Genomic DNA, 144,179 nt, shown 5'->3' with positions numbered 1-144,179 from the left:
GTTCATTTGCGTAATTTACACCACAAACACAAAAACAAAGCAAGCAGTCCTTTTGACAAACAAGTTCCTTAACTCTTCAAGTTAATCTTTGTCTCCTGCCGATACAAGAGAATTATGTATCCCTTCTGTCCAACAGAAGTACCTGGTCCAAATTACATGGCACCAAAATTTGCATCCTTTATCTAGAATAGGATCTTCCAATGCCTCTAGACGTTGGGCCCTCACGGCAATCTACAACTCCATTTTGGACTCGACAAGGGGTGTCCAGAGCTCCACTGATCCCAAGTGACATAGGAGTGAGACACACTTTCCGTGCTTGACCTTTTCACCACTCGACCATCGACTTGTGAATCGACCAGTGCCCTCTCGGGGTAATTCCGCGGTGCGATCTTAGAGATGATCCACGTGTGCAAAATATCCTTTCTTAATTAATCCAATTAAGAATCAAGCATAATCAAGGCAATCGGCCCTAATATCATCTTCTAGGAAAACATTCATTTATTCCCATGGCAACTTGTCATTACAAACCCCTTCCATGCATTTGCCATCAACACAAGCCTTGGAATATTTATCCAAATCACAATGCAACAATCAATTGATTGAAAGAAAAACATTTAGGGTTTTATTCAATCAACCGACAAAACTAATTGTATTTTTTCCAAACAATACAAGAATAGACACGATAACAATTTTATCGTATATTACCTCTCCTCCTTGGGACCAAAGAGCAAAATTTACCTAACATTCCCTCCTTTCGGCTAAGACATATGCTAAAGTTTCAGATACTATACACGACATAAGTCCTATCATTCCAATGCAAATTAATCAATCTAGCAAGAGCATTTATGCCTCTTCTCTAAGTGACATTTATCTTTTAGCCTTTCCCTACTATGTAGCATTTTATCTTAGCTTTATCTTCGTTTCTCCTAAGGCAAGGAGTCGCATGTCATTGATGTAAAGTTCACATAACCTCTCCCATGTATGTACCATCTATATGCATTTGCAAACCTTAAATAATATTATCCTCGGTAACAAAGATACATCGATGCTCAATACTTTAGAGTCCCATATGCTCCTTATGCTATGCATGGATTCATCACATAGTAACTAGGTGCAGTTTAACTCCCCTTGATACAAGCACTTCACAAACTTCATATTTGAATATTTGAGATGCGATTTATCCTTTTCAATGACCTATTCTAGCACAACAAAGTATTGAGCCTAACGTATCTCATGCAAGAATCAAAGCAAGCATCTATCAATTTAGAAATTCATTACTTACGACCAAAACCGCAGTTGGATTGATAGTGACACCTTTGCCCGAAGCTTCGTTGCTAGTTGTAGGATTGCCATCCATACGCGACATTCTTCGCTCGGAGGCCACCGCAAGTAGACTCAAGAGATTAAGAAGGCAGAATAGATTTGAGATGGGAGAGCGTAAGAGAAGATGGTTAAGTCAAGGATCGAGATAGAGGGAATTGTGCAGCCTCTTGGGGTAACTCTTCTCTCTCTCTCTCTCTCTCTCTCTCTCTCTCTCTCTCTCTCTCTCTCTCTCTCTCTCTCTCTCTCTCTCTCTCTCTCTCTCTCTCTCTCTCTCTCACACAATCTCTTGGAGGGGTATCCTTCTCTCTATCTCTCTCTCTCGCAGCCTCTCAAGGTCTCCTTATGCTCCCTTGTGCCTCCCCATGCCTCATATTTATAATGAATTAGAGAGGAGTGGATAAGGCTAAGAACAAGACTGGAGGGGCTCTTGGAAGACTCAGTAATCTGATGCTTAGATCATAAATGTGATGGTTGCATTGGCTCCAAAAGGGGGGTAAAACCCCAAGGCACTTGAGGGCAAGACACTTGGTTAGAAAGCTCTCAATTCACTCCTTCTTTTCTCTGTTTGAAGTGCAGTCTACTACCTATAGATTGCGATTACAATGCGCGCGATTTCGCCAGTCACTTTTCTTTTTTTTTTCTTTTTATAAAATCTCCAAATCTAACTAAAACATCACTTTTCTTTTCTTTTAAATGACTTTCAGTTTTATCTTTTTAGGATAATATCTAAAATATACTAGTTTTTCTTTTTTCCCAAAAATCTAATATTTTTGGACCATCCAAACTATACACATTAATACTAATGATTAATATGGGTCATAAGTCTCGTTCATGTTGTAATTTTCGTGAAGGGTGGCTATAGTCCTTGTCAATCCGAGAAAAAATGTCACATTAAGACTCTTGATTTATTTTAAAATATATTTTAATTAAATAAAATTTATTAGTTATTAATGTTAGTTAGCTTTTACCTTAGTTAGTCTTTAGTTAGTAATCTTACTAACTTACTAACTGACTAACTAACTTTCAAACTAGCCAACTAACTTTTATTGCGTATGGAAATATTACAGAAAATGGTCTATGTATTCATAGATGCCACATAGCCACACAACAGTGTAGACTTAACAAATAAAATTGCAAGGATGAGAAAGGTTGAAAGTCATACATGTGGAGTACTTCAAAATAAGAATTTGGTGGTCCTTTCCTTTGGAAAACTCTTTTTTTCGATTTTATTGTCTTCTTGGGCTTTCGTGAAGTGAACTTGGATTGAAATTCTGGCTCCTCCCTATGTTCCAGTGAATGAGTATTTGGTTGAACAAGGTCGATCGTGAACTACTACTTGTAGAGGAGCCTAAGGAGATTTTAATTACATTTAAAAAAAATTTATAATAAAACATCAGCAAATAATGACAACCAAATGCATTTTAGTGCTAAGAAGCACTCATTTAAAAGTTAAAACCACTTGAGATGATAAGCGTCCATCTTGGCAAGCTTAGTGATGCCCACCAAATGAAGAGTCACCATTGCAATGAAGACCACAAAATCATTAACTAAATTTGGAGGTAGTGACTCGGTGATTAAAATCATTGTTAATGATAGCAAAAGGTGAAGAAAGCAAGAAAGTCAAGCTTTCAAGCTTGTGGCTATGGCTATGACTGTGACCCATAGTTAGGGTTTTGTTTGCAGAGAAGGTAGTAGGAAGAGAGTTAAGAAAAACCCTTTTAGGGGGAGATGGCCGACTAGGGGGGCTAATAAAGCCCTATGGTTTCTCAAGGGATTGTGCCGTTTGTAGGTTGCACCATTGGGCTAAACTGGTCACTGTGAAATCTACATAGATTTGCAGAAACACACAATGTTGCCTTCCTAGTTGCTCAATCTCAAGATTTGATGTCTCATGATTTGATGAAGTGCCTTGAGATAGGGATGAAGTCTATAGAAGAAATCTAGAGCTAATATGGCCTTCTTTGCTCACATAAGCTCCTCTAAGGTTAGGAGGTCAAGTTGTGGCTATGGAGGTCAAGGGATAAGATGAAGAAGATGAAGGCTCATGTGCACTGATGGGGGCTAAAAGGATCAGAGGAGGCTCTAATACCATGTTGATAATAAGTGTGGAAGAAACATTGGGATCTGTGCACAAGAGAGAGAGGGGAGCTCAAATTACAAGAACTAATATTGCTTATTAAGTTGCTTATGAAAGTACAAACTTGGATCACTCTCACTCAATCGACTGATGTAGACCCATGGGCTATTTATATAGCCTCGGATGGCTAGGGTTAGGGTTTTCCCTTCCCCCCAGGACCATTCACACTCAACTACCCTTATCCTCTCTAGTATAAGGAGGATTCACATGCTTACATTTTCAATAATGGGCCAGTATCTTCACCCTTTTCAGCTCCTTGATGAACTCCTCTTTGAGGTTCTTTAGTTGTTAAAATTACTTTTCCATGTCCTTTTGCCCATGTATGAGGCATGAGAGGTCTATTTCTAGTTTCATTTCTCCCTCTACATTCTCTTTCATTTTCTTCCTTGCTTCTAGTTCCTTATTTAGATCATTCACATGCCTTTGATAGATGGTTATCTACTTCATTTTCTCTAGTTGGTAAGTAGCAAATGTATCCTTCTCAATCTCTAACTCTACCATAGCAACCTTTCTATCTTCCTTCATCTTTTTGAGTTGGGGCCTAGGAGCTCTTACACATATTTGTCATAATTTGTCGCTACTGGTATGGCTGATGGCATGGACGTTGTTGATGCTTTGACCTTGGACTTCTTTGGGTCTTTTCTAGGTTCTACATCCACATCTTAGGTCCCTATCACTAGAGCTCTGCCATTTGTTGGCACTAGGCTAATTTACTTCACCAATTTTAGCAAGTATTGCACCCACGCCACCATGTTGCTTTGGTCCACTCCCAGTTTTGAGGTCTCTTGGGTGGTGGCTAGCATGGCAATCAGGTCTAGTGGTGGTGGGTACATGGGGGCCTTTCCCTTGCTTGGTACAATGGGCCCTTGAGCACTTTCCCTTTGTTGTAGGGTTGGAGCCTGGTTCATCACACGGGCTTCTCCTTGTGAACTCTTTGCGGTAGGAGGCTTGCTCTACTAACAACTACAAGGCTAGGCCCATTTGCTTGTCATCTTCTCTTTTCAGTATTTCCTCATCCTCTATTTGCTTCCTGTTTTGTTCCTCTTCGACCCTTTTGGATTCCTCTTTCACCTTTCTAAGTCGCTCCTCTTCTTCTTTCCTAGGATGTTCAACTTGATTTTTCTTTTTTTGCCTTGGCTTGATGGGTTGACTGAGCCCTCCTTCCCTTCCTCACTAATAGTTCTCTTGTTTGAAGCCTCTTGTTGCTACTGGACTTGGAGTAGAGCTTCCTTCTTTTTTACGACTTACCCTGCTTCTTCCTTCTACACTCTTGTGGCCTTGTCATCCCCCCAAGTTTCTAGTGGTGAAGGAGACTGGGGTGTAAATATTTATGGGTGACTCCACAGGCAATTGTGGACCGATGAGTGCTCGGGGGTTTCTTTCACCATTTCTTGTCTTTCTAAGTCTAAACAACCTCTTGGATGATGGCGGTATTTAGCACGTGACTTGACACTAAGAGAATAGCATGTCTCATTTTTTGATTGCACTCTACGGAAAATTAAGTCATGGATTACATCTTCTTTTGCAAAGCATATAAAGGATGTCATTTTGGTTTTGTTAAATTTGACCTTTAAGAGAAGGCTAATTTTTATAAAATATTCAAAGTGATTTTTTAGATCGATGTCATGGAAAAGGAACTGTTTTCCTAGTTGATGATGATATGCTGATTTCTTGGTCATGTATTTATATAAAAGTTATTGTGCTCTCATTGGTAGATTTTTGGTTATATACTAAGCACACCTCCAAACCCAATGTTGGAGGCCTTCACTGTTGGCTTTTTCCTTACCAATGTCATGCCGGTACGTGCACATCGTGTAAAAAAATCTAGAGTGTGGCTTCCTTTTAGATTTAGAGAGCCAATGCCATTTTAGACATTAGTGTTAGTGTCCATGGTTCAAAAATATTAGATTTTAATTAATTTTTTATATTCTAGATATTATCTCTTGTAAAAATCCATAAAACTATAGACAACTTCTAGATTAGGATGACATGTAAAAGAAAGCATGTAGTTTTCAACTAACTTGAGAGGATTTTATGTAAAAAGAGAGATTAGTGAAATCACGCGACGCGCAATCGCTATTTTCAAGTAGTGAACAGCACTACGAAAGTGGGAGATGAAGAAGGAGTGATCTCACAGGATTTTGGCCAGGTCTCTTGGTATTTAACCCCCCTTTCGTAGCTATTGGAAGCATTAGATTGGCGATCTCAGCAACATAGGGAAATGTATTATTTTGTATACGTTTTTATCTATTAGAGTTATATTTTCTCATAATGCTGAAAGAAATTGACAGGCTTCATCTCTGTTAGTATTCTTCTCTATTTTCTAATTCTTTTTTTGGAAGTATTCTTCTACATCTTCAATCTCTTCGAACCCCTTATCTTCCATCTACTCCTCTCCTTGAATCTACCTTCACCCTACTGTCACTTATCTTCAAGAACTTGGCTTGAAACCTTCAACCCTTCTCTTATCTCTACCATCTCTGGAATCTAAGCTCTTGAACCCCCATACATTCTTCTCTTGCCAAACCCCTGTGGTGACCTTCAACCCTACGCGTTGCGACATTGGTGAGCCCGACGTGAAGGTCGGTGTAAGAGAACTCCAAGATGGGGGATTCTTTGGGAGATACTCTACAACAATTGGTGCACATACTACAGCAGACTCAACAACAACAAATCCAAATGTTATAACAACAACAACAAAGGCAAGAAGAAGAGAAGATTAATTCCACAGTTATCAAGGCCCTAGAGGAAGTTGCGCATGAATTAAAACAAATTAATGGTCAAAATGTCTCTGTTTTTATTCATTTCTATGTTGAGAAAATGCTCTTCTTTGGTGTACCGCAACATGCATGGAGCCGTTATTTTTCCAGACTAGCCAAGCATGGTCTTCAAGAAAGAATCCATGGTCTTTTTCAACAAGATGCGAATTGGGCTGTATTCAAAAAAGCCCTACACGAAGAATTCTTCTTAGAAGACTCTGGCCTAATGACGAAGAAAAGTTTCACTGAATGGGTTGAAAACCCCAACAAAGGCTTAGCTGCAACAACTCTATACCATGAATTTGAAAGTAAATTTGGACAACTTGATGCTGAAGACCAACAAAGTATGGAAGATCGGAAGATTGAATTATTTCTTAAGGCTGCAGATCCCATTCTGCAAGAAAAGCTTGCTGATTGCCTAGAAGATGCTACCTCTGAATCAGGAGTCAAGACTACATGGACAGATGTTACTGATGCAGTTATCATGATTGCTCGAAGAGAGCGGATGCGACTAAGATTGGGCTCTACTTCAACTTCAACAACTCCATTGATGGAGCTTGTTCCAGCTTCAAAATCCCCTATTCCTTTGACTAATCAACCAACTCTTTCTTCTTCTATTCCTTCTAAAAATGATGTAATGGATAAACTTATTAAAATCATGCGTGACCTTCATTTGAATCTTACATAAATTAGTTCCAAAGTAGAGAAGCTGGATGTCAAAGTTGAAGAACGAGGACGATCATCAACTCAAAGACCCATGAGAGAAGGCTTTAAGAGGTGCTGTATTTGGTACGACAGCCAACAACATGACAAGAGGGAGTGTTTTGCCTTCCGTGAGGCTAAAGCACAGAAGCTCGTCTTTTGGAAAGACGAAAAAATCCATGTAGTTGAAACTGGTCTTCCACTAGAGCCAAATTTTGGAAATGGTGGAATGAAGAAAAGATTAGAAGATTTAGCTGTAAAGAATGCCTATGCAACAATTGATGCAGCTATCTATGGGCTGCAAATTGAGCCAATTAAATGAAGTTTAAAAGCATGTAAAGCTAATGTGCAATCTAAAGTATGGATGCAGGCACTAGATCAAATGGAACGTGGTAAAGCAGCCAAAGAAGATTTGGCTAATGTCAATCAGTGCATTCGAGTAATAACTGGTTGGAAAGAACCGGTAGATCCTTTTTTCGCCTTTGCACATTTGGCTGACGTCAATCATAAAGAAGTCTTGATTGAAGAAAAGAGAAGAAGACAAGATGAACCAGGGCCTTCCTCTTCTAGCCCTCCAAAACGGGTAACTAGAAGAATACTTGAACAACCAAAGCTTGCTGAAAATATAAACCCAGATCAAGAAATGGAAGATGCGCCACAAACAAAGAAGACCGAAGGAGAGAAGAAAGGCAAGCAACCAAGCTACAAATTGCAGTCTAACATAGAATCTGCAACTGATCTCAAACGAGTCCTAGAAGAATGAATTCTAGGAAGTGAAATTGGATTCACCTTAGGAAAAATTCTTGGAATTGGCAAACGTTCCCATTATGTAATTATTAATGTAATCAAAAGGAAAAGACAATATATTGGTAATGAAGTTGAAGAAACAGTGCATGCTTTTTTGCAAGTTCTTCGAGTTTTTGTGCAGGATGAAGAGAAGCTAACTTCACAAGGAATTCATCTTGAAGCAGTTAAAGAATTAATTGCAGCAATTGAAGATGAAGATAAAGAAAACATGAATGCAAAAATTAAATAAGTGAAAGTTGAAAATGTAATGGTCGTCTGGTCCAAACCAGTTGGGCAGCCCACCTTTCAAAAAGAAGGTCATCTACAGCACATGCATGAGGAGGAAGCGGCTCGGTTCATTCCAAGCATTCATTACTCCCGTATGCATTGGGCAAGAGAAACAACAACAGAGACAGTCGTCAAAATTGGAGAAAAAGAAACACCATGTATTGCACTCTTAGACCATGGCTTGGAGATAAACGTCATGGCAAGCAGTCTCTATGAAAGTGGTGGATGGCCCATAGATGTTGATCCAGGATGACAAATGAGAGCTGCAAACAACTCTTCTGGAGAGTTATATGCTGCATGTCCTAATGTGCAGGTAACTATTGGAGACATAAAAGACAATTTTCACTTTTTTGTTCAAGACTCTTGTAGTTACCCTATCATTCTTGGGCAAACTTACATTTCTGAAGCCCGCTTGGAAATAAAAGCTCTTGATGATGGTTGTTCCTATGCTCGAATCCAAATCAAGGATAATGAACGAGCTGTCTGATTTCTTACTGTGTGTGTTAACCATCATCGAAACAGAGATCGACTGCGTGATTATCATGTGCCTCCTAATGTCCGAGAATTCAAAGGTTTTCGTGTTGCACTACTATAAAAGGAGGCTGTGGTAGTGTGTCATGTAAAAAGATTGAACCTCCTCATGCAACAGAAACTGTGTCTCTAGCAAATTTATATGTATGTACAACCGATAGTATGGGCTATTATAAGTCTCTTCCGGCCATGACTAAGGCTGAAAGAAAATATTTATGTCATGCAAAAAGGGATCTGAAAACTTATGACATGATGGCTGAAAATGAAGATGTTTTGGGCTTTTTTTTTTACTGATTACTACTGACACATTGGCTGAAATATATGCAGCTGCTCATGTAGAAAATCAGGTAGAAAATCAGTCCATAGAAGCATGTACATTGGATTTTTATCAAACAATTCAAGAATTTGTTGAGCAGGAAGACATTGGTTTACTCAACAAGGTTGAAGCGTAAGTGGAGATAAAATACAAGACGGTGGATAAGAAAGTCAAACCTATGGCAGTCCCACTGCCTCCTAGAAGTGAAGGGCTGGTTGATAGGGCAGCAAATCAGCCAAATCTTCATGATCCTTCCAACATTGGTCACAAGTTCACATATGAAAGTATAAAAGAGCTCAAAATAGGTGAAAATTCTTTCCTTTTGTCGCCTGAAAAACACTCTTTTATGCAAATGCTAATGAAACATTTGCATTTCAACCAAGTGAAATAAGCTGTGTGGATCCAAATATTGGGTGCCTATGGTCATTTTTACAGTCCCACATGTGCCTTGGAACCTCAAGGCTATTCCTGTTCCTAGGGTGCATTTGCCCAAATTACTGGAACTTCTAAATGAAAAGATCAGAATGAAGATTTTAGAACCTTCTTTAGCACCCTACTCAAATCGATGGTTTATCGTGCCCAAGAAAAATGGATCTTTACGATTCATTCAAGATCTACAACCTGTTAATCGTGTCACAATCCGAAATGTTGGTTCGGGTCCAATTGTTGATGAGTTTGCTGAAGCTTTTGCAAGTAGAGCAATTTATTCTATGGGTGACCTATATTCAGGATATGACCAATTTTAGCTTTCATTAGAAATATCTTACCCTTTCTGGAGCTAAGTCAATTTTTGGAGTAGAAGAAGTCCTAGTGGTCGGTCATCTATGTGGTCCCTATGGACGCAAACCTTCTCCAATCAAGATAGATGCCATCAGCAGAATGCAAGAAAAATGCACAAATGTTTCAGAGGTGAGAAGATTTCTTGGCGCATGTGTATTCTATCTCATATGGATACCACATTTTGCTCATATAGCCGAAAATCTTATCAATTATTAAGAAAAGGCCAAATATTCTCTTGGAATAAAGAGCATACTCTCACTATATGCAAATTAAAGAAGCTGTTAATTTCAGCCCCCACTCTCAAAATGGCTGACTATTCAAATGGTCAACCCATCATCCTTACTGTGGATACAAGTCCCATTGGGATAGGATGGGCTATTGACCAAGAGGATCTTGAAGGTAACAAGTATGCAATTCGTTTTGGAGCAAAATTTCTCAATGAACGTCAAAGAAGGTATGCACAAGTAAAAAGGGAATTGTGAGGAGTTGTAACAACATTAAAGTGTGATCATGAATACTTTATAGGTGCTTCCGTAGTGGTAGAAACTGATTATCTTCCACTCTTGGGTATGATTGCCAACTGATCTACACTCGACATTGCTATGCTAAGATGGATTGCATATATTAAGTCTCTCAATCCCGAATTAAAGCATATTGCAGGAAAGGAAAATCCAGTTTGCTGACATGCTATCACGTGCAAGATATGACAATGAAGAAGAGCTAATGGAAGAAGATGAAGCTGAAGAATCTATACTTGCTAAATTTCATTCCATGGTTGCTGAAAATACCTTTTTAATTACTGCATATACTAGCAGGATGATCAACTAGAAGCCAGCATGCTCATTGCATTGCTTAAGTTCTATTTCATTTCCTTGAAGATGATTATGAAGAAATTGGTTGAAGATCGGCCAATATTTAAGCACAATGAAGAAGAAGGAGACTTGGACTGATGAGGAGTTCAAGCATGTCAAGAGGAAATATTATGGCTTTTTTCTTAAAGAATGACATCTATGGAAGCACACAAAGAAGAAGAAAGGAGTGCATGTCCGAGTTTTAGGTAACAAAAGATTGCAACAATAGGTAATGAAGGAATTTCATGAAAGCCTGTGGGCTGGCCATAGAGGCATATGGGGAACCTTTAGTAAAGTCAAAGAAAAATATTGGTGGCAAAACATGTATCAAGACATAGCACATTTTGTTGAAACCTGTTATGTGTGTCAAATGTATTCTATGGTTAAGCATCAAGATGGGTTACAACTGACTTATCCCTTGTCTATACATTATAGATGGGTTATTGATCTTGTAACCATGCCTACAGGAATATGGAATATGCGGTATTTAGTGCTTGCAAGAGAGGATCTAACCAATCAAGTTGAAGGCAAAGCCTTAACAACCAAATCCACTCAAGCTATTTGTCATTTTTTGCTTGAAGAAGTGTTTTGTAGATATGGTTGTGTGGTAAAGTAACTGCAGATAGAGGAGAGTTGGATGTTGATGAGGCATGCAACTTTTTTGCTCAATTAGGTATTAAGTTGGCTTTAATATCAGCCTACAACCCTGAAGGCAATGGAAAGAGTGAGAGAGGTCATCAACCTATTCTCAAAGCTCTAGCAAAGTCTTGTAGAGGAAAGATAAAAGAATGGCCTAAAATGCTACCTTTTGCATTATGGGGGGCTGACCGGACTACTCACAATTCAGTGACTGGCTATATGCCAGCTGAACTTATGCATGGACAACAACCAATTATGCCAATTGAAAAATCTATTCTCACATGGAGTCTTCTATCTTGGGAGGAAGGCATTAGTAGAGAAGAGTTACTGACTTTGTGCACATGGTAGCTAGAAAGAAGGCTTGAAGATGTTTAAGCAACTACTGAGAAGCTAAAGATAGCAAGACTAAAGAACAAAAGAAGATTTGATAAGCAATATTGACTTCGGCCAAGAGCAATTCAAGAAAATGATTGGGTGCTTGTCTAGGACAGCAGCTTAGACAATCAATACAGTGCTTCTAGTAAGATGGTGAAGCGTTGGTTTGGTCCATATGTGGTAAAGGTCATTCATGACAATGCCACATATTCATTGGCTGAATTGGATGGAACAAGCATGAAGATACCCATAAAGAATCAAGCTCTTCAAACGAAGAGAAAGTTTAACATATGAGCTAAAAGACTTGAATATAATTCAAGAGCATGAAGACATAGAGGAAGAAGAAGAGGCAGAAGATGAAGACATTGACATGGCAGAAGATACTTCTTCTGACACTGCAAATCCATAAAACTTTGGCACATGCTAGAGGATGTGCAGGTTAGGAGGGGGTGTATGTTGTGCCGCTACGCACACACCGCGTAAAAAAATCTAGAGTGTGGCTTCCTTTTAGATTTAGAGAGCCAATGCCATTTTAGACATTTGTGTTAGTATCCATGGTTCAAAAATATTAGATTTTAGTCAATTTTTGATATTCTAGATATTATCTCTTGTAAAAATCCATAAAACTATAGACAACTTCTAGATTAGGATGACATATAAAAGAAAGCATGTAGCTTTCAACTAATTTGAGAGGATTTTATGTAAAAAGAGAGATTAGCGAAATCATGTGATGCGCGATCGCTGTTTTCAAGCAGTGAACAACACTCCGAAAGTGGGAGATGAAGAAGGAGTGATCTGGTAGGATTCTGGCCAGGTATCCTCATATTTAACCCCCCTTTTGGAGCCATTGGTAGCATCAGATTGGCGATCTGAGCAACATAGAGGAAGGTATTATTTTGTATACGTTTTTGTCTATCAGAGTTATATTTTCTCATAATGCTGAAAGAAATTGACAGGCTTCATCTCTATTAGTATTCTTCTCTATTTTCTAATTCTTTTTTTGGAAGTATTCTTTTACATCTTCAATCTCTTTGAACCCCTTCTCTTCCATCTACTCCTCTCCTTGAATCTACCTTCACCCTCCTGTCACTTATCTTCAAGAACTTGGCTTGAAACCTTCAACCCTTCTCTTATCTCTACCATCTCTGGAGTCTAAGCTCTTGAACCCCCATACATTCTTCTCTTGCCAAACCCCTGTGGTGACCTTCAACTCTATGCGCTGCGACACCGTATCCGTGTTGTGGAAGTTGAAGACTTTCAATAGTCTTATGCACATAGCCATTCCAATTGATTTCATCCAGAGACTTAGCCACAAGGGTCTAGAGTAGTGGCACTCCAATCTTTCTCATCAAGGAATTATACCTTTGATTGGAGAATAGAGTTGGCTCCATCATTTGTGTATACTTGGGCCTAATCTATCCCTAGTATACTATAAATATCCTTTTGGGCTACCTCCTTGGGCTTGTTGACCATTCCTAGAGCTCTTTCCACCATTTTTGGGCTCGACTCTACATCTACTCTTCGAGGCTCTCCTCCTTGCCTCATTGTCACGGTGCCATAGTTCCTATTAGTATTGAAAGTTTGCAAGAAATATGTACACTTCTTGTAGTCAATGGCTTGGCCGACCTTCTCCATATATTTATTACCAAGATTACATTGGTCAACAATCTGTTTTACCACTTTCTCTTTCATTGCCATGTTTTTTAAGGTCCGAATGCTTCTGAACTTAAGCTATTTAAAGGCCCTTGTTTTCATCATTAGGTTGTATTTGGCCTGCTCTTCTTTCGTGAATGAAAGCTTTTTGCCTTTGTCATGACCTGCCATCTTGGGTTCTTTTCATGATGCAATAGCTCACTATTAGTTCACTTGAAATAATTTTTGGCAAAAAGATAAGGGGATCATGAATATATGCTATGGAAAGATGAAGTGCTCAAGTATAGAATGAAAATTTTTGCTTCAAGTAGTCCACATAGTCCAACCAAGAATTTCATGAAATTTTTTCTTGAAGCACAAATTGACTTTTATATGTCCTTTTTGCTTTTTTTTAAAACATTTTGGTTTAAGGTTCAAGTCGTGTCTTCTTTTCCATCTTGCCTCCTCCCCCCTGAGAGTGATAAAAATGCTTCCTAGGATTGGAGGATGAAGGATTAAGGGCATTAAGCACATGCTTGCTGTGATTTACTTTGTCATGAGCTAATTGTAGAAGTTTGGGTTATACTCCAAGTGGGTGTGATGGTCCATGTCATGAGGTCTAATGCCTATGTGTGTAATGTAGATTAGTACATCATTTAGGAAGTCACCAGCATTTATCATACTAGTGATGTGCAGTTCTTTCTTGATCAGGATTTGATCAAAATAGGGGTGGGCCATAATGTGTTTCTCTAATGGTTGATTGAGACCAATGGCCAATACTCTGAACGAGATAGAAGCCACTTATATTGGATTATACTTGGAGGTTTTGATTGCCCATCTTTGCTCGACATCGGTCATAATTTGGTAGGCCTCATGTTCCCATTATAGACAAAGAACATACCATTTGCACAGAAAAGAAGAGTCAGAGTTGGCTAGCTTTTTCTGCTCTTCTAGTTCTTCTAGCTCCTGGCTTGTTGTAGAGACTTTGCTCTTGCTGTAGGACATGATTAGCTTGTTGTTTTTGCAAGCTTTCTCAAGATAGATGTCATTGGCGATCAATTCCTTAGCTACCAAGGAAATTTTGATAAACTGAATTTGGATTCTTCCCAAGTGCATGGCAAGTAGCGTGCATCTACTACTAACAACTTCTCTCTAGGAGGCCTAAGTCCCAGTCACTCATAGCTATTAGCTAGTGATGTAAAGTTGGCATCCAGCCATCTAATATGCAAGTGAGTAAGTCATCCCTCATATTCGTGGCTAGGTCCAAGGCCAAGGCAAGGATATATCTACACTCATAGGAGGGTCTAAGGCCTACGGCGGGGAGGTTGGGGTTTGGCTAGGTAGACTAGATAACTTAGGAGGTGATGCTTGCTTCACGGATTGGTTAGTAGGGTGTTTAGTGGCCACTTGTGCAATGGGTTGGTCTTGGGACTCATATTATGTATTGCTTTCTACTTGTGGAGTAGTTGGGACATTGGGAGTGTGAAGTTGAGTTGGTCTAGGGGCAGTTGGTTTTGGTTTTGGTCGATAGACTCATTGGGGTTTTATGGGTTTGGTGCTTTTTGGGTCAATCAGTATCTCATTCTTGGCTAGCTCCCCATTTTATGGAGGTGGGCTGGAGGGCCTAGATTAAGGGGCACATGTGCCACTTGTAGTCTTGGGCAACCAAATCCACTTGTTGCCTTCATAGTAGCCTTGAGCGCACAATAGGTCTTTCGGCACCCATCACGACTTGACCGTTTGTTTTCTTCTGTAACACTAGCTTTGTCTCCTAGACCTAGGGCCTAAGGTTCTATCGTTATGGGTTCACAAAGGTTGGTTTCTTGGTAGCTGCGATTGTTTGGGCACCCATTTGAGTTGCTGCTTAGTGGTCTTAGATGTGTCTCCTTTAGATTGCAACTGGTTTTCTTGGCAGGGTGGTGGGACAAGTCACAACCTCCCTCCTTAGACCTTGCACTAGGTTCCTCTACAGTGGCACTGCAAGCTTTGATGGAGCCATGCCACCCTTGCTAAAAGCCACACCATCCGAACATTGTGAATGGCAAGGTGAATGCACTACGAGTCATAGTTGATATTGTAGTGTGCTTATTTCTTGAATGTGCATCCTAGAAGTGATTCCTTACTAGTGGCCTTAATGTTAGGCAACACATATGAGATCATAGGTAGGCTTTCAGTCTCAATAGAGACCTCTATTTTGAACTTTCTTAGTAGTAAGTAGGACTATCCCCCAAACAGGTTGAGTTTAGCCTTAGCAGGTTGTAGTTGGGGCTAACCAATAGGGTCCAATGATCATGTCTAAGGATATTAAAGTCAACTCCCTTGTCAATATGTATATTAAAGGCATGTGTCTTCTAGGTAGTCACACTGATATACTTACGTAGGCATGTGCCACTACTTCTTCATCCTCATCCCCTCTACCTCAACGATGGTCGTTACTCTTACTTCACAGGGGGTTCTACCATTAGAGGCTCGTGTAGTGGATGCATTTAAGGGTAGTGCTTCTTGAGGTGACTGTCATTGAATAAGCCTGCACCCTCTCTCTCTAGGGTCTTGAGCTCTACGTTGCCAGTTTGACTAATGTTGCAAACTTTTTAAGGGCCCAATCCTCTAAACTTCATCTTCTTCTTATGGGCCTTTACAAAGTACAATAGTGCTAGGTTGCCTTTCTCAAAGTCACATTGTTTGACATGTTTGCAAACTAGCTCTTGCATCTTGCCTTTTCATTGATTAGTGTATGGGTAGCTAGGAGTCATGTCTCAGAAAGGCATTCTAGCTCTACCAGGCATTTTGTCCATGTCTCCTGTCCATCCCATTTCTCTAGCACTACCACCCTCAGCTTGAATGGTGTTTTCCCTACGACCATCTTGTAGGTTGTCTTGTAGGCCCATAGTGATGTCATGAGTTTATTGTCCCAGTCACTATGCAAGGTAGAGAGACTACCTTAGTCAGGATGTTCACTAGGATCTTATTCATGGATTCTACTTGACTATTAGCTTGAGGGTAGTATGGTGATGATTTTCTATCAAGAATGTGGATAATAAATGGGCAATCACTTCATTAATGAAGCGCGTACCTTGATCACTAACTAGCTTGATTGGGCAGCCAAGAATCACAAGATCACCTGTTCCCAAAGAAACTTAACCATGGTCCTAGCGACATTCTTCTTGATTGCCTGCCCATTTTGTGAGATAATCCATTGCTACAATTATATACTTTACATACGAGTACTGCACTGCACGACTGATTGGCCCAATAAAGTTGATCCCCACTTTTCAAAGGGTTGTCATGCTATTACCAAGGTCAACTCCATCTTGTCCTTACAAATGGGTACTTTGGTCCTTTGACATTCATCACAATGCTTCACGAACTTAGCATTATTGGGGAATAGGGTGGGCCACCACAGTTAAGATTGTAGCTCCTTGCATACTATAATGTCTCCAATGAAGTGTCCTCTAGCAATTCCACCATGTGCTTCAGCAAGTACATCATGCATTTTGTGCTCACACGTGCATATTTGCAAAAACCCATCATATCCTAGTCTATAGAGTTGGCCGAAAATTGGATGATATGGCTAAATCTTAAGGATAAGGCACTTTAGCCTAGCCTTCTCTATAATTCTCTTAGAAAATTCATGCTCTAGGACTTGGACTATGTCATCTATCCAGTATAATGTTGGATCCATCCTTAATAGGTCTCTCACACTAGACATGCTAAATAGGTATGCATCAAGAACGTCACCTACAATGCCCTATCTAGTAGCTTCTCTTGTGGGTATGTGAGACATATGATCTACCATGTAATGCTACTCACCCTTGTGTACAACCATAGAGAAGTAAAATTCTAGAAGTATAAGTAATCATCTAGCTATGTGTCATGCAGTGCAAGGTTTGTTTACTAGATAAACCAAAGATTGATGGTCAACGAAGAAGGTAAAGGGCATAGCCAAGAGATAATAGCGAAACTTCTTTACACCCGAATACCATGACTAGGCCTTTCCTCTCTGTTGTGGAGTAATTCATCTCTGTCTCTGTGAGTTGTCTGCTAGCAAAGCCCACAAGATAATTAATATTATGTTCACCAAGTTGGCACAAAACAACTCCCATGGTGAAATTCGAGGCATCCATGTGCACATGGAATAGTATTTTGAATCTAGAGCTCGTGGGATCGGTGCGATCGTGAGAGCCTTCTTTAGTTTCTCATAGGTGCATTCGCATTCCTCATTCCACTCAAATACGGTCAACAGTTTGTAAAGGGGTCTAGCAATCAATGAATAGTTCAAAACGAATTGTTGTGATAGTGCCCTATATGTCCCAAGAAGCATTGAACTCCCTTATAGTTCATGGGTGATGGTAAATTGACAATGATTCTAACTTTGGAGAAGTCAGTGGCAATGTCATTCTTAGTCACCATGTGCTCTAGGATACATTTGTGTTTTACCTAGAAACTGGCACTTGAAGGGGTTCAAGGAGAGATTATACATCCTACATTGCTCAAACACTACATGAAGTTCATGTACTTGTTCCCTCCAACTAGAATGAATGCATAGATCATCAACAAACACCTCCAATTCTCACCTAAGCATGCCTTTGAAGATGGCACACAGGAGGCATTGAAAGGTAATTGTGCATTTGTAAACCCAAATGGTACAACTGTGTAGGCAAACACGCCCCATTCCTTGCAAACATTGTCTTATGCCTATCGTCGAGGTGGTGTACCTACACTAGATTATAACCTAAGAAGCCATCCAAGAAATTGTATGCCTCTCTCCTTGCTAGTCTCTTGAGCATGTGCTCCATGTAGGGTAGTTGATAATTATCTCTCTTTGTCACATCATTAAATTTTTTATAGTTTATGTACACTCAAATTTTGTGTGCTTGCTTTCGTAGATGAATAAGGCATTCAACAACTCATTTATCCCCTCCTTGATGGTGTGTGCATGCTTTGGATTCATCATGTATGGCCATTGGTTAATTGATGTTGCATTAGGAGTCATCACGATGCTATGGGTCATGACTGTTAGATCAACTCCTTTGAGTTCATCTAAGAACCAAGCAAATACATCTATATACCCTCGCAGGAGAGCGATGAGATCAACCTCCTCTTGCTCAATCAGGTCATCAACTATGAGCACGGGTCGAGGCTTTTCCCCTCCCCCTTCCAAGTTGGTTTCCTTGATCTTAGCATGCCCTTCTATTAGTTCATTTTCTTGTCCTTGCCTCTTAGCTCCTAACAAGATCACTACCCTATTGCCCTTTTTAAACTTTGTAACCTCTTAGGTAGGTCTTGTGGCTTCCATTGTTCTTCGACTTTTGATCCTCTTGGCTACTTTCTCATTTCCTCTTTCAATCACCTGCACCTTAGGTAGATTGGCAGGTCCCCTTTGGTGCATTTGGTCTTAGGTGGTTGAGGTATTTTTGGGTTGCTCTCAAAGCTCACTTTAGACTCAGAGTTAATCTCACAACCTTTGCTAGATGGAGTTTCCCTTTGTGGTTGCAACTCTAAGGCTGATTTGTTCTAAGGAGTGGTGCAATACTTGGTTGAACTAATCCATATTGCTTATAGTTTATCACTCCTAGGTGTCACATTCCATTCTGAAGACTCCTCTTTTGATCCTAAAGACATTGTCTTTTTGTGGCTTGGAGTCTACTCATATCTTTTCAATCACTCAGCCATCCATGTCATACTCTATTACCTCAGCCTCTTCCTCACTTTCCTCATTTTGAGAGTAGCAATCTTTATACTCGTCATACAAATCGTTACCTTCCAATTTCTCATCATCTCCTAGGTTTCTATTCTTAGCTCTCTTCTCATTTGTGATCAATGCCCAATTGTACATTAGATTCAAGTCATGCACTTTGGTCCATCACCACTTCGGCTCATCCATGAGATCCTTGAGGGGTTTGAGATTGGCAGCTGGGTTACCTGCTAGCTCTCTTGTTAAGTATTCAAGGATCCCCTAGAACTCAAGTTTGTTAGACAAAATGTGGACATGGACATCTGTTGGTTGTCTACTAGAGCTCCTCGCCATCACGCAAAGTGGTACAGATGGCAGGCTCTTACCCTTTAGCACAAGAGAGCTAAGATATTGCAGATTTATGGTACTTGTTGGATGTCATTGCGGTCTACTTATAATCCTCATCATCATCTAAGAATGGAAAATCGATAGTAGCTAGCACATGCATCCGCAAGGGATATACTTCATTAGTGGTCCATAAGAATCCCTAACCTACGAGTCTCCTTTCAACATGGTGGAGATAACATCTAGGTCAATCAGTGTGATCTTTGAGGTATCCATCTTGACTCTTATAGCCTCCAATCTATTGCCTAAGAATATGATACCATTGTCCCAATCTTCTATCACTCATGCGTTTTGCATCCAAGGTACCCCTAGCAAGATATCATAGTCCACTCCCTTCATGACTATGAAGTTCACTAAGAACTCAACTCTTACTATCTTCAAGGGACAATCTTTCAGTACCCCAAATGGCCTAACTTTCATTATGTTTGCTAGCATGACATTAAACCTTACACAAGTGGGTTACCCCAAGCTTACACAACTGCATGGTTAAGTATACTGACTCTTGCTCCTGTGTCTACAATTCCCTTTCTTGTGGTGTCCTCTAATTCTATGATAGGTGCGACTGCTTGCATTTTTATGCCTTCCCACAAAGCATTCATGTGTAAGGACTCAGGTGATGAGTTTAGGGTCAAGCTAGGTATCTGTGTGGCTGCATCATGGTCAAGAAAGTTGGTCTCTCCAAGCTCATTTGGTCTTTCTATCCACTGCTTTAGCACTTGACATAAGGTTGGATTTTGCCTAAGCAATTCTCCCAACAATAGAGTCATAGGGGCTGATATCAACATCTAAGCAAGTTGCCAATTGCTTGCTTTTTGTTAGGCTCTACACTCTTTTGTCAAGGATCTTGGGAATTCTGCCTACCTATGTGGCATTTAGGCTCTATCCATGTGGTGTTACATGGGGTGTGGATGCATCTCTTGATCTTAAACGTATAGGCAAGACCGATGTGCTCATGCTAAAGAGCTCATTGATCTTGTCTTTGATAATGGGTTTCACATCCTTTAGATGTGCTTGGGCTTCTCTCACCCACTCCTTGACCTTATCAACTACTTCTAATTGGTGCCTCAGAGGATCGGGATATTCTCAAATCTTGGCACTTTCCTTTTCTATTGTCTTAGGAGTAGATGTCTCTGGTTCTGCATCCGTGACTTACTTCCCTTTGGTAACATGGTGACAATATCTGACTTAAGCGTAATCTTTGTCTCAACCCTCTTTTTTATTATTTTATGGCTTTTATTTCCTATTGAAGCTGCATCAAGGTTACTAGGTCTAGGTAATGAAATGCTGGCTTGCTTTGCCTGTGCTCAGGTCATGACATTGAGCAAAATTGGTGTGGCTTTGCCATCAAGTATCTCAACTCCCAATAGCCCCAATGATACGGATGGCACAATAGCCAAACTAGTGGAAAGTTTTTGCCTAGGGCACTCCGTGTACAAGTGTGTGATTCCACACTTAGGGCATCTTAGGTCGACCTTGTTTTGATTGGCTTGCTCCCTTGCGATAGGCATTAAGATGAGATATGCCTTGGGTCACGATGGGTTCTTGGTTCTATCCTACTAGAACTCTACCTATTCCTCTACCCGACGTCATCATTGGCACTAGTCTAAAATCCATCAAGAGGGGATTGTTCTCTTTGTTTTATGAGATGTCAGGGTTCATGTATGCTTCGTCTTTGTTTGGCTCCTCTACATAATGTATCAGAGCATCGCTTGGTGGATAGGTGAGGATGGGTCTAGGTGGTCTAGGTATCCCTATGGGGTTGATATCCATCCTAGGGACATCTAGCTTTGAATCATTGGGTACCAAGAGAGCTAGTGGAGCTCCCCTTTTGAAATGTGGCATTCTATTCCCTAGGTAATAAGGCTAATTGTATGATTGTGAGTATGGTAGTCATCTCAGTAATCAACAATGCATTGCATCATAGCCAAACTAACATCAATTGGCACAGGATTTGGATCTAGGATCCATGCACTTGACTGGAAGGTGGTTTCCTCCATAATGCACACATTGCACATGAGGTCATGCGAGCCTTGTTGTTATCTCTTGAAGCCTAGCCAACTCTAGCTTCACGTTCACCAATTCTTGACTCTGGTCGACACTCTTTCTCTTATCTTAGGAACTTTGGCTAGATCTTTCACTATTGGTCATAGCTCTTTTTGAGGTTCTACTAGGCAGTGTTGTCTCGATTTTTAGGTCTTGAGCTTCTCTCCTTGAGTAAGTCATCCACTCATATCGCTTCTTCAAAGACCCTAGCTAGCATGTCCCTTTGCAGGTTTGTGTTTCTCACCAAAGCCTTGTAAAGCTCCTTGCTTTGGATTCTACTTATTGAACATGGTGGAGACCACTCATTTACTAGGTCACTTTGCAGACTGGGATTTTCTTAAAGAGACTGGTGGGCACATAGGTGACGTAGTCTCAAATATCCTTCTTGTCCTTTTGACTGGCATCCATAGCCTAATGATGAGGTTGTTGGAGTACCCCACCTCAAAGAATCTGTTGATGAAGAGACTCTTGAGGGTATTGAAGTTATTGTGTTCGGCATTATCTAGACTAGTGTACCACGTCTACTCTTTGTCTCCTAGGCAAAGTTCAAAATCTTGTGCATGTTGAGCAAGGTTTGTAAGCCTATTTGCCATGCATACTTGCTCAAACTACTCCACAAATCTATATGAGTTATTGTTGAGCTGATACTTGTTGAGTTACCTAGCAACCATAGGTATCTTGGTCTCACTCTTAGAATTTAGGGTGATTCCTAGTCTTACTAGCAACAAAGTTGCCAGGGTTGCTCCGCTCTACTCTGCAGTCATGTTTTCTAAGAGTTTCTTTGTGAGTAGCTTGCTAATCAGCATAAGATCAACCTCTATTGCTCTCTCCCTCTCAGCATTTGGTCATGTCCTATTTTGGTTGGCGAGCACTAAGATGCATTGGACTTTGTGCATTCATATGTCTTGCCTTAGCCTTTGAGCTCATTGCTCTTGGTTGTAGGCAGCTATACCCTACATCGCTATCCTTGCAAACTTCCCCTCTTCCTCGATATTAGCTATGATATCCTCGATTGGTCTACGGTGATGCTACATTTTAGTTTACAGGTCATGTTGGGTTATCTCTTGCTAGATGTTGATGGGGAATTTTCCCAAGTCAAGCTCATCATTTTTGGGGTTGGTGTCAGTACCTAACATGTTGTCAATTTCTTGAGCAACTAGGCTGTTGATCAAATTGCTCAAGCCAGGTAGAGTTGCATCCCTAATCGTGTCTGTTATTGTTGCCCCCTAAGCGGCTTGATAATTCAAGTCTCTTAGTATTCTATGATTGGTATCCTTGGCTACTATTTGATGTTTGGGGGTCTCCTTTTACTAGTGGGTTCATTCAGCTTTTCTTATCTTGCATGAATTCCTTATTATTTAAAGGGAGAAGTCCAAGTGGAAAGCATGAGTAAGCATAAGCAAGAGAGATGTGAACTATGGTGAATGGAGCAAGAGAGCAAGAGAGAGAGACTCAAGATGTGGGAACTCCATCAATCACAATGTGTGATTGGCCTCTCCTTTATTCAAATATCACTGAAAGAATAAAGAATGAAGTGACATTGATGGGCACCTATCGCCCTGGCAGTGTGCAAGTGCAGTAGTACTATCAGCATAATAATACATGGGCAGCTAGGCACAAGTATCTTTACCCCCAACAACCTCCCACTTAAAGGAAAATGTGCCTCGAGTGAAGAGGAAATAAGAAAAAAAAGTGACAAAGTACAATGTGCACATACAATAAAACAGGGTGATAAATAGAGGTCGTCTCATCCAATGTCCATCAACTTCCTAAAGAAGGCAAAATGCTCTACTGAGAGACTTTTCATGAGTAGATTTGTAGGATTTTGGTTAGTTGAGATCTTAACAAGGTTAACAGACTTGTCCTCAATGATCTCTCTGATAAGTGGTATTGCACCTCAATATGCTTTGTCTTTGCATGGAAGACCGGATTCTTGGCTAATTGGATGGCTAATTGGATAGCACTCATAGAATCCAAATGCAATGTAGGAAGCATGTTAGTTATACCACCAGATGGCCTAACCAGAGAGCCTCCTTGCAAGCATCAGTGGGGTGGTTGTAATATACTCAATCTCTATAGCAGAGAGTATCGTGCATCTCCGCACCCTAGACATCCAAGAAACAACACCCCTAGCAAAGGTAAACACATAGCCAGAGGTGGATTTTCTATTGTTTGCATGTCTGACATAATCAGAGTTAGTGTATCCCATGACTCTTGTATCCTAGCCACCATAACATATGCACATATTTGCTATGCCCTTCAGGTACCTCATGATACCTGAGGACATCCCAATGCTGCCTACTAGGAGTAGCCATATAGTGTGTCACAACTCCCATTATAAAAGCTATGTCAGGAGAACGAGTGGCTATGATAGCATACATCAAATTGCCCACTTCAGATGCATAAGGAATCTTGGCCATCTTAGCCTTTTTCTCATCAGAATGTGGACATTAGACTTCAGAAAATTGGCTTGGCTCACCTTCACATAAGAAGCCAAAGGATAGCCAATAGGCTTAACATCTTACATATGAAACCACTCAAGGACCTAGAGAATATAATCCTTTTGTGATAAGTAAAGAAGCCCCTGAGAGTGGTCATGCATAATGCGCATCCCAAGAATATGTGAGGCATGTCTCGTGTCTTTAATCTCAAAGATCTTCTTGAGCTGACTTTTCAAAGCATCCAACTCATTAGGAGCTCTCCCAACAATCAACATGTCATGCTAGGACAAAACACGTTGAGGTACACTACCACTTCATCAGAGAGATGGTTCTTGCAAGGAGAGTTGATCTCATGCATGTGAAGAATGATGAACAAGTTGCGGATATCTTTACCAAGTCACTGGGTAAAGATAAGTTTAGTGTTTTCAAACAACTGCTTGGTGTACAGATGTTGTCTTGAGCTTGAGGGGGAGTGTTAGATTTCAAGATCTACCTAGTTGCCTTTGGTGTGAATGGTCCTTGTGTGACCTTAGGTTGTACTTTTTTGAGTGATGATTGAGAATAAAAAAGCTATGTTTGTGAGAGCTCTCTGCTTTACACTGTTAAAAGCTCCAACCCTTCTCTAACTTCAACATGATCCATCTACTAGCTATAAGTATGTTCAATATAGTCCCATCCAACTCAAAAAGAGAATATGTGCCATTATCCTAAGCATGCAACATAATATACAGACCAAACCATCTCTTAGAGACTTTCCTAATAGTACTATATTGAATGTCCAAGTTGCTATCATACACAACTACCTAGTCTTCATCCTCTATAGCTCTCAACATGTATTTGCTCCTCCACAATCAAGCTTCTTTCAAGCTCCTCACTACAAGCTCTATGTCTCTAATTATATTTCCAATGGATGGATCCTAAGAGCTAGCAATTCTTGCTTGGTCATCCCTTCTTCCCATTGCAAGACATTCCATGTGGTATCCATTTCTTTAGTTTTGGCATGATTAGTTTTTTCCCATATACTATCTCAGTTGGCATATACCTTATCACAGCATTAAGAGTAGTGCGATCAACCCATAATGCATATGGAAGAAATTGTGGGCCACTCTTGAATTTTTTCCATGTATGCCTTTGCTAAGGCATTGACAACTAGAGGAGGCCCTCTTTCACTTTTTTCAATTTTCATATAGATTATATACTTGTTTGGTCATGACCTTACCCACACATCCATAATTGAAAAATACATCTTTGAGAAGAAATTTGCATACAACACTTGTGTCTTTGGGTCACAAAGCTTGGAATTCAACCTAATTTGTAAGGTCTTTATGAGCAAGCATAATATATCATCTAGGAAAGTCTCATAAGCATGGTCACTAGATCAACAACCCATTTATAATGCATTGAAAGAGAACACATAGGATGCAAACCATGTTCGTGTCTCCTAGAAGAATACGTTTGACATGTGCTGCAAGTACCTACATATTGTGAAACATCCCTATATACGACTTTCCAAACACCCCTATGATTATCTATCTCTCTTTGATCTTCTCAAAAGCATCCCAAACACCCCTATAATGATCTCATAAGCTTTCATGAAAATCTCTTATTATCTGCATAGCTGAGTATCCCTATCACTCACCACTCACTTTTCTTTCCTTAGTAATCGATACAAAGCATTTGCAATATGTGCAAAATGAGGTATCCATATAAGATAAAATACACAAGCTCCCAAAAACATCCTCATCTTTGATACTAAAGAGAAAGTCTCATCCAACTTGTCAATTTCATCCACTTTTGCTCTATTACTGATGGCATTCTACCATATGGTCCACACATGTATCCAACAATTAGCACTTCATCCTCCAAAGATTAACTTTTAACCTAAAACATTAAGATTCACCTCTTTCATTCTTGCCAAAGTCTTCTTACAATTAGCAATATGATCAGCAATAAATCTTTTGCATCCCTATTCATTCAATCCTTCATCCTTGTCCTCTTCTACATACCCTTTTATCAACATGTCATCCAAAAAAGGCATACTCACATGAGGTATATAATCCCTTAATACCTTGTTCATAGCATTCGTTATGTATGAGGTAGAGTTTGTTTTGCCCCTTGTGCAGTTGAGTGCACATGCCCACTAATCCCAATGATGTCTTCATGGTGGCAAGATCCTTGCTTTCAATTGCTAATTGGAACTAATCATAGCGAGAGTATAAGTTTTCTAAAGAATATACTACTTTACTAGCAAGAGCCTCTATAAACTCATCAACAATAGGATATGCTCTTAGATTTCTAATTGTCACTTTATTGAGCGGATTCATATCTTGTATAGGCCTCAAACTCCCATTTTTCTTAGGCATTATGAACCTCCTATTCAAGTAAGGAGATAACGAAGGCTCTAGAATTCCCATATTTATCTTTTTATTCAAGGGATCAAGACTAGGAGAAATGTGGACTCTCTTTTTTGCATCTTAAGGGGTTTCTCTCACCTCTCTCTCTCTCTCTCAACAGAGATTCCAAATAGTATAATAAGAGATCTTCTACAATCAAGAAAATCTCGTGTTTGTATTTTTAATAGAGTTCACCTATTATTTTGACCCCAAACCATAGAATAAGGTCACTTTTTCTCAAAATCCTCACAACTAAAAAACACAATTCTATTTTCTCAAAAATGGAGCCAATCATTGGTATACGACTCTTCAATATCCTCATAACTTTTCAATATTCAAATATATTAGTATCATTCTCATTCTCGCTTCTTAAAAGGGTGGAAGTTAAAAAATAGTAAAGGTTGATGTATACATCATATTTTAAGATTATTTTAAACCCAAAGACACCTTTTTGACTCAAGGTTTTCCTTGTAAATTTTTATCTCTTTTGGACAAGTATATGTCCATTTTTTTGGCATTTTTCTGTAGTTTTATCCCAAATTTTGTGTACTCTTGTCTTTCCCTCCACAATATGGTTTCTTGCATAGAATTCTTTTGAAGTAGTATTGAGGAGGGTTTTGATGCCATTTGCTGAAACCAAATAATCTACATCTACAACACTTTCTATACTACTATAAGCAATCTTCCTCTTCAACACTATAGTACTATAAGCAATCTCCCTCTTCAATGGTCTATACTACAAGCAATAAAGTGATAATGGAGGTATCTTTATCTTTCAATCTCTATGATGTTATTATTCTTCACAATTGTTGTTTAATCCTTAATCAACAACTCATGTGGAGAGAGAGAGAGAGAGAGAGAGAGAGAGAGAGAGAGAGAGCCTATCTGTGTGAGATGAAATAATAAAATAAGTGATAAAGTGACAAATAGTAAATTTGAGGAGAAGGTAAGATGATGTTATTGTTCTTCACTATCTAAGCTTTTGTATACATGCGTTTAATCATATTTGACTAATTCTTGTTGAGAGAGAGAGAGAGTATATTTTGGATAGAATAGAAGATAAGATTAGAGACTAATTAGGAGTTGATTACAAGCTAAGATTAGAGGCTAATTAGTGGTTGATTAGGTTCTATCATGACTGAAATCAAGAGAAATAGTCAATATCCAATTGGGTAAAAATGAAAACATATATAGTGAATAAAAGGGGTATAATTATGTGATTTAAATATTAATCCAAGTTAAAATTGTCATACATTTTTCTTTGCAAAACTCAGGTGTAGGACATACTAAGAGAAAGAGAGATTAGCAGGGGTTAGCAAGGATTCATCAAGCCTTAACGAATATATATATAAGATTACAAGGGTATGTGCAGTCTTTGATGGAAAAAGATAGATTGTTGGCTAAGAAGCATAGGGAGAATTAGAGCCTACAACATCTATATAGGCACAGAATATGAAATTATAGTCTAAAATTACAAAGTATTGAATCTCACATCAATGAAAACCATCCTTTATATCTTAGTTTGCAATCAGAGAATGAAATATAGTGGCTTACAGCATTTGGAATACCAAAGGAGGACCATGATGTACTTAAAGTTTTTTAAACCTCACTAATATACCCAGTGTTATTTAACAACAAAATAATGGATCAACTTTACATGTTGAAGGATTTGGGGACTATCAAGTTAAACGATGTCTTGCATGAGGTGATTTAAAACCAATGAAGTGTATGTTTAACACCATATTGGGGAATATGGGAATTTCCCATAAGTTTGGGACACATGGTCAAATCTTTGGATTTCTCATAACTTGAACACTATAACTCCAAATCAAGCGATCTATAGCTCAATAGATTCTATTTTTCAAGCGCTTTCCAAGGATAGGTCACATCATATGGTTTTGAGAAACTTATGGGCATGTTATCCGGGTGCCACCTTTTTAGTATTCACAAAATGGGAATTGGGAGATTCCCAAACTTACTAATATTGTGTTGTTTGGTTTATTGAATGCAACAAATGCAAAATTTCCATACATATAATGCATGCAAACTAGAAAGAAAGAGAAAGATGGAAAGAAAGAATGGCTTGCCAAGATAAGATAACAAGGTGCTCCAACACATGATTAGAAAGACATGAGAAATAGAGTGCTATTCCCAATGGGTCCAAATAGGCACCCTATTTTGGAAATACTATTGCCAAGGATTTACTTTTGCACATTTTATTGTTTGGTTAGAGTGCTATTCCCAATGGGTCCAAATAGGCACCCTATTTTGGAAATACTATTGCCAAGGATTTACTTTTGCACATTTTATTGTTTGGTTAGAATAATTGAGAAGCTCGTATATGAATATGTATGATTTGCATACAAGATGCAGCATGTGTTAGAGGCTGATGCTACATGTAGGAAGGTAGAAAAAGTCCTCTCTAATTTTGGATTCACAAGGACTAAGTAGAAATAAAAAAGAACGAGAAAAAATTAGGCAAGAGTGGAAATATTCCCTTGCAAACCATGCTTTAGCAAACCCAAGGCTAGGAAGTTTGTATCTCCACCTCAAGATGAGAAAGGCAATATACTTGTGAAACAACCAAAGAAGTACAAAGCATAGAAAAAGTTACACCTTGCTATTCTAGATTGGAGCAATGGGGGATGAACAAGGATTGCAAAGGCAGAAGTGTGGATACACCTAGATAGATTAGCAGCTCTCTTACAAAAATTGAGGTTTCGAGATGGTGATGCCAATACATTTAAAGGGAAGGTTGCTAAATTTCACAACTCTATGGTAGAGGCATGGGCTTCAAACAACATAACACACTACATGGTCAGTATTGTCACCATTACAAATATATATCATCATTGCAAATTAGTTTGTGTTTCTAATCTCTCTTTCTTATATAGCATATACTTGAGACACATGGTCCATACTTTGCAAATCAAGGGAGTTAAGCAGTATGGACAACTCAAGGCATGGAATGATCTCACTACTAAGCTCCCTATGCTTTTAGAAAGGCAACTGAACATGGAGGTGGCATCAATGTTTCCAATTCTATGAGGTATTTAGTCCAACGGTGATATGGGAGATTAGAGATACGATAAGAGGGGGGAAAAAAGAAGTCAAAACCTCTCAAGTAGAATTTTTAAGTAGGGCAATATATGAAGTGAGGAAAGCAAGATATAATAACAACACAACTAGACAATGCCATGCAGAATGGTTGACAACCTAAGAGAGAGATGGCAAAAAATGGAGAGCTAGATAAAGAGTACAATTTTGATGCATTTAGATTCCAAGAGAGAGTACAAGTACTAAGGATATGACTCATCAATGCTCCTATCTTACACATGAGATATCTTAAACACTCGTATCTTAAGCTTTATATAGTTTGTTTATTTAAATTTGGCTAAAGGAGCATTTTGTAAATTTTGTTTAAACTATCAAAGGTTCAAACTATGTTTTTCAAAGTTTTGATATCGATTGCCCTATCGTTTGGGTCTATTAATCTTAAAACACACTTTTTGAGAGAAGGGACGATGTGGCAATGCCTATCTTATAAAGTGAAGTTTAAGGTTATCTCTACTTGAGTTCTTTATTTGACTTTAGATACAATATATTGTTGAAAAATTCAAAAAATTAAATTTAAATTATGAAAATTTGATTTCAAAATCCTAAGACGAAGATTTGAAATTTCTAAACCTTGGAACATTCACTAGCCTAGAGAGAGGGAGGGATGGGGAGGGATGGTTAAATATGAGGGGGGTGATAGGAGATAGAGAGAGGGAGGGGTGGGGTGGGATGGGGTGGGGTGGAGAGAGAGAGACATACTATAGTAAGTTTGAAGGTTAATTTATACTAAATTTATTTTAAAGTTTAGTTATACTATAGTAAGTTTAAAAGTTTTGTATTTAAGTCAAGTCTCTCCTTTCATTTTTTCACATTACTCTTCACTCTACCCTCCACTTTTCTATCCTACATCATTACAACCATGGCACATTTCAAGCTTCCTATCAATAAGGCACATGCAAGAGCAAGAGCTCAATACTCTTATGAATCTACTAAGCATACTATGAGTGACAGTGGCCCCTTAATGGTGGCTGACAATGGTGGATTTATTTATTAATGTTATCCTTACATGCATTTGGATATTAAATACTACGCATAAAATCAAACAATAATAAAGGACACATATCACAAACTACATTGCACATGAATCCAACAATATCGATTTTTATTAATATAAGAGAATATTACAACTGCATTACATTGCAAAAGAGACTCATTAGGTAATAGATACATCTAATCTGTCCTAGACTTCTTGGAGCTAGGCTCCCCATGGTCACAACTGCTCTTTATCATAGACAACAATGCATTTTACCCTGGAAGTTCATGCTTAATGATAGTGGGTTTTCAACTCTAGCAACCATACCACCATGGAGAAAAGTGGGCCAGACCTAGTACTTGTAAATAAATAGAGCAGCTTCGAATGTCAAAGCAACACTATTTCTCCAAGCAAGAGTTGATCGGGATGGTCTTGAAGGGGCCAGCCTTTGTTAGTTCCCTCAACTTCAAGAAGTTCTTAGCAAAAGCAGGAGAATATATCTCATAAAATACTACAATGTCTTTGACAAGCTAGAAAATGTACTCCTTATCTTTGATATGCAATGCATACATCTTAGCCTTCCCAATCATTATAGCTTTTAATATAGGAAACGTCAATTATCCTCAAGGAAAAAGTAAGCAAATTACATCAGGAGTATTCATAACCTCTAGAGAGGGAGTTAAAGAAGTGCTCAAAGAACTTCTTAAAACACAAAAGGCAAAGAAGAATGCCTTAAGCCAAATTCTTCCTCACAAAAAGTAGAGGAGCACTAAGTGAGTGCCTAAGTTCACCAAATATGAGATGAAAGCTCCCTTGGACTCTCAGAAAGAAGCAAAAAAATGGCCCCATGGAAGACATTGAGGCCAAAGTATTTTCTTTGTAGATATAAATAAAGGCTTAATGTCACACATAAATGTGATAGGACCTAATTAGATAACTAAATAATGCCTATTGAAGGGAAGTGGGTGGGAAGAATCCCCGATGGATCTGTCCTACGGCAGGGTGGTCCCAGAGAACTGGAAGGCTTCTCACAAGGTTTTTTCAATGTACCTTTAGGTATTGTTAAGTTAGAACGCGATTTATGCCATTTTAGGGGATCAAAATGGGACTATGCCCTACCGATAGAGAGGTTGAGTGGCAGATCCCTCTCATTTTCCATTCTCTTTGAACTAAGTGAAGTATGGGTCAGGTTTGGCTTGGGTATCTCTACGTAAAAGTAGGATGTCCATGACCTGACGCTAGAATGTTGCCAGGAGACCTTGACCACTAGGAACCCAGATTTCAGGTTGATCCTAGTGGGTTCGGCCACGAATGTCCTGTTGAGGGACTCGGGAAACCCTAGGCGACAGACCTCGGAACATTCCATGGGAGCGTCGGGTAGTGATGCTTAGATTCATTTCTCAATGGACCGCTAAAACATGCTTGGAAAGCCGGTTAATGTATGGTTCATAAACATATCCTAAACAGAATAACCAAAGTGGTATGGCTTGATTGCCAGGCACCTTCTGCACCCACAAATGCCAGAATGCAAGAGAAGAAATTCCTTCTCAAGTAAATTAAGGCACTCGAGTTTGATGGAGAAGGGATAGACGTCGCAGTAGAGGCAGAGTTATGGATTGAGTCGGTGGATGATTATTTCTCTGCTTCAGGAACCGCTTTCTCCAATCAAGTAATGATAGGCAAACTTAAGTTAGTTGGCCAGGCTTGGATATGATGGAAGCAATGGTGCAAAGATCGATGTATTTTTGGAGACGTTATCACATGGGCTTAGCTGAAAGATGATGTACATGGATGATACCTTTTGCCAACCTACCAAACTTTGAGGATGAATGAATTCTTCAAGCTCGAGCAACTGGAATTAACCTTGGAAGCCTACTACTCGAAGTTTTTAACCCTACTAAAATACGCACTGCCATGGATATTGCGCAGTGAGTATCCAAGTTTTGCCATGGTTTGAACACTCCTCTAAACCACTGTCTTGAAGCAATGCGTCCAATGGACTTGCAAGATGCATTACTTCGAGCAAAACCAATACTTGAAATGGAAAATCATGACAAAGATGATTCTCGATATTAGGGCAAGAGATGCCATACATGTGGAGAGATAGGGCACATTTGTAGGAGATGTCCCAACCGTCACTGCCTCCACTGCAATGAGCTAGGGCACATACAAGCAGAGTGCCCTGACTTTAGTCTAGAAGACATTGAGCTTCCATGAAAATGAAGCTACACAAGTGCAATCTTCAGATATATAGAGCAATCAGATGAAGACAAAGACCTAGAACCTACTACACCTCTTGAGGATGACTAGAAATCCTAGAAATTTTATCGACATGTAATACAACTTGTATTGGAATAAATCCTACTCTTGTACCTACAATTAATTGCAATAATATGAGTTGCACTACTTGAGTCATTACGAGTAGCGCAGCAGATGCATGGTGGTTCCTAACCCCCACAGGCCTTAAGCCCCATTAATGCTTATCTTTCCCAGCTCTTTTGAGATGTGGACATCTTGAGTTCTCTAAGGGGGAGAGGATGTAATATTCCTTGCCAGTGTAGAAATCCCCCCTTAGAAATAAAAGCAATTGATTTTTTTTTTAATTTTCTCCCCCCTATCGTCACCGATGACAGGTGGCAGGGGGGAGGGAAGGAATGAAGCAGATGACAACGGGGAGGGAGCCATCAATAACGGTAAGAAGATCACATGGGCAAGGAAGAAGAAGAAGATGCCAACAAAGGGAGAAAAAGAAGTGGCCGATGATGTTAGGGAGGAGGAAGACAATGACGTGAAGATGAAGGCAATGATGTCGAGGGGAGAGGCCACATGGCCTACCACTGCCCTAACCCTCGACCAGTTTGCCATGCATGTTGACAGGTGGTGAGTGGGGGAGAGATGCCACCACCACGACCACTTCACTTCACCCCCCCCCAAACAATACCACTCTCCCCCCTATAAAACACCCCCCATCAAAAAAGGAGACAAAGATACCATCTCTCCCCCCTTTGTTTCTGGCCTGTAAGAGAGAGAGAGAGGGAGGGAGAGAGAGAGAGAGAAAGAGAGAGAGAGAGAGAGAAGGTTTTGGGAGGTTTCTCCCTTCCTTTCCTTAGAGGGTGACCACATGCGAGTACCCTTCTTTTCCTTAGAGGGTGACCACATGCGAGTACCCTTATCCTTGTCCCGGCGAGCTTATTCTTCCTCCCCCCCATTGTAAGGAGAAAGGAAAATGCCTAAACAGCTTGGATGCTAAGAGAGAGGAGAAGGGATATTCCAAAGTCCTCCTTTTTCCCTCCTAAGAGGGTGACCGCATGCACCCGTCTTTTTCCCTTTTCCGCTAGACTATTCTCCGCCTGTAGCTTAACGATTGGCCCCGCTATTTGAGAAGGAGGTTGCTGAGAATTCCGTGAGAATTGCACCTAGAAGAAAGGGACGTTCGTAAATGGCCCCCAAGCAAAGAATGTCGAGTGCAGGTGGAAATTCCACAATCCGCAATGAAGCCTCGGGCAAGGACATCACTATCAATCCAATTGTGGTACTAGTTGTAAGTAATGCATTTCCAAGTTTACAGATGATTGCTTTGATTTCCACATGAGATGCATTAGACCCATACTATGCCACACGAGGATGGTTTAACTGAAAGGATAAAGTTCATCCCAAGTATTCGAAAGATAAAGTTACAAAGCATGGGTATTAAGAAAAAGTAAATTAGATGCTATGCGACAAATTCGTACATAGTATAATAGCATTCCAAGGTATTGTCGACTTTCCTTTCGTGAAAATAGTAGATATGTATTTCCCCACACTTAAAGTATATCATAGCTTGCATGCTTGATAGATGGCATGATAAGTGACCTAGACTGACCCTTCTGCGAGTCACGGCCACGGTTATTACCACGATCATTCCTGTCATTCCTGCCTCTAACTGTCAAAGCACCTTATTGCTCTAGCCATGGAAGACCTAAGGACCTCTAAAGCAATCCATGTGAATAAATTGAAGAATTGGATTGATATTTGGAACCATGAATCACATGCCTTCAATAGCATGGACTAGATTGAGCATCATTTCAACCTTAACAATAAGGAAACAAATTGGATTATTAGAGTCTTGTAGAGACTCGAAGAGGCTTGGCCCACCTCAACTAATGTAGGAGACTTACACCCTATAAACAAGGTTATAAGCCCTTATTGACAAGAGATTATGGAGTTGCAAGAAATGGAGGGATTTAACTAGCCACTTAGCTAGAGTCTTTGTCTAGGTTTGGTCTTCATGGAGGAAGCAGTTCCTAATGGCCAGGATTGGTTCATGGAAGAAGAGGATTAAAACAATGTGAAAATCCACCCTTCAAATGAACACATCACAAATACACACACACACACACAAAGCAACCCTCGCCAACTATGGCAACTTACTTGCACAAATGAAAGAAAGGCATGCATAGAGAGAGAGAGAGAGAGAGAGAGAGAGAGAGAGAGAGAGAGAGAGAGAGAGAGAGAGAGAGAGAGAGAGAGAGAGAGAGAGAGAGAGAGAGATTATTGAAGGCCTCACATATGAGAGAGAGGTGTTAACGATCTTGCTTGGATTTTTCTTTAAAGGTATGATTCCCATGGAAAATCATACATTCGCCATGTGAGTGGTGTCAAGTCCGATAATTACATCAAGAATGCAAAAATAAGAGAGTAGATATACATATACATTAATCTATTACATATATTAATCTCTCTCTCTAGCATGTATTCCACATGCTAGAGAGAGAGAAAATCAACTCAACTTGCCAATATGACAAAGTGAAATATAAGCCCTAAGTCGTGAAGAAACCGAAAAGACGATATAATCCTCTTTTGAGAGAATAGAAGCCAAAAGATTTTGGAGGAAATACTCATCTTATTGACTTACATAGATTCCAAAGTAAAAATTGAGATACCAAGGTTCCAACTTGGTTTTCACAAATTAATATAAATTTTAACTATTTTCCAACACATAAGAGTATACAAAATTGACAAGACTTTTAAAAGTTTAATCAACCAATCTTCAACAAAGATAGGTTGAGGAAGATTACGAGCAAAAACCAAAACAAGTTAGAAAAATTAATCCTAATCAAGGGAATATCCAACGAAAAAAGATTAATTAAAAGAGAGGTTAGAAGTTCCAAAGGGAGCTAAAAGAATCTAAGAAGGGGATTGAAAAGAATTGCCGCTAAGTTAGAAACCTTATTCCGATTGCCTTATTATTTTGTAGTATTGCTTGAAAAAAAGTGCTTGTGTTTACAAAAGGTACATACAAGTTTACTTAATACACTTAGGAAGTTTGATTGAATTGATCAAAACTCTAATGTACCAAATTTACAATAGGATAAAAGAAAAGTGTGCTAGATCTTTCCCAAGGCTATTTGCAAATCCCTTTACGAAGAGGGATCGGTTTTGTTGCCTCCTTAGGGAGTTCAAATCAACCCCAATGGCGAGACATCACTCGGTAAAGGGATCCGAATCCTTTGGCCAGACAAGTTGAGGGTGCTAGGGAAACTCTAGCCAGTAAACTCTTAGAATCCTAGCATTTATCCAAACCCTTGTGTGACTCAAGATGGACTTCTTGGGGGCCCGGGTACTAGTTAGCGATGAAAATATTGGTAAACCTTCGAGTCATTCTTTCGTATGAGCCAAAGATGAACACTTTATAAGATTCTCTATCAAATTAAAAAAAATTCAAATAGTTATTTTTTTTTTAAACATCGTGACTTAAGTTATGTTATTGAACATTGTGATTACAAATAACTAATTTAAAAAACTAATTTTATATTATAACATAAATGTATTAGATAAGTAGACAACTAAAACTACCCAACCAAGGGAAGTAAAGGGATGTGATTCATGACGAATCCACCCTAAGGTAGGGTGATTTCAATAAATTGAGAGCTTCTTATTACAATTCAACACTTTCTAGCATAGAAAACGTTGACCACATAGAATTAGTTAGAACCTTGACACCATATCATTTTAAGGGAAAGGAGTAACACTTTACGGTATGAGCAAAGGGATCGATGTACCTATACTCCCTCTCATTTCTCACTGTCCTTAAACCAAGTGCAATACGAGTCAGCTTCGATTCGGATAATCTAGTCAAGCAATTGCTTGAAGACCGACACCAATGAATCTAAATAGGTGGCCTTAGTTTACTGAGAACCTGAAATTCAAGTCGATTCTCGTGATAATGACCAAGACCTTCCAATACAAAGTAGACTCTGAGGATTCTAAACAACAAACCTCGTGTTATTCAAAAGAGTACCAAGTAACATCGCCTAGAAAATCATCTCGATGGACCACTAAATTGTGTCGCTAAAGATGTCTCAAGGGATACGTCACACACACACAAAGAGAGAGAGAGAGAGAGAGAGAGAGAGAGAGAGAGAGAGAGAGAGAGAGAGAGAGAGAGAGAGATGATTGAAGACCTCACATATGAGAGAGAGAAGTGTGAAGGATCTCGCTTGGATTTTTTTTAAATATATGATTTCCATGGAAAATCATACATTCGCCATGTCAACACTGCTAAGTCTGATACTTGCTTCAAGAAACATTAAAATAAGAGAGTATAGGTACATATACATTAATCTATTACATATATTAATCTCTCTAGCATGAATTCCTATTGCTAGAGAGAGAGAGAGAGAGAGAGAGAGAATCAACTCAATTTGTCAATATGACAAAGAGAAATACAAAACCCTAGGTTGTGAAGAAACCGAAAAGATGATATAATTCTCCTTCGAAAAAATAGAAGCCAAAATTTTCTAGAGAAAATACTTGCCGTATTGACTTACGTAGCTTCCAAAGTTAAAATCGAGATACCAAGGTTCCAACTTAGTTTCCACAAATTAAGATAAATTTAAATTATTTTCCAATACATAAGATTAATACTAACCATCAACTCTTAACAAGGTCAATCAACCAATTTCAACAAAGGTAAGTCGAGGAAGATTACAAGCAAAAATCAAAACAAGTTAGAAAAATTAATATTAACCAAGAAAATATCCAACAAAAAAATATTAATTAAAAGGAAGCTTAAATTTTCCAAAGGGATCTAGAAGAAATCCAAGGGGATAAAACCAACTTGGAAAGAATTTGTTGCTAAGTTAAAAACCTTACGTTGATTGCCTTCTTCTTATTTTGTATAGAATTATTGCCTGGAAGAAAGATACTTGTGTTTACGAAAGGTGCTTACAAGTTTACTTAATACACTTAGGAAGTTTAATTGAATTGATCAAAACTTTAATGTATCAAACTTACAATAGGATAAAAGAAAAGTATACTAGATCTTCTACAAGGCTAGTTGTTGCAGATCCGTTTACAAAGAGGCATTGGTTTGCTGCCTCAAGGATTTTAGATCGACCCCGATGGCAAGAGATCGCTTCATAAAAGAATCCTTGGATAGGAGTTGAGAATCCTAGGGGGACTCTAGTCAGTAAACTCTTAGAATCTTAAGATTCGTCTAAACCCCTGTGTAACTCAGGATGGACTTCTTGAGAGCCCCAGTACTAGTTAGGGATAAAAATCTTGATAAAACAAAGGCCTTTGGATCATTCTTTCATATGCACGGAAAGTGAACACTTGTATAAATTCTCTATTAAATTTGAAAAAACATTCAAGGAATTATTTTCATTATTTGTATGTTGTGACTTAAGTTATGTGAATGAACATTATGATTAAAAGGGACTAATTAAGAAAGTTGATTTTATATGTATAACATAAATGTATTAGATACATAGACAACTAAAACTTCCCAACCAAGGAAAGCAAGAGGACATGATTCATGACGATTCCACCCTAATATAGGGTGACCTCGATAAGTTGAGAGCTTCTTACAATTCAACACTTTATAGCATTAAAAACATTGACCACATAAAATTAGTTAGAACGTTGACTCCATATCGTTTCAAGGGAATGGAGTGAGACTCTGCTCTAAGAGTAGAGCGGTCGACGTACCCATACTCCCCCTCATTTCTCGCTCTCCTTGAACCAAGTGTGATACTAGTCATCTTCAATTTGGATAATCTAGCACAAGCAATTTCTTGAAAACCAATGTTAGTGAATCTAAACATGTGACCTTAGTTTTACTAAGAACCTGAATTTCAATCGATTCTCGTAGGAATGGCCAAGACTTTCCATTATGAAGTGGACTCAAGAGAGTCTAGACAATAAACCTAATGTTATTTAAAAGAGTACCGAGCAATGTCACCTAGAAAATCATCTCGATGGATAACTAAATTGTACTGCTACGGATGTCTCAAATGGAGAAGAGAGAGAGAGAGAGAGAGAGAGAGAGAGAGAGAGAGAGAGAGAGAGAGAGAGCAACCCTTGCCAACTATGGTAGCTTACCTGCATAAATGAAAGAAAGACCTGCACACACACACATATGATTGAAGGTCTCACATATATGAGAGAGAGAGAGAGAGAGAGAAGCAATTGACGATCTCGCTTGGATTTTTTTCAAAGGTATGATTCCCATTAAAAATCATACATTCACCATGTGAGCAGTGTCAAGTGCAATACTTACTTTTAAGAAATGCAAAAATCAAAGAGTATAAATACATATACATTAATCTATTACATATATTAATCTCTCTCTCTCTAACATGTGGAATACATGGCGAATAGTGGATGTGGAGTAGGGTGTCCAGCTCTACAAGGAGATCCTTGCATTTGATGGAGCTCTACAGTGGATGTGGAGTAGGATGTCGAGCTCTACATGCTCCCTTTTGCTTAATATTATAGATTATAGATTATTTTTACCTTACAAATTTGCTATTTCAAAATCATTTGCCAACAATAAAATAAAAATTGCATATCAAATCTCATAAGCCACATAGCCACCATTAGTGTGTAGGAGATTCTCTCTCTTCCCCCACACACATCAATATTATGTTTGAGGTTGCATCAACAAAGGTCACATAATTTGTGATAGAGAATGTCATCACCAAAGGTTGCACAATTTGTGATAGAAAAAGTCATATAATTCCCCATCTCCCTCTCTTCCCCCACACACATCAATGTTATGCATGAGGTATAATTCCCCCTCTCCCTCTCTTCCCCCACACACATCAATGTTATGCATGAGGTTGTATCAACAAAGGTCACGCAATTTGTGATAGAGAATGTCATATAATTCTCCCTCTCCCTCGGCCTCTCTCTCTCTCTCTCTCTCTCTCTCACAGAGGTCACATCTCTCTCCGCCCAATATCTCCGCCTGTCCTACGACATATGTTCACCAGTCTGCCTCTCATGGAGAGAGAGAGAGAGAGAGAGAGAGAGAGACGGTCTGCCATTATGCCTTTGCACTGGTCCGCTAGTCATCAGCAAGCTCTTTGCCAGTCTACCTCTGTGCCACTTACAACGCTCTCCGCCTCTGCCTCTCCGCTGCGCTAGGCTCTCTATCGTTTGTGCCAAGCTCTCAGACCCTCCGCTTCTATGCCAAGCTGTCCACTTTTGCAACATCCTCTCTAGCTGCTTGCCAGACTGCCTGGCTGCTCATAGGGTTTAAAGCCTTCGAACAAGTTTGGGCATCCTGTCGACGCACTATGGGACGGACCTTCATCGTGGCGGTTGAGATTGGTTGCAGAAGATGAGACAAACAAACGGATTACCACGTGCTGGAGAGCGACCGTGTGCTCTTTTTCTGTCGTCTTCTTTTCGGGTCCACTGGGAGGTCCCACGTGGTCAAAGCATAGAAGGATCTAGAATACACTTAGTCTCTTTCAATTTGCCTTTTCTAAACCTTTGAAGTAAAGAAGTTGCCCAATGCCCCTTGCTTGTTAAGAGAAAAGAAAAAAAACTAAGTTGACATGTGCTGCTAGGTAAAGGAGTTTGAAGTTCTATATGCATTTCTTACATGTTTATTATGTAGCAGTTTTATTAATGGTGTTTAGACATGTATTGTGATTTAAAGCGAAGTATGTTTGTTGGTAAATTTTTATGTTGTTTAAATACATAGAGGATGTCGAAAGGAGAATATGTATGCATATGTAGTTCGAGTGACTGATCATGATCTTAAACGATCACGTTTCTTTTGATCATAGGCGCCATGGCTAAGTGGGAATAAGAACAAAAACATTACATTTTCCAAGGTTATAACTAAGCAATAAGGTGAGATTCTTGCAGGCAAACCATCCGTCCTGAACGTCATTGTTTTTTCATTGAGATAGTTATTATTTCGTAATATGATGCATGCAAACTCGTGCTGATCACTTCTTTGAAATGCTTGTCGTCAGCTTGGCTCGACTACATTTTCAAGCAAACTATAACATCTTTCATTCTCGTGATCTGCTTAGAGCATTGGGTCGAATGGAAAGCTTTTATGATGGAGCTCTATAATCCTTTCAATGGATTGTCTGTTAAGGATGCAAATCCCTATCCTTGAATGTGGATGTTATGTTATAGCCATGTACTTTTAGATCATTAGATTGTGTGGCATGTTAAAAGCAAACACATCAGCAATGTCGAATGTAGTAAAGTCAACTCTAGTAGATGGCTGTGAAAGCAATCCATCATTCCAAGAGACTAGAGGATTATTGAGAATAGATCGATGGTCCAAAGTTCCGTTCGTAATCGCTCTTATCGTTTTACAAACTGAGATGGATATATTACTGATGCTCAATAGTTAAAGTTGTAACAACATTACATTCAAAATTCATTTTATACAGTCCGATAAGAGTGACACCACATATTAGTTTCTCTTTTTCTTCACAAGACATGGTTGACATTTAGTTATTATCATGTTAACTCCGTGTTGTTGGTATGCAAGGATGAGAATAGTGCTTCATAAAACCGTTGTAACTTGTATTTCTTCTATAGATGGATTGTTCTTTTGTGAGCTGACAACATGATATTTCATTGTGACTGTAACATAGGATGTGCACATTGTTAGTCTTCCAATGATACTTTCACATTCCGTCGCCCAAGATGATTCAAATTTTTCTGTCATATCAAGTTGCAACAAACAGTTTTAGTAATATTTTTCTAGCAGGCATAGTTTTCCTTTTTCTAAAAGTCTTGAAAGATGCCTTGTGACTTTGGTTTTTCATAGCGTCCATTAATGTTGATGAGAACAATATGTTTTTATCATAAAACTGCAGTACGCTTGTTCATGAAAAAACATACTATACTTTGTATTCTTCTGTGTCATATCAAGTTGCAACAAACAGTTTTAGTAATATTTTTCTAGCAAGCATAGTTTTCCTTTTTCTAGAAGTCTTGAAAGATGCCTTGTGACTTTGTTTTATCATATCGTCCATTAATGTTGATGAGAACAATATGTTTTTATCATAAAACTGCAGTACGCTTATTCATAAAAAAACATGCTATACTTCGTAATTTTATTTTTTAAAGATAATTTATTTTTTCCACGTGCAAGAATGATTTTTTCCCTTAATAGTAGTTCTAATAAAATAAATAAATAAAATCAATAAACAATAACATTACTTCAAATAACATTTTAAAAAACTAAATGAAATGAAAAAACATACTATATAACATGTCGAAGAGTTGACACGAATCTTTTCAAAATTAAATAATTATGGAAAAAATGACATTTTCCCATCCATCCAAAATATCAAATTTGTTGAAATTTTACGTTTTTGTTTTTTCCAATACGTTCAAAAATTCATTGCGCTTTTATTTTCCCCATACATTCAAAAAATCATTTTCTTTCATTTTCGTTTTACTACTATTTACTAATCCTAAAAAGAATGAATGTCGAAGATTTGAATCTAACATTTTAGCTTGCAAAAGTGATGATTGAGAAACTGATGTATGCGTCTCCACACACTTGTGTATGACCTTCCTCTCTCAAATAAGAGACAAATTTCATAATGAATAAGAATGGCCCATACTGCTTAACTCTCCCCCTTTTATATAGGCTTAAGGCTTCCCAATGTTCAAAGCTTTCCTTCAAGTTTTTTAAAGCTTTTGTAGTTTACAAACTTGAAAAGCCTAAAATCTTTCAAATATTTAAGCTTTTCTTAAAAAGCTTTTCTTCAATTTTGGGTGTATGCTTATGTTTTCCTTTTTTAACCCGGAAAAATAACAAAAAAGATCATTACAAAATGTCACATAGCTACACTCGTAACAAGGCCAATTTTGCATTAAATGCATATTGCCTCTGTTATACAATTCTCTCTTCTCTCGCACTCTTTTACCTCAACCGTCCACATCTCTCTCTCTAAACTTTCTTCATTCCCTATGATCCTTTCCCCGAGCAACACTATTGACTTCCCACAGAAATCTACAATCTCAATGCTAAACCAAAAAAGCCCAAGTAGAGATAGCTTATCTTGTAAATTCAAACATGAAGACTAATATGCAATCTCAAACATGAAGTCCTAGCCAATAATCAACCGACAAACTTGCACCACTAGTAAGGGTATGAGACCCATAATAAGTCTCCATAATAAGTCTAGCTTATCTTGTAAACTTATCATACCCGTACCCGTAATAAATCTAGCTTACCTTATAAACTCAACATGAGATGAGTGACCAGATCAAAGAATGAAGGGTTGAGAGGGCATCCTTGCATCAAAAGGTAGAGAAAGAGCAATCTCTGTATCTCTCCCTCTCAAGTGGCTACCCAGTGGTAAGCCACTTGTTTTATCAACCTGCTGACCCGGGTTCAAATCTTACTTTTTTATTCCTATATTAAATGACCATGCAGATGTGGGAATTGAACTCAAGTCCATCACTCACACACACACACACACACAATGAATCTCTCTCTCTCCACATATATATGTGTGTGTGTGTGTGTGTGTGTGTGTGTGTGTGGAAGCAGTTGTAACACTGACATATCTGAAAATAGATATGTTGCACAGCCATTTCTTGGACAATAATGGTGGTTTTATGTGCAGCTTTGATCTTTGGTCATCGTACAAATGCTCTCTCCATCATGTTTTCTGGAGAGATTAAACTTTCAAAAGCCTAGATTGACTGCATGGCTCCAACTGCCGTTGGGTCATGTTGGAACTGACTGACCAATATTCATATTTATGCTGTGGAGGTGATAAGACCGTCAGCTGCTAGCAAATGTCCCAGCAGTCTTGCTTTCTCCTGTTTCAGCTTGAAGGAGATGGATCCTCAACCAATGTTTATATTTATGCTGTGGAGGTGATGAGACTGTCAGCTGCTAGCAAAGGTCCCAGCAGCCTTGCTTTCTCCTGTTCAGCTTGAATGAGATGCATCCTCAAACTGCGCTCCTCACCCTGGCCCCAAAAGTTGTTTATCAGCCCCACCAATGTCAAACCAGCCAAAAGAAATGCCTTTTTTTGGTTCTTTTTTAATGTAATGCCACCTCTAGCAGTTTATTTGGTGCCCTATACAAACAGGGCGACAAATCGATAGCTCAGTGCTAGGGATCAAACCTGGCTGTTTACTCACCTCCAGGTTGGAAGCAGTCATTAGGAGATGTTCACATTCTTTCAACAAAGTCCTCTCTTGATTGGCTACTTGTGCTAGCTCAGTCAATAATATTTTTGTCACCTCTACCTGAAAATTTTGTCCAACACGCAAATAAAATATTTAGCTTCATCGATGACTCATTCTGGATTCTATACATACACTTCTTCTTTTTTTTAACAACACCCTTATCAATCAATGAGATGACATATTGTTTATATCTGTTTGCAATCCCAAAACAAGAAAAGAGGATTCTGTGTTTAATGTTTAATGTTTTCAAGATCATTCCTTTGGGGGTGGATTGCCTTAATTAAGGTTTAGAATAATTTAGATAAATATGCATGGAACCTCAATCAGATATTTCCATTAACAATTCCCAGTCTGAAATAAGCCCATGGAAAGAATGTACACGAAAATTTTGAAGTTCTAAAAATCCTGCAGAAAGATTAATAATTAACCTGTTCAAAATTGCAAAAATTATAAGCATCTCTGGCCTCTTTTCATGAGAAGGTAAAAGAAAATAAAGAAAGCAGATGTTGCTATTAATATGGAACATTTGTGTTTTCTACCTTGGGCTGCAGAACATCAAATGAAGATTTGACTGCAAAGATTACATCAACTGAGGAGTCCATCACTTTTCGGATTGCTGGAGTATCAGCCTGCAACTCCACATAAACATGAAAGAAACCTTGTAAGGAGAACAAAAGATCCAAGTTATAGTGACAAGTTTGATGAAAATACCTTAATGCCCTCATGTACAGGAACTTTCAAAGTTGAAGCTTCCAGTGCTTCAACAAGATCCAAAAGAGCATTTGTATGATCTTGGTGAAGAAAGAACCAATCTTCTAGTCTCGGCCCCTAATGACAAAATTCGTAACTTTTATTTAGGGCATCAAGTTTTATGCCTATTTTTACTCTTGGTCCCTGATGACAAAATTTACACTTCTAACAATCAAGCTCTATTTCCTTCCATCAAACCCTCCCCCCTTTCTGTCTAGTGCCTATATTTTTTTTCCCAAAGAAAAGTAAAAATTCTATTAACACACCTACGAACAAAATGTCCCAAGGCAAAAACCGAGTACAAAGCAGCCCTTCAAGGGACTTCCATATCAAAAATTATATAACAAGGGGAAGTCTATTACAAAGCTTGAGTGAATAGCCAGTCAGAAGATCTACAATGCCTGACCATGTAGGTCTGGAAGAGGAAAAAGTTGCCAGAATCCCATGTCCTGAGAAAAGCATCTCTCCTCTTCCTCATAGTCTCTGAACTGCCCTATATTCTCTCCCATCTCTCACAAAGAGTATGCACAATCTGTGTCCACATCCTAGAGAGTCCTTGAATAATACCCTATCTCTAAGTCTCCCAGTAATATCTACACTTGGAGCATGTTGACTCTATACCAAATGCTTGTGTACTGGGGGATAGTCCCAAATGCCATACTGCTGAATCTGTAAGTGATATCCTCAACTCCAACAAGTTTGCCAAAGATGGCCTCCAATGAGTCAAGTGTCTATGTCAATGCCTTGTGCATCATCAGCCACAGACATAATTGTATTATAGTGCAATCGAAATGCAATGACCTCGAGTCTCCAAGTAATATCCACAAATGGAGCAAGTTGGCTCTCTACCAAACTGCCCTTATAGCCAATCCGAAATACAATTGTCTTTGAGTTTGCAAGTGATTATATCTACATCTTGAGCAAGTCAAGTGCCTATGTGGAGTAAGATGTGGGACGCATAAGAGTAATGCCCCAAAATGTGTTGTGGCAATGATCATTTGGATACTTAGGGAAAGTGAGGTCATGCACACATGTAGACTTAAGGTAGAGACTTGTGAGGTACTCATAAGAGGCACATTCCATGTGTGAAAGAGCCATCTCAATTAAAGTTAAAGATGATGTATGAAGATTCAGCTAATTCTATAATGAAGCATAAGACTTTGTGAAAGATAGCAATCAAGCATTCTGTCCACACCCCATTTGTGGAGGATATCTCGGTACAAGCTGCTGTCTATTGCTGTCCTTCACCTAGTGCCTGCTGTCCAGCTCTCCACCTGTTGGCAATTGTTCTCAGCCTGTCTGCATCAGTCAGCTAGCTATAGTTGCTGCTGCAGATCACCAGCCTATGTTTGGCTCAATCTTGCTGCGGACTGTGCTGACATCATCTGCCACTGCTGCATTTACTTGTTGTACAGCCTGCTCGTATAGCCTGCCAGATCATCTCTACAGCTGTATTTTGCTGCAGCAGCTGTCACTTGACTGTTCTAAACTGTTTCTCACTGTTTGGCTGTCCATTTGTGATACTGATCCAGCCTCACACTATTGCATTTGCTGGTGCTAGACATCTCCGGAGGCCATCTGCTGCAATTCGGGATCCCTCAAAGTACGACACACTCTCTACTCCTGTCCTAGAGATACGGAGTTTGGGGGTCAGTAGTCACTTTCATTGTGTGTTTGCTACAGAGGGAATAGGAATAGTGAAAAGCAAGATAACATCCTTGTCATGAAAGAGGTAAAAGATCTCAACACCTTCTTAGTGTCCACATGTGTATCTAGAATATCCTATTCATCAAAGCCTTGCATATTAAGATTGTGTTCCACATATTCTTGGAGTAAGGTATTAGCGAATCCCAATGGATGCTCCCAATTTAGTTGCTCTAATACATCAGATTGACTTGCAACTAGGGCATATGACAACATCTAAGGCATTTTGACAGCATCTAGGTAACACATGCAACAGAACATCATCTGTACATTTACTCCATTTCATTACGAGCTCAAGGGTTGTTCCAGCAGCCTCATCTTGATCCATTCCATTAAACCCCACAATTTGATCAATGTACTCTGTATTGATGCTCGAATCCATCAAGCTAACACATTGTTTGAGCTGCAAACTCAAAAAATGCCCCACATTTACATGAAAATTAAAGTTGAAACCAAAGAAGCTTCACAAGCCGGCTGATATGGGGTGGGTGATTCTCTCTCTCTCTTTTTTTTCGTAAAGATTCTCTCTCTCTCTCTCTCTCTCTCTCTCTCTCTCTCTCTCTCTCTCTCTCTCTCGCAATAGTGGCATGACCAACTACACATGACTTTTGGTGGTATTGTGATCATCTAAAGTCCAGTCATGAATGCTGCAGACCTGAATAACCTGCACACAAAAGCTGAACTGATGCCCAATACGTTGTCATGAGACTAGAAATGTTGTCAAGAATGCATGGTGACCAACAGATGAGCTGAAGATGACTCTACAGCAACTCTAGGAACCTGAGAATGGCCGCATGCTGCCCTAAAATGACTCCAAAGGGAGGTGTGATCAGACCTCTGTGTGTGTGTGTGTGTGTGTGTGTTTTCATAAAGGGTAGTTATATTAATTATTGGAAAAGTACAAGAGTCACAAATGGACTAAATGGATAGTAGAGGAACCTAAGAAATTGTCGTATGCCATGTGACCAAATCATCTATAGGCAGAACACCTGACGCTGCACAATATCAAGCTCTTAGTGAAAGAAGACCTCTTAGACAAGTAGTAGGACTTTACACACCAGAATGGGAATTAAAAACGAAGGCATTGTGGGTGGTCAAATCATGTCAACAATCCCAGAAGCACAAGAAGTGGAACATAATCTTCATATGCGGCCGCATAGGATCTAAAAGTCTGGGTTTCAATCACAGGGTTGCATAATAGTTCGGATTACATGGTGCCAAATCTCACATGAAAGGGACTAGATATTTCTCACCACCAAACAAGATCTAAACCAAAGGCAACATGTCTGAAACTTGTAGTGAAAAAGAAGCATCAACCATTAGAATATTGCATCTCGAAAGTGCAAAAGCAAAAGGGAGGCCACCCACCAACATTCGCCGAATAAATACTTTGCATTATTGAAGGAATTTTTGTTGATCCAACCCTCCGTTACTATTGATTCTTACCATATCATGCTTTTGTGGAGGCCCCAAATGGAATTGCCCTTGCTTGCTAACTAGTCATGATCCTTAATAAGCAAAGGAAAATCTCATTAAGTAAAGCACGCTTCAAACACAGATGTCCCTTAAGTTTCCAAACCTGCCAAGAACTATCCAGAAGAAGTCCAAGAATGGCTGCCGATCAAGGATGATGAAATAGTGTCCCATAATTCGTAGTATCCCCTAGGGACACGAAATGTCCATTGGACTGATGAGAAAGACATCAAGATTTATTGTGCAAGCACACCAGCAATAGAATTATATCCAAGCCTTGCCATTCGATTAAACTTGGGTCTAGCATATTGCTTTCCTTCCCATGAAACAATGTTAGAAATAGCGCAATTCAGCCTACATAGAGTTGACTGGCAAACAATCATTGCTAGGATGCCAACCAGAATTTGAGGTACCACTTTTCATGAGTGGACCAAATTCCAATGAGCTAACAAGACGCTATTCAAGACTAACCAGCTGATTAATATTGAGTATATGCACCAAAAGCCCTGTATTCTAGTATTCCCATGCATAATACCCATATCTTCAAGAAAGAAGTGCGCGATGGACCCAAGGCTGTTGATCAAAGTAGCTTGAAACAATGACCATCTAAGTGCTAGCATGTGAGTTTCCACATCCACGATTGCACCACCCCCCATTCTTTTGGTATGCAAATGTGATCCAATGAACTTCAAGATCTGCTAGAATCCATAGAATCCTTTTTCTAAAGCATAAAATGGACTGGCCAAGCAATACCCTCAAGCTAGCCTTGGAGCAAGGTAACAACGGCAAATAATAGGGAAGCATAGGCTGCATAATTGTCTGAGCCACTAAGGCACACATGGAAAGGCCACATCTACAATTTCCAATAAACAAATTTGCAAGCCACGCATGTAAACATCCAATCCAGCAACCACTTGGACAAAACATTCACACCCAAAGGATAAACCAAGTGCCTTGTAATACTCCCTATAGGTACCACCTGTTGAGCTAAAAATGCATTAGTATGACTTAAACAGCCCCAAAACACACTTAATTAATGAAGAAACCTTCTTATTTTAAAAAGAAACACGATCCTAGAGAGTTACTGTGTCCCACATGCAAAACCCTAATGTGGGTGCCCCAAACTATCTATAAGTAGGCATGCAGTCACCACTCTCCCTTAACCTCGTTTTGGCAAGTTTTAAGAGCCATATCTCTACTCCCCCACACCCATTTGTGAATACAATTGGTTATGTGCTTTTTGCGTTTAGAGCATTTTTTCACATGGTATCAAAGCTAGGTACTCTCTGAGAAACCTTGCCTTTGATTGAAAATCTCACCCATGAAAGCAAGAACAACAAAAGGGTCAGAAAACTTTGAACATATTCACAACACTGCTCCAGAAACGATTAGGAGTGGGCCTCACAGCTTGCTATTGCCCAATCTAACATGGGCGGAGAACCATCATACTACCATGGAGTCCACAGACCGTATCAAATCTCTACCATTGAGTATGATCTCATCCTTATGCATAGGGCTCAGCAAGAGGTTGAAGGTAAGCCTCAAATTTCTCCTTTAGATTCGGTGCACAAAACTAATGATCTTGTAGGACCTTCGAAATCTCCACTACAGACCAACCATCTACAAGTGGAACCTGACTTGGATTACACATCACTTCCAGAGTACTTCTTTTCTCCAATGCTAAGTACAAACCCTATTATTTCAAATTCTATGCCAAATAATTCTGTATTTTCTATTGGATCGGGGGATGCTTATCAAGAAGGGACACTTCAAAACAAACTTTGGTTTGTGAGTAATGAGGAAGACGGGTATTTCTTTATGAACTCGAAACTAGGTAAGAAGCTAAAAGAAGAACTTGTAAGTATTCCGTCCCTTCCTTTTCCTTTTCCTTCAAATAATTTTATTTCTCATGGTCAATATGGAGTAGGTGCATCTTCATCTAATGCATTTAATGGAAAAAAGGAACCTACGATGTTTTCCATAGCAACATCCATCACAATCCATTTGGGCTACCACCCATTCCTCTCTCATCTTCTATTGCACCTTCCTTTCCGCTTCCAGTAAGTGCACCACATTCTCCACCACAAACCACACCGGGGTGTTCTACACATTTAGGCACAACCTTTAGGACCTCTACATACCCGAGTTTCCGAGTGGTGTACCTGTGTGTGACAGAGGCTTAACCTCCCATACACTTTCGGGTTATCCCCTTGGGAGTGCATTCCAAACATACTTGAGTATGAATCGTTTGGTATCGCAGTTTGCATCTATGGCATTATCTAGTGAACCATCCGATCATTATGTTGTCCCTAGCCAACATTTGGACAAGGCCATCGTGTCTCAATGCCTCCACCCACACCTATGGTATCATATAGACCTATGTCCATTTCAGTATCTCCGTGGTAGCAATTGGCACTCATTGGACATCCGTAGTCCATTTCTACCTATCCACCTTCATCCCCTCCTACTTCTTATCCACCACCATCTTCGTCGCATCAATTTGGATCATGAGCTCCAAAATTTCAAAATCACAGACACAGATGGCTTGAAAGTCAAGTTGGCTGAGTATCGACGTCTCATCGCTGAGTTCTCAACCATTGGGGCTTCTAAGTCCTCTGACAATCACGCTAACCTGTTCCTTAACAAGCTACCAAGAAAATATTTCCATTTTGTGTAAGAGGTGATTTCACAACCTTAGATGTCCACATTTTATGAGTTTCAGTGTCAATTGTTGCATTACGCATGGTTGTTCGATCAATTTCATAACACGTCCTCGATAGAGGGGACTCTAGTTGTATCTTCTCAGAGAGGGCAATAGAGCAAGGGCAAACAAAATTCAAATCAAAATCAAAATCAAAACAAGGCTAGTAAATCGCAAGGAACCACTCAATCTTCTCTCAAACTTGGATGGTAGAATGTACCTAAAAAAAATAGGCATTGTCAACATTGTCAAAAGGTTGGCCATTATGATGGCAAGTGTCAATTTAAGGCAAGAGGCATACAACCGAAATCCAAGAATTAGATTGTCAACATTGTCATAAGGCTAGCCATTAAGATGACGAGTGTCAATTTAAGACAACAAGTAGACAACCAAAATCCAAGAATCAAACCCTCGCACCCCAGTCGAGTAACGCCCAACAGTGGAAGCAGGGTGGTGCTAACCCTCAGCAGGGGCAGTAGGGAGGCCAAACTCACATTGCCACCAATCAGTCATCACAGTCTGCAAACTACTCAACTCCAGAGGATTTATCTAACTGGTCTGCAAAGGTCCACATCATCTCCTTAGAGATATCAATTGCGAGTCTCATTCACATCTACGTGTTGTCTCCTGATGAGATCCTATAGAGATCCACTCATCACAACTAAGCACTTCATTATCTATTTGGCTTGTGGATAGTGAAGCTATCCATCATATGACTCCCAGAGCAAACATTTTCATTTTCCAAGCCCCTGCAACCAAGAGTATTGTTAACAATATTTTGTAAAGGCTAAGGTCAAAGAGGGTCAAAGGAAAGTCAAAGTGCAAGTGTCAACTACTTTTTTTTTTAAGTACTATAATTTTATGGAGCTTCATTATATTATTTCGACACTTGTGTATTATTTTTGTACTTTATGGGCATCAAATTATCATGCATGTATTATTTTGTGAGAGATGGGCTCACTTCCATGTACATTGTATTTATCACCCGCAGTTGTATGTGTCGCACCCGCAAATGTTGCGTGGGTTATACACATGTCTTTGTAATTAGATTAGCGTAGGCTTGGTCTATTTAAACTAAGGTTCAAGAATGCTATGAGGATTGACCAGCCTAGAATCCACAAAGTGGTTAGGATACCCAAAAGAGAGCACAAACCCTAACCCTAAAACCGTGCGTTGTCCTAGAGAGGTGACCTAAGCCTAACCCTGCTTTGTGTCTATATAAGGGTGGGAGATCTCAATTGTATTGACCCTCTTGGTGCATCCATGCTGCAAAAGCTCTATTAGTGTAACTATTGAAGCTTTCTATTCTCTTCTTCTATTCTATTATCTTGTCTCTATTATTGAGAGTAAATGAGAGAGAGAGAGAGAGAGAAAGAAAGAAAGAAAGAAAGAAAGTTATATTAACGTCTTCTAAAGACCAAAACTGGCCTATGAGACAAACTGTGATACAACTGATGAGGTCCAGCTATCCAAAATAAAAGTGCTGAATGAAAAGCTAAAAACTGAAAATTGAAAATACGGTGCTGTGAGTGTGATAAGTGTCGTGTATGTGTACGTGCGTATGTAGCTCTAGTACTCCAGATAATGGCTATAAAGGGGGAACAAATGTCGGCTGTGATAGGGGAACAACTGTCGGCTGTGATAAAGTGGTGCGATGTGTATATGTAACAGATGCAGGGAGATATACTATCCTGGGATGTAGTAGCAGTCGTCGAAGTCGCTAATAGCAGGTGATCCCTCCTAGATGCAGGATGTGGTACATCGGCGGTGGAGAAAGAGCAAACTGGAGATCTGAGATCCAATGTGTCGAGTGTCGTCGGATCTCAGTCTGCTGTCGATGTAGATCAAGAATCCTCCGGATCTCCTGTCGGAGAGAGAGAGAGTGTGAGTGAGTGAGAGGTATGTTGAGTGAGGGACAAAGGAAAGGTGAAGCTATTCATTGTCTTCTTACTTTTCTCTTCTTCTCTACTAGCTTCTCGACTCATTGATGTACTTGGTGGTGGATGAGAAGGAGCAACGGCATTGGATCGTGTTAATCGTGGTCGTGGAACCATCTTCCAGCCTTCAAGCTTTCGGACTACAACATGGGAAGGGTGAGAAGAAGATAGAAGATAAGAAGTAGAAGAAATAGTGGAGGTAGAGAAGAAAAAGAAACAGAAAGAAGAGTGTGGAAGTAGAAAAGAATAGGAAGAAGGTAAAGAAGAAGAAGAAAAGGTTGAAGAATAAGAAGAAAGAAAATAAGAGTAAGGAGTAGAAGAAAAAAAGAAGAGAAAGAAGAGTCTGGAAGAAGAAAAGACTAGGGAAAAGTTGAAAAAGAAGGAGAAGAGGTTGAAGAAGAATAAGAAAGAAAAGAAGAGCAAGGAGTAGAAGAAAATAAAAAGAGGAAAAGTAGGAAGGAGAAAGAGAAGTGAGAAGAATAAGAAGAGAGGGGTAGGAGTAAAAAGAAGAAGGGAAAGAAGAAGAAAAAGAGAAAGAAGATGAGAAGAGTGGGAATAGAAAGAAGAAGGAGAAGTTGAAGAAGAGGATGAGGGTTAGAATAATAATAATAATATTTACTTTTATTTATTTTTTTAAGAAACAAAGTCAGCTACTAGTAGCAATAGGGAGATCAATGTGTGTGTGTGTGTGTGGGGGCAATAGCTAGAAGCTGCTAGGACAGGCTACGAGCTCACAAGCAGATGGCATGGTAGTATACCGGGTGGCTGCTGAGGGTCGTGTGGCTAGCATGCGTGGCTAGGTAGTGTGGGCAACGGCTTCGAGGCAATGGGCTAGCGGGGACTGGCATATCGACAACAACTAGCTAGAGGCAGTCTGAGTGCCATCAACTCCACGTTTTCTTGATTGGTGAGTGGTGCTTTCTGGCGGCAACAACTCGTAGGCTGGTGGCAATTGTCTTGGCATGGTGGCAATGCACTCGAGTAGTGCTCGCAACAAGCTAAGCACGCGGTTCACGATAGCAAATAGCAGGTTCACAGCTTGAAATGTCTATATTAGTGGCTATCAAGGATTATTCGCCAACTTACCAACTTGGAGAATATTATCAACAAGTATACTAAAATTGGGGAGCTGGTGACTAAATGTGGACTAAACAACTATATTACAGCAACCAATGGGCCTATTCACTTTGCCAATTGCTACAACCTTTTTCAAAACTATGATCCTAAGACTAAAACAAGTCGGATGAGTCACTGGATAGAAAAAAAGCAGAGAATTGGAGAGGTAGCACTCACTTCCAAGCTGATAGAACAAGCCTTAAGTCTTTTTTGAGGGTCAAGAAAGCACATTAAACCCATTAAAACTCCCTTAGATGTCTTATTGAACCAACCCTCCATGACAATCATAGAGATCAACCACTATAACGAATCCTGGTAAGTACAGAAATCCAACCAATGAAGAAGAGAATAAGCCTTGCTCATGAGGAGTAGAAAGGGAGCGATCAGCCACTAACAAATTCTACTAAGCATGAGAATTTAACCGATGAAGAAGGGAATAATGCCTCGCTTATGAAAGGTAGAAAGGGAGCGAAGGACCTCCTAAATAAACTTGTGTATCCAAAATCTCCTTGTCCGCACAAACAGGAGTAGCCCAATTGTTATGCTCGATATATTCTCCCAAAAGATTATTGAGTCACACAAGGACATTAGGAGCCTTGACATTGTATTTGCCTGTCATTTTATATATTTTAGACACTTTAGATGGCGGGCACATTAGCGCATTTCTTTTTAGGCCCTTTTGGCTTTTTTCTTTTTCCCCTTTTTCTTTTTTGGGGGGGTGGGGGGGGAGGGGGGGAGGGGGATGGTTTGCAGATTTGACCATATTTAGGGTTTTGCTACCTTTTGCCTACCCTTCCACTTTCATTATCCACTATCCATCATTAATCTTTTGTGATCAACCAACCCTCCTCATTCTCTCATCCCTCTACTACCATCATCTGGTGCCCACACTAACATGTAGACCTCCGTGTTGGGGCCGACTGTTACAACCTTGTACATTCAGCCATTACAGTCACGTTGTTCCTTCTCTCATCTGTGCTCTCTCTATCTCCTCTCTGCGTTAACTTTCCTCTTTCCATTGCGCACTCTCATAGTTGCTTTCTCTCAAGATTTCCATAGATGGGCAATGCTTGCACACTGCAAAAACACGGCACTAGACAGGCTCGCAAGGGGCACAGTAGGTTCCCCCAAGTCCATGTGACTAGGAAACGGCTGCACGCAGGGTACATGGCTACCGCAAAAATACGATTATTTCCATTTAGTTAGTCATAGCATTAGATGACTCCTATTTTGGGACTTGGGAAATTCCCTGACTTTTCAAGTATAATATTTTGGTCTCATAGGCTGATTTGGCCTTTTGTAGACATTAATATAACTTTCCTCTCTCTCTCTCTCTCTCTCTCTCTCTCTCTCTCCCCCCTTACCCTTCGTCAGCATTCCTATTGTCATATTTGTTACCCTACCCAATTTTTTCATCAACTACCCTATCACCAAATATGTCACAGTGCTTGCCTTGTTTAAGTGTTGCCTAAACTATCATATGATAGAGACCTAAACCGTTGCCTACCACAAATACGACATGAGATGCCTAAAGCTAAACTTTATTTAACGGGTTGACTAAAGAGCATAGCAGCCAGAACCATCAGAAACGCTTAGAAACGAAACATCAAAGACGTGTTTCGTAAGTTTCTTTCAAAGGGGGGTAGAATAAGAAATGTGGGTTTTTTTATATAGGGATTTTTAATAGTTTTAACTAGGAAAGAGATTTTAAACCTCTATGTAACTGTCTCTTAAACAAAAAAAGACCAATCGATCTTGAGTGATAAACTAATAATACATGAGATTCAATTGGAAATCATACATTACATATCCATGATCCATTATTGACTTATGTCAAAGCTAGTCTTTTGACAATCTATACTACAATTCAAACATGAAACATTATGATTCATACATATCACACAAAGGAAATTGAAATAAACATGTAAATAGCCCATGTACAATATGGACTAAGTCAAGTTGCAACATCATGATTCTCACTCCAAAACAAATTGACAAAATGTCAAAATTCAAGATAAATCATGTACAATATAGACCGAGTCAAGTTGCAACATCATAATTCTCATTCCAAAACAAACTGATAAAATGTCAAAATCCAAAATGAATCATTCGAAATAACTCATAAACGAGACTAAAGTCGTATAATAATCAACTCTCAAGACAAGAATAAATACTAGATTGACAGAGTCCAATAACTAAATAAAATCCCAAAAATGTAAGCCTCTCATCCAAAATCTTGAGCCCTCACAAGTCATTACTCATCATCATCATGCTTAACATAGTCCAATAACTTTTGTCAAAAAAAAAAAGTTTTTGGGTCCCTTTCCCTCAAAAAAAAAAAAAAAAAAAAGACAAGAAAAAAGAAAAATCTCACGTTTTTTACTATTAGAAATGTTTCTTACTTCAAGAAACATTTCATAAGTTTCGAACTCAAAGTAATGTGTTTCTTTGCTACTATGCTAAAGAGGGGACTCATTGTCTTGGACCACTCCATGACAGAGATTATTGGCTCAAGGAGAGTACAGTGTCTCTATAGACCCATGTTGATCAAGGTGGAATCAATATATTTCATCGTTTTTCATTTGAGACAACATGATCAAGTGTACTTGTTTCTTTGGCTCATAGGCCATTCTGGCTTTTTCGAGACATATACTCAGCTTGATATCCAAAGCACTCTCATGGTTGCAACCTGAACTACAAATGTGATTGAAGCCATGATAGCAACAAGTAAACAAGAAGACCATTCTATTGTATGCAATCATGGACAGTAATAGAGTGAAAGCAGTTGTAGTGAATGTTTTGCAGTACAATCTAAATTGCTTTGACTGTAATATAATTCTGAGCAGAATGTATAGTGAATGCAATCAATTGTGACCAAGTGCAGAGGCTTCTTTGTGTGGTGCCTATTTACTATTTCAGGTGTGCCTTTAGTGCCATGAAGAGTGGATTCAGACCCTGAAAAATGGTAGAAGTGATTTACACTTGTGTCTATTGTATAAGAATCATACAAAAAGGAAGCTAACCAACTATCAATGATAATCTCCTTCACCTAGTGGGTTAGGCGGAAGTAGTTTATTTGGTAAAAATCTCACCACACTAGTTGAAGTCTCACAATTGCCAATTTTGCACACTTGTCCACTGCAAGTCCAGCCTAGCCACCTTGGAACTCTTCCAGAACACCTAGTTCTGGAAGCAAATGAGAAACGAACACATGGGCAAGGATGACTAGTTTAGCCTTGTCCATTACTGGATCTAAACTCATTCTAAGTGCTTTCAAGTCAAAGCAAGAAATTCTTCAAACAAAAAATGAGGCCTTCCAAAAATTCCACCTCATTTTTTCCCAAATGTGAGCAATTGTAACATAAAAGAAACCAAGTTTAAATCTACTTTTTAAATGTCTATTATTAGATGACCATATGGGCATAAGAATTGAACCAAAGACCATTTGATTACCATGCATTCAACCTACTATACAATTTGCTCTGTGTGTATGTGTGTGTTTAGCAGTTGAAATTAATAAATTGAATTTACAAAGTGTCTTCTGGCCAATCAAGTTGACTCAAACACAAGTAAGGCAAGCAGAAAATGACACGTGGAGCCAAAAGGCTACCAAAAACATAGGGCTACTATCACAAGGACATGAATTTTTTATGCTTCGCTTAGCATTTGATTTAGTTGTTAATCAAATGTGCAAATGTGATGTGCACGTGTGTTGTGCAAGACAATCGAGTCATGATGACAGGCCAAGAAGGGTTGCTAGTTGCTATACACAAGATGTATTGAAGTTTGAAGAAGATCAAGCTAGATCTCAATGTACTTCAATTCAACCTTCAGCAATACAAGATAGAGAAATACCACAACAGGCGCCAGTTTTTGGGCCAACAGGGTATCCATTGTCCAAGATTAAATGGTGATATTGCAATTTCAATGTATGAATTTTATTATTGCCATAATTTGTGTAAATTGGGTCATTACCACCCTTTCCCTGAAGGAAGACCGGTTCCAATTATTAGCAGAAGAAGGGGATCTTGAAGCAGCCACAACCTGAATTGTAAAGATGATATCCATCCACGAAGCAACCACCTCTTTGAGCATCGCAAGAGCATAAACCATGAAACTGACTCGCCAAAATAATAATCCTTGAACACGGGTTACGTGACCATGAATACCTGAGGCCGAGTCAACAATAGGAGCATTGCATGTCTGCAAGATGTGCCAAAGACTAGCCCGATGCAAAATATGAAAACGTGGAGCATGCTCATGCTTCATGTGTAAAGTGACCATGACAACATCTTTTCCAAAACCCAAGAATGATGATATTGCACTAATATGTCATTGAAGTCCATACTTGGGAAATAAAACCCTAGACTTTTCTAGAAACTAGGCAAGAAATCAAAAGATGAAGAGCAAGAGTCCCATGACATGTAGTACAAAATACACATCTATGACTTACCACTAGAGATCTTGCCACATTGCAGCATATACCCTATGGGGAGACCTTGATATGAAACCTCCATATAAAAGCCCTCTCTCTCTCTCTCTCTCTCTCTCTCTCTCTCTCTCTCTCTCTCTCATATTTGAGATATTTTCTTTTTACAATTACCTTGATGCTTATAAACACACCGGATGAGTTAAATCTTCACGGTCATGTAAAAGAGGAAAATTCAACACAAATTTATAATTCCGAGTATACAGATGTGCCTTTAGTGCCAAATAAGTTCTTTTAGGTCGAAGCAGAAATTCAACAAAAAGCCACTTGTCGAATGCAAGCAATTGTAACACGCAAAAAAGAGAGACCAATTTACCTGAACTTTAAAAGTTGAGTTCAATGTTTGCATGTGACGGGCTCTTTGTAGCTTAATCCTTTTCCTTGTAATAGAATTGTTGAGATCGCCTATTTTCATTGAAACACCGAATAGCATTTTCTAAAAAGAAACAAAATATAGAACGGTTGGTTTAATATGAAACAATAAAAGGAACCAAATAACCTCTCCAGTTGTTTAACAAGTATAGTGCCACTAACTCAAACAACTAAGTCATTAGTAATAGGACAAATACGAATAAACCATTGGAAATGCTGATTTGGCTTGAAAGTTTTTGTAATCAATGCTAAAAAATGCAATACTCGCATTTGATATTGAAAAGTCAGTGGTTAACATAGCTCATTGAATGGCATTCGTTTTTGGTTCTTACATTGTTTGTGGTATTTCATTGCTATTTGAGGCACCTATATGGTAGTTGACCTGTTTGTCTCTAGTGGCTCTCCGAGCTCTCTATATTTGCACTCTCTCGGCTCTCAATAGTACCAGATCACATCACCTACAAAGAGGGAGATTGGAGGCACTGCTGCTCGTCACATGTGTCGGTACCAGTATGGTCTGCATTGATCATTTTCATGCTTTCAGTTATGGATTCCATTGCCTATTCATGATTCATTTTGAGTTTATGTTTCTTCTCTCATTCTTCATTGTATTAATGTTTATGCTTTCTGTTTTCTCACTTCCATTCATTTGTGCATTATCACATGGTATCAAACTGCTAGACTATTAAGTTTTGGTGCTATTTGCTGCTGAATTATATAAATGGCTGAAAATTCCATTCAGTCAGTTGGCACTTGGCAAAACTTGCCCATGTAAGTGAAGAAAAGGCTATTGGGGGGCTCTCTTTCTTCCTCTCCCAATCTCCACAATGCTAGAATGAGACTCACCCAGCAAAGCAAGAGAGAAGCTTCACTTTCCAAGTCCCTCTATTTCACCCTCACTCTAAAGATGAAGCACAAGTAGACAGAGTAGAAGCGAGAAGGACAAGAGAGCTCTCAACAGTGCACACCACAAGATTGAGCTTGCTTATCCATTCACTTTCTAGCTTCATTTTGACCAATCAAGGGTCAATTGGAGGCCAATCCCCTATTAAATCAAGGGGCAAATCAATTTGAAGGCTTACTGGTCATTTTTTACAAGAGATATTGGAAATTTAAGGAAATTGGAGCCAAATCTAATTACTTCATCCAATATGAAGAGAAGCTAAAGAAATTCTGCAAGGGGCACCAATTTTGGGGCCAACCAAGAGTCTATTGTCCCAGATTGAGTGGTAAACTTGTATTTTCAATTTATGTGAATTCTTATGTTTGCTGTAATTAGGCCTTAATCAGGTCATTAACACCCTTTTTGGAGAAGAAAAGCCGGTCTGGTTTCACAAATCTCTATCTCTCCACACTAGTCTGGTCTGCAGGGTCTCCACACTAGTCTGGTCTGCAGGGTCTTGGCCTAATATGCAGGGTCTGATCGTGACTGTCTGCAGACTCCTCCACCTGCAAGCACTGCACATATCTGTCCTCCAGAAACACACTGCCCTCCAATTTACCATGTTTCTGCCCTGCCCGATTCTGAACTGTGTCGACCTGGAGATTCTAGACTTCACTGCGTGAGTTGAAAGCGCTTGAGCAACCTGCTTGAACTGCAATATGCAAACTGGTTGTGCCTATGCAAATGCCGCCCATTGTGTGCCTCCTGCTAACAGCCCCACCTGTTCCTGGAGTGTCTCTCATTGACTGGTTGTGCCTACAGCAAATTGACACCTAAAGACAGCAGATTGACACCTAAGGACCTGCTTCAGCACCTGCCGCTTGGTCCACAGACTTTGCCATGCTGCATTGCTTCCATTTTGCTCTTTTTATCATTTTCATAATGAGTAATTATATTAATCACATGAGAAATAAAAGAGTCACAACAAAGAAGAAGAGAAATTGCCGTACGCCAGACGACTAAATCCCCCTAGAGAGAAGGCCAGCATGCTGAATAAGATCAAACGATTAGTGGAGAAGACCCTTGAGCATAGCAATACAACTTTGAACCCCTGAGGCCAAATCGAATGCGTTCCGGGTGACCCAATTGTGCCAATAGCCCTAGAATCGAATCTAAGAAAATGAAACAAGATCTTCATGTGTGGCTGCACAAGAGTGGGATATTTCGCCTTGCCAAAAACCCAATCAAATGGGCACATCCCTAGAATCAAATCTTAGAAAATGAAACAAGATCTTCATGTGCAGCTGCATAGGAGTGGGATATTTTGCCTTGCCAAAGACCCAATCAAATGGGCACACCAAAGGCCCAAATTTTCCTAGGTAATGGACAATAAATAAATCTATGGCAAGAAAGCTCCACATTGGCAGTACAAAAGAAACAATTGCCATTCAAAATACAACGCATGGAAAGAGCCAAGGCAAGGGGCAAGCCATCTATCAGCATTCTCTAAATAAAAACTTCGCATTTGAATGGAGTCTTATTGAGTCATCCCTTCCATGACAATCAATTTCCACCATGCCTTGGTTTTGTGTAGTCCCCAAACAGCATTGGCTCTGGTCACGAACCTATGGTGATCTGTAATTATAATGTGATATACCTAGTTAATTGAAGCACACTCCAAACTAAAGCAACCCACAAGGTTCCAATCTTGCCAAGGATGATCAAAATGCAACCCGGTGAAGGGCTATCAATCTTGCAACTGCATTGACATCTTGCCCCATAGAGCACAATATGCATGAGGGATCCAAAAAATCCATTGTCTTGGGGGCAAGGGGGGAGACGAGGGGTTTAAGTGAAAGTCCTTACTCAAAGAGATTTAGCAAAAAAGGGTCACAGAGAAAATAGATAAGAAATCTTTGAAAGAAAGAATGTATTCTGTGATAGAGATATAAGAAATATTGGAAACCCAGCTATAGGAGAGTCTCTAATTTAGATCTTATACAACATACACGAATCCAATTCAGACAAGTTTGACACAAAAGCTCAAGATAATTTCACTAAGATGATAGCTCAGCCTGAGACGATGGCCCAAAAACACCTTGTATGCATTAACCTAATTGTTGTACACATGATCTAAAATCAAGACATAAGACCCCTTTGCCAAGAACAAAACTTGTATTTCCATAGATTTCATTCAAGACAAATCAGTCCGCATGAATCCACAAGCTCTATGCTCGAGCTTTCACAAGACCAAAATAAACTCTTGTATCAAGACCTTCAACAATAAATCAAGAAATCTTCAAATCTGTCCATACTATGTCTCATTGAGATAACTACAAGTAAGAGAACCACCTGGATCAAGAGAGCTCCAACTATCAAAGCTATCGACTATAGTATTCAGCTTGTATACCCTACATTACAGCAGTGATTTACTGTAAACCAATCCATAAAAGACCTCCAAGAACTCTCTCTCTTCAAGCTTTTCTCTCTGTTGGCGTTACCTTGCTATGATCCGATTCTCTTCATGAACAAAAAGCATGAGATATCTCTCTTTTCCTTCACATTTTTTATCACCAAATGATGCCTCTATTCCCCCTAAAGTTGCATTGAATTCTTTGCCCTTATTTACGTCCAATTTCAGCACAAAAAACCCCTTCCTAAAGTTCCCAAAAGCATACGTTAAGGCTAGGTAAAACTCTTTATATGTAATGTTTCCTACAAATATCCAAACTTAAGCATGAATCACACAAACTTGTCGAGTAGCATACAAAAGACTAAAGTTTCACTAAGCATGTAAGCCACTTGTTAAATCTCTGTGTTCTATCACCGAACTGACTTAACTCCTCATGTAGACAACCCAATAGTGTAAGTAGGCGTATATGTGAACTCCCCGGGCTCTTTCATTATTTCATCCATTGGACATGATACCACACGACATCCACCCCCTCTAAACCTACATATCCTCTAGCATGTGCCATGTTACTCAATCTCAGGGTTAGTGCTTTTCACCCACAATCATTAGTCACTCCCTGCTGAAGAAGAGCAGGAGACTGATTCAATTCAGCCTAAAGAGATGTATAATGAAGATTTGCCTATGTTTGAAGCGGATTTGATCGAGGAAGCATCAAATATGATAGAGGTATTGTAGAGAATGCTATAGGCAAAGATCTAGATTGAGACTTATAAGTTGCTTGATGATACATATGCTACTTTTGGTCTACAGTTGAATAGAATGCATGGCCAAGTGATGGTTGATCCAAAGGCTGAAATATGGACACATGCTTTACATGCAGCTGAAAAGAGGAAGGTTACTGATAGTGAAATGTCTCATGCAGGGCAAGACATTCATAACATAATTGGTTGGGAATCACCGGTAGATGCATATTTAGCAAAGGTACAAAACACTGATGTACTTGTGGAAGAGAAACGAAAGAGAGATAAAGATATGCAAGGACATCTAAAAGAGTGATAAGAAGAAGTGTGGATCAACCTAAAGCTACAAATCAGCCACCTCCCGAGCATGCTATAGAAGAGGTCAGTCAGGAGCAAAAACAGAATAACAAACAAGAGGGCAAAAAGAAGAGCAAGCAGCCAGGATATAAGTTGCAATCTAATATTGAGACAGCCACAAATCTTAAGAAGGTTCTTGAAGAACCGATCTTAAACAGTCAGGTGGAATTCACCTTGGGAGAGGTGCTTGGCATCGCCAAGTGAAAATTTCATGATGAGATCATTGACATAATTAAGAGGAAGTGTCAGTTTCTTGGCGATACCACTAGTGCATTACTGCAACTTGAAGAGGAAACTAGTTTGTTGGGTATTCGAGCTAAATATGAGCATAAAGTAAGTACTAGATTATCTATGCATGATGCTACTAATCAGTGGATAGCATGTGAAAAAGAGAAAAAAGTGGCTCAAAATGCATTGTCTTGTAGCAATATGCATGGTGGAGTAAGGCATATGCAACAACATGGGGAAGAGACTCTAGCATTTATTTCTCGAAGTCATTACACAAGAAATCATTGGGTCAAGGCTACCACTGAAACGGTAGTGAAAATAAAGGAACGTGAAACTCCTTGTATTGCTTTACTTGACCATGGGTCTGAGATAAATGTCATTGAGCGTGGATTGTATGAAAATGATACATGGCCTGTAGACACTGATCATGGTTGGCATATGAGGACTACAAATAATTCTTCAGGGGAGCTCTTTGCTGCATGTCCTAATGGAAAAGTGACAATTGGTGATGTACAAGAAGAGCAACACTTCTTTGTGCAAGATATATTACAAGAGTGTGTATGGAAACAAAGGTGCTTGATGATGGTTCTACTTATGCAAAAGTCAAAAGCAAGGATGGAAGGAAAGCAATCAAATTTCTTATTGTTTGTGTTAATCATCCTAGAGATTGTGATACGCTTCGAGAGTCTCCTTTGTCTCCAAATGCAAGGGAATTCAAAGACCTGGATTTTCATTAAGCATTGTTGTAATGTGAGACTACAGTAGTGCTATTCAGAGGATGTACTCGCCTCTTGATGGAATCAAGCATGTATTTACTATTGGTTATTCTCAGTTTACAGCAAACAGTACTTGTTGATTTAAGCCTATGGAAGCTTTGTGCAAGGCTGAACGCATATCTATGAAACGAGCTACTGAGGAACTAAGAACATTGGGGCTTTTAGCTGAAAATAAAGGCATTTCATGCATCTTTTATGGGCTGAATATTAATGACACCATGGCTGAAATTTCAGCAACTATACATGCAAAAAATGAGACTGAAAACAGAGTGTTGTCAGTATGTTCTTTGGACATGTATGATGTTATAGCATTGTTTGCTCAGCAAGAAGGATTACAATGGGCTGAAGCACTTGTGGAGACAAAGTATACGACAGTTGACAAAAAGGTGAAACCAATTGCTTTGCCACTTCCACCAGAAAGTGAGGGTCTGTATGGAAAAGTGTCAAGGCAGCCAAGCTTACGGGATCCTAAAGATATAGGTCATCAGTATATATCTGAAACATTACAGAAATTAAAAGTTGGTGCAAAATTCTTTTGCCTGCTGAAAGAGATTGTTTTATGTAGATGTTGGCTGGGCAAGGAAAGGCATTTGTATTTCAGCCAACTAAAATAGGTTGTGTGGATCCAAATGTTGTCTCTCCTATGGTAATATTTACTGTGCCACATGTACCATGGAACTTGAGGCCTATTCCAGTGCCTAAAGCTTACTTGCCAAAGCTAATGGATTTGTTAAATGAAAAGATTCGCATGAAAATCTTGGAGCCCTCTCCAGTCCCGTAGTCAAATCGTTGGTTTACTATGGCCAAAAAAAATGGGGCTTTGAGATTTATTCAAGACATGCAACCGGTCAATAAAGTGACCATAAGAAATGTGGGTGCAAGTACTGTGGTTGATGAATTTGCAGAGGATTTTGCAGGCAGAGCAATCTATTCTTTGGGTGATCTTTACTTGGAGTATGATCAGTTTCAACTTGCAGTTCAAAGCAAGGATAACACAACCATGAAGACTCCCTTGGGGTTAGTACGGATGTGTACTCTCCCACAGGGTGCAACAAACTCAGTGGCACACATGACAAATGCTATGAATAGGGTATTCAGGGATTTTATACCACAATTGGCAATGCCCTTCAATCAAAGGGTGTACAATGGATGAAAAGAATCAAGAGATGGATACTTATGGATGCAAACAGTTTGTTACAGACCATATTGTGGATTGTGAGAGGATTTTGACGCGTCTAGAAGAGATGCATTTAACTCTTTCTGGACAAAAGTCTACCTTTGGAGTTAAAGAGGTTTTGATTGTTGGGCATATGTGTGGGCCCTATGGGCGAAAACCATCACCAGCAAAAATAGATGGGATTGATAGAATGCAATATATATGCACAAGTGTATCATAGGTGAGTAGATTCTTGGGTGCATGTGTGTTCTATTTGATATGGATTCCTCACTTTGCACATATAGCCGATGCTCTATATCAGCTTCTAAGGAAAATGGTCAAAGGTTTCATTGGAAAAGGAAGCATCAAAAAGCAATGAAGAAATTGAAGTAGCTCTTAAAATCTGCTCCTACATTGAGAAAGGCTGATTATTCACATGGAAAGCCTATCATTATTACTTTTGATACAAGCCCAATCGGGATTGGATGGGCAATTGAGCAAGATGATGAGGAAGGGCAAAGATATGCAATACGCTTTGGTACTAAGTATTGACTGAACGGCAGAGAAGGTATCCACAGGTTAAAAGAGAATTATGGGGAATTGTAACAGCCCTTAAATGTGATAAGGAGTATTTTATGGGTGCTCATGTAGTCATTGAGATTGATTGTTTGCCGATATTGGGTATGATTACTAGTTGTGCTACCCCGGACATTGCTATTCTCCGGTGGATTGCATACATCAAATCTTTAAACCCTGAATCTCAACATATTGCAAGAAAAGATAACCCAGTGACAGACATGTTATCTCAGGCACGCTATGAGAATGAAGATGGGATGATGGATAAGGAGAAAGAAGATGACTTTCTTGCGGCTGAAAATGATGTTGTAAGAGTGAATTTAGCAATGCAAGGTATTATTACAGCATTAACAGAAGCTTAGACAACAAAGAGAAGACACTTTAGATGTTTTGCATCTTATGTAGAAGTGTTTCTGGAAGACAAATATGCAGGAGAGTGGCTGAGAATTAGTCAATACCTTAGTACATTAACAAAGAGAGATGAATGGTCAGATAAGGAGTTAAAAAGATCAAGAGGAAAGCCTATGGGTTTTTCTTAAAAGATGGATACTTATGGAAAAATGCTAAAAAAAAACAAGGTATGCCATTGCGAGTTTTGGGTGATAAAACTTCACAAGTAGCTGTTATGCAAGAATTTCATGAAAGCTTGTGGGCTGGTCATAGAGGTGTTTGGGGTACTTTTGCAAAGATCAAAGAAAGATATTGGTGGCAAGGTATGTATAAGGATGTTGCTCACTTTGTGGAAACATGTACGACATGTCAAATGTATTCATCTGTGAGACATCAGGATAGATTGCAACCCACATATCCATTGTCTCTTCATTTTAAGTGGGTGGTGTATTTAGTCACGATGCCTACAGGTCTTTGGCAAATGAGAAATCTTGTGCTTGCCCATGAAGACTTGACTAATCAAGTGGAAGGAAAAGCTCTACATACTAAGACAACAAATGCAGTGTGTACATTTCTCTTAGAAGAGATCTTTTGTCGGTATGGCTGTGTGGGAAAAATTACAACAGATAGGGGTGAGCTAGATGTAGATGAGACTCATGATTTCTTTGCACGGTTAGGGATAAAGCTTGCTTTAACTTCAGCCTATAACCTTAAAGGAAATGGAAAAAGTGAAAGAGGTTATCCACCTATTGTGAAGGCATTGGCAAAAGCATGTGGAGTGAAGGTAAAAGAGTGGCCCACATGCAGGTAAAAAAGCAGCCACGATTTCTCCCTTATGCCTTGTGGGCTGACAGAACAACTCACAGTGTTGTTACAGGATATATGCCTACTGAATTGATGTATGGTCAAAAACCTATCATACCGATAGAAGAGATGACACTCACATGGAGTGTGCTACCTTGGGAAGAGGAGTTGAATCGAGAGGAGTTGTTGGCCTTACGCATTAGACAATTGGAAAGAAAGTCACAAGACATAGAGGCAGCCATTGCAAAGTTAAGGGCAGCAAGAATACAGAACAAGAAACGGTTTGACAAAAGACATAGACTGAGACCAAGAACCATACAAGATGGGGATTGGGTATTGGTTTATGATAGCAGTTTAGACAACCAGCACAATGCTATGCGTAAAGTTTCCAAAAGATGGTTTGGACCCTATGTGGTAAGGCAGTGTTTGATAATGCTACTTATGCATTAAATGAGTTGGATGGGACATCCATAAAACTTCTGGTAGCAAGGAAAAGAATCAAATTATTCAAGAGGCGGGAATCTAATGCCTATAAGTTACCAGAATTGGAAGAAAACAATGTCCATAATATAGAGGCTAGCCAGGAAGATATGAAAGATGAAGAAGCAAAGAATATGGTTGTAGAGGATGATGAGGACTCAAAATCTAGTGACAATTAGGTTTTTTGGAACATACCGAAGAATGTGCAAGTTCAGAGGGGGTGGATGTCGTGATACTATGCGGACACAGTGTGAAAGAGCATGGAATGCATCATCATTTGACTTTCTTATTGATGTAGAGAGTCAATGTGATCTGAGTCATTAGTGCTACTGTCCGTGGCATAGATGGTCCAAAAATACTAGATTTTTGGATAATTTTAGTCTATTATTTACTGTAAAAATTCGAAAAAGTTAAAAAATCTTCTAGATTAGGATGGCATACAAAAAGCAAGTTGCTTTTTCAGCCAGTTATGGGATTTTTCATAAAAAAGAAAGATTGACAAAATCGTGTATGTCGTGATCGCTGTTAAGAAGCTGAAAACTGCACTTTGAACTGAAAGAAAAAGGAGTGAACTGGGAGATCTTGGACCAAGCGTCCTGGAGTTTTGCCCCCCTTCCGAAGCCATCAGATTTGGGTTCCAAGCAGCAGAGAAGGAGTTGTTATTTTGAAGAACGTTTTTGGTCTACGAAGGAGCTCCAGGAGATCTAAACCCTGGAGATTGCTTCTGAGTAGTTTCAAACAAAGGATTTCAGGTTCTGTCGATACATATTGATTCAATTTATTGTGCTTTGTCTTTGTCATGTTTACCTCTTATCTATTCTTTTTCTTCTCTTCCATCTCCTCTCTCTACTTCCTTCTATCTCTGATCCCCAATGAATACTACCTTTCGACAAAAACCCCTCCGACACTGTGTACTTACTCACTTGACTACCAAACTTGTTAAGGATCTTCCTTAGGTGTGAAAGTACACCTAGATGTGTTGTGCATCATCAGAGGCTCTCCAATCAACACTTGATTTCAAAATGTTAAAGCTGTCCAAAACTACAAAGTGCAACAACCTACTTTGCAACCTATATATACAGTATTTACATCACTCTTACCATAGCCATTCTAAACTTGCTCCTGCTCTGGCATGTGCCAAACTTCGTAGTGGCCACACACTCCCTCCTTTTATAGTCAAAAATAAAGGAGTTATCCTACCACAAAATAGGCTGGCCAATTACCAAATAAAGAAGAAAGAAAGTGCCCATAAATTAGGCCGTAGGTGCCCGTGGACCTCTGATATGACCACTTCTAACAATGACTGCAATGGGTGAAGGTACAAGGCTACAATGGTCAACCCCAACAACTAGCTCTATGCATCAGTGTGGACGCCCAACGGTAGCAGGGAGATGAGAGAATGAGGAGGGCTAGCTGATCTCATGAAGAATCAATGATAGATAACGAAAGTGGGAGGGTAAGCTGCCTCCACCTATAAATAGGTAAAAAAAATTATTAAGCCCTAAATAGGATCAAAATACTAAAAATGCCCAAAAATGCCCAAAAAGAAACGCACTAATATACCCTCCATCTAAAGTATTTAAAACACATAAAATAATAGACAAACACAATATCAGAGCTACTAATATCCCGGTCTGCTAACTCAAACTGAGGCTCACAAGCAAGAGATGACCACACAAGACACAGATGACTACTAACATGGGCGTGATGTCTAAGCTCACGCTTTGATTGCACTTTCATGCAAGAGACAGATTATCCCACATGTTCGGTCGTCCACAACGGCCAAGGATGCTTAGGATAAGCTTGCTTCATTGTATCAAGTACACAATGAGGCTCATGTAGCCAATTTGTGTAAGCAGCTTGAGATGGAGCACATAATAGAGGGTGATTTTATGGATGCATACATTACACATGTCAAGGACATCATGGAGCAACTTGCTGATATTGATGAAATAATTTCCAAAATCTCTCTTGTATCTACAGTCTTGGTTGATCTACCTAATACTTATCAAAGTTTTGGCACCACGCTTTGTTTACTTGCAAAAGAATGCATATATTACACATGTCAAGGACATCATGGAGCAGCTTGCTGATATTGATGAAATAATTTCCAATACCTCTCTTGTATCTACAGTCTTGGTTGGTCTACCTATCAAAGTTTTGGCACCACGCTTTGTTTACTTGCAAAAGGAGATATTAATGTATACACATTTAATGTGTTCGTATCATTATTGTTGCAAGAAGAGCAATCAAGGCTGAATTGCTCTTATATAAGTATGGACAATCAAGCATTTGCAACCAGCTATCAAAACAAAGGAAAGTCATGGCGGCCCTCAAACTCAAAGAGTAAAGACAAAGCAGCTTCTTCTATGGACTCTTCAAGCACCAAGGATGACAATGCTAAGAAAAAAAAGAGCAAGGCTAAATCACTCTTATATAAGTATGGATAATCAAGCATTTGTAACCAAAACAAAGGAAAGTCATGGCAGCCCTCAAACTCAAGGGTAAAGGCATAGCAGCTTCTTCTATGGACTCTTCAAGCACCAAGGATAACAATGCTAAGAAAAAGATATGCAATTATTGCAAAAAAAAGTGCATATTTTTCAAGAATGTAGAAAGAGGATGGCAAGTGAAAAGAAGAAACAATCGAGCATCAATGTGTTACTAAAAATTTAGCAAATGCGAAGGATGCAACCACACATTTGGCAAGTTTGGACATCGGTCAATCTTATGCTTTTGTTGTGCATTGTTTATATGATTCTTCTTCACATAAGCATGGTCTTTCAATTATTGAAACTTGCAGCACATGGTATTTTGACAATGAAGCTTCCAAGCATATAACATTCTTTCATGACTTGTTTGTATCATATGCAAATGTACAAAAGGGGGGATCTATTTTATAGTTAAACAATGTTTTGTATGCAATCCAAGGCATTGGTCCAATTCCCATTATTGCAGTGGATGGAAAAACTATCATACTTTAAAAAAATTTAGATCTGCCAAGCATAAAGAAAATTTTACTTTCAATTTCAGCCATTGCATACGTTGGTTTTGTGGTTAAATTCCACATGGATCAATGCAATCTCTATAACTATAGTAATGAGGATGTTCTCATTGTCACTAGTACATTGTACAAAAATCTCCACCAACTTGATTTATATGAGAGAAGAGCATCAGAGGATGAATTACAAGTTGATGCCACCATTGTGGATGACACTTGTGAGAAATGCGGGATCTAGAGCATGACATAACCGGAAGCTATGGAGGATGGAAGGAGAAGTGTAGACTCATGATGGAATGGACACTGTTTGTTTCACAAGTGAATTAGGTTCCAAGATTGAGACTTGGACTCATAAATACAATCTTGTGTATGTGGACAATGACATTGACACTTTACTGAAATGAAAAGAGTACTATCATTGCATTAAGAAAGGAAGCAAGTACAATGCTTTATAGGAAAGTAGGAAACTGCAGTAGGCACCATTGTGCATATGGGATAAGTTAGCCTGCATGTCCTTGACCCTGAGACTCCATACAAAGAGGCTGTTTGAGTGTGATTGCTGATTCTCAATACCCCTCCTCAATCACAACTAGGAAAGGCACAAAGTGTGTAGAGGCTGTAATGAGAACCACCTGCAAAGTGTGGGCATACCACAGACATGGCAAAACACCAGAGGCTGTCGCAGAAAAAGCTAAGTGTGGGTACCATAAACATGGTGGACATCCAGAGGCTGTAACAGGGGCCTCATAAAGTGTACAGGGACTGTAATGCCAAGTTACATAAGGAGTTTACAAAGCTTATGGCAGGAAGCATTAGGGCAAGGAAAATACAAGGCTATTAAAACAGTCTATCAGAATTATGAGAGTACAAGGACTGATGAGTCTTATCCTTCCGATCCTGGTGATCTTCATCTTCTTCTTCCTTTGCTTCATTTTCTTCTTCTTCCTTGACTGCGACTAGATAGGCCTTTTGGGATCTCTTTCTTGCGTGGCAGAACTTCTCGGTGTGTCCGGTCCTTTTGCAGAAGTCACAAAAGAGCTGATCTTTCTTGCCTTTGTACCTGTTGCCAACATATAATGCATGCTCATCTCTAGAGGTACTTGGTTCTTCTTTAGTTTTTAGCTTCTTTTCTTCTTCTAACAGTGATGCCTGGATATCAACAAGTTCAGGATTTGGCATGTTGATTAAAGTTGTTGATACATTATTATATTCAGGAGGCAAGCTCTTAAGTAGAACACCGATGCAAACATCTTCATCCATTTTAATGTTTATTCCTGCAAGTTGAGTTAGGAGTCCTTCCATGTAATTAAGATGTGTGGCAAGTGATGTGCTGGACTTCATTTCAAGCCTGAAGAACTCAATTAGGAGACCATACTTTGATGATTTAGATTGTGCACCGAACAGGGTGTCAAGTCTTTTCCATGTATCCTGTGAGGTCTCACAGTTATCCACATGATGGATATAACTGTCGTCTAGCTCCAGTTTGATAATGGCCTGAGCTCTGTCATCATTCTTTTGCCAAGTAGTTGCAAGCTCCGCGTCCCGAGGTTTCTTCTCTTTGCCATTTGTGATGGCCCAGAGACCCTTCTTCATCAGGATGAGCTTGATGCGGGTTTGCCAAGTGTGGAATCCAACTCCTTTGAATCGAGCATTTGGAGAGTCTTTGCCCATGTTAGATTTACGGGAACAGTAGCAAATCAACTTCAGACTTTATTAGATTTGAGCAACATAAGAATTGATTGAGAGACACAAGTGCTAAAAAGCACTAACTGAGTGTCAATGAATACCAAATCTGCAAAAGTCTTTTACTCCAAGTGATCTTCCCCTTCTTGATTTGATGCTGATGCCTTCAGATCTGAGTGACAGTACTTTAACGAACTTCAGAGAGTATTGCTCAGTGATTAAAATCACTGTTGATAACTTCAGTGAGAGAAATAGTGAAAAATGTCAAGATTTTGAAACTTTTGGCTATGGTGGAATTAGGGTTTCTGAGACAGGGGCCTGGTTTTTTGCTGATTGCAGGAGCTACAGTGCATCATTTTCAAAACTTTTTATATATCTAGGAAGCTTATGTCATGGGCTACCAAAGCCCCATGGAGATCGTCTAGATCGCGGGCTGTACGGCGCACACAGAAGCCACGAACAGAATCGGCGCAGATCTGGACAGCAACTACGAATTTCTGCAATGCTGGAGCCAGGGAGCAGCAATGTCATCGATTATTGTGCCAGGATGAAGCGCCTTGAGCAGAGGAACAACTCTCCAGAAGAAATCGTGGGCTGAAATGGCCTGGTTGAAGAGTTATGGAAGCTCCAAGCAAGGTAGGTCCTGTCTGGCTATGGCAGACACAGAACAGAGATTGGGGATTTTCACAATGCTGAGCTCCAGATGGTCCAATGTCCTGGATTGATGTGATACAGGGAAGCTTTATGAGTTGGGGAATACTTTTCCAGAAGGAAGCTCCAAGAGATTTGACCTGTGGAGTGAGATATAAGCAGTTCAATCTGACAGGGTGCTGCTGGCTATGGCTGCCATGGAAGCTTCTGTGAGAGTAGAGTTGAGAAAAGAAGTCATACACTGACACTGAGCTGGATGGAGGTTCAGAAGAATCAAGAGAGGCTGGAGAAGCAATGCCATGCCCAACTGGGCTCTGATACCATGTGAGAAATGCGGGATCTAGAGCATGACATAACCGGAAGCTATGGAGGATGGAAGGAGAAGTGTAGACTCATGATGGAATGGACACTGTTTGTTTCACAAGTGAATTAGGTTCCAAGATTGAGACTTGGACTCATAAACACAATCTTGTGTATGTGGACAATGACATTGACACTTTACTGAAATGAAAAGAGTACTATCATTGCATTAAGAAAGGAAGCAAGTACAATGCTTTATAGGAAAGTAGGAAACTGCAGTAGGCACCATTGTGCATATGGGATAAGTTAGCCTGCATGTCCTTGACCCTGAGACTCCATACAAAGAGGCTGTTTGAGTGTGATTGCTGATTCTCAATAACACTGAGTTATGGCATCCTCAGTTTGGTCATCTTAATTATAGCAATTCAATTTGCCTAAAAGGAAAAAATATGGTGCTTGATCTCCCTTCATTGAAAGTACCTACTGGCAATGTATGTGAAAGTTGTATGCATGGCAAAATGCATTGTGCTTCGTTTCCCAAAGGTGCATCTATATGTACTAATCAGAAAGTATAGCTTGTGCATAGTGATGTTTGTGGACACGTGCATGTCAAATCCATCGAAGGATACTTGTACTTTGTTACCTTCATTGATGACATGACTTGCCAATGTTGGGCATATGTTATGAGACACAAATTAGAAGTGTTTGCATGCTTTAAAATCTTCTTGGCCTTGGCTAAAAATGGCAACGGAAACAAGATGATTGCATACGTACCAATTGAGGGAGGGAATATATATCACAGGAGTTTGATACTCGAGATGATGAATTAATGAAATTGGGGCAGATTTATTGTAAAAATTTTAGGTCTTTTCACATCCATGATGCATTTTGAGCCGATTTGAGCTTTGACAGTGAAATTACAGCAAATTCATTGCTGAGTGGGAGAAATTTGAACTTGGGATGTATTAAATGTTGTAAAAGGACAGCTTCTCTTGATACATGTATTGTTGAATGCTCATTATGCAGTGAAACAGTGGTACATACAATACTTGGGTTATTGCATTTGGGCGTTACAGTGATGTATCATTGAAGTGGGAGCTGTCATTTATGCATATCTATCAGATTTGGTTTATGTACATGATCTATCAGATTTGGTTTATGTACATGATGTAATCAGCTCTTGAGACTGAAATTGTAGAAAAATACAAGTGTGTGTACTTGCTGTTATATTCAACAACCTTGCCATTGGCTGAAAGTATTCAACATTTTATTGCAGTCTTTTATTGCTAAAGATGGCTGGCAGTGCATCCCCATTTGACACAAAGAATCTTTTTGAGATTCGTAAATTTGATGGCAATAGCTTTGATATTTGGAAAGATCATATGCAGCCATTGGCTGAAAGTATTCAGTATTTTATTGCAGTCTTTTATTGCTAAAGATGGTTGGCAGTACATCCACATTCAACACAAAGAATCTTTTTGAGATTCGTAAACTTGATGGCAATGGCTTTTATCTTTGGAAAGATCGTATGCAAGGTATACTTTTTCCGAAGGATTGTGATGATGCCTTGGCAAAACATAAGCCTATTTCTTTGCCAGATGAGGATTAAATGTATTAAATGTTGTAAAAGGACAGCTTCTCTTGATACATATATTGTTGAATGCTCATTATGCAGTGAAACAGTGGTACATACAATACTTGGGTTATTGCATTTGGGCGTTACAGTGATGTATCATTGAAGTGGGAGCTGTCATTTATGCATATCTATCAGATTTGGTTTATGTACATGATCTATCAGATTTGGTTTATGTACATGCTGTAATCAGCTCTTGAGACTGAAATTGTAGAAAAATACAAGTGTGTGTACTTGCTGTTATATTCAACAACCTTGCCATTGGCTGAAAGTATTCAACATTTTATTGCAGTCTTTTATTGCTAAAGATGGCTGGCAGTGCATCCCCATTTGACACAAAGAATCTTTTTGAGATTCGTAAATTTGATGGCAATAGCTTTGATATTTGGAAAGATCATATGCAGCCATTGGCTGAAAGTATTCAGTATTTTATTGCAGTCTTTTATTGCTAAAGATGGTTGGCAGTGCATCCACATTCGACACAAAGAATCTTTTTGAGATTCGTAAACTTGATGGCAATGGCTTTTATCTTTGGAAAGATCGTATGCAAGGTATACTTTTTCCGAAGGATTGTGATGATGCCTTGGCAAAACATAAGCCTATTTCTTTGCCAGATGAGGATTGGGCTAAAATGAATAAGAAAGTCATTACTTACATTAAAATGGCTGTCACAGATGATATCTTGGTTGATATCAAGGGACTTACCCTACTTATGCAGTTCGGGAGAAACTCAAGGTTATGTATGAGAATACAACTCCTGTCAATCAGGTCCATCTCATGCAAAAATTAGTCAACTTGAAGCTTGATGAGTCTAAGCCCGCCTCAAAGCATTTAATGCTTTCACTGGTATTTTGAGTCAGTTACAAGATGCAGGCTTGCGGGCTTTTGATCCTAAGCTAAGGACTATTTTCTTGCTCATGACTTTGCTAGATTCATGGGAAGCATTGGTTGTGTCATTGAGCAACAACCCCAACTTGACATTTGATAGTGTGCGTGGTTCTATTCTCAATGAGGAGATTAGACGCAAGGCAAGTGGGAAAAATTGTGGATCAACCTACAATGTAAGAGGACGAACTGAAAAGAGGTCAAATAAACTTCATTGGCAATATTGTGGAGCTTGAAGTCTCCTTACATAATTTGCTATTTGGTTGGTTGAATATCAAGCTTTGGTAGGAATAAAATGAGCTGATTTAGTCAATTGATCAACAATAACAAAGATATCATTCCAAGCATACTTAGTGGTCAAAAGTTTCATAATAAAATCCATGCTAATATCAATTCATTTTCCATGAGGAATAGGCAAAGGCTATAATAGACCAATAGTGGGTAAGAGAGAAGAATCCTTATTTTGCTAACGAGATAAACATTGAGACACATAATCTTTCACAGATTTCCAAGGCTCTTGTGCACTTTTAGATGTGCACTTGTCCTTCCGCAATGTCTCAAAATTTTCATTCATATGCCAAATATGGTCTTCCTTTGCTACAAATAAGAAAAAAAATCGCAGCAAAAGCAAGGAAAAACAGCAAGATGTCACTTGCTATCAATGTGGATGCAAAGGGCATAAAAATCCCAATTGCAAGTAAGAGGAGGAGAACTAAAAAGAGATCAAATGCTACAAATAAGAAAAAAATCGCAGCAAAAGCAAGGAAAAATAGCAAGATGTCACTTGCTATCAATGCGGACGCAAAGGGTATAAAAATCCCAATTGCAAGTACTATAAAAGAGAGCAAGAATGCAAGAAGCAGGCTAATGCAAAAGACAAAAAGAATGAGAAGGATGGCAGCTCTACCACTAAAGAAACAGAAAACCCAAATGTGGTATCTAATGTTGTTATTGAGGAGATAGAAGAAGATAAAGATATTGATTTGCTAATCGCATCTTCAGATCCATATGCTATGACTGAAAGACATGTGTATCACTAAAAGGGATGTGATAGATGCCTTGTTGTCTACTCATGATGGTTTACCACAATCGTGGATTGTTAACAATGGTGCTTCATTTCATGTAACTCCATCTTTGGAGTGTCTTTTTTTCTTATGTAAAAGGTAACCTTGGAAAAGTTTACCTAGGAAATAACCATGCATGTGATATTGAAGGAATTGGCACCATACACTTGGCTCTTGAAAATGGTCAGAAATTGATTCTTCATGTTGTTCGATATGTACCTGGCATTAAGAAGAGCTTGCTTTCTGTTGGGCAGCTTAACAACAAGGGTTACTTCACTATCTTTTGTGGTGGAATGTGGAAGATAGAGAAAGGATCCATGCTAGTCACTAAAGGCAATAAGGCAGTAAAAAGAGAACTCTATATTATCTTCACTACAAGGCACTTCCTGGAAAGTTTGTTGCAATTGCAGAAGTGCAATCACACATGGAGTTATGGCATAAGTGTCTTGGACACATGAGCCAAATGGGTTTACAAGTACTTTCTTCACTTGGAAGAGTTGATGTGAAAAACTCAAAGTTCGACTTTGGTGATGACTGTGTTTTAGGAAGACGTATAAAGAGTTCATACTCTCATGGAGCCTCTAGGAAGGCATGTATCTTGGGTTTAATCCATTCTTATATATGTACCATGCTAATAAAAACTCATAGTGGTTTTTGTTATTTTGTGTCTTTCATTTATGACCGTTCTAGAAAGCTATAGGTTTACTTGCTTAGGCAAAAAAGCGAGGCAGTGGATGCCTTTAAAAGGTTTTATACATTTGTTAGTACTCAAAAGGGTTTAAAATTAAATCGCATAAGAACAAACAATGAGAGGCAGTATGTATCTAAAGAATTCACTCAGTTTTGTGATGTCAATGGGATTAAACAGGAGCTTACAGCTCCTTATAATCCGTCATCTAATGGTGTGGCGGCTAAGCGAATGAATTGCACTTTATTTGAGAACATTCGGTGTATATTGTCCACAGCTAATCTCCCATAATCATTTTGGGGAGAGGCACTTAAAATTGCAATGTATATTTGCAACCAATCTCCACATCATGCACTTGAAAGTGGCATCCCTGAAAAGGTTTGGTCTAGCGAACCTGCTTCATATAACCTACAAGGGTCTTTGGCTGTAAATGCTATGTACATGTATCTGTTAATAGCAAAACTAAACTTGACATGAAATCCCATAAAGGCATCTTCATGGGTTATGGAGATGAAGGTAAAATGGGCTATAGAGTTTGGGTTCCAAGTACGAAAAAGTTGCTACGCTGCCAAGGTGTGGTATTTAATGAGTCAAAACTACTAAAAAATGCCATATCTGATGATTTGGACAAAAAGAAAGTGAAATTTTAGCATGATCAGCCAATTGAACAACCATCAACCACTGAAAATTCAGCTCCATTTGATGCTGGTTTTTATAATCAACACATCACCATTGAGCCAAATGAAAATAGGCAGCAAAGGGATGCTGAAAATCAGCTTAGGCAACGAAATCAATATGCTCAATATGCATTACAGGAGCCTAAAAATGTATTATAGTAATCTGAAAATGCAGTTCAATAGCCAAATAATGAGGTCATTGACATTCAATGTATGCATTACAGCAGCCTAAAAATGTATTACAGCAACCTGAAAATGCAGTTCAATAGCCAAATAATCAGTATGCTCAATGTGCATTACAACAGCCTAAAAATGTATTACAGCAACCTGAAAATGCAGTTCAATAGCCAAATAATGAGGTCATTGACATTCCTTTGGATGTGGATCCACTACCTAATAACACAGATCATTGGCTGAGGAGGTCTACACGTGTCAGGAGACCTATACAAAGGTTTGATCCCTCTTTGGACTACATTTTACTCACAGATGAGGGTGAGCGAGGCATCATCATGTGAGTTAAAGAAAAAGTGGGAGCTAGCTATCTTTCTTGTTTCTAGGAATGCAGGCTGTCAGAAAATAACTAAGAGACCAGAGATACAGTAGGGTTTGCGAGAAGAAACACAAAGTATGTACGGCAAACACAGGGAGAGAAGAGAAACTCAGAAACACAAAAACACAGTGATGATGCATTCAATCATGCTATAAGAAGAAAGCTAATACAGTGAAGCCGAAGCTCCGAAGATGACTACATTGTCCTGTCTAAATCAGGTCGCACCAATTGTAGGAATCTATATAGTGAAGGGAGCAAAACATAGTCCTCCGAGCAATGGGCTATCAAAGTAATCACTGGAAGGTGAAGAAAGGACAACTGTCGAGGAAGTAAACCGCAATCCTTTGATGCCATCGAAAATGAAGAAGATGATCACTAGTTGTCAAGGGAGCAAACCGCAATCCTTAGATACAGGAGAGAGAGCCTACATGCAAAACACAAATACCAAAGATGTGTGAGCTGCCAACCGCAAGGAGAGATTAGCGCAGATGCTAACAACTAATGCCAAGGATGGTCTCCAGGGTGGAAAAAGCCTCGCACGAGCGTGAGGGTATTTCTTCCCAACATTTCTCCTCTAAATGTGTCCCCTTCCCACAATATGGGCATTTAGGCTTCTTGGAGTCAGAGTCAGAGCCTGAAGAACTCTCCTATCTTTTAGCCTTGACTTCCCTTTTTGCTTCTTCCCCCTCCCAAACCTGCAACAAAAGCTTTGGTGGAGGTGGATCCACTAGCTACCTCTTTGGTGCGCTCGTCATGCTCCAAAGCAAGCAGTGCAAGCTCCTCCTATAGAAGCTTCTCACTAGTCCTCGATGTAAGAAGGCTAGTGTAAAAGACATCAAACTAGGGAGATGGCAGATAAGTCAAAAGAATCATAGCCATATCCTCTGAAGAGATCCTCTTGCCAAGGAACGCAAGCTCATCCCTCGTGTTCTCCAACCTATTGATATGATCCTTTATGGAGGGAGAATCATCAACATTGAGCATCTGTAACTTCTTCTTGAAAGTAATCTAGTGGATAAATGTCTTCTGATGGCACAAAGAAGCAAGCTTTGTCCACACTTCCGCTGCTTTCCACAACCTGCACACATGTACTAGGACGGAATCCTATAAGCTCATAAAGAGAAAAGATCGAGCTCTAGAGTCGAGGGGATCCCATAAGGCTGTACGATCCATCGATGATCCAACTCTGGGATCCTCCACTGGAAGGAAAATAGGGTGGGTAACAAACTCCCAAAGATCGAAGGTATCAAGGATACACTCCACTTTACACAACCAAAGCAAGTAGTTGGAACCATCAAGTCAGTCTTCTTTGGGCAAAGAAGGGAGTACGGACACTTGTATAAAGGATGCCATCGAAGGCTTATGAAGGCTAGCAGAATGGTCCTTCAGTGAAACATGGAGAGAATGGGGGGAGAAGAGGGTTTCCGAACAAATGAGCAACATGACCTCTATTCATTGTGTGAACTAGCATGAAAATCTCTCATTCTCTCATAGGAAGGAATAGAGACCTCATCATCTGAATTAACAAAGAACTAGTGATAAGACATCTTTGAACCTGCAATCTCCCAAAACGCTACATCTGACAGAGTGTTGCCTGCCACCAAGAGACTATCATCTACACAAAAGATTCTCATCCACAGTAGAAAGTTGTCGCCAAGACTGAGGAACCTATCGCCTGCAGAAATATGCAGAGGCCTGCACTAGAAAACAAATAACTCCAAAAACATAAATTTGCGTTTTGGGCAACGCAAAAGTTGATGCCGGCTGATGCAAAAACATTGCCGCCTGGTCCCTAAAGACTGTCACTTGGCTGCCTAGGGGTGAAAACAGGCAATGGACCACCTGTTCATGTTATAAATGCAGTAAACGTAGGCTGAAAATCTGCGTTTTGGAAATCTGGGCTGCTCCTCCACAATGAAAACTTGCTCTTTTGCAAGAAATCTCTAGATTATGTCTCTAGACTATGTCCTCACTTAGGCAATGATACCATGTTGAGAGTGTGCAACAGAAGAGAAACACAAACACACAGAGAAGTAGAAAGAGAGAGAGAGAGAGAGAGATAGATAGAGAGAAGCAGAAGATGAGGGAAGAATACTACACTAACAGAAGAAGAATGTTGATACAATAATGAATGCTGATACAATAATGATGAATGCAGGCAGCCCACAGCATCAGTGAAGCCACCAAATCAGGCTAATGATGATGGCAACAACAAGGACAGAGTAAGATGATGGAGTCGAAGGGTGCACCTACCGGAAGAAAGAAAGATGATGATATGAATGACTACCAAGTGGGGAATGGCTATAAATAGCCAAAAAACCCCTAAACTAGCCTATTGAAATCTGGAAATGCCATAAATGTTGGCAGACCAGCATTTAATGCTAGTCGTGGCATAATAAATGCCTAGAAAATGCCAGATGGCCACCAAAAAATCTAACTAGCAAGGACAATGTCTAGCAAATGTGGACACCATGGGAAATGCAAAAACTACTCATGGAAAACACACTAGAACCTGACAAACAAAAGAAATGCAACCAAATAGCCACTCTAGAATGAGTAGCCACTCCCCATCAAAACACATGACAAACCTATCAGAGCTCCAAAAGTCCTCGTCTAACCCAAACTAAGGCTCACAGGCAGGAGATGACAAGGTATGACAAACAAGACTGCTAACAGAATCATCTATTCAAATAAGGGGTTAGTGTAGGCTCCAAAAATTCATTTTAATCTTGTCATTCAGTAGATCCATAAGCTTAGGCAAGTAAGCTTTTGGCATAGGTATCATCACAAGTTTCATGGTATATATGGATGGTAAAAATAACCATAGGAGCCACAATACTAGGATCCACACGGCCTATTTCAATGGTTGAAACAAAAAGCTTTACCAAGCCTAGATATCATCTCCTCAAAGCATTTCCTCTCTGCATTTAAAAGAAATTCATTACAACCAATCTTCAGCTCTTTAAGCGATTCCACAATAAATTTGTGACCAATTTCCTTTGGATCCCTTAATCACTGTCTGGTCGTAGTTGCATTGCAACCAGTTTAACTTTCTTTTCCATAGTTTTGTACTTTGTCTCTACCACAGCTTCAGCCCTGATCCTTCCTACTTAACAAACTCCTCTATCACTTGAAACATATCCAATGAGCAAATCTGTATCATGGTTTTTTCAGCCATATTTTCAAATTGCAGCATTGCTGAAATTTCAGTCACTGTGCCTTGAAAAATCAGTCCATCATACATGCTAGAGCGGGCTCTCATCTATTGCCAATAATTCATGCGTTTTTATGTCTTTTTCAGCCCTACACATATATAGTCTTTCAACTCTGTTCAGACTCAATTCTTTGAAAACATACGGAACTTGCTGCTGTAAATTCAGTAAATCTTGCCAAAAAAGCAATTGTGCCTGCAATAGGAGGCGAGAGCTTTCTCCACACACCGTCGTAGTCCCAGCTTACAAAGCACTCACTGAAAACCTGGATCCCTAAACCCTTTCACATTTGCGGATAGTCCCTTAGCATGTCTCTATTTCTCGCATGATTCACACATACAATCAAGAACTAGACAGCTATTTTTCCATCTCTACTTCTAACTCATGCATATGCTAACCCATCATCGAACACTTTTGTTTCCATGCGAACAGCAATGATATATAACTGTCCCACAATAATTGGATAAGTAGAAGTGTCTTATACAAAGAAATGTTGATCATCGTGCACATTCGCGTGAGCTTCACAAAGATCCCAAGGAGAGTTATTTGTTGCTCGCATCCTCCATCCATGATCAACATCAACCGGCCATCCGCCATTTTCATACAAACTTCTAACCATTACATTGATCCCTGACCCATGATTAGAAAGTGCACTACATGGAGTCTCAAGCTCCCCAATCTTCACAATTGTCTCTATCATCACTCAAGCCCAATGATTTCTGGTGTAATGACTTCTAGGAGTCAAACCTGAAGCCTCACCATGTTTATAATGCATTTGCCTCGCTCCTCTTTGTGTATTGCTGCAATTTACTTATCTTTCAACCAGTATATCAGCTTTTGCACCTTCAGCCACCACATTTACAACGTCAGCAACATTAAAAACAGCACCTATATCATCCTCATAATCCACCTGTGTATGCCTTGCAAACTAGGCTCTCCTTCTTTCTGCACATGGCATTTGTTGTTCCCCAAGAAACTATCGTTTCCTTTAATGATATCAATAATTTCTTCATGAAATTGTCTTTTTCACAATTCCAAGTACTTCTCCAAGAGTAAACTCAACCCTGGTGTTTAAGATGTACTATTGAAGTATTTTCTTCAAATCAGTTGCAGCCTTAATATTCGACTGCAGTTTGTAACTCGATTGTTTTTCCCTTTTCTTTCCATCCTACTTTTTATCTTGAGATGCATCTTCCATCACATGCTCGCTCCTAAGTAGACCTAGCACAAGCCTTAGGCTGATCCAAATTTCTAGGAGTCCCTCTCTCAAAAGTACCTACATTATCCTCATCCCTTTTCCTTTTCTCTTTCACATTCACATCCATGTTTTGAGTCTCAGCAAGATAAGCACAAGCTGAAAATGAATCTGCTAGCCCATCCCAATCCATCACTTTATGAATGCTCTTACTTGCACCAATTAATTCAGCCCTAGATATCTTACCCTTTTTAACTATGTGCATTGCATAAGTCCAAATCTTTGCTTTATTACCAACTATACCACATCCAAGAGCTTTTCAATCTGCAACCCAAAAGTGGCAGCTTCCACTGCTGCATATACATTCCTAACAACCATATCCTCAAGCAATTTTTGCATTCCACCTTTTCCGAAATTCGGGTCAAGTGGAAGACTTGTTTCTTGCAAATGAATTTTTTCCTCTTTCCAAAAAATCAAATTTCTTTCTAAAGCATCCTGATACATATCACTCATGCAGAGGACTATCACACCAAATACAATGATGAACAAATCCTTCTTGAGTTGAAGCCTTAGGGACTACAACCAACCCCTTTTTATCAAGCTATGCAACCTTAAGTTGCAAGTCATGCATCCTTTTAATAACTCATACATAACATCATCTTTAACAAAAGATCCAGCCGTAAACACAGGCTGTTTCACTATAGGCTATGTCACCTTAATAGAGGTTGAAGGCATAATCCCAACATGTGATCTCAGCCTTCTTCTTTGCCTCTTAACAAGCACAAAGACAACATCTTTCACATTCTGTCAGTCTGTTTTCAACTTCCAAAAGCTCTTCCAAGCTCGCTTACAAGGTAGGAAAGACTAGCAGAAATAAGGATACATCTTTAGCTAGCCTAGTTGACTTCATAAAAGCTCTCGTGAGTCAGGAGACAACCATCATGGTAGGTAGGAGCTCCTAACCATACGTGGATGAGGTAGCATGGTTACTAGATGACTTTGGGAATGTTGTGAGCATTAAATGCTCAGTTTTGAACTAGTTTACTACTGTTATTGCAGCCTAATCCTGACAAGGTGCCCAATGCAGAGGAGAAAGCTAGGATTGTGGGGGTTATCAATAATATGCCGAATATTATTCATGCACTAGTGGATGGGATGAAGGCCATGCATAGTGCCGACATCATCCATTCAGACTTGCATGCTAAGAACATGGTACTAGACTTTACCAAAGAGAACATCCCTAGGGTTGGCATCATAGGCTGGGGTCTAATGCTAATTTCTGGCATGACAAGATCAGCAATCAATTGTGCAACTTGCAAAAACAACTCTATCTTTTGAGTCTGTGCCTACCGCGCTTAAACTTGCATAACGAATTTGTGGCTACAAGACCTTTATTAGACTTGGTAACCAAGAATGTGTCCTCAATGAAAAATTCTTCTCTTAATGCTTTCTTAAACTCATCCCAATTTTCAGCTATCCCAAAGAAAGCCAACTTTTATGCATACATATTTAGATAGGCTGAAACATTCCAACCATCGAATAATTTTACCTTGCTTTCAACAACCTGCAAAGATTTAATGACAATAAATTCATGCTTTCTAGATGTTTGTATCCACTGCTATTGTTGCCATTGCTGCAAATATATATTAAAAGTCTACAATAATTGTCGCACTTCATCAAAAGATCCCATAGCATCACCCGCCCTATAACTCTTCAAACAATCGTTCACGTTGGGTTCACTAAATGTTCGTGCGCATGTGTAAAGGAGGGGCATTCAAGTTATAAGGCCTTAGCCACACAAGGATTCAGTAAGAAGAGTCACAAAGAAGAGGGAGAAGAAAACTTTGAAAGAAAGAATGTATTCTGCAATAGAGACACAAGAAATATTGAACCCAACTATAGAAGTCTTTGATTCAAATCTTACACAACATACATGAATTCAATTCAAATAAATTTGAGACGACAACTCAAGATAATCTCACTAAGACGATAGCTCAACCTGAGATGATAGCTCAAAAACACCCTATATGGATCAATCCAATTGTTGTACACAAGATAATCTCACTAAGACGATAGCTCAACTTGAGATGATAGCTCAAAAACACCCTAGATGGATCAATCCAATTGTTGTACACATAATCCAATATCAAGACATAGACCCCTTTGCCAAGAACAAAACTCATATTTGCATAGATTTCATTCAAGACAAAGCAACCTACATAAATCCAAAAGCTATGTGCTGGAGCTTTCAGAAAAGTGTCAGTAGGTGAATATGTAAACTCCCCATAAAGGTGGACTCTTTCACTATTTCATTCATTAGACATGATAGCATATGAGACCGTCTAAATTGTTGGGTATCTCACACGCCTTACTTACGCCTACGCTCATATGGGAGTGTGCGGGTGATCACTAGGACACTGGGGCACTTTTTACTCTCGGTAGGAGAGGTTTTTTCCCCCAGATTATGTGTACTATTTAGTATGTGCTTGTGGTGCACACTTACGGGCACTTACTGTGTTCGGGTGTGAACAGCCCCTTATAACTCTAAGGTATAAGGGTTATCATTTGTACTTTCAGTTTACACTCTATTCAGTACTATTGCATTGGGTGTCGTGCTCAACTCTGTCTCTCACTCTCACACTGTCTACTGCACTTCAGCTGCACCTCGATTCTCTCCCATCTGACATTTGGTATCAGAGCTGGTCAGCAGCTCTGTTCGGTTCCCGAGGACTTGCGTCAGCACTGACAGCTCGTCAGTACCTGTCTGGTACAGCACGTGCAGCCTGTACCTTCGTCAGCAGCCACGTCACTTGCAGCTCCACCTGCCAGGTTAGCTCCAGCCGCCAGCGCAGCTCCACCCGCCAGCGTCAGCTCCAGCCGCCAGCGCACAGCTCCACCCGCCAGTTGCAGCGCGCCATCTGCAGACGTCTTCAGTCCAGGCGCAGCCTTCTCTGCCCAGCGCGCTGGTTGCAGACGCCCCCAGCGCCACCTGTCCCAGCGTGCCACCTGTCCTGCACAGCGTGCTATCTGTCCTGCACAGCGCGCCCTGCCCAGTGTGCCACCTGTCCTGCACAACGTGCCGCCAGTTCTGCACAGCGCGCCATCTGCCCAGCACGTACCAGTCCTGCCCAGGGCGCCACTGGCATGCACTAGACTTCTGTCCGAAGGTGCTGCTTCCTGAACCGGCAGCTGTCCACCACCAAGTTCGACAGTCTGTTCCTGTGCGCAGACGTTGCCTCGGGATCCGTGCACGTCGTTAGTCAGCTGCAATCATTCTGCAGAGGTAACATTTCTGCATTTTTTATTTCCACACAGGGATTCGTGCAGCAGCAGCAGGTTCAGTTTTCAGCATTGGGAACCGTGCTGTGTCTGTCTGTGACACATTGAATGCACATTTTGGGGCTTTTTGTAACAGACATTTGTGACAGAAATTTTGGGCAGAAAATTTTGGGGCTTTTGTGCATTTGGAGGACAGATGCATTTAAACTGCTGATACAGTCACAGACCGACTGTTTTTGACAGAGATTTTGGCAAAATTTTGGGGCTTTTGATGTTTTAGTGCTGCTGAGCACTAATTGCACCTTGGGAAGCGTGCATCAGTGACAGTTTTTTTTGACAGAGTACCCTTTGCACATTAATTGCAGACTTGTGTTTGCTGCAATTTCTGGAAATTTGCAGATTTCCAGCCCGTACTGCATTGACATTGCTCTATTGCCTTTTGGGAAATAATGGCAAATCAGGGAGGAGATGTATTCACCTATGTGTCCAAGGAAGACCGATTGGATGGGAACAATTATTCCCTTTGGTCTTTCATGATGAAGAATGTATTAGTGGCAAAAAATTTGTGGGATTATGTCAGTGGAGAGGAAGCACGACCGGGAGTTGTGGCTCCCGCTACTCCTCCTCCAGGAGGACGTGCAAGAGGGCAACCTCAGCCCCCTCCACCTCACCCCGCTCAGCCACTTCCCCCAAGAACTGCAGCTCAGAAAACTTGGGATACACGGGATGCACAGGCTATGTCGCTGATTGCATTGGCAGTTCAGCGTTCTATCATTCCTCATATTCGCTCAGCAGCTTCTTCACAAGAAGCTTGGTTGATATTAGAGCAGATGTTTGCAGGAAAGAATGAGACTCGCATCTCTTTCTTGAAGAAAGAGCTAGAGACTCTAAAGATGAATGAGGGTGATTCTATGCAGGATCATCTCAACAAAATTCAGGACTTGCGGGAGCAACTCATGAATGTGGATGAGTACTACTCAGATGCGCAGCTGATTTCTACGACATTGAATTCACTGCCTCCCTCTTACTTGGCTTTTCATACTGCCTTGAACCTCACTATGAGGATTTCGAAAGAGCCCATCACTTTCATTCAGCTTGTCAGTTTGCTTCTAGAGGAGGAACAAACTAGACGGAACAGTGGTGTGGATGGTATAGCCTCTGAGCAGGCTTTTATGTCAAGGCAGAAGGGTAAAAACAGCCAAGGGAAAAATGCTTCGCAGAGTTCTGGTAGTAGTAACACTTCACAGACAAGTCAGAAACAGGGGGGGACGCAAGCCAAGAAAGGAAAATGCCATTACTGCAAGAAGCCTGGACACTACATCACTGAGTGCAGGAAGCGCATCGCCAAAGAGAAGAAGAAGGAGTCAGGGATGTCTGTTTCTGCAGCTCCTTCCACTGCTAGTGAGTCCGCGTCCTTTATTGCAGACAGGGACTATTGTTTTTACACTTGCAGTTATGATGTCTCTTGGGCTGATAGAGCATTTAGCTCTACAGAGGATGCTGACACTTGGTTCTTTGACAGTGGTGCCTCACGGCATATCACATCTCGTAGAGATTTGTTTGCTTCTCTTGGTGCACCTCCCGTTGGGAAGTCTGTTCAGTGTGCTAATAATGCATCATACCCTGTTCGTGGTATTGGGGAGATTCAGCTTACAGCCATTGATGGCTCTATTCTCCGCCTACAGGATGCTTTGTATGTGCCTGGCATTAAGAAGAATCTGCTTTCCATTTCTTCTATGGCACGTTGTGGTTTGCAGGTCACCTTTGATGATGACCGTTGCATGGTCCGTGACAAGGAACACATGACATTGGTCTTGACAGGTTCTCTGTGTCATGGGTTATATGAGTTGGATGCTCTTTCGGTAGATCAATCTGCATATTTGACATCCACTCTTACTCCTGCTATGTTAGAGGCAGAGTTATGGCATGCTCGTTTGGGGCATGTAAACTATGGCAGCTTGATGCTATTACAGCGTACTCAGATGTTGGATGGATTACCTCTCTTGGAGAGACCTCCTGAGCATTTATGCGAGGGTTGCATTTTGGGGAAAATGCATCGTTTCTCTTTTCCCCGTGATGTTGCTTTTAGAGCAACAGCCAGATTGCAGCTTGTGCATTCGGATGTTTGTGGGCCCATGCAGACACAGTCATTGGGTGGTTGTTACTATTTTGTAACATTTATTGATGACTTTACACGTTTGTGCTGGGTCTACTGCTTGAAAAAGAAGTCAGAAGTGTATGATGCATTTTTGGCTTTCAGTGCACTTGTGGAAACTCAGTCTGGTTGCAAGATTAAGACTCTCCGTTCGGACCGAGGGGGGGAATACATGTCCTCTATGCTGAATTCTTATTTGCAGCAGAAGGGCATTATCCATCAGTACACTACTGCATATACTCCACAGCAGAATGGGGTAGCAGAGAGGAAAAATCGGTCACTCATGGAGATGGCCAGATGTATGCTGAAGGCAAAGAGTTTGCCTCATAGTTTTTGGATGGAAGCCGTCATGTGCGCTTGCCACATTTTGAACAGATGCCCTACCAAGGCCTTGAAAACCGTCACACCTTTTGAGGCTTGGCACAGCCGCAAACCTTCTGTTGGCCACTTCCGTACTTTTGGGTGTCTTGCATATGCCCATATTCCACAGGTACTTCGAAAGAAGTTGGACAACAAGGCTGTAAAATGCATCTTTATGGGATATAGCAGCGAAAGCAAAGGCTACAGACTCTATGATCCCGTGACCAAGAAGGTTTTTGTCAGCAGGGATGTTGTATTTGATGAAAAATCAGAATTATCCTTGGCTGGTTTTGATACATATCAGGCTGCCCGTGATGTCTTTGAAGGGCTGCTGCCCATCACATTTGGTGATTCAGCTGGTACTTCAGCAAATGAACCTAATGTTCAGCCAGCTGCTCCTATGGAACATGCAGTAAATCAGCACATTGCTGAAACTGAAATTCAGCAGGAACTTGTACACAGTCAGGAAGCAAGACAGGTGCCTAGATGGTACACGCAGACTATGAGAGATAGTCATTTGGAAACACCCTTGGCTGGTCGTACTCGAAGGCAAACTCGACTGCATGATTCAGCACATTCCATGGAGTTTGTTATGGCAGCATGTACTCATGATAATGAGGAGCCTGAATGTTTTGAGGATGCACGACATAGTGTGCATTGGATGGCAGCCATGCAAGCTGAATTGGATTCTATTCATAAGAATCATACTTGGGATTTGGTGTCTTTGCCAGTTGGCAAGCGTGCCATTGGTACGAAATGGGTCTACAAATTGAAAAGGAATGCAGATGGATCCATAGATAAGTACAAGGCACGGCTGGTAGCTAAAGGCTACGCACAGAAAAAGGGCATTGACTATGAGGAGACCTTTGCTCCTACCTCCCGTATGACGACCATTCGGTCTATGATTGCCTTGGCTGCACATTTTGGTTGGAAAGTGCATCAGCTGGATATAAAGACTGCATTCTTACATGGGGAACTTCAGGAAGAAGTGTATGTACAGCAGCCCATTGGTTTTGCAGTTGAAGGCTCAGAAAATTTAGTATGCAAGCTGAAAAAAGCTCTATATGGTTTGAAACAAGCTCCACGAGCTTGGTACGCAAAGATAGATGCCTTCTTGCTTAGTCAGGGGTTTGTAAACAGCCCATCTGAGTCTACCCTTTATGTACATAAAGAGGGGGGATCCATGCTGATTTTGTGTCTATATGTAGACGACCTTTTGCTCACTGGAACACGTGCTGATCAGATTTCAGCATTCAAAAATAATTTACAGCAAACTTTTGACATGTCTGACTTGGGTATTTTGCACTATTACTTGGGCATCCAGTTTGTACATGATGCTAGAGGCATTGGATTATGTCAGTCAAGGTACATTGGGCAACTTCTTGAGAAGTTTGGCTTACAGGATTGCAAGCCAGTTTGTACACCCATGGAACCTGGGCTCAAACTGTCATTACATGATGACAGTGATTTGTTTGATATCCATACTTATGCTCCAGCAGTGGGATGTCTCATCTATCTATGCCACCCTCGGCCAGACATACAGTTTGCCGTTTCAGTTTTGAGCAGGTACATGCATCAGCCTCGTATGTCGCATTGGCAAGCTGTGAAGCGTGTGTTTCGTTACTTGCAGGGTACTAGAGCTCTTGGATTGCTTTATGCCAAGGGGGGACCACTGCAGTTACATGCTTACAGTGACTCTGATTGGGCTGGTGATTTTGATACTCGTCACTCCACTAGTGGCAATTGTTTCTTTCTTGGCTCGTCATGCATTTCTTGGCTTAGCAAGAAACAATCCACTGTTGCCACGTCGTCATGTGAAGCTGAGTACAAGGCAGCCTTCACTACTGCAGTTGAGTGCGTATGGCTTAGACGCTTACTTGCTGATTTGGATGTATCTGTTACGGAGCCTACTCCTTTATATACTGACAGTCAGAGTGCCATTGCAGTGGCACGGAACCCTGTGTTTCATGCTCGCACGAAACACATAGAGATTCACTATCACTTTGTCAGAGAGAGGCTACATGCAGGTGATATCAGCCTTGTCTACTGTCCTACCACCAGCAATGTGGCAGACATCTTCACCAAAGCTCTTCCACGAGACAAATTTGAAGCATTTCGCGATGCTTTGAATTTGACGCCCTTTGGTGGCGGATGATCCTTGTACACTTGATCACTCTTCACTCCAGGGGGGGTTGTTGGGTATCTCACACGCCTTACTTACGCCTACGCTCATATGGGAGTGTGCGGGTGATCACTAGGACACTGGGGCACTTTTTACTCTCGGTAGGAGAGGTTTTTTCCCCCAGATTATGTGTACTATTTAGTATGTGCTTGTGGTGCACACTTACGGGCACTTACTGTGTTCGGGTGTGAACAGCCCCTTATAACTCTAAGGTATAAGGGTTATCATTTGTACTTTCAGTTTACACTCTATTCAGTACTATTGCATTGGGTGTCGTGCTCAACTCTGTCTCTCACTCTCACACTGTCTACTGCACTTCAGCTGCACCTCGATTCTCTCCCATCTGACATAAATATGCAAAAAGACATCAGTACATTACGAGCTAATAGAGTCGCATTTGCAATAGAGATCAAACCCAAACACGCCATCCAATTGAGCAACTTCTTATTCCCCTTCCCAAGAGGTTAGGCGAGACACAACCAACAATTTCATCTGCAAGGAATTAATAGATAATCTATTCTCCACTAGATATCACTTCACCTTTTCAAGAATGGCCTTCAATGAGCACTCACCAAAACAGATAAAGATGCTGAAAATTGAAAATCAATATTGAGTATGTGCCACCACAAATCCTGAATTTTAGTATTATCATGCAAAAGTCCCTAGTCCCCGGTCTTAAAGAAAAATGCAAATAATAGAGGCCCAAGGGTGTTAACCAGCACATAATTCTTGAAAAGTGACCAACGAAGAGCAACCATGTGAATCTTGACGTCCAAAACAACCCCATCACCCATGCTTTTTGGGGTACAGACATGATTCTAGGAAATCCAAGAAATAACAAGATGTATTGAATCCTTTTTCCACAACATGAACTGGATATGTTGTTAGGAATCTAGTCAGCTCATATGTGAGTCTGGGCTATGCCGGGCATTACTGAGTTTATTAGGCATTTTTCAGTGGTCATTATGATGACTATTTTGGCATTTATTGCTGGCCGACCTGATGCATTATTTGCTTTTTTTTTTGCCTATTTTATTCAATATTCTCCTTCATATTCATTCAGTTATCACTTGGTAGATCCAGTGCATGCCATGTGGAGAGAGGGAGCTGATGCTAGTGTCCACACAACCAGTGACTCACTATTGTACCCGATTGTCTCATGTTTGGTATATGGATTCCATTTCCCGAGCACATCTCTGAGTTCTCCTTTGGAGTGTTCTTGTGTTTTCTCTTTCCTATTGAGAAAGAAGAACCTCTATTGCTGTCTTGTTTTTTTTTTAAAGCTTTTAATATAGTCCCACAAGATAGACTACTACAAAGGCTACAGACACTAGAGATCCCATCAGATATGATTTGGGCTATTTATGCATTATATGAGAGGTAGACTCGTCACATGAGATCCCCAAGAGGACTATCACACAAGGATGTCCTCTCTCCCCCACATTGTTAAGACTCTACATTGATGAGATAGAAACTCACACCATACAAGGAGGAGGAGAAGGAGTGGATATGGCAAGTACTTTAGTATCCATTCTACTTTATGCTCATGATATTGTTTTGGTATTTGAGCCAAGAGGGTATGGCAAGTACTTTAGTATCCATTCTACTTTATCCTCATGATATTGTTTTGGTATTTGAGCCAAGAGGGTCTACAGTGACACTTAACACATCCTTCAAGGTTTCTATGCATAGCATGGATTGATTGTGAATCTTGGGAAGACCAAGATTCTAATCTTCCACACATCAACTCCTATGAGGAGGTTAATCTTCACCCTAGGAGAGGGACACGTGGAATTAATAGACTCATCTATTTACTTGGGAATCACCTTTACTATATCAACAAGGAAACTCACGATGGAGCAAGCGAGCAAGGATAGACTCACACAAGGATATACTGCTTTAGCCAAATTGGAGCATTAATGCCACCAGGCATACTTTTAGAAGCCATGATATATATGGTGCACCAAACTAGTTTGGACCCCTGGCTTGGCTACTTACTTATGGATACAGAATGAGAGACCACAAGTCATCATGCCTCACACCCGGAGATAGCTAGTTGATACACTAGTCGCACTAGCCATGATGTATGGTGCACTAGTTTGGAGCCCTGGCTTGGCTACTTACTTGTGGACACAAATTGAGAGACCACGAGTCATCATGCTCTCTTAAATGATTTGAAACAAGACATCCATACCATATGAGATCATCAGAGCAGAGTTTGCTACACACACCCCCATGATGATAGATGCTTTCTTCTAGACCATCAACTTTATTTGTAGAGTATGGGCCATGCATCCAGATCAACTACCTAGGAGAGCATTCAAGGCTTCTCAACAGCTAGCCCGACAAGATGTGAGCCCTCATGGCATGCATAGGTCGAGTAGTGGCTTACAGGTTCTAGGATTGACATGGACCACCTCTCTCCCCCTTCTAGTATGACCTTGATTCCCCCCCATGCACCTCGCCACCTCTCTCCCCCTTCTAGTATGACCTTGATTCCCCCCCATGCACCTCTCACTCAAAGAGGAACCTAGTCATCAGACAAGATCTTTACTTATGAATCTCTCACCTCAATAGCCCCCTCCCTATGAAGATATGTCCTACTACAAAGACTATTTTTTTAGGACTACAATAGACAACTTCGTTGTGACGCCTAGATACTTGGATGTATACCTGACACATGAGATGCAGGTCAGGATTGGCCAACTTGGGGTCTCATCCCATCAGCTTGAGATCGAGATAGGGAGAGCAAATCATATTCCCCAGACAGAGCGGATTTATAGACTGTGTCAGGTGGAGATAAAGAGCAAGGAGCACTATGCATACAAATGTAGAGCCTACAATGCTTTTTGTGACAAATATCCCACACTTTTCAAGGATGGTTTTTCTCTCAGATTTATCATGGAGACACATGAGGGAGGCAATTAGTCACAGCTTAGTAACTTCTTCTAGAAGATGATGACACAGTACTAACATAGAGAGGGGTAATAGTCCAGAGAGCTGAGGAGATCAAAGCAACACGTCAATTGGGGTACTAGATACAAAGGCTACACCAAAGCGAGATGAGGGAGATCTACCAACACCACAACCAATACCTAGTGGAGATGGTTGTGGTATTGGAAGATCCCATCTACAAGATAGGATCTGCCAAATCTGCCAGCTCGAGTCCGAGACAGAAGAACACTATATATGCAAGTGCCCACCGTACTATGAGATCTGGGGACGCTTCCACTGCCTATTCAGAGAAGGATTCAGGCCACTCTCCAGAGTGATGGATTTCAAGGACCAGAGATGCCTTGACCTCTTCCTACTGGAAATACGGCGCCACAGAGACCACCTCCTCCGGACCTCGGAGCAGAGACAGGGAGCCGCCCAACTCCTGCTCACAGAATTATACCGAGAGCCAACTACCATCCCACCCCTGAGCCCCCACCAGCCCCACTAATCTCCTGGCCGCACGGGACCACCCTAGCCATAGCCACGGCGAGAAGCAAAGCCAACCGGCCCCCGCCCCTGCAAAAGGCACATGTTGAGGATACAAGGGATACTACGCCGCCACTAGAGGACCCTGCCCTGCCGATTCAGCCTCTTGATGTTAGATAGACCCATGCGGGACATTTTAGGATGACCAAGCTCCATGAGCAGTTCCACACCATACTTGGAACACATATGAATTGTACCCGGCTTATATACCATTTTGTACCTACTCAATTAGTTTATCATAGCATTAGATGGTAGCTTTACTGGGACCTGGAAAGTTTCCCAGACATTTTGTATGTAACGTTTTGGTCTCACAGGCCAACTTGGCCTTTCATAGACGTTAATATAACTCTCTCTCTCTCTCTCTCTCTCTCTCTCTCTCTCTCTCTCTCTCTCTCTCTCTCTCTCTCTCTCTCTCTCTCTCTCTCTCTCTCTCTCTCTCTCTCTCTCTCTCTCTCTCTCTCTCTCTTTTTTCGTAAAAGGTAATTGTATTAATTACGAAAAAGTACAAGATTACATGATGACATGATTACAATAGACACGAGGGCCCTAGCCCAACGTGTGGGAAATCCGCGTACTAATGTACTACAAAGGTTACACCAATCATGGCAACGACCCAGAGGCTATTGCCATATGCCAGGGATGCAAATCCTCCCGAGGGAGCAAGTCGGAATGTCGAATGAGATCTAGCTGCCAATGCAAAAGCCCTTTAAGCCTGGCAATATGTCTCGGTACATTAGAGGCCGAATCAAAAAGAAAAGCATTACGCGTGGTCCAAATGTGCCAGCACCCCCAGTATCTGAAAAAGGGAAATAAATTCTTCATATGTAATTGTGGCGGCGTGGGGTACTTTGGGCGCACAAAAACCCAATCGAAAGGAGTCAGTGAGGACCCCACCACCGCTTGCCAGATTTGCGACAAGAGAAACCAGATATTCTCGGCGAGCGGGCAAGAGAGAAAACGATGTCTGGCCGATTCCACGGTAGTGGTACAGAAGAAACAGTTGCCATTCGAGATTCGACGCTTGGAAAGGGCCGAGGCAAGAGGAAGACCACCAATCATTACCCGCCAAAGGAAGTCTCTCTCTCTCTCTCTCTCTCTCTCTCTCTCTCTCTCTCTCTCTCTCTCTCTCTCTCTCTCTCTCTCTCTCTCTCTCTCTCTCTCTCTCTGTAATGGGTTGTTTATATTAATTATGAAAAAAAGTACAAGATCTTAGGATTACAAAGTTCAAGGTGGTTATAGGCCATTATATATAAGCCAATTACAATGGATTCAACAAACACAAAAGGATGAGAGTGCAAAAGGTACCCTAGGACTCAATAGACACACATGATCAAGAGTGTTGACAAGAGTTTACCACATGGACCTGGGCCTTCAATACCAATGTCTCCAGTACACCGTCTTCAAAGAAGTCTCCTAGCATTGAAAAGGAATCGGCCTAGAGAGGGAAGGTCCATCTGCACAGCGGGAGGTAAAACATGTTAGCCTGCCTATGTTAGTCTCGTCAATCTATCATCTCCTGGTTGTGAGCTTCTATCAGAGGTTGATGGAGACATAGGAGCTCTAACAATTTAGGTGCATTTTCTTTATTTTTCGGCTTCTTGTGTGCATTCCTAGACCAGTTTCTACTTTCCACAATTTGCCTACACTTACCGGACATTGTCATTCTAAGATTTTTTCTAAAATCACCCCTATGTTTCTGGCATTTTTCTCTTTAGTGACCAGCATTTATTGCTGGTCAGCCAGGATTTATGGCCCCTACAGGGGCAGGTCGGCTAGTTTTTGGTGTTTTGGCTATTTATAGCTACATCCCCCACTTGGCAGATACATACTTTTTAGAGGTGCACACTCTGACACTCCAACTCTCCATACTTGGTGCTGCCATTGTCATCAGCCTTCTCTCTCTCTCTCTCTCTCTCTCTCTCTCTCTCTCTCTCTCTCTCTCTCTCTCTCTCTCGTGAAGAAAATTGAATTACATAGTGAATATTTACATCAGACCATAAGGTCAACATTCTCTCTGTAACTCTTACTTTCTATTACAACAGACCATCAGGTCAGCATACTCTGTCTCTCTCACTCTCTGTGTAACTAATATATATATGAGGCCTACAGGCTCTCAGAACAACTAGAACACCTATTACATGAACAGTACTAATAGATCAGATAGAAGGAACAACTGGAGTAGAGCGAACAATCGCCAGCTAGGGAGCAGCAATGTCCGGAAGAACTAGGTCCGCTGACATCATAGAGGAGATTTGCCATAACACTATTCCACGCACATGGCCACATGCCCATGGATGCCCGATGCTGCATCAAAAATAAAGGCATTGTGAGTACGCCATATATGCCACAGGGCTGTCCATCTGAGGAAATGAAATAGGCAGGAACAATCGAAACTCAAAGAGGGCATAGAGGACATATTTCCCATAAGCCAGGAACGAACGATAGGCGGTGCTGAGTCATCAAGAACCACACATGGGAAATGAAATTCCAGATCTGTCGCGTCACAGGGCAAGAGGCAAAGAGATGAAGCAATGTCTCATCACACGTAGTGCAGAAAACACAACGCCCAGCAGAGATCTTTCGGGCACGGAGCACTTCACCCATTGGAAGACCCCCAATGAGCACTTTTCCTTGATACGGGACCTTAGACTTCCAAAGCTGGATAAATCTTTCCTGCCACTTCTTTTTACTGTCCCTATGATGCCATAACCTATTCACTTTCCCCATAACCCAATTCTTGGCTTCCACCATCTGATGATATATCTGATTAGTTGACCTTTTCCCAAAGTCATCAGGAAGCACAAACATCTAGTCACGCCAAGGATCCAATGGCAGTAACACAAGCAAAGGAAAGAATCTTTGAAGACTATCTTGGATGGATGACCAAATGTCCCTGTATCCACGAGGCACCCTAAAGTACTGACGAATACACCTAAAGGAATAAAGACAGGGCTGCCGAGGAATAACACCATCACGGACTGTCTTCAACCCCAACCAAGCCATCTGATTGAATTTGTCTCGCTGCAAATCTTTTAGTGGCCAATCCAATAACCTCGAAGAAGCCAGTATTTCTTCTTGCAACGAATTTTCCTCTTTACAAATATCCGGGGGACGCCAAACTGGTAAACAAAGCATCTCCTGCCAAAAAGCTATCAAATGAGAAAGGAGAAAAGACTAAGAGACCTTTAAAGGCCTTGTAGAATTAAGCGCATGCCACCAAGAGGCATGAATAACCGTGCTACCATGAGAGATGCCAATCTTTTCTATAAAGAATTTGGCAATGTCTGACCAAGGATGACACTGATTACATAGACTCTACAACAAGGATAGCCTCAAAGCGGCCATATGCGAATTGACATCTAGTAAAGCTGCACCCCCCATCCTTTTCGGAGTGGTCACATGCTGCCAGGAGATCCATACCTGCCCCAAACGATTGCCTTTCTTTTTCCAGAGCATAAATCTGATAGGCTGAAACAAATCAAAAATGGACTTTCTTAGTCCAAGGAAGCAATGGCAGAAAGAATGAGATCATACTGATCATAATGCATTGAGCCACTTTTAGTCTAACATGTAGTGGCCAACTCTGGGATTTCCAATACATGAACCTGTCATGAATTCGGGAGGCCATCCAATCCAACAAGGCTCGGGGAGCAATCTCCACACCAATAGGATATCCCAAGTGCCTGGTTATATTACCCCTTGTGATCACAATTCCATTCCAGCCCAAGGCCTACAAATCATTCTCCGTACAGGAGAGAAGGGTGGATTTCTGAGTATTAATGCGAAGACCTGATGCCAAAGCAAAAAGATTCCAGGCCACCAGTGCCCGGTTAACATTAATACGATCCGCCTTAAGGAACATAAAAGAATCATCTGCCAAAGATTGACCCACAAGCTGGTCACCACCAGGAAGAGTCAAGCCAACTATCTGACCTTGAGCTGCCAACTTATCCAGTAATGAGAGCATGGGGTGAGTTACCAAAGCAAACAGCAAAGGGCTGAGAGGATAGCCTTGCCGAAGGGACCGAGATAAGGCAATTTCCTCCGTAATCCCTCCATTAAGAGCAATACGGGCCACAGCACCCTAGCTGATAGTATCAACTAGAGAAATCATACGGGGTCCAAACCCCATTGTAGACATTAATTGCCGCAAGAAAGACCAACTAACATGATCAAAAGCCTTCTCAATATCCAGCTGAAGCATAACAGGCTAGAAGCTTTGGCATAGTCAATGCCGAGCTGAACATTCAAAATGTTGTGCATTATATTCCGACCTTTAATAAAACCGTGTTGACATGGATGAATGAGGTGCGGAAAAACTTTCTGCAATCTGTTGGCAATAATTTTGGAGAAGATTTTATATAACGATCCCATAACAGAAATGGGTCTCCATTGTTTCAAAGAGGTTGGAGAGGGAACCTTGGGCAACAACCTGATGACAGCAATCTTCCAATCCGTAGGGATCATACCAGAGTTCCACACTTGCTGACATAAGCGAGTTAATGGGTCCTTAAGCAGTTGCACATGGGCTGAAAACAACTCATTAGGAAGCCCATCCTAGCTTGGACTTTTCCTTCGAGGCAAGTGAAGCAGCACTTCTGCCACTTCATCTTCAGAAATATCAGCCTCCATCAGATTCACCCATTCTGGTTTGACCTAATTACTAACCAGGTTACAAATATATGTTCGAGCAGAGAGAACAACATCGGAAAGACTCTCTTTTTTTTTCGTAAATCGGAAAGACTCTCTCTCTCTCTCTCTCTCTCTCTCTCTCTCTCTCTCTCTCTCTCTCTCTCTCTTTGTGTCTCTGTGTGTGTTTGTGTTTCTCTTTCGTTGCACACTCTCATATGGTATCATCCCCTAAGTGAGGACAAAGTCCGGAGATTTCTTGTAGAAGAGCAAGTTTTCATCGCGGAGGAGCAGCCCAAATTTATTAAATGCAGATTTTCAGCTTGCCCTTGCTGCACTTAGTGCCTGTACAAGTGACCCTTCCAGAGACTAGGTAACATCATCCAAGACCCAACAACCTTGTTCAAACGTCAAGCGGCTCTAGTTTTCTGCATTTTGCAGCAAACACATATTTGTGTTTTGCAAAGGGCATTTTTCTACCTCAAGCAACAGCTTTCTAATATCGGCAGCAGCTTCCTGGTGCATGCGACCCCCTTCTAGTGGCGAGCGATAGCTTTCCCTAACAAACGACACATCTACAATCCGTGTAGCTGATTGCTTCTATCGCCCATGTTGTCTCCATCAAAATGTAACTTTCTAGGTGATTACAAGATCAAAGATGTCTTACCAATTCACGCACTTTGATGATTCAGAGAAGGAGCTTCTTTCTAGACACTTTTGAACGGAGACGCGATTATTGTGATTATAATTGATGAGAGGAGTTCCCTATTTGCGCCCGTCCCCCTTCTATTCATCAATCACAAAAGGCTCCATCCTCAATGAAGATGTCATCCTAATACCCTCAATATAGATGTACATCTTACCTTCATTACCAAAGAAGACAAACTCAATGGTTCCAAATATTCGTTGCGGTTGTGTAAGGTGGAGTGCACACTCGACACCTTCAATGTTTGGGCTCTTGTTTCTAATTCTCTCCCTCGTCCTAAGGAGGATCTAGCAGATGGGACTTCTATGGACCAAGCAACCTTGTGGGATCAGCACAACTCTCAAGCCCAATCCTTTCTCTTTATGAGTTTATAGAATTCTATCCTTGTGCATTTTCACAAGTTGAAGATCGTGACGAAAGTGTGGAAGAAGCTTGTGTCTTTGTATCAGCATAAGACACTTGCCCACAAGATTTCCCTTGAGAAGAAGTTGCGGATGCTCAATCTTGATGATGACTTCTCTCTGAAGGAGCATATCACGAAGATGGAGGACATGAGGGGTGACCTTGCCTCTCTTGGTCGGATGATATCCTCCAAAGATATGGCTATGATCCTTTTGACTCCGCTACCATCTCCTCGGTTCGATGTCTTCTACACTAGCCTTATCACATTGAGGACCCATGAGACTCTTATGGGAGGAGCTTTCACTGCTTGTCTTGGAGCATGATGAGTGACTCAGAGAGGTTGGGGCTAGTGGTTCTGGCTCCATCAAGGCATTTACTACAAGTACAGGTGGAGAGAAGAAGAAGGCACAAGCCAAGGATAAAAAGCAGGAGGACAAAAAGAATGAGAAGAAGGAGAAGAAGCCCAAGTGCCCACATAGTGGGAAGGGCGCTCATCCCGTAACGATAAGAGTCTGTCTTTGTGCATATATTTGCTGAGAAGGATACTGCTCTTACTTTTTTCACTTGGGAGAAGCCTCGGCTCATTGACCATGGGGCCTCTTCTCACATGACCTACAAACAAGATTGGCTTTAGGACCTAAGTACTAGAGGGGGCACCGTCACCATTGGTGACAATTCTACCGTTCCCGTTCGCGGAGTGGGGACTATTTCTTTACTACCAGACAGGCAGTCTTCTTTGGCCAAAGTTCTCTATGTACTTAATTTAGGTTTTAACCTCTTGTTTGTTCATGGTCTTACACGGCTTGATACCCGTGTGGTCTTTACACAAGATGTGATGACAGTGGAGGATGAGTCTACAAGTGTCGTTCTTTGGACAAGATCCCAGGAGGGTGGGCTTTACACGCTCACAACCTTAGCCGCGAGGTCTTTCCACGCGTTTGGGATGCTTTGGCATGCTTGTTATGGACATCTCAAATTTGATGCTATTTGACGAGCTTCTTGAAAGAAGATAGTGGAGGGACTATTTCTTTATTGCCAGACAGACAGTCTTCTTTGGCCAAAGTTCTCTATATACTTAATTTAGGTTTTAACCTCTTGTCTATTCATGGTCTTACACCGCTTGATACCCGTATGGTCTTTACACAAGATGTGATGACAGTGGAGGATGAGTCTACAAGTGCCGTTCTTTGGACAAGATCCCAGGAGGGTGGGCTTTACACGCTCACAACCTTAGTCGCAAGGTCTTCCCACGAGTTTGGGATGCTTTGGCATCCTTGTTATGGTCATCTCAATTTTGATGCTATTTGATGAGCTTCTCGAAAGAAGATAGTGGAGAGACTTTGTGATTTCACTCATCTTCAAACTTTGTGCCCTAACTATTTGAGGGGCAAGCAACATAGGCAACCTTATCCCCTAGTTGCCACTAGGACTGCTTCTGCTTCACTTAAGCTAGTTCATACTAACCTTTGCAGACCTATGGACATTGCCTCCCTTGGGAAGGCCAACTATTTGATAGTGATTATAGACGACTTCAACCATCACACTTCGTACCCTAGTTGTTTGAGGGGCAAGCAGCATAGGCAACCTCATCCCCAAGGTGCCACTAGGAGAGCTTCTACTCCGCTTGAGCTAGTTCATACCAACCTTTGCTCCCCTATGGGCACAACCTCCCTTGGGAAGGCCAAGTATTTTATGCTAATTATAGACGACTTCAATCATTATGTGTGACCTTATTTGTGGAGTACAAGAGCGAGGTATACTCCCGTTTCTACAAGTGGAAGGTGTTTGTGGAACACAAACTACTTCCAAAGTTTGTGGCATATGAGCAGATCATGGTGGAGAGTCTATTTCTAACTTCTTTTCTTAGTTTTGCAAGGATCACAGCATTCAGGTGGAGTATACCCATCCGAATACGCCTTTGAAGAATGGTGTGGTGGAGCATGTGAGCTGGACCATGCTAGAGATGGCCCGATTGATGTTGGAGCATCGGGGTCTTCCTCATTCCCTTTGGGGTGAGGTAGTGGCTACTGTGGTTCACATCCGCAACCATTTCCCGACTTCTGTGTTACAAGATATGACTATCTATGAGGCCTTCTTTAGTCAAAGGCCCTCTGTGTCTCACTTCCGCATCTTTGGATGTGATGCATTTGTCCATGTGGAAAAGAAGAAGAGGAAGACAAAGCTTGACTTGAAGTCCAAGAAGCTCATTTTCATGGACTTGTACAACACTACCACGAAGAGCTATCGCCTGTACGACCCGATGACTCAAAATCTTAAGGTGAACAGGGATGTGATCTTCGACAAGGCTACGGCCTCCAAGGATCCTATTGATGGTTCTCTTACAGGTGATTCTTTGTCACATCAACTGACCCACCCCTACCCTTAGTTCCTCTCCTTCCTTCCAAGATGCCTCTTACCACCCATTCTTCATCTTCAGCTCCTCCCCCTTCTTCTTCACCCTCTATTCTAGCTTCCCTACCACCTTTGAGGAATGCAACTGCTACTTCTTTATCGCATACTTCCACCTCTTCACGGCCTCCCCTCCAAAGTCTTCTAAGGCTGCTCAACTGTCAGAGGGCGAACCTTCTTCAAAGATAAGGAGGATTTACCTTCCCTTGGTGAGGTAAATTCCTACCGCAGATGGGTGCATTCTAAGTATCGAAGGCTATTCAATCTCCCTCACAACAAGACAAGCCTACTTGGATTCCTCAATGGTACCGATAGCTCATGCAGGATTCAGGTGTTTCTCACTTTTCTACTTCTCCTACAGGTCCACGCAAATCAACTCGTATTCAGGCCCATCAGAATAGTTCACTTTGTGTGAACTATGCTTTTATGTCACAAATTCTTCATGCCAATGAGCCTACTACAGTTGAAGAGGCTCTTACACAAGATATTTGGAATCAAGCCATGCACGAGGAGCCCGATTCTATTGAGCATAATCAAACTTGGAAGCTGGTTCCGCAGCCCCCAAAGCAGAAGGTAATAGGTGTGAAGTGAGTCTATAAGACCAAGTACCTTGCAAATGGTTCCTTGGACAAGCACAAAGCTAGGCTTCTAGCCAAGGGTTTTGCTTAGAGGCAAGTTTGGACTATTTTGAGGCTTTTGCACCTACGGCTCAAATGTCTACTATTCGGGCTATCTTGGCTCTTGCAGCCCACCACCACTAGCTTGTTTATCAGATGGACGTAAAGTCTACCTTCTTGAATGGTGTCCTTGAGGAGGAGATTTATGTTTCATAGTCTCTAGGCTTTCTTGTGTAGGGGAAGAAGGACCATGTCTACAAATTGCGGAATGCCCTCTATGGCTTGAAGTAGGCTCCTCATGCTTGGTACCAAAGGATTGATCATTTATTTTTACAAAGTGGCTTCCATCGATCAACTCATAATCCCAAGCTATACTTCAAGGTTAAGGGTAATAGGTGTGTTTTGCTCATCTTGTATGTGGACGATCTTATCATTACAGGGAGCTCTACTCATGAGGTTGATCGTACTCCAAAGATTTTGCGACAGAAGTTTGGCATGACGGATCTTGGGATCCTACATTTCTTCCTGGGATTGGAGACCTATCTGATGGCACAATATATTTTTATTTCGCAGCACATGTACATTACCGAGCTTCTCTCGGAATTCGGTATGGTCGATTGCTGGCCTATTTCTTGCCCATGGACCCAAAGTCCAACAAGATTTTGGTAGCCAGAGCTCCCCTTACAGATGCCAACTAGGTAGTTTGTTGGCTCTCTCATCTAGCTTATTCACACTCGGTCGGATATTTCTTTTGTTATGGCATTGTTGTCTTCTTTCCTAAAGACTCCCACTCAGGAGCATTAGAAAGCAGCCTTGCATGTTCTTTGTTATTGACAAGGGACTCGATTCTACGAGATCATGTATGGAGAGGGGGTTACTCTCTCTGGTTGGAGTGATTCTAACTGGGCAGGTGATGTGGATTCGAGACGGTCCACTACAAGTTATGCCTTCTTCCTTGGCTCAGGAGTTATCTCATGGAGCAACAAGAAGTAGCCTATTGTGGCCCTTTCTTCTACAGAGGCAGAGTATCGTGCATTATCTTCTATCGCTATGGAGGCGGTTTGGCTTCGCCATAGGTTGGCAGAGATTGGCTTTCCACAGCCTAAACCTACAAAGTTGCGTATCCACAACCAAAGTGCTCTAGCTCTAGCAAAGAACCCTAGGTTTAATGCTTGCATGAAGCACATCGAGGTTCAGTATCACTATGTTTGCGAGAGGATCATGGATTCCGAGTTAGATATGGCCTACTATCCCATGGAGGGCAACGCAACCAACGCAAATAGTCTCTTCACGAAGCCTTTGCCCAAGGCTTCTATGCTTCATCACATGAGGTTGTTAGGTCTTCAGACACTCCCAAGATCTGAGAGGGGATGTTAGCATGCCTATGTTAGTCTTGTCAATCTATCATCTACCAGTTGTGAGCTCCAGTCAAAGTCTAACAGAGACATAGGAGCTCTGGTAGTTTCAATGCATTTTCTTTATTTGTCGACTTTTGAGTGCATTCCTAGGCTAGTTTCTGCTTTCCACAATTTGCCTACACCTACTAGACATTGTCATTGTCATCTAGGATTTTTCTAAGATCTCCCCTATTTTCTAGCGTTTGTCTCTTCAATGACCAACATTTATTGATGGTCGGCCAGCATTTATTGTCAAGAATAGCGTGGTGGGGAGACTTGCTCAAGATGCTGCGCCGAACACACACAGAATGCACAAGGAGAAGCTCACTCAAGAGACAAGAAGAGAGATGGAGGCCAAAACGTTTTCTTGCTGATTTTTTCTTCTTCTTCCACACACTTTACAATGTACACAAAGTATAGATAAGATACAACATAAAGGAAAGTGGCCTACTAAGTCAAACAATGCATAACCGACTACACTAGTTGACTGGTGCTATAACTATGCCAGCTGTAAATAGGTGTAACAACCTGAATGTAATAAGTAATGAGTCAGTGGCCATGTGAGAGTCATAATGACCACCGATGTGCAAAGTGTAGACGTGTGGACCCATCTAACCAGGCGGTCCATCATTAATGTCCGCATGTGTTGAGCTTGTCATCTCAACACCCCCCCTCAAGCTCAACTGCATCTCTGCAACTCCAAGTAAGCTTCGAAACTTTTGAAGCTTCTCTGTACCCAATGCCTTCGTGAAGATGTCAGCTATCTAGCTGACATACAGTACCTTCTCTCTCACAAAGTGGTAGTGTACCTCAATATGTTTTGTCCTGGCATGGAACACAGGGTTCCTAGCCAACTGTATACTACTCATGTTGTCACAATAAATGGCAACTGAACCTTCCACCTGCACATCTAAATCAGCCAATAACTTTTGTAGCCATACTGCCCTCACATGCTGCAACAGCAGCACCTCTATACTCAGCCTCTGTACTCGACAAAGCAACTATAGATTGCTTTTTGCTGCTCCAAGTAACTGCTGCACTACCAAGAGAGAACATGTATCCACTGGTAGATCTTCTATCAGACATACTACCAGCCCAATCTGCATCTGTGTATCCAAACACTTGTACATCTGTACCTGCCTCATAGAAAAGTCCATAATGTAATGTGGACTTCACATATCTCAATATGCGTCTGACTGCATCCAAATGTGGCTTTCTAAGTACTTGCATAAGCTCACAAGACTAACAGCGTAGCTCAAGTCTGGCCTTGTAATGGTCATGTAGATCAAACTCTCCACTATCCTCCTGAACATAGTAGGGTCTTCTATCTCATCCCCAACATCAGCACTCAACTTTACATTCTGCTCCAACGGGACTGAAAGTGGTTTGCATGCTGTCATACCATACTTGGACAACATATCCAAGCCATACTGTCTTTGGGACAGCCATACCATCATCACATCTGATCACCTCAATGCCAAGGAAGTACCTTAGCTCACCTAAATCCTTCATCTCAAACTTCTTCTTCAAAAATTCCTTGACTTCAGCAATCCCACTATCACTATCACCTGTAATAATCAAGTCATCCACATAGATGACTATGATGACCGGACCTGCATCTCCCTTTCTCACATAAAGTGAGTGATCAGTATCAGAAACATAAAAGCCAATATTGACAAGATACTCTCTGATCTTGTCAGACCATGCTCTAGGTGCTTGCTTGAGCCCATAGAGCGCCTTCTTCAACCTGCACACATACGTGGGGTGCTCTAAATCTTCATAACCTGCTGGCTGATCCATATACACTTCTTCCTGCAAATCACCATGCAAGAAGGCATTCTTCACATCCATTTGCTGCAATCTCCAACCTTTGGCTGCTGCCAAAGCAATCACACATCTGACAGTTGCCATCCTAGCAACTGGACTGAAGGTTTCTTCATAATCTATGCCATATGTCTGGGCATAGCCTTTTGCAACCAGCCTAGCTTTATACCTACTAATAGAACCATCTGCATTGTGCTTAATCTTATAAGCCCACTTACATCCAATAGCTTTCTTGCCCTTTGACAATGATAGTAGATCCCAAGTCTTATTGGCCTCTAATGCAGCTATCTCCTCATCCATTGCTACATCCCAATGAGTATGACTAACAGCATCCTCAAAGCAAGTGGGCTCAACATCCTCAACTAGTTTCACCATATAAGCATAATGGTGAGCTGCATAACCTTCAAAACCAAATCTTTTAACAAGGTATCTGACCCTGCTAGATCTGCGTACCACCAGATCACTCAATGAAGCCTTTACATTACTATGAGCTCTCTGTACACCTGGTGTCCTAACAGAAGGAATGCCAAGCTTATCATCCAAGCTCTCTGAGCAACTGGAGTCTCCATCAAGAACTGCATCAATGCCATCTGACACTTTATTCTTTCCTTTGTCTTTACCTGTAGTGCTACTAGATGCACCTGAAGATGTAGAGCTACTCCTTAGTCTCCCAGACCAAGGACTACCAGATGATGTCTCTAGTCCACTAAGAGTCCGTAATTCTTGCTTTTCAACCTGCACATGAGTATCATGATCATCATCATCATCCAATGCATCACCACTAGATGCATACCAACTGCTCATTTCATCAAAGATGACATCTGCTCACTCTGAACTTACATGTGACACGGTTATAACAGCGATACTCTTTCTGCTCTAAAGAGTATCCAATAAAGACACATTTTTCTACCTTTGGATCAAGCTTCTTCCGTAGCTCATCTGGCACATGATTGTATGCAACACAGCCAAATACCTTCAAGTGCGATACATCAGGCTTCTTGCCAGTAAAACATTCTTCAAGAGTCATCCCATGAACTGCAGCTGTGGGAGTTCTGTTCATAATATAAACAGCAGTATGAACAGCCTCAGACCAAAAATGCTTAGGTATATTCTTTTCAGCCATCAAGGCGCGTGCAACTTCTGCAATATGCCTGTTTTTCCTTTCTGCAACCCCATTTTACTGTGGGATATACCTACATATAAACTGTCTCTTTATCCCATGAGACCTCAGAAAATCACTAAACTCATTTGAGAGGTACTCTCCCCCTCCATCTGACCTCAAATACTTTACTTTCAAGTCTGTTTCTCTTTTAACTGCAGCCTTGAAAGTTCTTAAGTGCTCAAACGCTTCACTATTTTCCTTCATAAAATATACCCACAGCTTTCTAGAACAATCATCAATGAATGTGACAAAGTATGAACTGCCTCCAAGAGATACATTTTGTGTAGGTCCCCAAATGTCTGTATGCACAACATCAAAGATATTTCTGCTTACATCTCTATCATGTGAAAAGGGTTGTCTTGCTTGCTTACCAAACTGACATGCTTCGCATACCTTATGAAATTCTGCAACTCTAAATGTAGGCAAACCTGTAACCAACCCTTTGGACTGTATTAATTTTAGCCTTTGTACATTTGCATGTCCAAATTTCAATATCTGCAACAACACATTTTCCTTTAGCATACATAGCAGCATTCATAGTAGGAATTCCAGCATCCAGAGTAAACATACGTCCAACTCTACTTCCCTTTGCAACTAACCTGCACTTGTCATTGAAGGCTTCTACAAAGCAACCCTTTGTATTAAATCTGACTTGCAGCCCTTGCTCTACCATCTGACCGACTGACACCAAGTTCTTTGTAATAGATGGCACATGTAATACATCTAAAAGACTCTTTGTCTTACCATCATGCAAGGATAAGGGAACTTTTTCAATGTGTGAAATTGGGTGGCATGAATCATCACCCATCTGCACATAACCTGCATTTTGTAAATCCTGTATCTCTCCAAACCATTCTGCATGGCTGGCCATATGATTGGATGCACCTAAATCAACATACCAAACATCATCATGTGTTCCCTTTCCTGTAACAGCATTCAGCATATGCTGCATAACAAACAGACATTCATTTTTGTCTTCATTCTGTCGTAAAGACGATGCATAATTTCCTTGCTGCAACTTACCACTACGAATATCATCTTTCTTAGCATAACATTGAGCTGCAATATGACCTGTTTTGCCACATTAGTGACACACAATACCAGAGTTGTTAAAACCTCTGTTCTGCCATCTACCTCTTCCTCTAAAGCTCCCCCTGCCTCTAAAGTTACTACGACCTCCTGAAACCTGCATATCGCCAAATTGCTAATTCAATCTATTTTGTTGGTTGTCACTACCACATCCTATACCACGGCCTCTTGAAGAGAACCTGCCACGTCTCCTTCCTGAATTGGAGTAGAAAGCTTGGACCTGTTCACCAATTTTTTCAGATGTCTCACTCTACATGTTGATCTCTTCAGTGATCATAAGGAAGACCAACTCATCGAAATCTGGAAATGGCTTTCTAACATATACGGAAGTTACAAAAGACTTCCAAAGCCCTTTCATTATTAATTCCACCCAAGGTAGACAATATCAAATCATCATCATCGGGCATTGCATCAATCGTTGCCAAGGCATCTGCAATGCTCCTTACCTTTAGTGCATACTCATTAATAGACATCTTCCCTTTCTTCAATGTATTCAACTCTTGCTTGAGTTGAATCTTTCGTGCAAACATACTTTCAAGTATGGTCCAAGCTGCATATGAATTCTCTGCATTTCTAATATATCCCAGCATATTATTGTCAATTACTGCAGACAGCCAATACATGACCTTTTTATCTTTTGCATTCAATTCCTTCCGTGCCTTTGTCTCTTCTGCAGTTGGAGGATCACTCACCTCCGGCTCCTTTTCTTCACCTAATACAAACTCGTAGAGGCATTTTCCAATAAGAAAGTTCGTGACACGGAACTTTCATGAAGGGTAGTTGTTCTTATCGAGCTTCTCAATAATGGGGCTTCCACTGTTCTCTGCCATTATCACAAAACTAATAACAAACAGCAAGCAAATCTTCTACAACCCTCGACCTGTAGTGCACAGCAATATACCAGACAGCCTTTTTCACTGTCTGCTCAACAATACATACAATCTGCAACCTGTTTGCAGATTAACCTTATGTTTACTTCCTGCAAACACCTCAAGAATTACAGATTCGCAATTTGTAACCTGCGCACCCACTTTCGGTCAAAATAGCCGAAATCACAGTGTACCCTGAAACTGCTGTTCGCAATAACTGCGGAAAAGCCCTAAAGGGTTTATCTGCAGAATATATAGCGCTCTTCGCGCACACCAAATCTCACTGCAATCTGAGATTTTTGCTCTGCCTTGCTTCTGGTGCCTCCACATGCACTGTCCAAGAGAAAGAATGAAAGAATGGAAAAGCTTCTTATCTGTGGCTTGCTTGCTCGAACCTTGCTTCTTCTCCTTCACTTCAGCCTTCGAAATCAGCCTCTCTCAGTGGCACGGCTCTGATACCATGTCAAGAATCGCGTGGTGGGGGGACTTGCTCAAGATGCTGCGCCGAACACGCATAGAATACACAAGGAGAAGCTCACTCAAGAGACAAGAAGAGAGATGGAGGCCAAAACGTTTTCTTGCGGATTTTTTATTCTTCTTCCACACACTTTACAATGTACACAAAGTATAGATAAGATACAACATAAATGAAAGTGGCCTACTAAGTCAAACAATGCATAACCGACTACACTAGTCGACTGGCGCTATAACTATGCCAGCTGTAAATAGGTGTAACAACCTGAATATAATAAGTAATGAGTCAGTGGCCATGTGAGAGTCATAATGACCACCGACGTGCTAAGTGTAAACGCGTAGACCCATCTAACCAAACAGTCCATCATTAATGTCCGCATGTGTTGAGCTTGTCATCTCAACATTTATGGCCCCTACAGCAGTAGGTTGGCTAATTTCATAGCTGTAACCTCCACTTGACAAACATACGCACTCTTCAATGATTAAATACAGCCGACCTGGTGCTAGGAATTTCCTATTTTTTGGCTATTTATAGCCAGTTCGTGGCACACTCCAGCATTCATTATTTTTCAGATTCTGATCTTGAGATCTGTTGGCTGAGACAGACTGTGCTCGGGCTGACGGAGATCAAGGTCATCAAGTCGGAGACACATGCAAATATTTCCTCTGCCCCCTTGTGTATTTCTGCACTCTTATACAGCATACTACACCGCAGATTTTCTGCGTTTACACAGTCTCCTTTTCTCTCTCTCTCTTCTCTCTATGTTCAACCTATCTGAAGAGGAGATTTCAGCACGACACAAGGCTGCGTTTCCAGGATTTGAGGGCGAGCGGGAGGGCTACGCATCGAATCAAGGCTGAAGCAAGCGTGGGCGTGCGGGAAAGGAGTCTAATCGTTGAATTTTCTGCAATTGTTTGCTGACCCATGTTATGCAGGATCGTGAGCCCACTTCACTCAAGGAGGCTTTGCAATCTGATCATTGGCAAAAGGCCGTGGAAGCCGAGTTGGAGGCTATTGAGAGGGATGGCACTTGGTCTCTTGTGCCTCGTCCCTCTCACAAGAAGGTGATTAGTGTTAAGTGGGTCTTCAAGACCAAGTACCTTAGCGACGGTTCTTTGGACAAGCACAAGGCTCGCCTTGTTGCTAAAGGTTTTGCTCAGCGCCCAGGCATTGATTTCCATGATACTTTTGCCCCCACTGCTCGTATGGCGACTATTCGAGCTGTTCTTGCCTTGGCTGGCCATAGGAGATGGCCTGTTTATCAATTGGATGTGAAGTCGGCCTTTCTTAATGGTGACTTGCAGGAGATCTATGTTGAGCAACCTCCTGGCTTTGGATCCTCAAATGGGAAAGTTTACAAATTGAAGGAGGCCTTGTATGGCCTCAAGTAGGCTCCGCGTGCATGGAACGAGAAGATTGACTCGTTTCTTCAGTCGAAGTTGGGATATCGGTGCTCTATGGCCGATCCGCAGCTTTATGTACACACTTCCGAGGTTGGTCGTGTGTTGTTTGTGTTATATGTTGATGATTTGATTTTGACAGGGGATCATGCACAGAAGATCCGAGAGACCAAGACAGCTTTACATCAGACATTCGAGATGACGGATTTGGGGCTTCTTCATTTCTTCTTGGGTCACGAGATTTATCAGTCTCAGAGGGGGATTTTCATCTCTCAACAGAGGTACGTTCAAGAGCTCTTGGTGACTTTTGAGATGGAGACTTGTCGGCCCATTACTACTTCTATGGATCTCAATTGGAAGGCCACTTCACACTCAGATTCTCCCGTGATGGATGCTTCACGCTACCGTTAGTTGATTGGATCCTTGATTTGGCTTCTCAACACTCGTGTTAATCTTTGTTTTGCTGTGGGTCTTTTGACAGGGTTTATGACGGAACCCAAATAGGTGCGTTGGCAAGCTGCCCTAAGGATTCTTCGGTATTTGAGGGGGACTTCTGCCTTAGGGATTTCTTATCCCGCAGGTACAGATGCTTCAAATCTGGTTCTTGCAAGTTGGAGTGACTCGGATTGGGCTGGCGATGTGGACCACCGACAGTCTACTACAGGCTACTGTTTAATCTTAGGTATAGGTGTTATCTCTTGGAGTAGCAAGAAACAGCCCACGATTGCCCTTTCTTCTACTGAGGCGGAATATCGGCTGCGTCTTCCACCACATGTGAGGTTGTGTGGCTTCAGAGATTGTTGGAGCTTGGCTGCCCCCAAACTTGTCCTACTCTTCTACGGTGTGACAATGAGAGTTGCACTGCCTTGGTACGGAATCCTGTATTCCATGCCCGAACGAAACAAATTGAGATCCAGTATCACTTCATTCGGGAGAAGCTTTTGGATGGGACCATTGATGTGGAGTATTGCAAGACAGAGGATAATCTTGCAAATTTGTTTACAAAGGCGCTTCCCCAAGCTCTTCTTCGGCAGCATTCTAGATCACTCAGTCTTTTGACCCGTCCAGGATCTGAGAGGGGGTGTTAGCCAGTCATTTCCTGGACAGTGTGGATGGCAATGCCGCGTCAACAGGTGCTACGTCAACACCTGCAGTCGGACAGTTTCTGCAGTCGGCCAGTTTTCTGCAGTCGGCTGCATTAAATGTAGCCGACCTAACAACCTGGTGCTAGGAATTTCCTATTTTTTGGCTATTTATAGCTAGTTCGTGGCACACTCTAGCATTCATTATTTTTCAGATTCTGATCTTGAGATCTGTTGGCTGAGACAGACTGTGCTCAGGCTGACGGAGATCGAGGTCATCAAGTCGAAGACATACACAGATATTTCCTCTGTCCCCTTGTGTATTTCTGCACTCGTATATAGCATACTACACCACAGATTTTCTGCGTTTACACTGTCTCCTTTTCTCTCTCTCTCTTCTCTCTGTGTTCACTCTCTCTCAGTCTTTGTCCTATGCTTCCACATCACTGCACTCTGACAAGGCAATGGTCATCTTACCAAGGGAGTCCAAGTAGTCACCCTAGAGAGGATAGGGCATCGGACAAAGGGTGCTCATTGGTTACACAGTAGCCTACCAAGCTCTACAAAGGCAGATGGAACTACAATGAGCTTTGATTTATTTTTTTTAAGTGAGAGATGGTTTGCAGTCGATTGAGGAGAAGACAGGAGAATGAGAAGGGATGTTCAAGTCCAACCCATCATAAAGCAGAGAAGCTACCCATCCACTCGAGGATGTCGATGGCGAGGGAACGGTGATGAAGTAACGATGGTGTGGTAGACAAACCACCAATGGAAACAGTTTAGGATCCATCTAGTGGTACTCGGCACAGTGAGTATACTACATGCTATGAAATGCTCATGCAGTAGGTGCCACTTGGACAATGTCCCTCATGGAAAATTTGTTCACTTGCCCAAGCACCCTAGTACAAGGATGAGGAAATCATGCAATGCAAAGGGTGAAGGTACAACAAGGAGGGGAAGGCCAATATAGAAGATAAGTGCTAAAACCTATAGAATACCAAGAAGGATAGAAACCCCCTCTCAACCTTGAATGTTGATGCCAAAGGAGGAAGAGGAGCCAAATGTCGGTCTTCGTGTGGTGCCAAGAACCATGATGAGAAGAAGCATCCCAACTGGAAGAGCTAGGTAGAAGTCACCGCCATGATAGTGTCAAGAGAGATGTTGTATGATCCGCCTTGGGAGGGGAAGCCTCCATACTGGTAGAAGAGCAATAATCCTAGGAAGATGAAACCATGAAGAAAATGGCATGCATCCCATGTCACCAACCCAGGTAGGACTAGACAAGCCTATATGTTAGCCTTGCACTAAAAACAAATTCTGCAAAAGAAAGCGAGATCTGCAATCACAGAGATCAACTGTGAGATACTCTAAAAACAAAACTAAAATGGAAAATTAACTGAATGAACGAGTGCAATAATGCAAGTGTGTATGGAAGTGTAAAGGCAGCGGAAGACTTAAGAATGAAAGGGAAAAAGACAAGACTTCTATGGGCCCAACTCTTTAACCTAAAGTCTAGAGTGTGACAATGAGAAAAAGCTAAGAGGATGGCCACCACCACATATGCCCACTAGCAGGTAACTGCTAGTGAAACGCTTGACGAGGTGGGGAAGGAGTTCTAGATGAAGGCAAATGTAATCTGGATGCATAAAGTGCAATGGAATCGGTGCTAGAACAAACCAATTAGTCAACCTCTCAAGAGTAGAGAAAGATGGCCGTTGAGGCTTTCTGTGTGCCACATGTCCAACAACCGTGGGGACCAAAGGAGCAAATGGGGCAGCAACGGGAGGGATAGCCCCACTAGACAATGTAGTCGTAGTAGTCTACTATGGTTTTCTAGGAGGAAGACCTTGGGCCTTGGTACAAGACACTCCTCTTTCAAATGGCCCAACCTCCAACAGTGTGCAAAACCTATTTTTCTTAGGAATTTGCTGCGTAAGGGGTCATGTTTCTTTGTTTCCGTTGGAGGAAGTGATGTCACCCTTGTTTTGGCTTGCCTTCGCATCTTGCAAGTTTTTGCCACTAGCGGTTTTCGCTCCTGAAGAAGAGGCAACCAACCCTCGCCCCTCTAAATAGATGTGAGTGGAGGACTTCTTGTGGACTTGATCATGCAACCTCGCGTAACGCAAGAACTGACACTCAAACTTGTAGAAGGTCAACAATCTAGACAGTGAGATAATGTGCTAGATAAGATAGAAGTATTTGTTGGGCAACTCGTTCAAAAAGAATGTGACCTAATCTTCGTCTAATTTCGAAGAGCTAGTAGTGGCAAACTCGGCTAGTAACCGCCGACATTCGGCCAACTTTCAGGAGTAGAGAAGGATGGCCACTAAGGTTGTCTATGTGCCACATGTCCAATGACCGTGGGGGCTAAAGAAACAGATGGGGCAATAGTGCAAGGCATAGCCCCACTAGATGATGTAGTCGTAGTAGTCTACTGTGGTTTTCTAGGAGGAAGACCTTGGGCCTTGATACGACACTCCTCGTCCAAATGGCCCGACCTCTAACACTGTGCAAAACCTATTTTTCTTAGGAATTTGTTGCCAAAGGGGTCGTGTTTCTTTGTTTCCGTTAGAGGAAGTGGTGTCACCCTTTTTTGGCCTACCTTCGCATCTTGCGAGTTTTTGCCACTAGTGGTTTTCGCTCTCGAAGAAGAGGCAACCAACCCTCGCCCCTCTGGATAGATGTGAGTGGAGGGCTTCTTGTGGACTTGATCATGCAACCTCGCATAATGCAAGAACTGACACTCAAACTCGTAGAAGGTCAGCAATCTAGACAATGAGATAATGTGCTAGATAAGATAAAAGTATTTGTCGAGCAACTTGTTCAAGAAGAATATGACTTGATCATCATTTGACTTCGGAGAGCCGTAGTGGCAAACTCGACTAGTAACCGCCAATATTTGGCGAACTTGACTTTTAGATTATCCCCTTCCTTAATGGAAAACTCCTGAAGCTCAAAATCAATGTTTATACGCGAAGTATGATCTCTGGCCACATAACAATCGATGAGATGACTCCAAACATTTCGATACAAGAGGGAAGTGTTGTAACTGAGAGCGAAACTCGGGAAGCAGACCCTGCATCAGCTCGACATTGGCTATGGCATTGCAAACTCGCCATTGACGGATGTAATCATGGTGGGCTAGGTGAGGATCATGCATAGGCTCGAGACCAACAACAAGGTCCCAAAGACCCTAACACTCAAGCACTTGTTGCATATAGTTCTACCAAGTTGTGTAATTCGATCCATTGAAATGATTCTTGTTCGTAAAGGCATTCTTGGCCGATGCAACAGGAGTGGTAATACTCGGATAAGGTGCACAGGATGGGTACTGTGGTGGAAAGGAGTACACTTGGGAATGGGTCCCAGAGTGCACACTAGGCATACAAGAAGTGTGCACGATAGATCCAAATGTTTGCATGGGATGGCTAGGCATAGGCATTGTTGCCGCATAAGTACCCCATGGTGGAGAGATAGGGACACGTGGAGCAGAGGATGGAAAGCCTTACGTAGGAGTGACCCATGGAAAGTGTGATGATGCACCATAAGCAAAGGATGGAAATCCTTATATGTGTGTGTAGCCAAGGGTAGTGAGGGGGATGCCCATCACAGCTGTCCCAATGAAAAAAGAGGTGCCTACATGAGGAAAGGTAGAGAGAACTATGTTAGAGGGTGTCACCCCCTGTAACAAAGCCCCATAGTGGGGAATGGCTTGTGGGAAAGGGTAGGTGACAATGTTAAGAGAGGTGGAATGCCCTCTAACGAGGCACCGTGATGTGAAGTGGTAGGGAAGTATAAATATGGAATAGAGAATGAGAATGTGCTAGGAGCGGAGACAAAAGGTGCAACTCCCAGTGTGGTAGAGGTGGATATGGAATGAAAGCTGAGGTTTTGGAATGTGTAATATGGCTTCAAGAGAAGAGTGGGATAGGAGGAAGAGAAGAAGAGTAATTGACTTGCTCAAATGAAACAGAAGATGTAGATATACCTGATGATGAATGTATGCTTCTTGAGCCCCCTCTATTAAGATTTATATACATTTGACCATCCGGATCCTACACATCAAAAGGCAAAACAGGAGAGGGTTTTGATTCGAACAACTCAAAAGGGTTGTACGAACCTGACACAGGGCCTGGCCAATATGATGAAGATGGATCACCAGTCATCCCAAATGTCGTATTGCCTCCATGATTAGAAAGGTGGCCAGTCTCACCAATCGATCCAGAAGGAGTAGTAAAACTAAAAAAAGGGATATCTTCTAGTCCATACTTGTTGTGTAGATACTCCTTAAACTCCTCTATGAGATTAATGAAATCTAGAATATTCGGCATGGGTGTAAACATAGAGGGTGATGGTGAGGGTGAATATGGAGTATCGTCTTCCTTGCCGAGTCCATAATGCCTCCTCAAGGCCTTCAGTGATGGAGAAGCCTAATACGACATCATGGGGTCACAAGAAGAAGGTGCTTGAGACATTGTGATTCAGTTATGAGTCGTATTGTGTGCCTCGTGCAAAGACTAGCACTCCACAATATTGTGATTCAGTTATGAGTCGTATTGTGTGCCTCGTGCAAAGACTAGCACTCCACAATATCCACACGATACTCTTTATAAGAGCACCAACTTTGATACCATGTGAAGAAGACTGTGGAGGCACCACTAGGGCTTGCTTTGAGGAAACACAGAGAGTACAACCACAACAGAAACACAACGAGACAAACACAGTCACAAAAAGCAAAACTCAAACCCTAAACACAATACTCAAAACTCAAATATAGAAACTCAAACACTAACAAAAGAAGGGAGAGAAAGAACATAACTCTGAAGTGAATGAATATGATGTAAATGAATGTAACTATATACAAACTGTCCAAGGGCAAAGCAATGTGTCAGAGAGTAATGTCCACCAGAGACGGATCCCAAGTCTATGACCACCAGTCGGAGTGTAGGATAAAAAAGATGCTGCAAACACAAGTGTCAAAAGGGCCTAGAGCACAAAATGCAAGCAGGAGAAGTGTGGAAGATGGAAGGCAGTTGTCGCTTGATGTGGAGGAAGCTGTCGCCTAATGTGGAGGAGCTGTCGCCTAATGAGAAGACACTAAACACAAGCTGAAGATGCAATCGCCAAGATCAACCAGCTCCAATTGCAAGCAAAGGAGGGTCAAAAAATTGTCGCCAATGCTGATGGAGGAGCACTAGATGCTGAGGAACGACTGGCAACAGTTGTTGAGGCTAGACAGCCACATGTGTATGGACTAATGGCTAAAATTTGCACTCATGGGTGAGAAACCTGCACAGAAAAGGATTGGGACTAAATGGGGGCAGCCTGTCTATTTATAGATGAGGATGGACCCTTCCAAATTCGGGTTTCACTGAACTCTCTCGAATCGTGCCCCGTTTTGGGGTTTTCATTAAATTATGCTTGTTTTGGGGCTATTTAAGTGGCTAATCAGCATGGAATGCATTTCTTAGCTCGACAGTTTGTTAGACTTGCGGCCAATGGAAGGAGGAATGGATCATGTGGAGAATCAACTAGCAAGGACCAATGCCGATATTGTTTCAGCACCGTGCTAACACTACCTACAAAAGAGAAGTATGATGAATACCATACTACCTGACAACCCTTTACACATTATGGAGCAATCGCTCAAAAGAATCACTACTCTCCACAAGGAAATCCAGTACGAACCTATCAACCAGATGCTCCATATAACCATTAAATAAAATAAAACGCAGTCCAAGCGAGGTTGAAAAGTAAAACTCAAATCCAATAGGCGAAGCCAAGACCGAATGTCCTACTTCAAAACAAGTTCCAAATTATGCCACACACAGCTCTCAAGTGCATCCATCACCGAGTGCTTGGAGGTAAATTGCAAATGATAAACACACATGCTGAAATCTCCCATCAACACTCTTGGTCAACCAAGAGACAAGCAAGTTGCCAATCAATCTCACAAATTCCTTCAAGACAAAGAATCATTTGGTGCATAAAGGCCTACCAACCATCGTACTCCCCTTCAAATAGAATTTCAACAACCAAAAAACCACCATGGACATCATTCTTGGCAAGAATTGGCTGAAACTAATTATGCACAACCGCTAGCACATCAAAATAGCATCAAGTTGAGCCCCCTGCATAGAACAAATGAAACCCATGGCAAGCCATGTTTTTTTCCATCACCATGATTTTAATGCTCAAGAGCACATAACACATCCCATCGATTATCATGTAGAACACACCACATATCATGCGGTAGCCAATACTACAAATGAGTTTAAGTTCCTACGCTTATCATGTTGCTTGCTACATGAACAAATGCCACACACATTGCAAGTGGCAAGCCTCATATGTCATGAGAAGGGATTTCAATGTCAAGGCAAATTTTAGCTCTGCACTTTTGCAACCAAAATATCAAGAGTGTCCTCATTCAAAAAGGTAGCCAATACTACAAATGAGTTTAAGTTCCTATGCTCTCCCCCTTACTCCCCTTGACATCTATCCACAGCCACTCAAACACAAGGATTTCTATCCTCTACCTATGGTGTGCCTTATCAAATTCCATGAGCCACTAAAAAATGGAGATTCCTATCCTTGGCTTATCTTGTGCCCATCCACCCTCCATGGGCTACTTAAACAGTTACCATACCTATGCCTACTCATCAGCCCACATACATATAGATCCACTATGTACACATATCCAATGCACGGGTGGGCACTTTGGGGTCAATGCCCAAGTATACTCTCTTCAGCACTACATTACTCATTCATTTATAATCTTAGTAGCTATTATAACTTTCTAGCCACTCTTCTAGGACTCTTGATGCAACCACACTTAGATCCATTTCTCCACCTTGCTACAAGTTCATTTGGCAGAGATCTATTGGTGGATGTGTGCAATGGTGGCCACTCCCTTAGGCTAGCACCTTCTAGGACCCTCAAGGTATGCTAGGCTGGTATCTCCTTAGGCTAGTCTAGCATTCACTTTTACTATTAGCTCTTTAAGCTAATAAGTCAAGCCCATTGGCTACTTTATCCTTTAAGATACTTAGCTTTAGGGTTTTTCATCTGTCTTCTGCTACCCACTTTCCATTATTATGTTATTCCTTCATTTTTAATCTTATTAGTTGTGCATTACTTTTCTTTGCTTAGCATCAAAGCCATTAAGCTAATGAGTCAAGCCCATTGGCTACTTGATACTTAGCTTTAGGGTTTTTCATATGTCTTCTACTACCCACTTTCTATTATTATGTTATTCCTTCATTTTTAATCTTATTAGTTGTGCGTTACTTTTCTTTGCTTAGCACCAAAGCATCTCAATATGAAGCACAATTATGTAGGATTGGTTTTTTTTTTCATACTTACATGTTGGATTTTGTATTTTAATTGACTAACATTGCAAATTTGCACCAATCATTGTTGAAAATGGGTTATTAGTTGTTCCTTTTGTGCATCAGGCTCCTCCTTTGGTCTCAACATCCATGGTTGAGCAAGGGTTCCTTCCCTTCATTTGGTACCTACAACTTTTGGTATTGTCTTCTTATCCTCGACATCAACATCTCTTCCCTATTGTACTTACCCTTTGCACTGCATGATCATCATCTTTGTAAAAGGGCACTTGGACAAGTGAACAATTCCCCATGAGGGACACCGTCCAAGTGGCTCCTTACCTTATGAGTATTCTCATTTCCATTATGTAGCGTTGTTCTTGTGTCTTATTGTGCAAAGCACCCTTCAATACATTGCTCTTGTTAGCCTACCTTATTTTGTTAGTCTATCATCTCCTAGTTATGAGCTCCGTCAGAGTCCGACAAAGACATAGAAGCTCTGACTCAATTTATGTGCATTTCTTAAGTTTGTTGGTTAGTTTCCAACTTGTCCTACCCTATCAAATAGTATCCAGCCTTCCCAAGAGTTTGCACTTGTATCAATTGCCACATCAACATTTTTTTGCATTTTTTTGTGCTACTAACTGCATTAAATGCAATTGGCCAGGCTGGTACCAGTTGGCCAGCAGCTGGTCGGCTAGTTTGGCTGATTTCCAGCTATATCTAGCTGGGGCAATATCTAGCTGGGGCAGATCATTCATTCTTTTGCCTCAGAGGTGCTCCATGAGGTGGCTGCTGTCCTCTCCTTCTTCAATGTGGAAAGCAAGCTGCATGCTCTCCGTCTCTGTCATCGTCGGCAATGATATCATTATATTCAGCCTAGGTTGCAGTCTTCTCCTTCTCCGGCATGGACAAAAGGCTGCATACTCTCTGTCTCCGTCACCGTCACCGTCACCATCTCATCTCCATCACCGCCGGCAGTGCTATCATCATTATTCAACCTAATCCGGTGCCCTCACTAACCCCTTGGGCTGCATGTAGGGACTGATTAGTCCTCATTGTATGCAACCTTCTTTTTTGTTAAGTGCAGATCATTCTCTTTCTACTTTCTCTTCTTCTCTCCTTTTCTCTCCATGTTCATGATTCTCTTACATTGTGCACTCACATGCTAATAGAGCCAAAGTGAGGACACAGAGGTACCCCATCGAGAGAAGACCCCCCATGCTGAAAACGCAAATTTTCAGCACTCCGTTTCTTGCTGGAAATGCAGATTTTCTACAGGTGACTAGTCCATATGACTCAAGTGGGACATCTACAATCTTTCCTTTGCAGAACTATAGCTCACACAAATTTTTGTGGGTGTTTGCAAATATTAAAAATGTCGTACGGTGTACCATCGGTTCAATGGCTTTGATGACTCTAACAAGGAGATCTCTCATCACTCCTTTGATAAGTGGCATGGTCCTCATGAAGAACGGAGGTCTCCGAGCCATTTTGTTCGATTTCACCATTTGGAGCATCATTCTCCTTCTCCCCCCTCCCTCAATGTTTCCCATAAAGCCTATTCTATTGGCTTTAAATTGCCCCACATGGCATCACCTGTTCAGGTGCCTATTCTCCCTTCTTTACCCAAGGAGGACCAACTTGATGGTTCCAACTATTTGCTTTGGTCAGGTAAGGTGGAATGCATACTTGACACCTTCAATATTTGGGAGCTTGTTAGCCTACCTATTTCCTGTCCTGTGGAGGATCCCCGTATGGAAACAACAATGGATCGTGTAGCCCTCTGGGATCAACTCAACTCTCGAGCCCGATCCTTCCTTTTTATGAGCTTACAGGATCTTGTCCTAGTGCATGTTTGCAGGTTGAAGATAGCAATGGAAGTATAGTCTAAGCTTACGTCTTTGTATCATAAAAAGACTTTTGCTCATTGAATTTCTCTTGAGAAGAAACTTTGAATGCTCAATGTTGATCGCTCTCCTTCCATGAAGGATCACATCAACAAACTAGAGTACATGAGGGATAAGCTTGCATCTCTAGGGAGGACTATCTCTTCAAAGGATATGGCAATGATTCTCCTGACTCAATTGCCATCTCCAAAGTTCAATTCTATACTAGCCTTCTAACATCGAGGACCCAAGAGACTCTCCTTTGGAAGGAGCTTGCCCCACTGTTGGAGCATGTTGAGCAGCTCAAAGAGGTTGATGCCAATGGATCCAGCTCCATGAAGACTTTTGCAGCAGGTTCGAGAGGAGGGAAGTAGAAGGCAAAACCCAAGTATACTAAGAAGCCCAAGTGTCCACACTGTGGGAAGGCCACTCGTCCCAAGGAGAAGTGTTGGCAGAAGTACCGTATCCCATTTAAAGCCCAAGGAGGAGTATAAGGACTTGAAGGCTACCCATCTACCACTAAGTCCATCTTTGTACATTTGTTCGAGAAGGAGGATACCGCTCTTACTTCTTCTACGGAGAAGCCTTGGCTCATGGACAGTGGGGCTTCTTCCCATATGACTTTCTGCCAAGATCGGCTTCAGGACATGCATTCCAAAGGGGGATCCATCACCATTGGTGCAAACCCCTAGGGACTATACCACAGCAATGATCTACCTAAAGCTGTAACATCATAATACACACAAACAATTACAATCAGCTAGGACCATGGATACAAAGCCTAGCAGGAAGGAGGTTGCCAGCTCAATAGGAAGGAGTAGGAAGCTAAAATGAAAGTTTAGAAAGCTCCAAAAACAGAAAATGCAAAGGTTTTAGACCTGAAACTATTAGTAACCAGCAAACCAGCAAAGAAAATCAGCAAACCAGCAACACTGGTCACCTAATACCATGTGAGAATGCAGATATAATTGGAAACATGAAAGAGAAAGCATGAACACTAACAAAAAGAAAGAATGCATGAACACAAGAAACTCAGAAAGAACAGTCAATGGAGTCCATAAGAAGAAATACCAGATACTAGATGTGGTACTATACCAGTAGGGTACCACGCAATGATGACCAGCAGCAGTGCCTCTAGTCTCACTCTCTCCAAGGATGCAAGACGATGCAACATAAGAATTGTGAGTGGAGTGGATCATATATATTGTGCTTCATTCTGCTATACGACTCTCTGTAGGTGTGAAACTGCTGCATTTTCCTTGTTGTGGAGTTGTTTAACCTTGCGTTTGATCTCCCAACCCCTCATCTTCATCAAGGTAGGCTATCAACTATCTCAGAAGCATGGTATCAGATGACCAACTTGATGGCTCCTAGTGCTTCGTTCTGCTATGTATGATTCTCTCCATGTCCAAGACGGCCTCCTCCTCGGCTAAGCGACATAGTTCTTGGGCTGATCGACCTGTTTTCCTATCCACAATGGCTTTTAAAAATGCAAACAGACCAGCACTACAATCTAGAATTCTAGACGTACGATATCATGTTAGAGTGTGCAATAGAAGCAAAAGCATAGAAACATAAAAACTCAACTGAAAATAATAGAAGAACAGTGAACACTGTGATGATCAAGAATGAGCAATGGAATCCATAGATGACATGAGAAAAAGATACATCCCAAAGGGATGGTACAACTCTTGATGACCCTCTCCACCATGCCCAATCCCTCTCTCCGACAAATGCAGGACAATTGTCTTGAGGCAAAAGAGGGTTTGTGAGAGAGTGCAGGCTGGGCATGCTTATGCCTGACATAGATCCGTATGATGAGCATGGTGTTCTACAGGCCTCAATTTTTGCCAATGACAAATCCTAAATATGTGTTTCAGTCCATGATGGGAGATAGATACAATAGCAATCTGGCTGTACCCCTGGCCGGTTCTCATATGGGTGACCCCCTGTGGCAGGATCGCCAAAGGCATGGTTGTTCTTGACAATCAAACAGAATTCAGCTATTTCGACTCTATCCAATCCAAGTTCAAGTATGATCAACGTTGACATTATTTGTATGTACTATGATGTTGAGGATTCTAGTCTAGTATGGGACACAATGAGCATTCACGAGATCATGTTGGGTTGCTGCTTTTTGCGCCACACATCATTATATCTTTCATTATATAAATCACCCATGATTTGAAAGAGGGTGTTCATTTGGTACATACCATGGGTATTTAGGGCACTATTTATGTGCATTAGTGGATGCCACATTTAAGCCATGGGCGGCTTCTTTTTCATTAGGCGGACTGATTCTCTAAGGTTTCACTCCATTGATCATCTTGGGCCTCACTCCACTGCTGCCTATTTATCAGCACCACTCCTCCACCTTCAATGATAGGCACCGCCAGTCACAACGTGTGCTGATAGTTGCCCTAGTGGTATCGTACCTTTGTTCTCATGCTTACATCCATTGATTCTATTACCCATCATGATTCATTTCTTGAGACCTTTGGTCTTCTCATTCTTTGTCTAGTGTGCCAGTCTTTGTGCTCTGTGTTTCTTGTTTCTGCTTCTGTTGTGCATTCTCACACTTCCAGCCATGTTAAATCACAATCATTATGCTGTAAAGTAATATGATTATGCCATGTCAGTCATTGGGGCTAGTTTTGCATATCAAAGCAAGCCAATATAATACAATAGCTGTGACTGTCACAGCACAATTCGCAATTAATGAGCTACTCTTGTTTAATTGAGCAGCCCCTGGGTACTTGATCAGTGCCAGAATCCTGCAGGCTTGGTCCCTCACTCTGCTTCATAGATTTACTTGCTGGTAATTACCTCCAATCTGACAAAATTTGGTGATGATTTTCCAAGCCCATTGGTGTGAGACAGAAAAGACAAGTTTCGGTTTTAATGACAGCAACCTTTAAGCATAACAAGTCTGAGAACAGGTGTAATCAATCGCTCCATTTGGTGGAGAAGAGACAGAGATATTGGCAGAACTGAGAAAGACAAGCTTCGAGTAGCCAGTCAATGACAGCAACTTGAAAAAAACCAAGTCTGGGAGCAGATGTGATCAAACCCTGCACATTTGCCGTTTTGATTGAGAGGTCTGCAGCATTTTAAGTGCCTTGCACAAAGAACCACCCCCAATCTCTTTTCAACACCATAATACCCCAAAGCCTTGTTATAAGCCAGCTAGTAGCTCTGGTGAAAAGCAGAACAATGCTTTCTTTAAACATTAGTAACTGTAAGAACGGCCAATTTGATAGTGAGAGCCTCTATAGAAGGACAAAATACAAAGGATTGAAACCAGGATGGTTAACAGAAGAATGAAAACTAGAATGCAAGGTCCTTATTAGCCTTTGTAGTATTACGTCTCATGATTTATGCAGGCCCTCATGTTTCAAATGAGAATTTAAATAATCCAAACGATATTATGTTCCCCCATTTGCAGACTTGCTGAATGATTACCTCTCCTGCTGCCCTTTGCATACTCACTACATGCTCCGCCTGTGCATTGACAAAAGACCACTGAAGTAATCTGTTGTGAAGCACACGTTGCGAGAATGTTTCTTCCATCTGAGTGATTCTCATCTTCCGTTTTCCTTTAAAGGCACCAAAATAGACACCGACTGCACTTTCATTGTTCAAGGAACCAAGTGAGTATGACATTGAGCTTTCAGATCCACTGACGCTGTGCCAAGTCCTTGTGGACGAATTGGGAGGTTTAAGTTCGGAAGGGGATAGACTGTGTTGAGGAAGTTTGTGCGCACAGGACAAAGTTCGAGGTAAAGTAGAAGACCAGAGACAAGGCTGTTCGCCTCTTGGTTCAAATAAAAGCTTCTGATCGATCGAAGACAGTGATCGCTGCAGAATGCAAGTATTTGTGCTACTTCGATTTCGTAGCCTTCTCGAAGAAAATTGTGCCGGCTCTGTAGAGAATGGAATTGGTGGAGTTCCACGCATGGTTGTAATAGTTGCACTTGATTCAGCAGCCATCAGTTCCCTCGAAGGAGAAGATGAGACTGCACTTGCAAAATCAATTTCCTGTGGACGAGCAGCTAGGCATGCTGGCTGAGCTTCTTCACCTGTGTCGCGCCGCACATGATGTAGACCGTGCTCGGTACGGGAAAGACCCGAATCCCGAAGGTTATCAATCATGGAAGTCACCTTCGATTGAACCCTTTCCGGGTGTTCTCTGTCTCCCCGTCCATTTTCCAATGTGAGTTTGCGTGCTGCTCTTCTGCACTGTGAGTGGCAGGAGGCAATGCTCCTATTAATGGAATGGTCAGATATGAGATTGTGTGCTGCTCCACAGGAAGTGGTGTTCCTGTTAATGGAACGATTTAAGACGCCAGAGGAGTCAGCCGATGACCGTGGTAGCTTGCAGGTCGTTGATGATGAGGGGGGTTTATATGTATTTCCGTCTATGTTTAGGTCTAGCGACTTGGTCAAGGCTGCTCCTAACAGCTTGCGGCAAGTCGAGCTAGTACGATCAGGCTTGGATGGAAGGTTCTCCGACGGTTTAGCATTCTCAGAGCTTTGTCGCCGGTACAGCGTCCTTTCTTTGCCACGCACAGACGGCTTCTCGAATATATCTACAGACCTTTGGATAAGGTTTGGAGCTGGTTTTAGGCTGGGATCGCAAGGTGTAAGGCAGCTGGCCGCGGGTTTCTCTCTTGCGCGTAGGCGTTTTGACTTGGCAGAGCTAACATTTAAGCATTTATCGGCTCCTGATAGATCAGCAGCACTGTCTGTGCTTGACGGCCAGCGCTGAGTAACCTCTGAGCGACCGGCCCTTCGCCCCGAATCCATTGCTCCTCCATCAAAGCTTGCTGTGGAAGAAGTCCTGGCTTCAAGCAATGCCACTGCGGGAGTTGGACGCCGGCGTTCCGAGGACAGGGAGCGTCTAGGCGACGGAACATCATTCGGACAGAAGTCGACGCGGTGAAATGTAGGAGAGGATAAACGGTGTCGGAATGCTTCAGAGGCTGCATTGGCAGTAATCTTGTACCTGGAAGATACTTCTCGGCTGCGAGGGATCAGCCTGCGAGACGGAGGGGCGGTATTGTCAGCAGGGGCAGTACTCGAAGAAGAAGAAGCAGAAGAGGCAGTACTGTTGTCGAGGGAGAGGGGGAGGTTGAGGTGAAGCAAGTAGCCCTGGCTGCCGCAACCAAGGTTTTGGTCGAGAAGTAAAGACTGGCGTAAGACACGATCAGCGGACGCCATGTATGATGTCGAGCGAGGGGTGTGGGTGTCAGCCTTCAGCAGGAGGAAGGAATGAAAGGGTTGTCGGGAATCCTCCCTTATCGGGTGTTTGGAAATTGGAACGCGTTCATAAAACTTCCAATTCAAGTGTCGGAAGAAAGAATTCTAACTGAAGGATTCCTGCTCAACGGCTACCCGATGAACCACCCTGTTCGGCCCGGTCACACGAGCGCCGTTCCCATGGCCATCTCGTACACGTGGCACGGGCACTTAGGATGGCTTTGGAGTCCAAACCCCAGAGGAGTGGGCCTCTCATAGATGGTCAGAAGAAGCCTCCTCATAGCCTGTGCAAATGACCAACCGAGCTCGTCATCTCAATTGGTCGAGCCATAAAAAACAGCTTAGACCCATTAGGCACACATGACAATCGTGTTAATGTAACAAGTGAACTGTTTTGACAATAAAAACCACCTACTCCCCCCCCAAAATAATGGCCAATTCTGCCAACCTAGAAAGGCAGAGAGGAGCTCCACCTACATAAAATCCTATAGCGCTAATGGTGAGCAGCCCTAAATCAAGCTATGTTCTGCAGCCTACTCTATCTCTCATTCTCCCCACCTATTATGATCTCCACACACACTCTCTCTCTCTCACTACCTCTATGGTATTTTGATAGAGGATTTGCCATATTCCCAATTGTTTCTAGAATTCTAAATTGTCATATCATAAGTGTTTGGAAGTAGCCCACAAGTTCATTTTCAATCCCATTTTTTATTTATGTTCTCATTGCACTTATTCAAATGTTTGTCATAATTGGTAGATTTTTATACTCTCCTCACCGATACCTCTCTCTCTCTCTCTCTCTCTCTCTCTCTCTCTCTCTCTCTCTCTCTCTCTCTCTCTCTCTCTCTCTCTCTCTCTCTCTCTCTCTCTCTCTCTCTCTCTCTCTCTCTCTCTCTCTCTCTCTCTCTCTCTCTCTCTTTTCATGTAGAGCAAGTGCCCTTCTTCCATGTGTCGTGGCACCTACAACCCATGCAAGGACATACTCTCAAGTGTGGTGAATTTTCCCTAGGCAACACACTTTCTAGTTCAAACCACATCAAAATATATGGCTTCGAGAAATCGATGCACATGAGGATCTCTTCCATAGGTGTTTCAAAATGACACACGCCTCGTTCCAACACCTTCTTCCACTAGTGATTCCATATTGGCCCAATGAAGGTGATGGCAATAAGGTGCACTCACCAATGAAATTTGAAAGCTCATAAACGACTCCACACATTACATAGCAAACACCTTTGGAATGAGCGAGTCAACTTTGTGAAAGTACTATCACATCATTGTTGAAATCCTTGCCACAAAGCTGCAACCTAGTACCATCTCTATTCCCCCACGACATACCATCTTAGAAGAATCATTGTTGACTTCCAAGCACTAACTTTGTTCCTTAATGTCTGCAAGGCAATCAACAACAACCATATCAAGCTTGCCAAGAAACCTACAATTGAATATATATACTTGCCCAATATTGGTGTAGGCACCACTTCCATTCAATGCTTCTACAAGCAATATGTGATGCACATAGACACATTTGGGATGTCTATGTGGTTGTGCCTAGGGGTGTTAATGATGCAAGCCATTAGAAATCTGCATCCATTTATGGGTGCTTCAAGGAGAGACAAGTGCTACAGGAACATGTCCTTCATCTTCGAGGATTGCAAATCACACCTTACCTCCTTGTGGATTCTAGATACACTGCTTGTAGGCACCTTATCACACTATTTAAGGCATCCCATCCTCTAGCTATTGGGGGGATTGGAAGCTTTTCAATCAACACTTGTTCCAAGGTCATGTGCGCATTGAGAATGCCTTAAGAATGCTTAAGAATTCATGGTGTATTCTTAGGGACATATGTGTTCGATTGGATCAAGTACCTATGTACATTGTTGCATGTTGCATTCTCCACAAGTTTCTTTTGGAGAATACAAGTAATGATATTAGAGAGTAGGACTTCAATGCACATCTAAATAATGCCAATGTTGTGCTAAATGTTACAAGGTCCAAACATGTTAAGGGCCAAGCCCTTCGTAGGATGTTTTTTGAGGAATGGACTGCCCATGCTAATCTTTGAACATGCAAATTTGTTGCTGCATTATTTGTTTTCAATGTCACTCACTTATATTAATGTTGTTCATATATTCCAACATAATTTCACATCAATGAAAACCTATGTCTTATAAAGATATTACAATTTGGTGCATGGCAACATGTTTTAACTTAAGCAACATAGGGTTCAAATTCAAACTTAAAAAATCATGTCCACTTTGCAAAGAGACATTTTCACCATGGAGAAAATTTTATTACAAGATATTCCAAAGAGGTGCATTCAATAGGAGCAATCCAAACAACCTTCAGGGACACACAACAAGTGATGAATCCAAAATAGAATTGCATGATGATCCTAACCAACCTCATCCATTGAAGTAAAAAGTAGATCATAAACCCACTATTGCTCTAATGGGGTGCCTCTAGAAGGGGTGAAGAGCTTCACTATCTCAAGTTGTATCTCCATACATTTGAGCTTCACCTCCTTGAATGCTACTACAAATGTGCCAACTCCACACTCTAGTGATGTGCTTAAACCCTTTGGTGCCCTACTAACTTTATCTCCTTGCTTTTTTGTCCTCACATTGCCTGAGCAGATGAATTACCAATGGCAATAACATCTTCCACATTTTTTTCTACAACTTTAGATTGAGTATTCTCTACTCTGCTAAAGCACATTGGGCCGTTTCAACCTGATCTTCCAAAACTGCATTTGGCTCCATTGGTGTTGCTATTGTTGCCTCCTCCTCCGTGGCCATGTCCCTGTCCTTGGCTAGGGACACTGCCTTTGGGGACACAAAGTCTTCACCTAAAAAACCCCCATGCAAACCACAAACCTTTGGAGTGCCGCTAAGTAGTCTCACATTCTACTGAAGTACTCCTGTCATGATGGCTCTGCTCCTGAGCACAACTCCTTCTACTGCTCCTCCATGAATGTTTTCTTTAGATTTTCCCACTTGTTCTTGCATAGCGTTTCTAGGAAGACTATGCCGCACTTGGCATTCAGTTGTCTAGCTATATTGGCCCAATGTATTGCTTTCAGGTTTCCTCTATTGAGACTAATCCACTTGTCCTCATAGAAGTCAAACAAAATGCTTATCACTATGGAGAACTAGGACTTTCTTTTTCGAGATAGGTGGAGACTTTGTCACCGCAAGAGTTCCAAGTGTGTCAAAGGATGGCACTAGAACAACACTTGAAGGAGTGGACAACGCAAGTTTGGTAGGAGCGATGGCGGGAGCAGGAGTAGGAGCAGGCAAAGGAGGCCTTGTGGGAGGAGGCCAAGCCTATAATCCTAGTGCATAAGCTAGTTTTGGGGATGGTGGAGGCTCAAAAAGAGTTGCATGCATACGTGACTGAAAGGTGTTTCGACAAGGCAAGATTAGTGGAGGATATGTTTGTGAACTTGGCACAATGTCATCTTGTGATGGCTCTTCAGAGAACTCCAACTCCAACTGAGACATATGCTGCAACACTTGGTTGTCATTGTTTGGATCACATGATTGCGGTGGAGCAACAATGAGTACCGAGAATGCATGGGGCCGTATACAAAAGAGTTACTCCTTTCCATTCTATACACTACATAGAACAAAGTATAACTTTTTTTAATGACAAAGCATAGATTGCATACTACAAACTATAGTAAGGGCAACTTGGGAAAGTTATATCTTTTTGGATAGTTTCACGAGTTCTTTTTTGAGGAACTTATCTTGAACAAAGAAACAATTAACAAACCCTACAACACAACAAGCAACTTATCCTAATCACAAAGTACAAAGTAACATATGATACAACACAAACGGATAAAGCTTATCTTGATCACAAAGTATGAACTATAGTTCCTTAGAGTAGAACGAAAAGAGCTTATCACAATCCAAAAGTACAAACTATTGGACCCTAGAACACAACGAAAAAACTTTATCATAATTAGTTAGGGGAAAGGGCAAGAAGCGAGCTAGTGAGCATTTAAGCGAGCTTTTTTGGGCAACCTCCATTTCTTGTTCCGCATATTCCACTTATTCCTCTTGTTCTCTTGTGCGCATATCAAGCACCACTACTGCCCCTACTACCACCACCATCTCCACCACCACCACCACCACCACCACCACCACCTCTATCGCCACCTCCACCGCCACTATCATTACCACCTCCACCTCTTTCACCACTACCGTCCCCTCCCATGTCTCTCCCCCCATGTTAATTAAGCTCTCTCTCTCTCTCTCTCTCTCTCTCTCTCTCTCTCTCTCTCTCTCTCTCTCTCTCTCTCTCTCTCTCTCTCTCTCTCTCTCTCTCTCTCTCTCTCTCTCTCTCTCTCTCTCTCAAACTGTCATATGCTAGAACACAACAAAAAAAGCTTATCATAATCATAAATTACAAGCTATTGATGTACTTTACAACACAACAAACATCTTATCTTAATCACAAAGTACAAAGTGCAAAGCAAGCTATACAACTCTTCTTGACTGTAATGACACAAATGTAAGCAATAACACAAGAGCTCTCTCTCTCTCTCTCTCTCTCTCTCAAACTGTCATATGCTAGAACACAACAAAAAAAGCTTATCATAATCATAAATTACAAGCTATTGATGTACCTTACAACACAACAAACATCTTATCTTAATCACAAAGTACAAAGTGCAAAGCAAGCTATACAACTCTTCTTGACTGTAATGACACAAATGTAAGCAATAACACAAGAGCTTATCAACATAATCTATCTTCTCCATAAGCATTAGAGAGAACCATACAACAATGTTTATTTCTTCACATCAAGGTAGCTAGCATTTGCAACCAGTTAGCCCTTGTTTCCTCAAATTCATTCAAAGATACTTAGAATCATATGCATTCTTTCAATATTTGAGAAAAAAAACATTACATAGCATGAATCCATTAACGTGATCCCTCATCTCAAAATGTTTCAAGAAGAATCATAAGTAATATATTGCATTACCTCAAAGTGATCAGCAACACATATGGTAGTAGATCACCATATCAACCCATTAGGCCCCCACATAATTGGCCTTTTAAAAAAAATCATTAGGTACTTGAGATATTCTCTATACATTTCACAAAAAGTGCAATGTTGAAATACAATTGACACACAAAATCTAGCATGATGATTATGGCAATCTTCCTCCTTCCATTAGATGGACTATGTCATCTTTAGTTGCACAATGTCCCTCTTAGCCCTTCAATTGCTTCAAACTAGGATCCTCAACAATATATGACTTCTCTCCTAAATATCATTGATGGAAGCTACCTTACTAAGCCTCTTCCATCTACTTCTTCCTAACTCGTCACATAGGCCTTTGCCTCTCAAGTGTAGACCATACTCCTTGATGTGTGTTCTCTCTTCCTCTAAGTCCTAATGTCCTCTCTTCCTCTAAGTCACATGTCCTCAATGACAAATGACAACATCTTCTCCTTATGTGGAGATCAAATCTAGCAGAACAACATGGGCTTAGATGATGGAGTATCTGATGATGTTTTTACTGTGCGCAAGGCAAAGATGTCAATGATGCTGATGCTCCAAATGATCTTGATGAGTTGCACTATTCTAAAATTTGTGCGTAGAGGACGTCATGATTAAAGAAGATTAGATAATAAAAACTTCACTATTTTTCAATGACATTTTGAGATCATCTTCTTGTAAGATTCGTCACCTGCAAAGAGAGGGCAATGATACTTTCGGCAAATCCAGTAAGGAGGAGGCAATGATAAATCTACTAGATCGTAGGTTTAGACCCTACATGAAGACGAACACCGTTCATTTACCAAAAAAAAGATGTACAATTTTAGAAATGGAATGGCCACTACTTGTAGAAAATGAATTACTTGTAGATGATGATTGCTAGAGTTGGAAAACCCGCCCTTGTAGAAAATCATAGCAAGTTCTGATGATTGCTAAAGGTGACGATGAGCCTTCGAATTATAGCAAGTCGATGCTGGTAAGTTCTAAAATTTTATTTTTAGAAATATAATTGAGGAAATTTGATGCTATGGGACCAAGCGCGTAGATAACACAAGAAACCAACAAGTAACAAATCAATTGACAACATGCAAACTTGATATTAAGTACTTACACGTGGTGATGCTCAAGCTGCAAACACCAATTTTTCAAAGAGTTGGAGACAATTGCTTGAGTAGTAGCAAAGTCAATGAAGTGGGAGGAGACATAGACAATCATAGATGATATTGAAGATGCCAAAGGTAATCTTGCCCTCCATTAAGGTGCATCAAGTTGCCCCACCATGTGAAGCCCCATTAGTCACAAGCCTAAGGCCCATCACCATCTCGCCATGCCTAGGGTACAAGCCCCCCAGCATGTTTGTTTGAAACACAGAGCATCAATATTTTCCACCTATGTCATTTCAACTGGAATTTGAGTGAAACACAAGATCTTCTCTTGGGCCATGTAGTATTTAAACAAAGCAAGAGCTAGCAATTGGGCACAAACAATCTTCTTAGAAAACAGGTTTTTATGGAAAATTTATTTGCAAGGGTTATGTTCTTGTAGTCCATCTTTCTTATCTACAATGTAGTCTAGTCATAGGGTGGTTATACATCAAACAACCCCCTGCCTATAGTATGGACGCGTACTTTCAAAGATTGCACGTGAACATGAGCACTTTACACACTAAAAGGACATACTTTGCAAAAGAATAAAAATTAATAGACATATAAATTCTTTGATTGGTTGCAAATATGAAATTATACCCTTATCCATCACTTTATAATAGGTGGGGGAGTCTCCCCATCTAAAGTACTTTGATTGGTCAAAACTTGTAAAGTGAGCATGCATTATTTGATGTGTAACTAGCCTTACCCACCAAAAGTCCTTGAGAAAACTGAGTTTTCTGGCATAGCTTTTCTAAAACAAGCATATGCAAAGGGTTAGTTATTTTGTATGCCCCTTTGTGGGTCTCTAGAGAGAGAGAGAGAGAGAGAGAGAGAGAGAGAGAGAGAGAGTGTGTGTGTGTGTGTGTGTGTGTGTGTGTGTGTGTGCGTGCGTGTGTGCGTGTGTATGTGTGTGTATGTGTGTGTTTGTGTGAACACCTTCCCTATTAGCTATGACTTACTTGCACTTATTTTGTAAGTGATTTCTAGATATCGAGATGTTCAATTACCTACTTACATAATCTTCTATCTACTTATGTTTCAATAAAAATTTCCATTGCAAATAACATTTCAAAAACCTTGTGCATATAAAGTTTTTACTTTTCACATGATGTAGGCTTATTCCTCATCCAATATCTTTTGTTGTCACTTTCACATGCTATCCATGCCACCAAACTTAATAGAACACTTAACATTTCAAGCACTTTCAAGCAATGTGGCTAGGGTTGTCTCTCATATAATCATTGTATGCTTTCCAAACAAACATAGTGAACCCACGGATTTACTTTTTCATTGTAGTCTATCCATAAAAGGGCCATTGAGGGCTCCATGATCCAAGAGATAGGCCTTAAGCACACTCTACCTTTGAAGCTTCAAAGGAAGAAGAAAAAGAAGAAGAAGTGAAAGTAAGAGCTTCTCCCACACGATTCCCTCACTCTACCTCACACACACACACACACACACACACTCTCTCTCTCTCTCTCTCTCTCTCTCTCTCTCTCTCTCTCTCACATAAGCAAGTTGCAAGCAAGAAGCAAGAAAAAAGCTCACAAAATTGCACATCACAAGAATGAGCTTATCCATTCACTTTCTAGCTTTTATACATGGTCTCAATTTTTTGGGTACACTCACCCTTCCATCATTGGTTTAGATTGGTCTTCTATTTCCTTGCATATACTTTTTGATTTTTTTACAACTCTTGTTTGATTTATTGGGCAGATATTTCTTATGCTCATGCCTCACTTAGGATGTTATTATAATTTGCACAAGAGTGATCCTAGCTCTCTTTACAAAATAATTTCAAAATAAATTTCTATCCCAAAAATTATATGTACCGAAAAGATGCTCTACTTCTCTTTTCATTCCCAAAATTTGTCTTTCTTTGTGCATTTTCTCTACCATGCCTTTCTAGAAGGTGTTAACATTATCCCCCCTAAACTTGTGCTAATCCCATGGCACTCTATAATCTCGTGGGTATCACATGCAAATGATGTTTGTTTGTCATGTAGAGGGTAACTACTAATACCGCTATAATTTTAGACCATTGTTGGTGTGGATGGAATTAACTCTTGCTCTTTTCTTCAGAGATTATCTTGCCATCAAGGTAAAGAAAAGAGAGAGGAGGATGACATGGGTCATCGATATTGTTGGATTTGTTGAATTAATCTTCAAGATGAGTTCTCATTATAGAAGAAGAAATTGTGCACTTCCTAATGTTGTGTGTTTACATTGTCGTACTATGGTTGTTATGCAGGTGTGAATGGTAAATTAAGAGATGGGATGCGAACCCCAAGCAAGCTTGGAGTATTGCCCTATACTTGAGGACCCAATTGGTGTTGGAGGAGGTGTAGTGCAAAGCTTGGGATGATAGGTCTACCAATGTTCTCATGATGTCCTACCCTTGAGGTGCCCTAGATTTGTGGTGGGAAAGGGCTAGGGGTTTAGAGCCTGCTAAATGATGTGAGTGTGAGTGACAATGTTGTTTGCTTTTATCTTTATATATATTTTTGAATGAGAACTGCATTGTGGCTATCCTTGCAAGGTTCCTTAATGTTTGGTAGGGGAGTGGTCGCTTTGTATAATCTTTCTAGACATGCTCTAGTAATCATGTAGGTCTTTAATATTGCCCTTATAGCAAGGGGTGTAGATGGGAGAAAGGGGTAGCTGCAAGTGGTGAATCTGTTGGCATTCGTATCCTCTATCAATTCAAAGCAACATGTCAGCAATAGTGTAACTCAAAGAAGTAATCTTGCCACCATGACGTACCTATCTATTCCTACATTTTATGTCAAAGAAGAGTGGATGTAGACCCTCTTCTTTTACTACCTTCTTTCGATTGAGTAATTTGAGAAATAAACTTAAGTAGTTTTTGTGGTGATGAAAATAGGGTCCAAACAAGTCAAGAAGTCCTCCAAGAACCATTTGAAAGAGGGAACCAAGTCTTTCTTGCTAAACTTTAGGTTTCCTTTTGACTTATTAGCATTGACATTAAAGATTAAAGGAAAATCATACCTACCATGCTTTTTGAAGTCATAGTTAACTCCATGCCTTCTTAAATAAAGCATGTAGTTTGGATTTCATCGTTCAAAGGATAGTGCATTGTAGAAATGCTACGTATGCTTCCATATTGTCATTTTGGATATTCATTCTCTATGCTAATTTAGGAGATGTATACCTTCATGGTCTTTGGTACCTTGAATACCGTGTCACCAATGGTCGATTGGTTCTCATTGCCGCATTCTAGGATCTCAAGTTGTTTGTTGTAGTCATTTCTTTCCTAGTCATGAGAGGAGACCTAAATTACCTTTTGCATTATAGTGAGTGGTAGTATCTTTCTAAGTCTGTAGGGAAAGTTGGATGAGAACTACATGGGGAATTCTTGAGCCTCCCATTGCTCCCATATATTGATTTCCCTATCCCAACTGATTGAGATGTACTCCCCTCTCTGTAGGAAGGGCATGTTTGGTATTAATTAGGGTGTAGTAGTGAGCCTTCTTCTATTCCTTTCCACCCTCTTGCTTCTTCTTTGCATGGCCTCTATGATTCCTTCTAAAGGAGCGGGTATCATTTTAGCTTTTGTGGAAGTATTTGGTTGTGGAGCTAGTTGTTTCTTAGATTCTCCTAGCTCCTAATCCAACTTAGGTGTGCAAGGGGTGATGGTGGTAGCTCTTCCATAGTTGGAGTGGTTTCTTCATTAGCTACTCCCAAATCAACCTTAGATCTTTTGTTGAGAGTCCAATTTCAAAAGATTGTCCATTGTGTGCTCCTCACATGGCTCCTATACTTCAAGCAGCATGTTGGTGAAGCTTTATTGTTATGCTTGCATCGCCTTTTCTATTGCTCTAGCCCTCTTAATTACCAAACCATTTCATAGTCAAGTTGAGCTAAGCGTGTGGCCAAGTTTCACATGACATCGATATTATCTTCTCCTTTGCATGCTCCAGCATGTTTTTTTGCCACTTTGTCAGGGCTTCTAGTGTGGCTTACTATACCCTTCAGGCTTGGCTCAGGATTTTCCTTTGCTAAATTCCATAGTCTAGTTGCTTCCAAAGTTGAGCGTAGTTATGCTCTTATTTCATTCTCCAACTTCATGATTTATGTGGTTTTATTATGTGCCTCCTCTCTTGGTCTTACCCTTCATTGCTTGGACATACTATCTTTCGAGTTGCATATAGTTTTCTCTTTTAACATTGCATTGCTCTTGCAACTCTTCATATCCCTTTTTTCTGTCATTGCTCTCTTTTGGCACAACCAATTCTCTCTTTAGACCATAGATTTCTCCAGTATTTCATTGAGATATAATTGCACCTTGGACATTCAAGAAATAACACCTCCAACAAAAGTGAAGACATAGCTAGGGGTGGACTTTCTAGTACTTACATTTTCTATATAAGTAGAGTCTATGTAGCCCACAACTCTAGTATCCTAGCCACCACAAGAAATGCATATATATATATATGCAGTGCCCTTAAGGTATCTCATGATACCTTTCATGACATTCCACCCAACTCCCACTACAAATATTATGTCAAGTTTAGTGGCTATCATGGCATACATTAAGCTATCTACTGCTAATGAATATAGGATATTAGCCATCTCGACCTTCGCATCATTTGACTTTATACAATTTGCGTGACTAATCTTCACATGATAAGGCAATGGGTAGCCAATAGGCTTACCACCCTACATATGGAATTGCTAAATGATTTTATGAATATGCACCTTCTATGACAAGTAGAGGAGTCCCTTAGAGTGATTACATATAATACCAAGTATGTGAGAGCTATACCCCATGCCTTTTATCTCAAAGGTCTTTTTGAGCCAAGTCTTTAAAGCATCCAGCTTATTGTTGTGAGTATTCCCAACAATCAGCATCTCGTCAACATATAGCACTTGTGAAACCATTCTCTGGGTGCTCATGTAATCCGTAATACTCTTTCCTTAACTTGCACAATAGGTATTCCTTGCTCTTTTTCTCAAAGCCCTTTGGCTACTACATATAGATATCCTTATGTAGGGCCCCATGTAAGAAAGCCACCTTAACATCCATTTAGTACAAGTCTAGATCCATTTGCCAACCAAGGCTAATACCAACAAGTGAAGTGTGAAAGAAGAAGAAAAAACTAGCAAGCAAAACATGTTGCCCTCCATATCTCTTCTTATGTTCTTGAGTGAGCTTCCTCTTCTGTGCATGGTGTGTGTTTGACACAATAGCTCAAGCAAGTCTCCCCACTACGTGATTTGTAGTATCTAAGTGGCGCCACCGAGAGAGTTTGGATTTGAAGGCTAAAGTAAAGGAGAAGAAGCAAGGATTTGAGAAAGAGAGCAACGAGTAAGAAACTCTTCCACTCTTTCTCTTGGATAGTGTCTGTGGAGGCATTGAAAGCAGGACATAGTGAAAATTTCATATTGTTGTGAGATTTAATGTGCAAGTTGAGCATTGTATGTTTCTTAATACTTTTTCAACATTTGAGGCTATTTCGGATCTTGTTTTAGACGGGGATTTTATTTTTGCGGGCTTTCATTTTCGTTCTTTTCTAATCAATCTCTTTTTTTCGAGCTTTTTCGTGCAACATATCCATTCTGCATATAAATAGTCTTACTTAAGGAGTACGACACGTTGTATTTACATGAACACACATCAAGAAAACAAAACCAACGGAAAACTAGTAAAATATATTCGTGTCAAATAGTCGCAAGGTACACTCTTCCTAAAAACAAATCAAAGATCCCAATGCATGTAATCTCTTAGACAAAATCGGGCATAGTCACATGACGAAGTGTATAATAAACATATAAAAGTAGTAACAAAATGAAATGTCTAGAGTCTCTCGAAAAAAAAAACACACACTCTCTCAGCATGGTACTGGTCCACACACTATGGTGGACAAACACTCCCCATAGAGCACATCATCTATTTCTAGACACATGCAATGTCTCATCTCCTCTGCACTGGCCCGCGCCAAACCACCACACCCCGCAAACACATCCAAAACATAGTCGTAGCATTTCGTAAATGTAGCTAATAACCACCTAACCATATCACCAATCACATATCACCAATCAAGATACAGAATCTTTGCGGCCATGCAAGTAGAAACAATGAAAATACCATACAAGGTAACCTGAGAGCAAAAACATGCAAGACTACTTACCGATAGAAAAGATGAGACCTCTCTGCTCCGCCTCTGACAATGACACCATCAACGTCCATGGGAAAGACACAATCATCCATCATGTAGCTATGATACGCTGGAAACAATCTCTCTGAAATCTTCTCCCCAGCCTCTCTGTCGTAGCAAGGCACAACATGACCAGCACGATGCCAAGACACACAGTAAGATCAAGTACCTATTCACGAGTGGAAATAGAATAAGTGATCCATGTTTTTATTTAAAGCATGTAACACAAACTTTATTTAGAACATACAACCATACGTTCAACGTATCCAACTTTGTTATCTTACCGCCTCTCTAGTAACGGGATGTCGATAAGCCTTGGAGTCACACATGAGTGTCCAAGTGTAGTGAAGCACAAGCCCCACTCTTGCCGCATCCGTAATAAACTCACCTATATGCTCTGCTAAGCACATATTGACTAAGAATCCCTGGTCGGACAAATACTCGCGAGCAAGGTCCATACAACCCATAACTAGACCCTTTGAGAACGTGTTCCACTTGGAAATAGTCATGCCCTCTACAAACAACATTGGCATTATGATATATGAGAAGTGAGTTTGATGTAAACCTTGTGTGATAGAAAGCATAACTTACCCAATGGGATGGGACCTAGAGCATCCACAACCAAGCTCGTAGGAAAATCCGTAAATATCAATCGAGCCACCTCTTGACATGGAACTCCATCTTTGCTATAAAGATGCATCTTTTGTGTTGCAAAAAACTTGTTGATGCTATACACAAAACAACATAGTCATTAATGCAAAGTAAACGATGATGCAATGCTATATGCAACATGTAAATTGATGTTCTTGCAATATGTAGTTGTCATGTCTACCTATCAAGGGAAAATCTATCAATTTGGGTCACATCCACTAATAGAGCATCGACATATGTTTGATACTGGAACCCTACAACAATTATTTCAAAGTAATTTATTTTTAATAATCATACACGACTATCTTCATGGGCGACCAATAAAGCACATGAATTTCAAGTTAATATAAGACGTCACACCTACTAAACGGGTCACAGGTCGCCTCTCCCAATTCTCTCGACCAAGAGATGAATCTGCAACAAAGGAGGTGGTGGGCGCCTTAGAGGACTCTGGCACATTTTTTCTCCCTGGATTACCTTGAGTACCTTCGGTGGCATGTGTAGCATCCTTGCTAGCTTCACTAGCCTGAGTACTTCCTTCTGCACCTTTGGTATTCTTGGTTGCTTGCTCCTCTACAGTGGTGGGTGCGGTAAGCGGTTCATGAGTATCAACTTCCTCCTTGAATCCTACATAGTATCATTCACCCTTAGATTCCTATGCATGAGCACAAAAACTATTGCTACAAAAGCGACGAGATGTTTACATAGATTGAAGTACTTACTCTCATGCAGATCTTTCTCTTGCTTAGGGATAACCCCCACAGGGTAATCCAGCCACCAAGGGCAAACACTTGCCTCCCATGCTGTCAATTTTCTCTCACGTAATGATGGAGAATACATAGTGTTCTCGTCACGAACATCAATCCACTCTCTTGTGAATTGCGGAGCTGCATCCAACCTCTTCTCTTCTACACATTGTAGTATCCACCTGCAACATTCTTGCCAATTACGCAAGCAAATGCATGCAATCTAATATGAAAATTAGACACACAATCTCCTTTATATAAGACAATAGTTTTATAATAATAAACAAACCACCCAACCTCGAGCTTTCACGTGGAGCTTAGAATAGAAAAATCAATAACATAAATAGGCTTTCAAGTGCCATTATATCTACTACATTTAAGATGAAGAGTTTGCAAAAAAATAGTTTTGATGCTAACCTATAAATCACACGTTTCGCTGAAAACGTAAGCTCTGGCATCTTCTCTGCAACATCTGAAGATTTCACTGCATCCAAGAGGTGTACAAAAGCCTACACAAGTCTCACAAGCACTTAACATTAGCACATATACATTTTAAGAAAGAACTTAAGAAAGCAATATGAATGCACTGCATTGAGTCAACCTGCATGACATGATTCTTCATGTTAAGCTTAAAGAACTCCTCAAATGAATCTGGTAGCTGTGGACCTTCTACTTGTATCCTTTCAATCTGAAGTAGTGCCTCTGAATGCAAGTGAGCCCAATATGTCTCTTTCTTCATGTAAACCCGAAAGAGATTATAATCACCAAAATGCGGGTATTGGGGGTCTTTGGCCTTTGTGAGATTCATAAGATGCAACAATATTTTTTTCTTGTGATGCACAACAATATACGCAAATAGAAAGCATTGAAGAAAAAAGCATCACATACACACACCTTGCGTTATATATACAAATTACCTTTCCGCAGGGATTTTTGAGCTTGTGAGACAATATAGCTTGTCTCTTGTGATCTTGAGCATGCTTGCATCATCCCACTTTAGCCCAAATAACAACTTAAAGAACTCATCACCATTTTGGGGATTAGCAATGGATAGGTACTTGTAACCCCTATCCTTAAGGCGCTCCTCTTCCACCCTTGTAGCCTTCTCCAAACGTTTCTTCCTCTCTACCTCATCTAGACCAGGAGCCTCAAGCTTCGCAGTTTCTTTTGAGATGAAGACATGAAATTCATCCTATCATTCCAAAAAAAAAACTAAATTAGAGATAGAAAAGCACATCTCATACAAGTGAGCCATAGATAGAAAATCACCTTCCATACAAGCTGAGATATTAAACCGCAAGGAGAGTTATACCATGGAGCAACACCATGATAATACCTTGCCTCTATACTCATCTCAACCTCAGCCCACTTCCTCATGGCCGGACTCAATCTATCTAGAATGGAGTCTTTGTTTGCAATACCAAACTTTTGAAACATATACACCTCATGCGCAATATTTGGAGTAACATGAGCTCTGGAAATACTATTGAAAACAAACAAAAGCATAATATGAGAATGTAAGTGTATTACAAAGAGGAGCATAGTTAAAGGAAGAAGACTTGCGCCTTGGTGGTGTCTAGTGCGAGTAGTAGCTCTGCTTCCTTCGCCTTTGGCACCTCAATGAATTGGCACCGTACACTAACATGGTAGTGAGCACAGTCGGAGTACTCTGTAATTGAAAACCAACAAACATAAGAATGGGATACAAACATTCAATACTTGCATGTATAGTGGACAACTTACTTTCTTTGATGCGTTTCCACCACGTTTTAAGCCTGTGGTTTCCATCCCAAACCAATAACTTTTTACCCTTAAGGTCTTGCCACTCTCTTCCAAGAGCCCTCTCAAAATCCTCATTTCTTTGACGCCATATTGGACTCCATTCATCTAGATTGCTGGCTGTCACAGACATGGTCTCCCCTCTCGGACCTTCAACTGACACAAGGAAGTGTCCCATAGTCTCAAGATAACCAGTGGAATCAAAGGAAGGAATCAACCACTGGGCATCATCCGTAGCAAATCTGACTGCCTCATGAGCCACTAATCTGCAAAGGGGCACAAGAGGAGGCAGCGTCCTCTTTTTTATATAAAATTGACTCAGCACACCCTTCATTAGTCCTAGAGAGACTTGCTTACCTAAGTTCCTTGAGTGCTTCTTTTCTTTTTCATCATCATTCTCCCCTTGATCACTATCACCACTCACCTCTTCTTTGTCATCTAGACTATCATGCTGCACATTAGTCTCTGTAGGAGCAGATATTAATAAGTAACAATAAAAAACAGTAGCATTAAACCAATCATATATAATACATAACACTGAACAAAGAGTCATATGTAAATGAAATGGACACATAAGTGACTACCTGTGTGCTCCGCAACCCCGTCAATTGTATTGGAGTCCCCATCCACTTGTGCTTCGTCATCAATGTAGACACATCTTTTTGGACCACATCCTTTCTTTGTTGAAGGAGTGTCCACTGATCTCAAATGTGATGATGCTTCTTGCTCTAAGATCCGCCCAGGAACACATCCTGAACATAGCTTCATATAGACTTCACGGCTACTATGAGGTGACACACATTTCTTTCTCTTTCTAAGCACTCTTTTAGGTGCCATAACTTTCTCTACACACTTACAATCAACCTCTTTAAGATTAACAACACAATCAATCTCTTTAAGATTAGCAACACAATCAATCTCTTTAAGGTTAAAGATTAACAACACAATCAATCTCTTTAAGGTTAATAACACAATCAACCTCTTTAATTTAGAAAATTCAATGAAAATAGGCTTGTGCATAAGCCCACCCATCGTCCGTGCGGACGCGCACGATTGGGGGGCTTGTGCATAAGCCCACCCATCGTCGTGCATAAGCCACACGGGAGAGCTGAGGTCACGGAAGAAGCCACACGGGAGAGTTGAGGTCACGGACGACGCCACACGGGAGAGATGACACCACACGGGAGAGATAACGCCACACGGGAGAGACGACACTTATGCATAAGCCCACCCATCGTCCACGCGGACGCGGACGATTGGGGGGCTTCAATCTCAATGTTTGGAGCATGTGTGTCAACGGTTGCGCGGATGCAGAGCATAAGCCCACCCATCGTCCGCGCGGACGCGGACGATTGGGGGGCTTCAATCTCAACGTTAGGAGTCTCTCTGTCAACGGTTGCGCGGACGCGGAGCTGCACGAAGCCGCTTGGAGCTGCACACGCCACGCTAACGGACAGAATGGAGCTTCAGAGAGGCGTACCTCAACGTTAGAGTCTCTCTGTCAACGGGCAGGAGTTGTGGGGCAGGGGCTGCGGGGCGTTCAGGCTGCAGGTCTGAGGAGGGGGGAGAGAGTTCTTGTGTGTGTGTGTCGTGAGAGAGAGAGACGGAGAGAAGGGAGAAGGGAGAAAGAGAGAAGGGAGAGAGGGAGAGAAGAGAGAGAGAGAGAGAGCAAAGAGAGTGGAGAGAGTTGAGGAAGAGAGTTTCGCCATACTTAATAACCCTAATAAAGAAGAGAGGCACTTTACTCGCGCACTGAATTTGCCAGTGTTTAAGCACCGAGCACATAGTTCGCGAATCTGACGCACCCAACGATATTCATCTGAATCTTCCAAAGCCTTGAACGTTGACAGTAGGTCAAGCTACATAGTCAATTGTCATGGTCCATATCATGAGCACAATCAGAGTGCTCAGGACAAAGCTAATGTTCTCATCATCGCTCCTAGAATTATTATAATTAATAAGCTAGTTAGTCTCTCTCTCGTAAGTTAGTTAGCCGTTAAATAATTAAATAATTAGGTAATTACGTAATTAGGTAATTATTTAGCCGTTAAATAATTAAATAATTAATACAACATAAATAAATTTTAAAAATATTAATTTAATCTAATTTACAACATTATTTTGACAAAATCATGGGGCGAGAGCTCTTAATTATGA

At 41.0% G+C, this 144,179-nt stretch overlaps 1 protein-coding gene across 3 annotated transcripts; it reads right to left on the bottom strand.

Annotated features, from left to right (window-relative positions):
- Window positions 1-42,545: 42,545 nt before the first annotated feature.
- Window positions 42,546-126,550, bottom strand: LOC148033330 (uncharacterized). Of its 3 annotated transcripts, none has more exons than XM_087681240.1 (6): window positions 124,704-126,550; window positions 58,110-58,229; window positions 44,335-44,451; window positions 44,163-44,258; window positions 43,576-43,683; window positions 42,546-43,400 (listed from the first exon to the last, which is right to left on the bottom strand). In XM_087681240.1, exons 1-6 carry the CDS (start codon window positions 126,459-126,461, stop codon window positions 43,293-43,295), a joined length of 2,307 nt encoding a protein of 768 aa, XP_087537366.1. In that variant the 5' UTR covers window positions 126,462-126,550; the 3' UTR covers window positions 42,546-43,292. The 3 variants fall into 3 exon arrangements, with proteins under 3 accessions (XP_087537366.1, XP_087537368.1, XP_087537369.1); XM_087681242.1 differs by having other exon boundaries at window positions 42,548-43,400; window positions 44,163-44,252; XM_087681243.1 differs by lacking the exons at window positions 42,546-43,400; window positions 43,576-43,683; window positions 44,163-44,258; window positions 44,335-44,451 and adding an exon at window positions 56,396-56,490.
- Between the last annotated feature and the right edge of the window lie 17,629 nt (window positions 126,551-144,179).

This window comes from Lygodium microphyllum, chromosome 7 (assembly GCF_053477565.2).
Source record: "Lygodium microphyllum isolate KBCC chromosome 7, Lygodium_microphyllum_v1.1.10, whole genome shotgun sequence".
In the NCBI taxonomy this organism is placed as follows: domain Eukaryota; kingdom Viridiplantae; phylum Streptophyta; class Polypodiopsida; order Schizaeales; family Lygodiaceae; genus Lygodium; species Lygodium microphyllum.
This window is presented reverse-complemented; position numbering and strand designations above follow the sequence as displayed.

Coding starts and splice junctions, on each gene's coding strand:
- LOC148033330 (XM_087681240.1), bottom strand. CDS start 126,461: ATGGCGTCCGCTGATCGTGTCTTACGCCAGTCTTTACTTCTCGACCAA. Junction 44,452..58,109: donor ACTCAACTTTTAAAGTTCAG/GTAAATTGGTCT, acceptor TTTTGTCATTAG/GGGCCGAGACTAGAAGATTG. Junction 43,401..43,575: donor TGACTGCTTCCAACCTGGAG/GTGAGTAAACAG, acceptor TTTTGGGGCCAG/GGTGAGGAGCGCAGTTTGAG.